The 144,179-nt window shown below is 34.3% G+C and overlaps 3 protein-coding genes across 11 annotated transcripts; 2 read left to right on the top strand and 1 right to left on the bottom strand.

Moving 5' to 3' along the window:
* Positions 1–55,841: 55,841 nt before the first annotated feature.
* LOC111038007 (optomotor-blind protein-like) lies at positions 55,842–106,000 on the top strand. 7 transcript variants are annotated; one of them, XM_022320918.1, is made up of 9 exons: positions 55,842–57,059; positions 81,431–81,544; positions 82,780–82,933; positions 95,316–95,381; positions 98,401–98,547; positions 98,712–98,788; positions 103,339–103,541; positions 103,629–103,853; positions 105,189–106,000. In XM_022320918.1, exons 1-9 carry the CDS (start codon positions 56,479–56,481, stop codon positions 105,956–105,958), a joined length of 2,337 nt encoding a protein of 778 aa, XP_022176610.1. In that variant the 5' UTR covers positions 55,842–56,478; the 3' UTR covers positions 105,959–106,000. The 7 variants fall into 7 exon arrangements, with proteins under 7 accessions (XP_022176610.1, XP_022176608.1, XP_022176614.1 ...); XM_022320916.1 differs by lacking the exon at positions 81,431–81,544 and adding an exon at positions 81,838–81,960 and having other exon boundaries at positions 55,846–57,059; XM_022320917.1 differs by lacking the exon at positions 81,431–81,544 and adding an exon at positions 81,838–81,951 and having other exon boundaries at positions 55,851–57,059.
* On the bottom strand, positions 100,007–109,095 carry LOC111038009. 3 transcript variants are annotated; one of them, XR_002604930.1, is made up of 3 exons: positions 108,881–109,095; positions 108,322–108,794; positions 106,578–107,349 (listed from the first exon to the last, which is right to left on the bottom strand). XR_002604930.1 is itself a non-coding variant. In XM_022320923.1 (2 exons), the coding sequence occupies exons 1-2, from the start codon at positions 108,987–108,989 to the stop codon at positions 107,111–107,113; spliced, it is 348 nt and encodes a 115-aa protein (XP_022176615.1). In that variant the 5' UTR covers positions 108,990–109,095; the 3' UTR covers positions 106,578–107,110. The 3 variants fall into 3 exon arrangements, 1 of the variants encoding a protein (XP_022176615.1); XR_002604931.1 differs by lacking the exons at positions 106,578–107,349; positions 108,322–108,794 and adding an exon at positions 100,007–102,818; XM_022320923.1 differs by lacking the exon at positions 108,322–108,794.
* A 3,681-nt stretch (positions 109,096–112,776) lies between these two features.
* On the top strand, positions 112,777–115,487 carry LOC111038012 (zinc finger MYM-type protein 1-like). The gene is made up of 2 exons (XM_022320927.1): positions 112,777–113,201; positions 113,331–115,487. The coding sequence occupies exon 2, from the start codon at positions 113,334–113,336 to the stop codon at positions 115,485–115,487; it is 2,154 nt and encodes a 717-aa protein (XP_022176619.1). The 5' UTR covers positions 112,777–113,201; positions 113,331–113,333.
* Positions 115,488–144,179: the final 28,692 nt, after the last annotated feature.

Here is a 144,179-nt window from a genome sequence, read left to right as displayed (position 1 = left end):
ATTGTTTTAATGTGTGTCTGAACACTGAAGTCACTTTTTACAGTAGAAATAATGCTTCTTTAACTTCGAGGGTATTTCTTGAAACAAATTATATCTATTTGGTGCTTCGGGTACTACATTTTCAGGTACACAACACCAATTATTCGTAATTTCTTCTTTTTTTTTACCTTTCTTAAATTTTTTTCTTTTGGTCAAAAATCTAAAAACTTTAATTTAAGGTACCTCATAAGTTTTTCTGTGACATGTTATAAAGTTATAGTGATTGAAAAAAGTCAAAGAAAATATGTATTTTTATTAGACATTTCAAGTTGACATTTTTGCGGAGTTAGATATTTAAACGAAAAATAAGGATCTTAGTTATTTTGTTGTGATTCTTCTTCTTACGGTATCATTCTTATGGTTGGTTTTGCAGTTTCCCATACATATTTTCTCTACCGTTCTTTATTACTAGCTAGTCTTTGTAGTATGTTAGACTTGCATAACAAATCTTCTTTTTGATATGAAATATATATTATAATTTATAATTTATATTCTTGGTCAGGTATCTTTTGCCATTTATGTAGAAATTTAAAAAAATATATTATTCGTTAAGAAACTCGATACTCTTCCTTCTTTACGAATATCATCATTGGCTAAAAGTACACACAATGACCTTTTCAAAATAGTTGGATTAATATTTTAAGCTACCTATTTATATTATCTGTATTATATTGACTTATAAGTAATAACTTATGTGATATGTGATAATATTATTATTATTGTGTTATTATTGTTTATAACATTAACTACAATGGCTAAAAGCTTAAGAAAACACGGCACACCCGCGCGCATGTGTTGTCTCCGTCTTACAAAAACGTAATATAGCAAATTTAAACTCAGCAGATCACATTTAATTCCGTTAATTTAAAAATTACAGTGAATCGACCTATTATGGAAATTAATGGTAATAACATTATCTGTGTTCCTATGTTGGTTTTTTGCGTTAGTTCAATTTTTAAGTGAGTTACGAACATTTTTATTTTAAGCTACATTATATACGCATAACTCAATTAAAAATTGAATATAAAAAATTGAACTAAAAAACCAACATACGAATACAGATAATGCGTGCTTACCATCAAGTTTCATAATAACATGACGATTCACTCCAATTTTTAAAGTAACTGAATTAAACGTGATGACCACATGTGGGTTTGGAGGAAATTATGTTTTTAGTAACTAATAATGGGCCAAAATGTATTATTGTTTCGTATAGACTGTGCAGGATGTTGAATTCGTTTCTTACTTGGGTGAAATGAAATTTAAACAATGGACAGTGTGTGCTTGGTGTAGTTGTTTGTAATGCATTTTGAATACAGGGCGGTTACGCCTTTTCCATTAGCTGGTTTAAATCTGAGGATTATTTAGTGTGACCGATTCTTAGTCAGTTGAGAGTTTGAGACTACTGTCCTTTTATCTTCAATTTCAAACTTATGTATTTGGGCCAGGGAGAAATAATATTATGTGCCTAATCTTTAATTATACCAAAGAATACACCTGATGCATGCAAATTAGTGATTTATTTTTGGAAAGTTGGGCCACGCCTATTTCTCAAGAGTCAGGACAATAATTATGTGACCATTTTTATATGAGCTATATTACAATATGTAACTACCTACTTTTTATTGATAATATTTTTAAGGGGATGCTTGTTTAGGGATAAATTAAGTGTGGTGGAATGGAAAATTAAAAAATTAGAAAGATACCATCCCATCTCATATCCTTCCCACTTCGACCACTGTAACCATTTTATAACCATGTCTTCTTAACCAAGCACGAGCACTATTTATTAAGGCTTTAAGAGATATTTAAATATTTTTCAACTATATAATATTAACCATACAACTATGTATATTTTATATTATGTATAGAATCACGCTATTCATCATATTTATATATAAGACATATTATCCACGTATGTTGTGCTGTGGAATTTGTAATTATTATTATTTATTATAAATACAAAGAACTAAACTAAAATTATGCAGCAAATAAACTGCTAAAAAAATACGTAATTTTCCAGAGAAAAATATTAATAAAAGATATAATGTTGTTGTGTTTGTAAAAAGTGTGGTTTTTCAACGCATTCACAAATAAGGACGGATAATATTTTACTGACTAATTATTTGAGAAAAGCCCATTTTCACGGATACTTATAGAGACTTCATTAATTCCTTTTGTTTGGTAAATCAGCCATATAAAATTCCAAACAAAAAAAATTACACCATTATTTTAAATTCATGAATGCAAAGTAGCCACTTCGTAAAATGTTGCATAAAGTATTTATTAATTACCTACTTTATAAATATTAATACAAATCCGTTCCATTATTCTTTTATAATTTTAATTATTTTCATCGCGCTTTTGAATTATTTTCTCTCCTTTTTCCTTTAATACCGTCTATTTCTCTAATTCCGGCATATATTTTGCTAATATAAAAAGTAAAAATGAACAACTAAATTAAATAGTGTGCTCGTGTAGGTTCAAAATGGATACTTTTGATACGACGGTTACTCTAATATGTACACAAATAAAAAAAAAAACAAATTAAATATATTATCTATAGATGTCGACACTATAATAATAATATTATGAATTTTTATTTTGTGTTATCAAATAACTTACAGATGATTTTTATAAAACTTTTATAGGAAAAAAAAGTGTCTTTTCTATAATATACTATATATTATTATAAGTGTAGCATTATATATGCTACTAGGTATTATTTCTCTGAAAGGAAAATCAAGGAATTATAGATATGTTTTTGGGTTATAGTACAGTGAAAAAATATATATTTGCATGCTACATTTTGATAAGAATTTAATTTATTTTGTTGGTATTATTGTTGATTTGCGTTTCTATGGCAATAAACAAAACGTTACAAAAATAGACTTCTGGAAAATCGGTTAGAAAAAAAACTTGTGCTCAGCTTAAGAGCATATATCTATATATATTAAAACAAACTTAATATTACACTTGTATACGCTCAATCAACTATTTAGCTATTGACAGTATAATAGTATGAATATTTATTTTGCATTATCCTAAAACTAAATCGGATGCAATTATTTTACAGGTACCTCTTAATTTTTGAAGTGAATATCGTTGTTGGAACACCACAATTAATTATTACCACGAAGACATTATAGTTTTCGTCTTTCGGACTATACCTATCTACCATCTAAATGTACCGTTATATATATATACGCATGATACTCTTACATATATATTATATTAAACATGACCCCTCTGGAAAAAATCAAACAAAATTAAGTTATTTTTTACAGTCCGAAGTCTATTGTAGTTAATGATTTATTCTGTGGGTTTATTGTATTTTGTGAAGCTATCCTATACTAATAGAATTCATAAAACACATTCTATCAGGTAGATGTAATAGGTAATACTTATTATCTCGTGTACACTATGTACAAGCGTACTGAATTTTCGAAATTCTTGTGATTAATTATTTTGTTCCCATAACAACATAGTTTTGGTAAATGCCTACAACTCTGGAAACCAAACGTCTCTCGGATAATACATTTCATATCTGTTGTAGGTATTCCGATTTTCGATAACCTTTAATTACGCCGTAGTCCCGGTAGACCGTATATAAGTATATTATGCAAATATCATTTTTTTTAGCCAATTCTAATGCGCTTGCAGTAGCGAATCGGTGTATTGATGAAATCACCTCGACAAAGGATGAGCTCCTGAATTCGTCCTTAATATCGTATCCACAGATTCGGTTCTAAAGCCGCACATAATCGGTCTTCGAAAAAAAAATACGAAAATTACATACAAGTATCACTTCGTTTTGTTTATAATATATTATTTGCAACATCGCAGGTACAATAAAAATTTATTGAAAATTGAAAATCGAGCTCGGACGAGTACACGCGCTATCACTTATCATTTTATATAGGTGCTATAGCCTATAAGTATAATAATATTATGTGTAGTATACGGAATACCAACTCCACTCATTCCTCGCGATACCTGTTTTAATGACGATTGACGAGTTCTTCAGTGTCTAAGTGCTCTGCAAGCGTAAAACGGATATACATTAGACACAAGTAGGTATATTATTATATTGGTACTTATTATCGCTATATATTTATATATATATAGTATGTATGTGTGTGTGTGTGACCGTAGTCCGTAGGTATAGACTTTTCTACAACTTTATTAAACGCGAGCGTAATATAAGTTATAACGACAATAATAATAATAATAATTACGACCGTCCGGTTGACAGATACAAATTGTGCGCTCGTTTAAATCCGACTAATAAAAACAATCTGCTACAATCGACCGGTCGTAAATCGTAATATCGTTGCTTCTCAGTTGTCTTTTATTAGAGAGCGGAGATTGGAGAAAATTAATTTTAAGTGACAAACCGGACATGATGGCGGTTCATCGCATCATGATCCTCGACGGCCACCAGCCACCGTTTTATCGTATGCCAATAATAAAATCATAGTAATAATTTTTTTTTTTTTTTATTGATCTTAAGCTTCGGCAACTGAGGCCATTAGCTGTAGTAGGATTTGTATTGTAGTTTGGATTGTATATTTTTTGGAACGGTAGGGGGGAACACGTGTGTGTTTGTTTTTGGCAGAATTTCGAATGGGGCACCCGTAGGTTTCTGCCATGCCCCGGGGGTGGGGGATGGCAGCACTTGTTCTCCGGTCACCGCGACTTGTCCGGAGAAAAATGCCGCTCGGTAGCCGAGGATCGAACCGCGACCGGCTGCGTCGCAGCGGACGCGTCAGACCACTCGGTCACCTCATCCCCCAATAATCATTATTATATTGCGACCGATTAACGTCGAGTCGATACTTCGGTCGACTGTCACCATAAAACATAGTACAGGTACACCACATTTTTTATCGCAAGATACTGTTTCGTGGTACGCAAAATTTAAAAATAAATAAATATCAATTAGCCGATAGGTACAAATATAATTTTGGTTTACAATGTGATGTATAATATATATAGTATAAGGTTAGACCCAAAAAAGCATTCGATAACTATTTTAGGTACTAACTACCAATACATTTCAACATTTGTATACATTATAAAATAAGTTTTGTCGTACACGCGCAATCGTGTTAGGATTTCAAACAACAAGCTTTAATTTTGAACACGATACCTTTTGTAATCATTAAAAATGTATTACAGAATAGTTGAGACATAGGTAACACTTACCTAACAATGATTTTATGAATTTAATATTTCATCAAAATATGAAGGTAGGTAAAAAGCGTGGAAACAATGAACACGCGAGTATTATACAATAGTTTGGCTTAACATTAAAAAACAACGAAATTATATGGCCCTATGATATTTGCAAATAGAATAATTTTAAACAAAATAAAGAAAGTAATATATTACACGTTAGTAAGTATTAAACGTTAAAATGTACACTTTGTTCGATTCAACTTTAATTGAAAAGTGTTGACAAGTAATATTACTTATTACTATATTTTTAATTTACCAACTTATTCAAAACCCGTTAACACAATTATTGTTTTTAACTGGAATTTGTTCAATTCGTCTATACAAATGTAAGTATTGGCAATTATTTATATTAACCTCTATAACAATCTTTGGAGTTGAAGCTGTCTATTGAAGTTTGTAAAAAATACTCATTAAAATAAAAATGTAAAATAACATAGGAAACACTATTGAACTAGTTCATACTAGGTTTATATATATCATGTAATATGTGGGGTATGCATAGCGAGTAAAAATATTCTAGAAAAAACTGTTTATTGTTGTATCTCCTCCATTAGCAAATTGTAGTTATTGTTATTAATATCAAAATATACTATCTAGGAAAACGATTTTAATAAACTAAAAAAAAAAAATGAAAAATGAAAATACATAAATCGTGAAAGCAGAGGTAACCGTTCTGCTAGTACCGAGTGTACATGTCGTCATTGAGTAAGTGGCCATAATGTTCTATATTGTGTTCGATTTTAATCATTGCATACAAAAAACGATTCTGAGCAAGTTCAATATTACTCAGCATATTTTAATCTTAAATAAATAAATTGTTATTGCAATTACTTATCTTACCACAAGTAATATACGATAGGTTTAAATGTAGAATTAATAAATATTTCCGAAAACATAGTGTTTATTAAATTATTACACTAGTACCAATATATATTTTAAACCTTATAAATGATTTATATTAACTTTTGAGTCTGACATATACAAGAGAACGGTCCAAAGTACACATTACATTATGATATGTATAGTTAATAATTATCTATGCCTGAAAGGTATGCGAAAAAAAAATTTAATAATGACGGTAAAATGTCGAATTTGTTTTATTCAAAACGATTCGTTTCGGAAGTATGCAATACATGATGCTGTTACAAATAAAAACTAAACCATCCACTAATCTTATAGAAACCGAGTGCAGAATGTAGATTATAGAAATTAAATTTATATAATAATATAATATGGTAGGACTTGGTGATGGTGAACTTTGTCGGGTTACTTAGACTACTATAATAGTATAATAACAATATTATTACCTCGCTTATTATTCGTACTCCCAGGTAAAACCCGGATTAAAAACGAAGGATACGATCTAGCTAATAATTAAGCTTAGGGGTGCGAAGAAAAAAAGGTTGGGAACCTCCGATCTAAGCCAACGATTCTATTAACAGCGCTATCATCAGTGGTTCCAGCATGCATGCAATTATTCAGTATACAGTTATAAGTATTACGACTACTTATAAGTTATAACTTACCAACATTATTATTTTATACTCTTGGTGTGACATTCTTAGTGTTACTACTGTGATTTGTTTTGAGAAGGCTACTATTCAAAAGAAATCTAGGGAAGGGTATTTGGTTTTTTCCTGTATCTTATATCTATGCTGGCAATTAAAGATTATATCTCCATACGCATGAAAGATAAATGAATATAGCACAATAATGATAAAATTTAAAAAAACAGTCATTTTTAAGTGAAATATTATTTTTAACGTGATCTGCTTACACATTATTGCTATATTTTCGTAACACAAACCTTACACAGTTACATAAAACCATCTATATCAACTTGACTTAAACACGACAAGTTTTAATATGTTCAATTCGTGCGATACACCTATAATATACCTAGTTACTATTTGTAGATAGAGTTTAGGACACAGGCTACAGCTGTTATATTTCTTAAATCATGCATTGCGAATTCGTTGCAAGTTCGTTTGTTTGTAATATGGTCTCGTGTCCTCGTGTTAATTCGTCTGTTAAACGTAACTATACTATAACTCATTCGTGACTAGAATTTTCCTATAAAACCTTAACACGAAAACATTTGAAATTTACGAGTCTGGCGATAACTTTCAAGTCGTAAAACAAAGACGACTTCAATCATTTCCATGCCATCTGTATCTGTACGCAATGAATACAAATAATACATTTACTATTTAGGTATAGCACCATCGTTCCAGCACACTGAGGTCAATCGCTGTCGACTGTATGGAATGTCTACACTGCAGCGTATCATTGGGTTATAAAAACATGAAAAAAATATGTTTTCTTAATCTTTGATGAACAACATACTTTAGTAGATATTGGACATAAAATGTTGTCCACCGTGGGTAAGTATTAGATTTAGCTTTCATGACGTACGACGACATTTTCATATGTAATACACAATATTATTTTGAACGCAAAAATAAAACTATATCTTCTACTCAGAATAGGTATTATGCGTGATTTACAACAAACAGTCGCCATTAAAAACGATTTGAAAATCCTGTTCAGTATATTCGAAGCGGCATTTTGTCAGTTATAACGATAGAAATATTTGATCCATTTAAATTTATCGAAGCTGTTTTTCGTAGTTGAGTGTAGTCATTCGTTGTACCATCCTATCATCGTTTATTTAAAGTCGTTCATTCGCTAGAATATACTTAATATATAGTTACTATACTTTAATAATTAAACTTTATATTAACGAGCGAAGACTCTAGACAGTGTGACGGTGCAGTAGGTCTATGACGTATATATGTGTATATATTATATATATATTATATATGTTATGTCAAATGAAATGTCGAATGATATACATTATATACATAAATAATATATAACCCGTACTATAGGTGTGTGTCGTTAAGGACACGTTAACGGGGCTTCTCGAATAACGACCAAATAATAGCGTGGGAAAATATTTGTGCCGTGTGCGAAACAAAAACGCCGAAAATCACTTCTTTTACATATTATCGTCTGTAATCCCCACGTTTATTTCAACTGCCTATTTCGAAACAGAACCACAAAAAACGCTGTGATGTTAAAGCCGGCGTGAAGCTCGTACCTATACATATATTACGATTTCTTGGGTTTTTATTTATGTCCCACAACTCGTAATACGCGTCTTGCGCATTCGGCTATAGTAGAGTCACTATGGTTGGTCGTAAATCATAATAAGCAAATGCGTTGTACTCGTTTCGAGTCTGGTGCCAAAAAATAACACTTCAATTTTTTTTTTTTAAGAAACGAATTTTCACAGATATTTTCGCATATTATATCATAATAATTAGGAGGTACCTGTATAGATAAACATTTATGTCCTTTTAACTATATCATTATACTTCTATGTAGGTGTTCATGTAAATTTCTTTCAATAAAAAATACGTAAAAATTAAAAAAATACGTAATAAATAGTATATGATACACACTCACAAATAATATATTTTAATATTGTTATCACCAATCTGTATTATAATTCAATACTTGTGATTATTAACACTACAAGAGCAATAGAAATATTATAATCGATCAGTCATTTAGGCCATTTAGGAGGCGGTTATTGTTGTTTTGTCGTACGCATATATATATATATGTTATATTATATAATTTGCCAATTCTGCGTGAAATCAGTTATATGTTATAATATGCTAATTTATTATTCCGATGCCGATTTAAAGGGCCGATTTGCTCTCACGGTGCAATTATATATTAATATATAATATATATATATATATATATATATATATGTGTGTGTTGCAGGGCGACGAGCGTTCTCGCTGCAGGACATTTCTTCCGGTGACGTCGGTAAAAGCCAAAAGGGACGAGACGGCCACAGCGGCGTGTGTGTCGAAAGGACAAGATAATGTTTGGTAATTGTTATAGCGGTTACGGGAGGAGAGCCGAAAACACACAGACACACACACACACACACACACACACACACACACACACTGGGTGATTCATTAAACCGACAACAATGTCTTACATATACGAGTGTAGATATATACATATATGTATTATTTTATATGTGGGACCGGCGGAAGAGCACAGGATGTCACGCAGGGATTTATCGGCAGATTCGGATACGTACACACGCACACACGGTCGCCGCGGGTGTCCCTTTTTGCGACCCTCTCGTCGATGACAAATTTCTGGAAGGCCCCGGAAAGCGGTCGGCCAAAATTTATGGCCGCTTACGTATACAATGTGTGTATATCTGTATGTGTATGTATTATATTTGTGTGTTTGTCATTATATATATATATATATATACATGGCCGAGGGACACGCGCGCGCGTTACGTTTTTATTATCATATTGTGTAACAAAGTGCTAGTACATGATTGTTCGGTAAGAATTTTCTCTCCCTTACATTATTCTTTTTACGACTCGAGTCATGTGAATCGCCCACGAACTATATATATATATATATTATGTAATATTATGTCCATCGTTGCTGGATACCGCGTATATACCTATTTATATAATTTTTCCCCTATTATATATTCCATACACTGCAGTATTATATTTTATTTTAATAGTACATAATGATACTTATTCTGAAAGACGTTATCGGTCATCGAGACATCGATAGTGGAATATGAAGATGCGTATTATAAATTATAATATTATAATAAAAATATATAATATATCCATATAGGTGGGTATATTTTACACTTTATACGTTTAAACAGTATAGTGTGATTGTTTTATAAAAGTTAAGGCATTTTCCTGAAAAGTATCAACGTTTCTGGACATTTTTTTTACTTAATTTGAAGTGAATACAAAACAACATTTTTGAAATATGAAATATTTTTTTATCTTTATTATTTTTGTTTTTAATTTTTTGAATAACAGGACATACCTATATGTTTTTTTTATATCCCGAACAAGATTTTATTGTATGTATAAAAATTGAAATTCCAACGATTAATTATTGTTTAGTACCTACCACCTACTATACAACTTATATTTTAAAAGTATTTAAATTGGTACACCCCAAAATATTGGTCCACTAGAATTTACTTATGAATTAAAATGACTGTTTGCATCAACATTTCAAGGTTAAACTGTAATTTTCACCATTCGATGGATACCTGCATCGATAATTATTTAACACTTCCACTATAAGTTATAATTTATAACATAACAACATCGATATAGGAACACAGTAGCGTATATACGGGGGTAGGGGTGGTTGTTAGATATCCATCTCAACCCCTGGATTTTTCCCCTATGATATAAAGAAATATAAAAATGTTTTTTTTTTTTAATTTAACCCCCCGCTATTGGGAATGTCTTTGTGCTCCACTGTAGGAATTTGCTATAGGTACATAATATTTTTTATTAAATAAATTGATTTTTTCCAGAAAAACAGTATAATTATAACATTAAATCAGACTAAAACAAGTCTAGCAGAGCCCCATGGTACCCTATATCAAAATATATTGATTTTATCTACTGTTTACGACATATTTATGACTGTGATCACGTGATGGCTGTAATGAATAAAATATAAATATTACTTATTGTCGCACACGGTATTCGTTGATGGCTTCCGACGCACAATAATAAACACACACAATTAAAATAGAGCACTTTGTTACACTTATTTGTCCTACAGTGATCGCATTAACTTGCTGATGAACCAACTTTTGTCCACACATAATATATCTTATAATATTATTTTATACCTTAATCTGGTTTCAGATGTTGCTACATCTTGTTTTGAGTATACTAAATCTTACACTGACTTAACACAAAATTGTGTTGTATATTATTTAGTATATAAATGATTGCTTAACCTATTGTTGATAATTTTTATATCAATAATATTGCAATGTATATTGCAACAGGTAAGAATGTACCCTAACTTCACGTCATGAGTATACATTAATATATATAACCATATATGTAGATATATACCTAACTTACCTCGATAACTTGAAAGTTTTTTTTTTATCGGCTATACCGACTTAAGTTGTCGAGGTTGAACGGTACCTTGTGCTTTATTAAACACTATGTAAGCATAAGTAAATATAAGCACCTTAATTTGTTCGCTCTCTAAAGCCTCTCGTACAGTTGCATTAAGGTCCAGATATGGAGAAAACGTATGGGATCATAGCATATTGGATAAGCTAGCTGCATACAGTTTATCTAAATACTTGCTGATCTGGAGCAATAAACTATAAAAATCACCGAATTTAATTGACTTTTAGAATAGGTATAATATTATAGGATCGGTTTTTAGTGTGCTCTCTTCGCCTACTTCGTGGTTTGGCACCACGTTAAAAAATCATAATAATAATATAACCCGTGCCTCTGAGTGCAAAGCGACGTACGAATTTCCTCAGTTTTCATGCCCGAAAAAACGCGTTTCGGTGACAACTATAGCAAAAGGGTGCGCTCTAGCAACGAACGCGCGGAACAACGGTCAATGGCGACTGCTCTGTCAAAGGCGGCGGCGGCGTCGTCGACAATATCACAAAGGACCATTATATAATATATTTTTATTATTATATTATTATTACCACTATCGTCGTTTGTGCGCGTTCCCCTAAAAAACAACCCGCGACACAACAGCACCAGCACCGGCAAAAGTATTAAGTATAAATAAGTAATAGCACTAATAGCTGCTCTCGTATTATATTATATTTATTTTTTACATACATATACATATATATAAATATGGTAGTGGGCGGCCTGCTGTGTGAACTGTGCCGAAGAAGAAAACCGAAATAAAAAAGGGGAAAAGACAGAGAGAGAGAGAAAGCAAAGGGTTACCAAACGGCTACCAACAATGGTCGCTGTCTCTCTCCGATAGTATATACTGCAGTGTGTGTGTCTCCGCATCTCCATACGTCATGTACGCCGACGGCTCCTGAATACATATGTATATACAGTCATACAAACATATACGCAAGTCTATTATTATATACAGGTATATATATAACATGTGTTGTACACATATATAATACGATAGACCAAAGCCACCACACGTATACCTACCCACTCTATATACGCACTGCGAGTAATATACTTTTATTTTGCGCGAGACGTTCCTAACCGGTAAGGCGGCGTCGGCAGTGAGACATAAAACAAAACGAGAAAAAAAAAATTACTTGGGGTTAAACGAGTAGGAGACTTATGGAACGACGGCGGCGGTGTACATAATATGCACTGTCGTCGTGCGTGCATATTATTGTCGATCAAAAATACTTTGCCGACGTGTACCTCCCGTACCCACTTGAGATACGGTATACACACGTAACCCGGTATAGATAAATGTATATGATATATTGTTGATGTAAGACGAGGCAGGCGGAGAAAAAAAAATGAAACAAACAAAAACCAACCATGTAATATGCGGACAGACACGCCGCACGGACGATCTATAAACGTATGATACGCCCTGTGCACGTCATTATATAATAATGATCAATTTTTTTGCATTTATTTAATTTTTTTATTTGATAACATGTCTTGCCCCTGAAATGAGCTGCTGTTCGCCTAATTAATTTCTTCTAAATATCAATGGAACACATCGATCTGCAGTCTCTATAGAACTGATGATAATATGCTCCTTCAATATTGCGTTAGGAGATAAATAAATGAATAGGTACATATTTTTCTAAAATTAATCAAGTTATGTACTGAATCCCTCTATGACAACCATCTACGGCGTTGTTCGTCCTTGGCAATGAGCTGGTATTTTGCCGATTCGTTTAAATTCCATAAACTAGGCAGTTGAATATTTCGATGATCGCTACTTCTCCTTCTTCGACTCATCGTGGGTTAACTATTCAGCAGTTGTCTTTTCAAAGTAGTCAATTAGAGGAACGTCTTGGTTACCTGTCGTTCAGTATTGTGAATTTCTTATATTATAAGCTCTTCAAACGCATCAATCACATGATTTTCTGGTACTTATATTTTTTTTCTAATTATTATTAGCTTCTAATAGGACAACTATGATAGATCTACGATTATATTTATATGGTTTGTAGAACATCCGCACAATGAAAATATTATAATAGTTATTATTAAGACTGGTCGGAACAAAACAAAATCAATATTGGTATGACCAAACATTAACGAGGATATTGGTATAAATAAGATTAAAAAAAAGTGATATTATGGAACGGCAATGGTGGAAAGTGGAAATTTAATTATAATTGTTACTAACGCGATTAATAATGGGTTCAGAATGAACTTAAGTTCTTCTAGACATTTTGAAATAAATTGTGTTGGTTGATCGGATGATGGATCATTGGTAATTGTGTTTTAATGCTATTATGTATAGTCGTGTCTGCAATGAAATTGTCGAATCGAATATTATATATATTTTTGAACCATATATTGAATTGGTTTTATGTTCAACAAACGTTTGATATGTTGTTAATTTCTTTCGCTATAATTCTATTTCATTACAATTTTTATTCGATACCTATTTTAGTCAGATACCACATCACATGATATATAGTAACACATTAACATGATGCGCAACTGTATATAAATGTCGATTTGCTCAAGACGTGGGGTGCCCGCATAGCCGTGTCTTAGAGGGGCCAACAGTTATTAAAAGATAACTCCATTGTTTTCCTTTTGTCATTTGCAACGGCTATTCTGCTGCAGAATAAAAATTTGAAAAAAATGGTTTAAATAACTATTACAGCATAAAATATCTAAAGTGTAATTATTTTGTATTTTGTGTGATCGATATTTGATAATATGCAGTCTGATACATTTAGTATTTGAATATTTCTTGTATCCATCTATGAAGTACCATTTGTAAGTCTGAGGATAATATTTTTTTAATAAAGGAACCCATCTACCGATTATATCTGAATTGCAACAGGTACCTTACCGTGATTGTTACATGATATTGTGGTTATCAGTTATCAGTTATCAGTAATAGTAAAATAATATCACAAACAAGGTATTCAGGTATTGATGTAGACAATAATATATTAACTATATATTTGCCAAAAGTGAAAGCAAGACAAAACAGTCAGTATTATATGTTACACTATGATTTAGAATATTTGTTTTATAAATTAAATTAAATACCTAGGTAGTAATTATTGTACGATAAAGGTGTGTTTTACGTAGGTATAGTATTAAATTATTCACTGTGTTATATTATACGACTGTGCGGTAACTGATAGGTACAGCTGGTGAGGCCCTCACGATTTTATTTTAATTACACTTTTTCGGAGGGGGCTATCGCGATCCGCTTAAAAGTTTGATTCGGCTATATAACACGCTTATGTCTGACCGGTGTGTGTTTTTCGTCGCCGAAGCCGAGGCGTCCGTAAATTTGTTTTATTTTTCTCTCTTTCCACGCGTTTGATAAATAAAACGTTATATCTACATACACGCACAAAATATTAATAATTGCGTTCGCTCCAATTTATAAGAGCACACCAATCAGTGTTAATCAAGAACGACTCTCGCGACTCGTGTGTGGTCGCCGAAGAGCTCGCCTGCACTAGTGTGCATGTCTGCGACAGTGGTCAATCAACGAAACCGATTTTGACCTCGTCGATCATTTATTGTCAGTCATGATTTTGTGACTCTGGAATAATAGTTTACTCTCGGCGAAGATCCACAATGATGACTTTCATTAATATTACATTAATAATATTACGTTAGGTACCTATATATACATGGAATTATGGAAGTATATGTATTATCGTATTGGCGCGGGCGTTGGCGTACGCAGACCTGAATTTCGGGGGGTGTCTACATTATTTGTTAGCGCTTTTTTTTAATTTGGACGCTCTCTTAACAATGGATACACATTATTCTGGTATAAAATTACTATAGTACTAACTACCGAGTTGTTTATTTTTTTGGATCTAATATCTATTTCTAAGATAATACATTTATATTTCAGGTTTTTTATTATTTATACTTTTATAGTCTTTTATACCTGTTATTATCATAATAAGTTATTCTACTTAAATTTAAAATATTATAAACGTTTTATTAATTTTTTATTGTCGAACATTTACTATACAATCGATACATTGGCTGAGGTAAATTATGATAACATACAATAATTAATATTTATTAAGAATTTTTTGTTTATCATTGTAAACGCCCCCTCGAGTACTGTATAGTAACACAAACTTATCTTTAATTTAATACGATTTAATACAGTAATTTCTTGTCATAATATGTTGAAACTCTGCAAGGGGAACAGAAACAATGTTCGAGGTATCAAAAAGTCAAAGATATCGAGTTATATTGTTATGGTAATTATTTCAAGGGAAGTTCGAGATTACAAAAAATTTGAAATATCAACTTTTGACATAATATACGAATCTACTGCAATATAATGCATAATGTACCCACTTAGTATATTATAAATGTATAACGAATACGCACAAAATGTATGACGTATATTGTATACACTAGATAGTGTATATATTTTTAAGTGTTTTTGATTTTATTTTGTTTAAGTAATTTATACTTTTTTTTTTTTTGATATCGTCATAATATTATTGTAATATCGGCGGGCCTTTAATACATTTTTTCCGTGTCTCGTACACGATTTATAGTTATTTCGATATAGCGTGTGACAGTGAATCCCAATAAAACTGTTTTACGGTCTCTTTATGATACCTTGTTGTATAATATTTCTGTGGGAAATCGTTAAAATTATATAATTATGTAATATACCCTATAGTCAGATAATATTTAATTCTACTTTGTTTCAAACCCAACGTGTTCGCTAACAACACGCAGAATAATTGAACATTTATCGGACAAGTCGTTTTTCTTAATATACATTACAACGGTTTTGAGATTTAGTAAATGTAATGATCAAATTTGTTTGAATAGACACTGGTTGCCGCGTAGCTGAATTTTAATTTCAAGTTTTATACATTTATACTCTGAACGGAGTATACGGTTTTACGAATTACTACGATTATATAAACACTGGATTAAAATGTACGTGTGTACATTGCCTGTGCTCATACTTAATCTGCAAACGAATGAACATTGTAAGCATGTATAATATTATATGTAGGACATTACAGAGGACATTTTTAAGTTCAAAGTAAAACATGAACCTTCTGAGACTTAATTATTATAATCGTATGTTCATAACAAACTTCATATTCAACAAAATACTTTGTTTCCACCAAATTTTTAACTACTCTATAATAATATCAAACCTAATGCATTCACGAAGGTCATGATTATCGACGATACACACATCGCAGAATAGGTACGTCAATTGTGTTTTGAGATCGTGATTTTGGTAGTTGTAGGTCTTAAGATCAATTATTTTTAATCGATAGCTTTCAAAGTCCAAAAATTCATCCAATAATCACTTTAAGACGAACTTATTGTATATGCTTTATTATTGCCTGCCACGTTTAAAGTAATATTGTAATACATGTAACTTGTAAGCACTGTACAAATAAACTCTTATCCTCCAACACAAGCTGGATTGATTACAGGAGATTTATAAACCATGATACATGATATTAAATTGTTAATTCTTTAATAAATGGTATTCTATTCTATTCTAAAAAAAAATACAAAAAAAATACGATTGAACGGTCGGTTTATCTTTTTTTGGTTTCACATCGCAGTTTTTTTTTGCTAATATTTTTGGAACCCATAAAAAATTATAATAAAATTATTGACAGATGAACAGCAGTGAAATCTACTGTAGTCTGTAATGGTGTATAATAATGTACCTATGTTCTATAATATATTGTATATGCATATTAATTATTACCTATATAATACGACATACAGACATACTACAACAAACGTGTTAATGGCAAAACATTTTGATATGACGCACACTAAATAACCTCGAATATTCGACTCATTATTTGGTATAGATATTCATGTAACTATAAATCATATATTTTGATGTCGTATTTTCTGAGTACACCATCAATCATACTGTTTTATAAAGCGTAGTGAAAAACAACTCTTAAATGTACCTAATATATTTTATCTCAAATAACATATTATAGATTATTAGCCAATTTGTACAAGATGAATAATATTACAATTTTTATTTAACCATTCACAATACATAAGATACAATTTATTTCATTAAACATTTGATTCAATAGAATTTTAGAATTTATTTATGATTTTTATTTGTATGAGAAAGCCTATGATTTCGTTGCTGTTTTCCTCATTTAGAGCGTGCCGCATAATATGTAATCCCTTAATTAATAATTTTCAATGCTGGTCACCAACTAGTTACTTTTGTTGGTAACTTTTAACTTAACTAGTTACTTTGTTTGGTAATTTGTTTGGTTAAATAAACCACCTAGTTGTATTTTTCCCTGCAAATAATTAGTACTTAAACTAGTTATCTTTTAAAAAAATCAAAAAGTTATTCACAAGTTTTTTAATACGCACCACCTACATTTTTACCTTTTTTTTTACAATGTACAAAATTATAAATCGAACCCCAAATTTGAAATTTAAAATTTCGACCTAACACTTTTATTAAAATGTAATCAATGTATTATGTAACTTAATTTAATATCATAAAAATTTTAAAGATTTTATTATATAACTGAATTCTGGTTTCTATTATAAATTGTAATGCTTTCATTGTAGTACATAACTTTTTTCTAACTTTTTGGTAACTTAGTTGGTGTTTTAATTGGCAAATTTATAATCTAACTAAGTTACTATATTTCTTAAGAACTGCCAATACAAAACTAGTTAATTTTTTTGTTTTAATATTACACCTTTAATTAGTTGGAAATTATCACTAACTTTCCTGGGCTTGGTAAGAGTCTGAGCATTCTTGGATTATTTAATTTATATGTTATGTGGATAAGTCGACTTGAAATATATTGCGTCTGGGTGGAGGATGCTTGTCGATTTGGTATAGTTTGATGAGTAGGTTGACTGGAAATTCCTAATTCTGCCCCCCTTGCTATGTTGACTTCCTGCCATATTTTGACATTTTTGGAAGTGTGCCATTTTTAAATACTTTTTAGCCCTTAGAATGCTTTTCATAAATTCATTTTTTATTCAGTCCTAAGCTTTTTGATTTCCTTTAATGGCACCTAAATAAATTCTAAGTAAACTATAATATTCCAAAATTCAACATTATAGAATAAATGCGTTATTTCTGGATCAAAGGATAATGGAAAGGTGGATTATGCTTGGTTTACCACGTATACAATATGTTTTTAATTTTTGAATAATTGTCTTGTTCAAATATTTTCAAACAATGCTTAAATTAACAATAAATACATTTTACTTTATCTGTTTTTCATAAAAATATACTTAAGAGGCCAGTGGGAAATGTCCACTATAGGAGCTGGTATTATATCATTTTCTCGTTATTCAGTTAACCATGGTGGTGGTACAGCGTTATAACGCGTTCGAAATTGTGTTTACACTATCGTGTCCCAGGTCACACATAATACTATAATATATTATATTAATATATACCTAACGTCCATTTCTCGCTGCAGTATAGGCCACGCGTCCATAAATACTCGCGTTTGTCTGAAATTTGATACCAGCTGGTATTAAGTCAACTTTGAAGCAGTACAACTTTATTGAAATCGTATATTATCCAAACGCTATATTTCAACTTAAAGAATTAATTGACACGAATTTGATTCTTCGCAACTTAAAATAAATATATACCAACATGTGATGCATGCATATGGGGTACCTATACTATAAAATATAATTTACTATTACATTTTCACCATCGGGTGTATCTAAATAAAAAATAAATTATAAATGGTAGCTTGATATAAAAATATATTTAAATTAAAAAATGATATATTTCCAAATACCTGAGTACCAATAGAAGGTACTTACAAACCTTATTATACCCTACATGTTTTAAATGTAAACAGTTTATTTTCAAATCGTGTCGTAAGTCGATGTTAAACAAGCTTTCTTAATTGCAGATGACTTAAAAAAGTGGAAAAATTATAAACTTATAATCTTTGTTAGTATCGGGGAATTTAAGTCTGCCAGCTTTACGTTCTAAAACTTGATGCAAACATTCTTTTTTATCAATGAAATATGTACATAAAATGTGCTAAGAACGAATAGTATTATTGTGCGATATTAATAATATTATAATAGTGATCAGTGATGTAAAGGTATAAATTGACGTAGGCAAATTATGAAATATTTGATAATATTTGCACATTCATACCTTGAGGCGTGTTTTAAAAAATAAATACATTCTAGTTGCGTCTATGTAGTTATTAGAATAGATGTTCAAAAGTTCTATTTAAAATGTTTTTGATTATTATAATGTATGTAATTATGGATTTTCTGCAGTATAATATAAGGAATGTAAATTAATATTTAACTCAACAATTATATTAATCCGTTATTATTATATTTGAACGGTCAACAATAGAGGTCAGAATATCTTTCATGTTTTTTTTAATTTAACAAACGAAAATTTACAATATAATTAATAACATAACAATAAAGTACACTGTATAACTACTAAATATTCAGGTACTTATCTTACATGTAAGTTGTTTTTTTTTAATTGATCCTGAGCCCGGCAACTGAGGCCATTAGCTATTAGTAGGTACTGTAGGTTTTTTTGTATTGATGGTTTGTAGGTTTTTGGAACGGTAGGGGGAACACGTGTGTGTTTGTTTTGGCAGAATTTCGAATGGGGCACCCGTAGGTTTCTGCCATGCCCCGGGGGTGGGGGATGGCAGCACTTGCTCTCCGGTCACCGCGAATTGTCCGGAGAAAAATGCCGCCCGGTGGCCGAGGATCGAACCGCGACCGGCTGCGTCGCAGCGGAAGAGTCAGACCACTCGGTCACCTCGTCCCCCATGTAAGTTGTAAAATTAGAGTAAATTACAAAATAAGATTATAAGCTTGTTTCATCGTATACATTTCAACTTACTTTGATTTTGTAAATTTTGTGAGGCACACACATCTACTTATTATCAGGGATTATTTACATTACATTCAGACACTCCACGGTCATCGCTGGACCTATCTTTATACAGTGACATCCGAAGCGTATAACTCACACGTGACGTGACCAATGACCATCAAAGAAACATTGTGGGTATCTTTTTTCTTGCAGTCATGACACTCGTATGCACATTTCATATATCGTGGAAGTTAACACATCGTTTCAAATCATCAACGAAGCATTCGATTAAACTATTAAAGTAAGGTGAGGGTTTGCTATAAATTATAATATACTTAATATTTATATTATTATAGCTGATCCCGTGCACTTTGTTGCCCGTTAAAAATGCCAACTCTAGGTCTCTATATGAGACTCGATGGTGATAATGCGAGCAGTATATTATGCCTACCTGCTGTGTATTATTGAAATAATATGTTTTATATTTATTTTGATCGCGGACACGCCGATGAGCGGCTATAAGCGCAACTCAGCCACCTTGGTAGGCAATGTGCGAAAATTCAATTGTAAGCATGCTGATACCTGATCTGTACGATGAACTGCTGCAGGCAACCAATAAACAAAAAAATAACTATTTAATAAATTTTTTTTTCGTAAAAACCTTCTCCCGTCAATTACGAACAATTAAAAAAAAAATTGAGTCAAATCGGCCCAGCCGTTCTCAATTGATGATTTGTGGCTCCATTTATATATATATATATATAGATTATTATATTAACATACATGGTATGTGCAAAGATATAGGTATAGAAAATACATTTGTACATTTTTTTTTGGGTTTTATACTTGTATTTAACAGTGCCGGATCGAACTACATAGTCTTTTTTACACTGACCCGTACAAGGGCGGCTTTAAGCGAGGCCCTAGGGGTCGCAGCCTCCTCTCAAGGCCGTTTCTCCAAAAAATCATTTATTTTTAAAAACAAAATTATAAAAAAAAATATTTTATAATATTGAAAATGTTCTGAAAATTGTGATTTTGCCTCTCCCCCCAATCATGTCTCTGGAGCCGTGTCTGACTCATACTTGCCCTTCTAAGTCTTGAGTGCCGTGCCTCAAGACATTTTCTTCGTACAGCAACAATGCAACATCATAACTCATAAGCATAACGTTTGTTCATCCATCCGGGTCGGTAACCATAAATATTATTAAATGTTATTATAAAAAATTATTATTCAATTTAGCATGGGTTATTTTTGTTAGCATCTGACATAATACCATTCAGGCTATAATTATTACTTTTTAAGACTGTGGATAGGTATGTGCAGTGTTCGTTTCAAATTAATGTGATGTATTACGTATTATTATTATAATTAGTAGTAGTAGTATGTATTTTTTGCGTCTATATAGGTTATAATTCCATACACCTAGTACCTACACATTATCACTCTACCAAATGATTGGTAGTAACTCATATTGATTTTGAGTACTTCATAGTTAATCATATGGCAATTTAAAGTGAAAGTCACTTTTAGCTATTACAATAAAAATACAAACCTACAAAAGTAGTTAAAATTAAAACGTGGTTATTATTTTCGGTTCATAGAGTTTTTACCCAAAAGTTGATTTTTTTAGGTCTTTAAACTAAGGTTAACTTTATGTAGTTAAATCGATAATGCCCTTAAGCGTAACATTTCAAATATTAACTTGTCACTTGTTTACAATAATGCATTTGGTATTTTGGTGTAATATGAATGATTTGAATAAGCTCGTCTTATAAAAATAATCTTAGTATTAAATCATGGCTGATTTCGATGAGTTGATATTAGTTCAATTTTTTAGCAATTTTATTAATATGATTATATACAAAGTGTGCATAGTTATAAAATAGTAAGTTATAAACTTCAACACATAGTATAATAACGAAATACAACACCGTAGTTTTTTTCTCATTTGTCAACCATCGTTTGTGATCCTTCTTGGCCCGAATATTGTGTATTTTTAATTTCTAGAGAAATGTTTAATAATATCAATCAACACGCCTGTCGTTCTGTCACGGGACCAACAAAGAACTTACTGATTCTACTGATTTATGATTGGGTGATCCACAATCATATTGACATATGTTAACTCCTACATGGCCATTGGTATATTACGAACATTACATTACACATCATTGGTATATTACGAAAAACAAGGAGTGTATAATACATAAGCTCTACCGTCAAAATGAGATTCAGAAAACGAATACTTAGTGTGTAAATTTCACTGATATTTATTACGTTTTAATTGGAAATAAGAGGGTCTTATGAAAAACTTCAAATTATAGAGGGTTTCAGATAAGAGGTTCGAAACTTCAAGAGGTGAAAACAAAATTCGAATGATTGCAGATATAGCTGTAAATAATAGAATGTTTGAAAAATCGAAAGTCGACGGCATTTTTATTTAGCTTGGAAATTTAAGTAAATAAAATATGAATATATTGACCAATATATTGGCTGTCGGTATATAAATCAATTTAAAAAAATAATAAATACGTTTCAATAAAATCCAGTTGATATACTTATTTAAAATAATAATAAAACAAATTTGCGATAATATTTAAGTTGAAATACAACACTTAATAATGATATAAAATATAAATTGACGGAATATTGGACTTTACGCATACATATAGTTTAAGTATACTTATATACCTCCATGTTTTCAGTAAGTAACTTTTCTTTACTGGACAACTTCAGCTTAATTTCGTATTGGAGTATGTCTTGAAAGCTAGTAGTAATCCTATATTTTTATAATTACGATACGTGATATTGTTTACTAAGCTGTACTATCATATATATGCCTATATGTGCGTTTAATATGATGTTATGTAAATTCTCAACACTTAAACATAATAAATCAAACATAAACTTATAACTACTGATGATAACATAACACTTGTCACTTTAGAGACAACTCGGTAAGCGTAAAATTAATCTTTAGCCCGTATAGGTAGGGCGTTGATCGTTATCCGTTACGGCCTACCTATTATTGCAATCGACAAACTTTCTAGACAAATGTAATTGAACGTTAAAAGAAATGTAACTAAGAACTAATTCAACTTTGTCCAATTTACGTTTAAATAACACCACAACCCTCAGGAACTCTACTACATCATATTGTTATTATAATATAGGTACAGCTGTTTGTGGAACTAAAACAAAAAACTCGAAGAACGATATTAATATATACTGTGGAAACGACGAACTATCGAGGGACACGTCCTCGAGCCTTATATACAATATATAATATACGTAAGTAACCTAAACAATGTTCGACGTACGCAAGTCGTAACGTCGGTTTATAGGTACCTATATATATTGCTCGGATGTATTTATTTTTTTAATTCCGGAAAAAAAGCTGCACGCATCACAACACCCCCTCTCACATACACATTTTTTTTTTTATGTATATACATCGTATATTATTACGGATAAAAAATCGTGCTGTTCAATACACACACTTAATAGCTAATATATACATGCATATGTACATATACCAGGTACATAATATTATTATATATATAGTATATGCACGCGTATTACTGCTTATAACGTGCACACACACGCACTACACACATGCACATGTACATACATTTAATACACACGTCTGCATATGTAGGTAGATGCGTGTGTGTGTGTGTGTGTGTGTGTGTGTGTATGTGTGTGTGTGTATGTGTGTGTGTAATAATGCGTGTATATACGGAATACGGAAAGGGCCACGTCGCCGAGAAATTTCCTCGAAGGGTAAAACTTTTATTGATCTGCTGCGGTCTCTCTCATTCCGTCGTTCTCACTCCATCTATCTACCCCTCTCTCCCTCTCTCTCACGCAACGCACACACTTCCTCTCTCTACGACTTTCCGCTTTTCTCTCTCCCCTCTCTTTCTCTCTCGCTGCAAGCTCGTGTCCCCGAGTGTCTAGCATTTTCATATACACACACTGGAGGTCCTTTTACTATTATCCCTCTACGCCAAACTACGCTCGCGCGAGATTCCCGTCGACCTTTCACAAACCATCGCTACATGCCGAACCCCATATAACACAACTATATATATATATATGTATACACCCCAAGCTTTTCCGTGCCGGATCTTCCACCGCGTTGGCCAGTTTCCATTTCCAGGATTAAATCCTACCCCCTCTGCAGCGACCCGATTGCTGTATACCACTGCGCGCTCCTCCGCTGCGATCGCCCTCATCCCGTACACACGCAGTGTATATATATATATATATACATATTATCTGGCCGTAGAAGTCTTTCGAATTTTCAGAGACGTCACGACAAAGAGAAACCCTTCTAAACGTCCGGGTGAACTATATATATATTCGCGAATTTTCCGTGGGGTACAGCGCCAACCAAAATATAAAAAAACAATGTCACCAAAATATATAAAGATATGTGAAGGTAAAAAAAAAAACCGTTCGGCTGAAGGTTGAGCAAAAGTATTTAGTCCGTTTTGCAATGAAGCACATTTACGGTGTATATTATAATATTACGGTACATTATTAATCGTTCCGACCTATGAGAGGTGTTTGGTCGCGCGCCGCGAGGGGAGGGGCGGAGTCCCCTCATATTTAAATATCTATATATATACCTGCTGCAGCATATGCCAAAAACACGACCCCTTTTTGTGTGCTCGCAAAACGTACCTATACCTATGTATATGTGTGTATGTATGTGTATGTGTGTGTGGGTTTTATTATCAAACGGTATACGTGTAGCGCCCCGCGGTCTCGTTTTTGGAGGGGCTCGATAGGGGGACGCACTGCAATCGTCCGTAATGGCCGTGTGAAAAACATTGTCGTGCCCGACAAAGGGCCGACGAAGGTACGATTATACGGTTTTTGCGAAACCGGGGAAATTTCCTCGGGATTTCCTAATCCTCTTATACCCACTCCAAAGAGCATATTATTATTATTATTCGTGTTGATTATCGCGTCGAGCGTCTCAACGGGCCAATATTAATGATGGCGCGCTGTGCATACATGCCTATATACATACTTACGATTTACTTCGGATAAAAGCACCTCGGCGAAGTATTTATACTACGTATATATCCCCGCTCCGTGTATTTATTATGCAGGTATATATGGGTTGCAGCGGGTATACGTTCTATGTACCCGGTTACATATATATATATATATATATATATATATATATATGTACATGTAGGTATTATATGTACCCACTGTATTTACTGCAGATACCCGTGAAACATTAAATAATTAATACATATTACATCCGCTTTGAAAACGATCCAAACGCTCGAGTATATCTATATATGCGTGTAAGTCATATAACGATACGTCGGATAATAAGTGACTTGTATGTCACATAAAGTCGTTCGGAAAATGAGGAAAATCAGCAGAGTATTTGACGTTTTCGTGATGAACGCAATGCAGTATATTTTACTAGACACTGGCGAGTACATAAAACACAGTGTACCTATTATTATTACTGTTGTAGTATAGTTTTATGAAATTGTAATTGGATCCCTGATTAGATTTTACTATAGATAATACTACGACGAAACTCGTTTTTGTTTACGATATTGTCGTAAAAATACCTCATAACATCGATCTCGTATGTGTTGGACACGAATCAAACTACAACGAAATATCAATGTATATAGTATATACCTAATATTATGTGGATATCAAAATATACAGACGAATAACCCCGACTGTCGTTTCGAATCGATTTTTTTTTTTGTATTACGAAGACAAACAAGAATATTTTTGTATTTTTTTCGTCTTGTTACATAATAAATTTATAACTTCTTGCCGTCGTGTAGGCATATGTCACGAATTGAGTATAATCATTTTTTTTTATTTATTCGACAAGTGATTTCGGGGAAAATACTATTATATTTTTTTTTTAATACGATTTTAAAAACACCTCATCATTTTGAGTTTTAAAAAAATTGAATTGTGTCCTTACTTTGTAGAGCGAATTGACATATTATCATCATATTATCCCGGGTCCCACTTAAGCGCTTTTGTAAATCTTAATTTTGAGCTTATCATAACTGACTCGTTAAAATTATGAACTTTTCTTACAACAAATGAATAGTTTTAAATATTTGATCATTAACTTGCTTTTAAATTTAAGTACAAAAGGTAAATTTATGTAATAATACTCTCACCTTAAAATCTGTTCATAAATTCACTCTAATATAAAAAATAACAAAGTTAAATGTTAAAGTTGTTTGGCTTTTGTACAACAGATATAAGTAAGTTTTAGCATAAGTCTGTTTTTCAGTATTTCATATAAGTGAAATATAATTACTCTTTTCAATTTTAAATAACTTAATGGAGATATATTCATTGGCAATAAATATTTTTTTTGCATAATAAAGACTTTAACTGCTTATTGGCAAATCGCCTATATGTGGCGTGGAATTAAGGGGATCGGTGGAGGACAGTTATTACTTATTTTAGCCAAAATATACTTATATTTTTTCCACTATACCGATCAACCTAGTAATGCAATAATACTTTTTACAACTGATTTACATTCGTTATCGTTATGTCTACTTGAGATCGGTCAGTCCACTTCTCTTTTGCCATAAATTATAAATATTCCACTGCTACGCTATAAAAATGTTATGTCAGGTGCGAATTTTTACTACATTTTAGTATTTCACAGATATTTTAGGAGTTTAAGATTTTCTTGTATTCTGTCTTTAATTGTTCGCAATAGATTACTTGTTTTGGGCGTTTAACGAGATATTTAATTTATTTAGATGGCTTTAAGATTCGGAAAAGGGTATTCCACACCAGTGCTAATGGCTTATTTAATAACATTATTTTTTCTGAAACATAATTTTTCTAAATAGAGTTTAAATATTAATGCGTGACTATACTTTATAATTTTATCCAAAATAAAATTTGGAGCTTGGTTAAACGCGATTGGCAATTTTAAATCATTACTATTTTCTTTTCTCTATTTCGGTTAGATTTTATGTATTTTTCTTTTGCGTTTTATGTTGATTAAACGATACAAATTCATTGTTTGCAATTTTAAATATTATTGGTAATTTAGTAAAGCATAACAGTATTGTCAAAACTAGGGCATCTAAGTTTTTAAAAAAAAAATGCGCTGACTTGATAAAATGGTATAGCTGTTATTACACGCATAATCAAAATGTGAACACTCAAGAAATATACACAAAAAATAAATCAGAAGCCTACCACCATTCATCGAAATTTTATAAAGTGAAGATTTTACATTTTTAAACTTATCACAATTTGTTATACTGCAATAAATAAGCTGCAGTCATGCGAGCCCACACCAGTGTGTAGGCAATAAATAGCAGGTCTTGGGTTCAAAGAGACTCGAGAATAAAATCAAGGTATACACGCCTACAACGCCACTGCCCTACACCCATATAAACACGGAAAAAATACGACTTGAAGGGCAAACGGCAGCCTGGAAAAACTGCTTCGTTTACCTGCGCAGTGGTCATTAAACGTGTAAAATAAGTATACCAACTCTCTCCAGCAAAAGATATTATTATATATTATGTTCTTGATCGGAAATCGTTTGATTACATGCGTTTGCTAGGGCGATATGTTTTAGTGTCCCAGGCGACACCATGATTTGGGAGCCCTTTCACTTATCAACGAGTCGATCCAACTTCCCGAAAAATGGCCCTTATTATTACAAGGATGATTTTCCTTGACCAGTAGCAACCAATGGCCACATTTTTCTATCTTAAATAATTTTTAAGTTTATGTTGCACTTATCTATATTGTTGAAAGCCGAATGCCGTTAACTTATGAATAAATAAATAATTATAGTCATACCAAACTCTAGCGGGCCGTGAACGACTGCTGAGCGATGCAGTGAACGGTTTGATTTTTCTTCCCTTTTTTTTTTCTATATCAGACACTTTTCGGCGGAAAACTGTCGGAAAAATAGTATGAACGTACAAAAGTCGCCTCTCTCACGTCTACCGCTGCTGAGACCGATAATTATACGAATAAACCAAGAAAAATGTATTGTATCGGTGGCCGCGGGATCGTAATTTATATGATATACAAAATATATATTTCATCCCGAACAGAAGATATCGACGTGTGTCGGCAGGGTGCGGCGGACAATGATACGGTTAATTTGCTAATGCACAACAGCAACGACCGTATAATATACGTTGGCATTACGTGACAGCGACATAAATAATAATATTCGATTCGTTACTATAACAATAATAATAAAATATATAATAATATGACGCTATATTACACACGCCGGAGGGGCGAGGAAAGCCCCAATAGCTGTATATTATGTGCAGTCCACATACTGCGCATATATTATAGTACAGCACTACATATTTTAATCTATGACGCGGTGTATGTATACACATGTGATATTATTATGATTGTTCTCGTATCGATATTGTGGGCCATAATGTATGTATACGTATTAATAATAATAGTAATAATAAAAAACAACAATATCTGCGTGTCAAAGAGATCAAAGAAATAATAGCGTGGTTGAACGTCGGTCGGTTGTCAGAGGCGGAGGATGGGAGAGGCCGGCTTCCTATATACAATATACATAATATTATGTGTAGTACCGAGCGTTTAATAATAATAATAATAATAATAATAATAATAATAATATATACATATTGCATACATGTACTATGTATAAAAGGACACTCGAACCGCGATTTAAATATTATAATACCTACGTGTAAAGGTGTATACCTATAAGTGTGTACATATTATATGTGTATATACCTATATTTAAGAGCGGGGCGGCGAATGAAAAAAAAAAAATGACGGAAAACTCGATCCTGTATGCCATAATACTACATATATATGCATATAGGTACCTCCGCCGCCGCCACATAATATAATAATAATGTGTATAAACGGTCGCCGTTTACCTTATGCCATTGCCGCGGCGAATTCAATTCAAAAAGGACGCACACACACGCGCCCGTTCATAATAATAATATTGTATTGCAATCGCGCCAAAGAATGATGAATGAGGAAAAAAACGGACAACGACCGAAAAATAAGAAAGAAAGGGTACCCATACCTTGTGTGTATGTATAATAATAATTAATATTCCGTTATATAGAGTAAAGAATATTAGGTTATACTATACTGCAGTGTGTGTGTGTGTGTGTGTGTGTGTGTGTGTGTGTAGCCGGTTGCCGGTGTACGCAATATAATATTAAATTAGGTGGGCATACACATTATATTATTATTATTAAATATAATATATGTGTAATGTGCAATAAAAGAGTTGTAAAGAGGTCTTTTGAGAGCATAGAAAACACATAGCATAATAAAAGAGGATGTGTTCGGACAGCAGCATGTGGTACGTGATGTTTTATTGGCTGTTTGGGTGTTGTTTTACACAAACGGACGGAACTAAACCGCAGGGATCCATTGTGCGCGGTGTACGTCGCGCGACGGGTTCGGAAGAAAACGGAAAACTTCTCCCTCGTCTCTTATATGTAGTCTCTGCGCCGTTTCCGCCGCCACCGCCTCCGTCTCATCTCGATTCTATACCTACGTGTATTATTATTATTATTATTATTATGTTTGGCTGCGGATTGAAGACTCGTGGTACACGCTGTGCCCGCTGGCGGTAGAGAGGAAAATGTAGTCACCGCAGTTATAATATATTGTTATGTACATCACGGAGACGCACTTATTGAGAGCGACGGGCAGGCCCTAAATAGGACGGGGCGACAACAAATGTTTAAGGGCGGACAATTCGCTCGCACAGTCGTATTGTGTTGCGGAAAACGGAACAACTATACCGCGGTATGGTGTATACAGAATTGCGAAAAAAAAATCGTATAGTAACAAAACATGCAGTATACTTATACTGCTAAAACATATAGGTAATATTTGTGGAAGTAATCATCACTAAGAATATAGGTCACACCCACCACCTAACTCACGCCTATCTCGTCGGTATATTACAAAGAACCAGCACCAGTATGTGATGTATAGGTCTATGCAATGTAACGCTAACAATAGAACACATTATAGTAATCATCTGCCACAAATACGTCGAAGCTCTCAAAGTCCTGAACAATCTATAGCTTCACTACATCTGCAACAGTTCTCGAAAAAGAAAACGCCGTATTGTACACGTTCCGTGATATAAATCGAATCCGAAAACTGTGAAATTGTGTAAAACTTAAAATCATTATTATTGTTACTTAACTTAAAATTATCTTATTAAGCTCTCTATTAAGTTAATAAAGAAATTAATGTTTTTGAAGTCTTTTCTAAACTATAATAATAAACAGAGTAGTATATGTTTGTGCGTGATGAGATGTTCAAGTGACATGAGCTTTATATAACGATATAGTCAATATATTTAATAATTGCGTTCGATTTTTATAAAAAAAAAACACATATCAAATAAAATGTGTGAAATTTGAGGATCTTCGTAAAGCTGTCTAATATTTTCAAGTGTGATCATGAACTATGCAACTATTAGTCGTAATAGTAAACAATTTGTATTATTTGCTTTTCTTTGAAAGTTTTTCAACGGTATGTGGTTAATGTCGTAGTCACGCGGTCACCCGGTCGCCGAATGGTAATCAACCACTATACCACGTTATGTTTTGCAGTGTACCTATATATTACATTATCAATATTATAGCAAGAAAAACGATACGACTAAAAAGATATTATTATTATTTATTTTTTTATAGCCACTAGTGTGCAACTAAGATAACTCAGCAATTACAATAAGAAAAAAGATACAGCCGCTGCAGGTGGCATACAAGATAAGTCGTCGAGTGCTTATATAAACACACAAGTGGCATAAAGTTATAACCACGTTCTGCTGCAGAAAAACGATCTCCGTCGTCGTCGTCGTGTCTGCAGCAGCAGTGAACCGCTATAGTGGTAAAAAGTGAGCTTTTGCGCATACACAACGTCGTAGTCGTTGCAGCGGATAGTCGAAAACTTATAATATTATTATTATTATTGTTATTATTATTATTATTATTTGTCACGACGACTGGAAGTTCGCATATCGTATGGTGCACGTATATAGTCGTCCGTTCACTCCATATACCTAACTGCTCGATGAAGGAGTCGGTGTCGGTAGACGCGTAGTGCGGCAGCCGTATGCAATACGAGTATATGCGAACACGCATTATATTATTATTTGCGCGAAGTAAAAAAAAGAAAAAAAATAGCCGTTGACGACTGGAATTCCGAGAAATCGTCCGTATGATGTGTGCCGAAAACAGGAATGACGTACGTAGTCGCCAAACGAGTAGTCGGCCGTCGTCGGTCGTCGCGTACGACATAGCAGCAGCAGCAGCAGCAGCAGGAGACGGCGCAGAAAAAAACGGAATAAAAAACTCGAGAGTCGTAAGAATTATAACGACGGCGTTTTCGGTGGCGCCCATTTTGGAATTCTTAGCCGATACATCGTTATATACGGCGTTTATACGCGTACCGAGAAAAGGTGAATATTGTTTTTTGCCAGTCGAATTTTTTACCTCCGAATTCCAAAGCTCACGTCCGCGTACACACGCCTATGCACAACATAATATTATTGTGTAGTAGGTAGTACCTATACCTCGGTATCACCGTGATACCGAACATACGCCCGCGGCAATCGATATAATATATTATTATTATTATTATATTATGCTTGAAAGTCGTCTCTTGATTATGATATATTATATACTATTATACTCAGTGAGGTCGTCCGATCGACGTTATACAGTGATAATCCGGGAGTGCATAAAATATGGTGTGCAATGACGTCGATGGAAATAACTATTAAACTTTCAACTTACAACATGCTCTTTACACCTTTCTGAAAACCATGTTATCCCCATCCCTCAGCACTCCGCTCTCCGTTCACCCCTTCGGACCGTATAATTTGGAAAACGGAAAACGGTCACGTATATACGCACACACACTGTCTCTCACACACACGCGCGCACACACACACACACACACACACCGTCCGCCGCCGTCTTTAAAGCTCGTGCACGCGATTTTTGCGTTTTTAGGTTAGACGGTTTTTTCGTATACATACCTATACCCACATTTTACATGTATACGGTATCGCATTATATGCTGTAAAGGGGCTATACGCGGGCAAGACGTCACGCACCGGTCGCATAATAATAAATATATAACGCGCACGCCGCGTGGTGGCGGCACCGCCCAAGTTCAACCGGCGATTATTCAACGGCATATGTATAGTATGATAATAATATTTCGGCGGCGGCGGTCGTGTGTGGAGTAATAATAATAATAATAATAACATCATATCATATGATATGATATATTTTTTTACTATTATTACACGTACAATACTGCGCATGTATGAGGTTAGGCGAGAGTGTATCGCTACACATTGCGAAGGCACTCTCATAATACATAACATAACCTATTATTATCGGCCTGCGCGGGGACGAGAAATGGTATTACATTATATTTTTTGTACAAGTATGTGAAATATATACATTTTGTTATTATATATATTATATTTATATTATTGTCGTGTGCGTACAACACGATAATATAGTATACACACTATTTTATCGTCCGAATGTCGTCGGCCGGAGGAAGTCCTCTACTGCAATCCCCGTCGCGCATTTCCTTTCACTACGAAATCGTGTTCGGGGTCTTTTTCCTTATTTTTCCCCGAAAATCGAATTGTATACGAACGAAAATTCGTATTTCATGATAAAGTGCAGCGCGAAGAAAAATAAATCCATATATTTATAATGTACGTTATAACTTATAGATACGCGCGATAAAAGGCAAGGATATAAAAACGTCAGAATAATATTATAACGATGAGCAACGGCGCTATATCCAATATCCTTCCATTCTATTTGCCTATAATACGGTTATATAGTCGACGGAATTCGTACATAATATTATAGCCACTACAGAGGTATTAGGTATCTACCTTTTTTTTTTATTCGCAGCGTTTTCAATCATATAATTTAATTTAGTGGAAACGATCAAAAGAAATTATTAAACCGTTGTACTTTTTACTTTAATCGAATAACAATGAAACCGTACAAGTATATAACCATCATAACAATATAAATCATACATTTCATTATAACATTATAATATCAAAAATTATTCAATGTAATAATCAGAAAGACAATACTACAACAATATTGAATAATCGTAATTCGTAAGGTTTAAGTTTTACCTGCAAATAAATGTTGTCTACAACTATGACTACTCACAATATTGTTTTTATGTTTATGAAAGTTAAAACTTAAAAGTAATGAAACAGATATATAAATATAATACTTACCTATATTTATTTTTAAACAGTAAACAACTATGTATGGCTCTATGTTCTGTGGTATTGATTACAATTTACAAGTAATAATTTTTTTAGAAATACTATGTACTATATTATATTAGTATATAACTATATTACGGAAAAAAGAAACGTAATCCTTCGCTTGAACACTTTCAAGCTTGAAATATTCCAAAGCGAGTTACTTTCAAAGAAAAATAGCTGTATTGTAAAAGCGCATTATAGTTCCCACATAGGTACGTTCAAAATAATACCTATATAATAATTAATAAATAACCTCAGTGCATCTGTAGGCTTTATTTTGTTCTCAGCAAAAAAATATGTTCTTGAGTGCCAATGTTATGGACCCGAATCGAAAAATTCCCCCGAAAATTCAGTTTCCTTTACATAAGTACTTTTCAAAATTAAAAAAAAGTTGGTGGAGAAGGTTCGACTTAAAGAAAATGCATTATTTTTCTTCGAATTACAGCAAAAATCTCAATAAACTGGCTATTACTTTGAATTACCAAGAATTTTGAACTATATTCTGTAAGGTTTAGATCCACATATATATGTAGTACATAATAGCCTGGGCATAAACAAGTAAAAAAGTTAAGGTTAAGTTAATTTTTAATTTTTGACTTGACTTTTAAAATTTAATTTTCTTTAACTTAATTGATTTTTGCTGACGTAAACTTAATAAATAACTATAGTTACTTTTAATCAAATCCAATTTCGTTAATTTATAAATAATTAAATAATAAAACTATTATCGATGATACATATTACATAAAAATGTATTTATTTTTATTGCAAACCTTATAACTGATTATTTATATATAAAAAATAAATAAATAAATAAGTTAATTGTAAGTTTCCATATAATAACTTTTAACTTAACTAAAACTAGGATAACTATTGACTTTAAACTTATTGGAGTGTATTGTATCAACTTGACTCAACTCAATTAAAAATTATCATTAACTTGCCCAGGCTTGAGTATACGTATGTATATGTTACTCATAGGGTGTACTTCATACATTTATACGCTTATTATACAGTACCAACATATTCAATATAATTCATCATGACTAGGTTAAGTTACACTCACGCTATCGCTCGCCACTCAGGGCGTTAAAGTCTATTATTACGATATGAGTAAATACACGAAACATATGTGTGTAAATTACATTAGGTAAACAAAAGGTAAATTTGTAAAAATTGTATGATGTATACCTATTTTATATCATTCACTATAGCCTATAAGTATTTTGTATTCTGATACTATTTATGTGTATACTACAAATCATGTGACGAATTTTCGTCATAGACAATGTACTTGAATGCGAATATAAAAATTATATCCGTCCTTGCGAATCGCATGTAAATAAAACATTATTAATATTCCAACGACGACCATAATATTTACGGTGGCCACACAGAGGTGAATTATACGCGACGGAGCTAAAAATCAAACGGTTTTTTTTTTTATTGCGCTTGATATCACGATGAAAACAATTTCATGCAGACCTAAATTATCCACAACACCGCAGTGCCGCCAGTGCTTATAATAGTATATATATATATATTGTATTAAACTCAAGTACCAAGTACCGCAGTGATTACAGAGTATGTATATATGCGCTCGATATTTAGAGACTCCTCGACCACAGGATGTGTATATATTTATAATTTATTATTTATACCGCGGTTAAAGAAACAATTTAAAATTAAATTAACGACGTATTAAATCAAATTCTAGTTTCGTGTATAATTCTGCGCACAACATGTTGTGGACATAAAAATCAACTGCCATCACGGCCCGGACTCGGTAATTTGCGTAGTGCACGACCGTAAAACTATAATATATAAGTATATAATATAATATGATGTACACAACATTATTATTTATGATGACGTATACACGTACCTATACATAGGAAAAGTCAAATCGCGAGCGGGTCTACTATGATGATGATAATAATAATAACGAATAACGTAGGAATACTGTTGATGATAATACGTAACATGGAGACTATTTTCGAAATATCATCATTTTGATCGTCGCAATGTTCCCACGGCCGATTTTTCGATATGATGAGCATACCTCGTAGTTCTACCTATATTATACGTTATTTATAATGATCCGTTCCATAGCGACTGAATTTCATATTTAATCATATGTATAACCACGCGCACAAAGCATAACAGATATAATTACAAAAAAAAATATTTTGCTAAAACGGATGTGAACGATATATATTATTTCGTATTTATAATATCTGCCAACTGCATAGACATAATACAAGTAGATTTCCAATACAAAGCTGTAACCATTGCACGACTATTAATTAAAGACATACGTATTATAACAAACCATTTTATTTAATATTAGGTATATATAATATTTAATATTTTTAAAAATAAACGTCATGCCTTACACCTAGCTTAAAATTAAAAGCCGCTTTGAAAGCGGTTATACGTGGTGTGCGTAGGTTATGTTTATTATGTCATACATATTAAAATAAGTACCTATGTGTACTTGAGTGTTTATCAGAATATTGTTATGTTATTATATATTCACTATTCAGTTATAACTAATATTAATATGGGCTTCTGATCCTCAGACAATATAGTTCTTCCGAAATTCAATAGGTTTATAGTTTATATATCAATCACTGTATGGGTATTTATAAAACTATAATAGTCGGATAATAGTGTAGTATTATGTAGCCAAATCGTAATATATTATTCTGGTATATAGTGGTATTCTGTTGGTACAATATATGTTATGTATTGTTCATTTTTATAGGAAATATATCTATTAAGCCATTTATGAACGATTTCATGCTAAAAATAGGTAAAACAGATTCTGTATGAAATAAAAAGTGGAACGTTACCTAGGTATGTATTTATGTTTATTCATGGAAATTGTTTACTTTGAGAGATGTCCGTAAAAATATATATTATAGTTATAGCCCCATACATTGATATGTAAATGAGAGGGAAATCTTAACTGTTGTTAGTTATATTTTATTTTTAACTCTGCACATGAATTATCGACATCACGAGAACATGGAGTTTAGGATGTGCTTTACTTAACCGGCTACTGTTAAAAACGTAACTGAAAAATACAATTGGCTGATTATTATTGTTAAAACAATTTGTATACGAAATAATAATAATAAATGTACCTACTAGTATAGTTATTCTTATTTATGTATAAAATATAGTAATCTGCAGGTCATAAATAGCATGACAGAAAGAAATAATATATTATTCTTTCTTTGCAAGACGCACGATGTGTACTTACTCAATTAGATACACTTTATGAATAGATATTTGAGTTAGGAAAATGTCCCTTTGTTTTTCAGCTGACTTCGGGTAAAAAAACACAGTCACCCACAACCCTTCAACTTTAATTATTTAGAAAAATATTATTTATATTGTGTTGTGTACCTATAACGGGATCTATTCGGCTATAGCTATTTAAATCAAATGAAAAAATTAGTACTCATAAAGTCATAACTACTAAATACTTCACTTTTTATACAACAATTTACATTTTATGAATTTTGATTAAACGTTCTAAGCAAAAGGTTATAGACGTTAGTGATAAGTTATCTTATCACTGATAACTTATAAAATTAAAATAACTAACCTCATTGCAGTAAAGTTATTAATACCTATTATATTATATTATTAATTTAATAACAAACGTTTGATATTTGGGCTATATATAAATTGTAATTGTGTATATTATAATATTATTTATACATATCACAATCGCGTTATTTAATATAAGTAGGTACTGATGTTCGTATACCAACTGAGAGTCAAATCGAAATGATATTTAAAACGTAATGTTTAATATTAATATACCTTTACAGTGTTTTTGACAGATATTGTATACATTTTTACTTAAATCTACAAATTTAATTTAAAACATTTTTTCGTATTATAACCTAAACTACCTCGTTCAGAATTCAGAATCTGAAAATGCTGTATGTTTATTTAATTTTAAGTTATAGTTTTCTAGGAACAGTAGATTTATTTGTTTAAAATATACTTTGCAAAATTTACAACAACAAAAGTTAGAATAAATATTAATAATTAAATATAATATAAATGTAATATACATTTTTTCATAGAAATATATTATTATAAACTGTGTAAATTTTAGAAATAACAATAGCAGATTAATATTAATTTAATATTTGTTATGAATATTTTAATAATTAGCAGCATAAAAAAATATATATTTCCCTTATTATTGTTCCCTAATTTATGTTTTATATTGTTGTATGTTCTCTTTCACTGCTTTGTTTTCTACTTAATTAGGGATATTTCTAGAACTCATTGTAAAACTAATTAATATATTATATTAAAAATAAACACAAGATAAAAATAATCTAATATTCTGTTACTTTTTGTAAAACTCTGAAATTATTCACTTAAAGCTGTTAAGAAATAACTCAGCCAATGTAGTGGCAAGTTTTATCATTCACCAATAAGGGGAGGTAAAAAAGAGTTTAAAAATGTGGTTTATTGTATTTTATGTTAAACGTCTTCAATTTGTATTCATAAAAATTTAAGTTTTTAGGAGTTATTCATACATAAATAATTTTTTAAGGCCTTCATTATATAGATTCCTATTTGCATCTACTTGACTCTTATTACTATAATATAATGACCATATGTAATTGTTCACATGGTAAAGTTGAATCAATTAAAGTTAATAGTTTCATTTGTCCTTAATTACACATACATAATATTACTTATTATTCTAGCTATCCCGAGCAACGTCCCGGTCCAAAGATTTCTATTTTTAATAAATATATTTGTAAACAAATGTATATGCAATATTTCTTCTAATTTATTATATAAGTTATATACCTAATATGTAATCTGCAATGACAACAATTTAGATAAACAAACAAAATTTTTTCTGTGATGTACCCTTAGTATGTCACCTATAGGAGTTGAAAAATAAACACCCTCAGCGTCTCGAGGAATCTATTGGTATAACTTTTGTTGAAAACGGTCCAGTAGTTTTTGAGTATACCTATTAATTTTGGATGAACCAACATCCATTTCAAGTAGGTTTTGAGTACCTATATAACCTGTAACCTAAACATTCAACTCTCTGCATATTTGTTTAAGATATTGTAATTTATGTATTCAAAACCATAAACTTGACGATTTGATGCATGCTTTTACCTCATCTACCCGTGTATCCAATGGCAACCATCTGTATAAAGAAATGTCCATCATAAATCTCAAAATCCTCGTTTCAGTACCTCTCCGAGCCCAACAGTAAATCTAACCGTCCAGGGGCCCACTCAAACTCACACAACAAATTTAATCAAAATCGGTACAGCCGTTTAGAAGGAGTTAAATCTACAGTAGAACTATGAACAATATACCCTTAGAAATAAAACAGAAAAACAGTACAAAACAAGCCCTTAGCCCATATCAGATTTTATTTTATTCTTTGATGACGATCTGGCTCAGGCATTTTACTTTTATTTTACTAGAGTTGCTGCTAAAGCCCTTAGCACCTATCGCCTCCTCCTCCAAAGCCCCCTGTCTAAATAGAAATACAAAAGGAATTTGTTTTTATTATACATTGGTAGCTATTAATTTCTTTGACAAAAACAGCCATTTTTGTTTCATTTATTCGTTAATAGATTTTTAAAAACCTAATTTTTGTCCTTACCACAATATAAGTGATTTTAGAGATTAATGATATTATATTATAATCCATACGTGCATTACAATAATATAAAGCAGGTAGGTATTCCTACTCTGGTATTGTTTAAACGTAAGTACTTGGCTTCATACGATAAATAAAAATACTTGACACATCTCTGCACTATTAGGACGCTCTTTTTATGAGTTTTTGAGTATTAGGTTAACGTATTTATAATGTGTTCAAGCTACAACAAATAACAACTTACAGGTAATACACAGAATACATATATAATATATGATACTGAATTATAAAGAAATAATCAAATAGTTTTGTGATCAGCTCATATTATTTTAGTTATAATCTACACATAGAACCTCCAGTAATGCATACTATCTTGACTTGCTTTTAAGTTTTAAAAAAATTATAAGTGAAAAGGATATGTCAGCAATCAGCGCACCATTTCTTTTATCTCTCTACCCCACTTGCAGTATCGACAAAAATAATTCAAGCAAAATCTTTTTTTTAAATATAGTTGTTGAGTAATCTTGGAGTAAAATCACCTCTTACAAAAAAATATTTTTGATTGTTTAACCTAAAGTTATGTCCAAATATTGACTTAAAAATGTAATATCCATTTAACTTTACAAAAAAATTTTATTTTTAAAGTATCTAAATTATAAATTCAAATAATGAACAAAATATGAATCCAACTATTAAAAATATTAATCTCTATACTATATTGTATAGTTGATTTTACTCTAAGGTTATTCCAGAACCATAAAAACAATTCTGCGTAGATGTATTTTGTCTATGTTGCGCATCGGTCAGATAGAGAGAAACCATATAGTGTGCTTACACCTTTTTAAAGCAAATTATTGAATTTTTTTTAGGCATACTGCAAGTCTGTAATAATGCAATCCAACTCATCAATATAGGCTGCTATAGCGTCTTAGTCACTTGAAATAATATAATCACCTAATCGTTTTATGGTGAAAAGGTAAGAACTATTATATATATTATTCAAAAGTAGGTAGGTACCTACCTATTAATGTATTCAACGAATGTTTAAGTGGTATTATGATATTTATTATTTTATGTTCCCGGGGACACTTTTTTGGGCGGTATAAATGCTCCACAGTTTTTAAGTAGTCTATTCTCAGACTTTGGTAAAGACATTTTTCAATTTTTCAAGGATCGAGTGTGAAATTTGTCAATATTACGGCATTTAAAATAATTAAATCATAATTAAATACAAATAAACACATTATCGAAGTGCAATTATGCACGTGAGTTCATAAAAAAGAAATACCTATATAGATGAGTTTATATTGTGCAATTTTTTATACGCCTGTCACCTACAGTTTTATCAAATCAACTCTTGAAATCCTATAATAATACATGTAAATTGGTATTTGATATTTTAATTACATATTTAATTACATAGACATAGGACGTATAGACCGTATAGCCCAATAAATATAAATGTTCACTTTTATCTATAATATACTAATATCAGCACATACAATTTGTGTGCAGTCATTCGACTTGAAAATTAAATTTACTATGAATACTAAAAATGAATAGGCTTGTGTACTTAACCTAACCTACATATAGTGCAAGCTTGTAAAGTTGGAAATATCGTACACACTACACAAATACGGTTTATGCATTATTATACATATGACTTCTGTTGTTATGTACATATTATACAATATATATACAGTTTATAGGTAGGTAATATGGTATTAATGTCTATGTTAATACATACATTATATATTAAATATTAACAAATAACTATGATACAGTATATTATATAAATTCCTTTAAATTATCATTCAAACTTGTCAAGTATTCATTTGAAATTAATTCAGACAATCGTGCACGATGATAACCATTGTTCACTGATGACATATCATTGGCTTCGTCTACAGAATTGAGAAACTCTAGAAATAATCTAATCTCTACGTGGCACGTACACGAGTATAAAAGTATGTATTATAGACGCGTAGGTATTATATTAAATTAACGTTAAACAAATTGATAATCCGATAAACCGTTAGAATAAAAAAAAAGATCACGAAGGTTCGTTTTTAACGATACACTCATTAGTCATTATGTAATAGCTATCTAAAAATCAGTGGCTAGCGTCCTTATAAACCATATTAGAGGGTAGGGGTTGGGGCAACTGGAGGCCCGAGCCACATTTTAAAATTACATCATACATTTTTAAAGTTTATCGTATATACTCTATAATCTATTTAACACAAATAAAAATGTATATTTCGAGTAACTTTTTTTTTTGCTTTCTATGCTCTGGCCCTCTAGATTTAAATTTCCTAAAAATTGGCCCTCAAGTAACCCATCCCGTTTATAGGGTATAGATCAATAATTTATCAGGGGATAGTGGAAATATATACATACTAACATATTATTATGTACAATGTACATGTATCTACGGTTAGTATCACTTATATTTCGTGAGATAAGATGAAAATAATAAATAGGTAAGAATGGTAAGATAACCATCATTGGCACACTTACGGATAGGTATGGTATAGGCACTTGCATACAGTGGAATTCATTAAATGGCAGCAAAATGTGCATAGTTTTATTTGTACTGTACAACTACCTCTAACAAATTAACATTTTGTGTACAATCGTTGCTAGCGGGAAGAAAATTTGATTAAATTTATTTCTTTACAAATGATTAAAACAATATGACGTATATGAGAGTTACAGATAGACACTTCGTACATAACAACCTGTACCTACCTAAACACGTATTATTGTACCTGTGTAATGCAGGATAGAAATCACTTCTTTGAAGGACGCCTCGCTCGCCTTCTTTAATTGTTGTATGCCAGATTGTCATGAATAATATAAACGACGTACTTCAAAAGTATAGTTTTTGCAAAAGGTATAAGATGTTAAATTTAGATAGGTAGTATGGAGCAAATAGAAAAGCTTGACTTTGAAGTTAAGGGCATCATAACACCCCTGGAGTTGATCCAACATTCCAACGTTTGAAAAATATCCAAAAAAACTCTAGAGCTGCAGAATAGTTTTTTTTCCAAAATTTTAATATTTGGAATTGGCAATTTTGTCAGTGATTCGATGAATTGTGTTTTGATGAGAGTAAAACCAAAATTGAGTATGACATTGATCATACTCCTGATGTGGAGTAATCATTTTTTCAAGATAATTGCTGAAAATATTTGCAGATTTCAGAGTTCTCATGAAAGATAGAGCCATCAAGCAGGTATTAAATTACTTTTACTGGGTTATTAGTGTTTTGGACATTTGCCATAACAAACCATTAATATACAGATAAGTCATAAGTACTTATTTCTAAATGAAATTTAAAATTTTCGGATCAGCTATAGTTTAAAAATAAAAATTGTATTTTGAGTGTGTTGCCTCAATTTTTAAATATGATGTCATCGTTAGCGGAGGATATTATAAGTGGTTTGCCATATGGATCAGACCTTAAGTTTAAAGAATGAAGTTTATTCAGAAAATAAAAATGTTCTCGTAAAATGTTTGAAACTAATCGCTTCTCTGTGCATATTATAAAACGTGTGATATTGTGATACTATATCATCTATAGTCATACTAATACCTATCTATACTGTACGTTTTTTTCATTGGTACTTTACTCCATATACGCGTTATACAATATTTATAATTCACGTAGAAAGTATATAATGTATTCCTGTGTACCTATATATGTGTTAATTGCGTAGACTTTCATAATATGTGATCTTGAAGCTTATGCATCTATAGTGATCCGGATGGTGGGGGCATTGTTATAAAACAGCTGTCATTGTATACTATAACCACGTGAATAAAATATGAAAATAAAATAATTTATGTATAAATGGCACCGCACTACAAGTTTAGCAATTCAAATTTGTTTTTTATTTGACTTTCGACTACGTATATTAACGCATAGGTATCAAAAATCAATGGAGTGCGCGAGTGTATATATACATATATATATATATAACATAGTATTAAAGTGTCTGTATAGTTATATGGCCGAGTGCAAATGTAAATATATACACGATGTATTATTATGTATATAGGGAGCGGTGTTTGAAAGCTTTTGTTTTAATGGAAATATGATATAGGATGTTACACGTCGATTTATTATAATAGGTACGTAACGGCCCTCCCACAAAATATACTATATATTGTATATAAATTAGTACACGTTGCACATAGATACTACAATGATTTGGTTTCAGAGCTTTTTTTATCATATTTATTAATGCATATATAGGTATATAGTGTGTCGTTTATTTTATTATTCTATAATAATATAGTGTACCGATTATACCGGTATGATGGCATCGTTGTGCACAGAACTATATATTTCATAAATAAACGAATAATTTGTTATTGCTTTGATTAATCTGCATAATATATTCTTTGCTGGATGTTTTTACAATTATTATGAATACAAAATTACACAATTTAAAATCGTTTTAATGCGAATATATATAAAGTGATTTTCCTTTACAGTTTTACTACACCGCGAAATGTATATATAAGCATATTCGACGGGACACGAAAATCTGAAAATTCTATTTCTTTTGAGAGCTTGAGGTACATTACTACAGTCTACATTATATATCATAGTTAATCAATTCGTATTCATATCAATTTGTAGCGAACTGCATTCTAACAAAATTAATCATCGTTTTTCTCAGTGAGAGAAATAATACTAAAGTGACGTGCGGTGTATTACTATATAGGTATATAATATATTATATGTTATTATAAAATTCAAATAACGTACGTAAATGCTTTTATTGGCACTATGATCTTAATCTCCTTCTCCGGCCATAATTCTAATTTTTAACCACATGTGGTATCAACCACGGTTAGTATACAGCCATATATAATATATATAGATACCTACCTATATACAAAAAACAATATTTTATTAAATGTATATAGTTTATATACTCGCGAATATAGTATTTTATTTATTGCATATGTTATTGCAATAGTTATTCATTAAATAGGTACTATTAATTTGCTTGATTTGACATAAAATGTCATTCATTCAACTCCAGAGTTTTTAATAAGACAAGGTAATATTGATTTAACTACAACCGTATATTACAATTAATATTATCTTCCATTAAATGTACAGCATTGTTTTCATAAATCATTTGAAATTATGTCTTTTATTTAAGACACTATGGATTTGAAAAGATTCATTTTTTTACTTTGAATATTCTACATTATTATTTTTTAATTTATTATTTAGATTGATTTTGATGAAAATCAATAACAATGATTTAATGGAAAAACTTTCTTCAGATGTATTACATAACTTCATAGGCTCCAAAACATACTCGTTTTTCTTTAATTTAATAGGTGTTTTTCATTAAAAGTAGTATATTTTTTTGTTGATTGCGGTAACGTTGGTTCGAGAAACATAGGTAAACTGGATTCGTTTTTCCTACTCACAATGGGTCACATCTATCTCAGGCATTATACAAGTATAAGGTAAGAAAAGTGCACCATATCTCAATTATAATTATACACTTTTAAAGTATAATGGCACTAAAAGCAGTATAATATGTATACACCAGACACCTACTTATGTATATTAATTATACTTAATAATTAAAAGTATTATATCCTCGATCGTCGTGGCCTCTTCCGTACTGACCGCACTATTTCGCCAAATTATAGGGTTGTGTAAACCACCTGCATGGAAATGAGATTGAGCAAACCGTTTTCTGAGGTGAAATTCGAAAACTATTATCTTCAAGTTGCTGCAGTCAAGGGTAGATCTCCGGACTGTTTAAAACTATTAGATTCGAACCTAACCCAATTTGAGAGCCCTGTGTTACATAATAGGTATTATATATAATGTTGAACTGTTGTCTATGACAAAAGCACAATACGCATGTAAGTACGAAGTACCTGTATCATAAATTCGAATGCGGGAATTCAAATTGCTGGGCTTGTGGCCGATACCTGCAGACAAAATCGCAAGAAACGTATGCCTACACTGTCACACCTGTATACTTACGGTTGGAGGTCCCGAAGAGCCTCCCATGTGAGACGTTTATGCGATTATACAACAATATTTTGGTAGAACAGGCGCTCGCAGGGACATGATACATACATAATATTACACAAGATTATTACTATTTTTTTTTTAGACGAGCGCTCGTTCGGTGACCATATAGACGTATTATAAAATATATTATGTACTCGTACATGCGCGCAACCGTTATCACATATTACAACGCTCGGACAGTCAGACCTACCTGTGCGTGCAATATTATGCCGGTCTGTAAGAAAACGTAATAATATTATCGTAGGCAAAGAAAACGAATAATAATAATAGTAGTAGTAGTAGTAGTAGTAGTAGTAGTAGTAGTAGTAGTAGTAGTGGAGGAAATAAAAATAAAATAAAAAGAACGAGATGAGCGGACAAAAAGGCACACGCGAGCGGCGCGAGAGGAGAACGCGTAAATCCAATAACGTATACCGGCAGACCGTAAGTCCGCCCACCGGTGCGCCGGGGACCGGTTGTCCGGCCGCCGAGGCCAAGCCCACCTTCCCCACGCGACCGCGGACCGGTCCACCGCACAGAATCCCATGGCGGCGACAAAATACCTCTCGAAATATCTACCGCGGCGACCGTCTCTCCATAATAATAATAATAATAATAATAACGACGACGACGATAATAATAATAATACGCTCGTCCGTCCAATATATAATAATATCGGGTACCTCATCTATAATACTCGTCCCACGCGAATATACAATAATAAAATACAAATATAATATCGTAAACGCTCGCTGTTTATTATGTTATTCTCTCGTCCGCGTTGTGTCTGTGACTATATAACGGACGTCGTAACGATGATAACGTTACGTACAGTTATAACCCGGTATATACCTGCCCGCAGTGTGTGTATTTTTTTTAACATTATTATTATTATTATAAATTACATCGTTTTTTTCACAGCACCGAACAGTAAACGATCGTCGCCGAAATGGACGCCGGTGGACTAATTTGACGCACACATACTATTATTTCAGATATTATGCACATATTTTGGACTTCGTGCCACCCTTGTTTCTTATTTTTCCTCTATTGAGATTTTTATACAAAAACATTGTATCTCGACAGTCGGCATGATTTAATCATACGCGTGTATTATTAGGAGATTAACAGAAAACGGAGAAGATAAACCGGTAAAGCTCACACTGTCAAATTCTTAGACCTTAGATTCTTAAACCCGCATATATATCAAACACTATATGACTTATTATTGTTATCAAATCATTAATTATTATTATACCACGATCAGCCTCGAGGACAGGGTAGACTCCTAAGTTTCGATTTAAACGGTTTATAGTACAGCGTTATCACTACATATTATATTATTTATTATATTCATCACGATTTGAGACACTGAAGTCGGCCAACGAGCCATGATAGTTTTATCCGATGAAATTGATCACCATGATATCTTGAATGGCGACAACTGATAATAGTCATATAATGAATCAGATAATACCTATTATCGAATTGTGTTTTGTAATATTTTTTTAATATTTGCTCACTTTTGCATGTTTACCCGTGTAATTCGAAAATCGACAATTATACTGTTTAGTGATTTTCAGTTTCACTTAACAGTGCAACTCGTGTATCGTTGGGTAATAATGATATGCAGCAAAATCTTGATGCACCGGTGTACGGCTCGTGCGCGTATAATTTAATAATAACTATCGGTTTACCGTTTCATTACGCATCAAAATGCATACAAGAAACAGGCAACTAGTTTCTTATTTTCATCTTACAGGTTTTATTTCTCCAGAATCTAATGCGTTTTCTGATATACATTGCAGAATACAAATATTGCGCATCTTTGCTATGAGATGATCAATAATCTTGTTGTTTTGTGGGTACAAAAAAAACAATACAATATAATTTTACGATATAATAACATGTACTTGGACTTTGGACCACACCAATACTTAAATAATAATATATATTATTATTTCATTGACATAAAACAGAATTTAATCGCCCATAATTATTTCATATTATACCTATGAGCGATATACACAGCAGCCAGTATTCAATTATATCGCATAATAAAATTGCCGTTATTATATATGTATATATTATTGTTGAATGAGAAAAATAATAGCAATATTATACTAATTGCTTTTTAAATGCTCAATTTGTGTTCAGTATGTGATTAGCTATAAAAAATATTTAAAAATCAAATGAGAACACATTGGTGGCATCTTTATTTTTGTAACGATTAATGATAAATGATGATTATTAATTGTTAGATACCTACTTCTTCCGTCTCTTACACTATTGTTTCAAAAACACCATGCGACATGAAATAAACGACAATATTCAAAATCGTATTAACATACTCAGAAATAATCAATGTTGTAATAATTATAGTTTTTTCATGAAAATAATAGTGCTATTAATTGTACAATATTTTTGTATTAAACAACATAATATTAATTTATAACAATATAATATACAATGCTTATGGACTATTTACAGGGAATAACCAGTTTAAGGAACATATGGGTTTATTCAATTTTTAAATGTTTAATATTCGTGGAAGTGACAATTTCAATAGTTTTTAAATATATCATCATATAGGTACAACATTCCATTTTTAACTTGGGTATCTACGGGTTTGGTACTTACTAAATTATGATCGTTTGTAATAATTTCCAATAGTTCAATTCTGCTAAGAAATATAATTAATTTGTCATGATAAAAGAGAACCGCAAGTCGTGTCATGAAAATAGTAGACGTTTCGAATGAAATAAACGATTATGTTTGAAATACTTATTAGTTATTTCTGATCATATTCCTGGGCATAGTGTATAGTAAATATCCAATAGTTATAAACGTATACTTGTAATCGTTGATATTATAAACTCATAATATTATGTTTGAGATTTTTGCGCAACTAAACCTGTGTACTGTTAATTTTGAAAGGTCAATAATATCGTAGTACAGAATTTTCGTCTAATATTTACTTCGTGTGTAATGTGAGTATCAAAATATGTATACCAGTTACCAAACGTTTATTGGCGAAAAAAAAATCTCGTTCGTTAAACTACTTTTAACTTAATATTAGGTACCGCGTTAATGAAACTAATAAGTAATAGTAATATATTATAACGATATACCTGCCGCAATGAAAAAAATCAAACCGTGAAAACTGGCTTTCAAATAAATTTTAACGTTTTCCCCAAGGGTGTTGGTCTTGAGTATGCGGTTAAATATCGTACACGAGTTGTATATTATATATATATGCGACGTATAGGTGCCTCCTCCTCGTGCCTATACCGCTCTTGTAATTTAAATAATATTGCGGTGTGGTTTCGAAGGGAAGACCACACAAGGTGAATATGAATTCGTGTTTACGAATCGAACAAGTGTAGTCGCCGCCTTTTCGAAACGGATAACTTTTTCGTCCACACTGCATCAGTTTTCGTGTGTGATTGAATCGTATGGATCAAAAGCCACGAAATCCACGAGAACAAGATACTATTATAATTAGGCCTAACCTAAAACACCGTTTTCCTTGCCGTCCGTGCGTGTACTGCAACCGCGGATATCGTTATTGAATCCTAACGGACTGCCTATACATGATGATAATATTTTGAACTTATAAATATTGAAAAAACTATATTCAAATCGATACAACGAGCCATGTCTATACATTTTTTTAATATTATTTACATGCGTTTAGGGTTTATTTCCAATAATATTATATACGCCTGTGCGTTTCAAACAATGAATAATAATTTCCGTCGAGACGTGTACCAGAGCGTATTATATAGTGTTATACCTGTTAAAGCGCATGTGGACATAGTATAACATCATGTAGTGTGTTTAATTTGAGATTTTATTGTGCGAGCTAAACGACCGAACACTGCAGCGTGGTAGGTATTTTATACAATATTATGTAGTGATTTTTATACCTAGCTACAGCATATACATAGTAATATATATGAGCTATATAAATGGTGAACGAACCGGCATTATATATATATATATAATATATATTATCATATTATGTTATATTCCCTCTCCAGACACGCGTTCTTACAGGTACATGGGTACTATAATATTATATACATCGGCTACGGCGAACGAGTGAAATAATATTATGAATAGGAATTTAGTATTATTTTACGGTTGTGTATTAAATAGGTATTATAGTGATGGGTGTATAATAAAAATTATGTGATTAAAACGCGCCAACAATATTAACATTATATCGTTGTACACAGTGTACATTTTATTATTGTAATTTTATTTATCACTTTTAATATTATATTGTTATATAAATGATACGTCACGGCGGCCCCGAAACAATAGCATATTATTAGAATTCTGGTTTAAATATTTTACACTATACCGGTATTTCGTACCTGCCGTATATGGTACCTATGAGCAATATTTATAACAAAATTATAATGATACGATTATTCAGTGTATACAATAGAATACAGTAATGTTATGATATTGTCAACTATGTAGGTACACACACGATGCGTCTTTGCCACCGAGTGTTGAGTGGGTATAAATAGACCAAAGGTAATGGCAGGTATTTGGAGTTTTCACATCCGGGACATTTGACAGTAATCGACGCCTAACAGTTTTAGTGATATCGGACATTCCACATTCGTTATTTTTAGACCATGAACAATTGAGTTGGGCTCTAGTGACGATCATCGCGTTCAGCATGTCACCTCAGTGATTTATTGTTAATTTATTAACAGTTTTAACTTATTAAGATATTAATCATTTAGGTAATAATGTAATATCCATTAGAAATTAAATACTGGCAAACCAAGTAATTGGCAAGTTAAAAAACTGAAAAAATACTCAATAATTTATTATGTAAGATAACACAATTGAATTTGTCTGTAAATGCGTGCAGTATATCATTAAGTAGTATACTTCAAACATTTGAAAATGTTTAATTATTTTATTTTCACTGTTCATATAACCTATTATTATTATTACATCTTATATATTATTAATCAACATTTTCCATATATTATTAATTATTATATACTTCAGACTTTGATGTCAATTGCCCTGTATATAAAACAATACCAGGTACGATAGTCCTGTCAGTGGGTCCCAAACGTCCTACGTTCGTAATTTATAATTATTCTGCATTAATTCAAGAATTCGACGACAAAATAATATCGTTAGTTTTATAGAATATTTAAATCATGTATGGTTTGGACTCGAGGAAAAATGGTTTTTGTCTAATGGTCTAACACGTCTTCTATAAAATGTAATAAATATCAAATATAATTTGAAGGGTCTTATATAATATAATACATAACAACTTTTTTAACATATTATAATTATACCCACTTCCATATCATATCATATCATATATTTACACCAATTTTATGACCGAGGATGAGCCGGTTGGCTTGCTGCTAATTCGCATCATAATTTTAGGGAAAACCGTATAAAATAACCATCACGAGCATAATAATTCGGAACCCCTCCACCCCCTTCACCCACATAATATATTATAGTCAGACCCTGCCACGGCAGCTGCCGCCGCCGCTGCATCGACGACGGTTGCAGGCATTATTGTTATATAATACCGAAGTGATAAAACTATTTTACCTACGTACAATATCATATTATTATATTATACTATTATTATTATACCTTACGTGGACGGTGTCCAGAAGACATTATACGCACATGGCGCGACGAACGATATAAAAAAAAAAAAAAAAAAAAACAACAACAAATTAATAATAAACCAATTATACGCAGTCGTGTACGACCTTCGTCGAGTCGTCCGGAGACGGCGGCGGCGGCGGCGACGACGACGACGACGACCGCGACGACGGTCAAACCGGTCGACGGGGACCGGATGAGACGCGCGACGATCGAGAACGGACGCACGCGGTTTCCTCTCGACCCGTCGCCGTTCAGCAAAAACCCGATTAACTATACTACCGCCGTCGTCGTCGTCATTAATAATATTATTAGCATTTATACAGAAATGTTTTCGGCTTGCCGCGTGTTGATACCATATTTTTTATACATCTCTCCCCCCCCCTGCCTTGATCGTCTATTTTTATTATTACCCTATATTAATAAAGGTATTATACCATGCCCGTGTAATAATAAAAATCGAAATTATTACAAGTTACCGAACACAAAGCCGTATCAGTATAATATGGATTAACTTTGGATATTGAATTAATTATTCAATTATATAGAAAGTATTTAAATACAATGAGTGAAAAACTCAATAATTATCGATGATTATGTAACGTAAATTAATAAAAAACACGTTTTTTGTTTGTTTTTATTATTATAATATAATATATTATTACTATTTCATCATTATTTAGTGCAAGTATTGATTCAATATTTTTTTTTCATTAATATTTAAATTCAAAGTTTTGAAATTTCAAGACTCCCCCACACGCACACCACTCACTTCAATGATTGTTTATACAAAGAGATATGATTATTATTTAATCAGCTCATGTACTTTGTAGTTTTAAAATAATTATTGTGATACAATATGTATCGGTGGAGTAACTACAAGGGGTATATTATAATATTAGACCTACATCATATTAATATAATATTATCCTCAAGAACCTTTTTTTTCTCGTTTACTTGTATTTTAGCTTACAATATTTATGATCTTAATATAAAAATTAATCGGGACATGTCCCCTGAACTTTATAACACACGTTTTCTATTACCTTAATACATAGAGAAACATATTATTATTATTATGTCTTGTAATAAAGATTTTAGTATCTCGATTCTTATCGACTTATCCAGTATCTATCCGGTAAATTCAGATGACAAAATATATAATACCTATATAATATGTATAGTACCTATATGTCCTATACCTATGACAGTCATGATATCATCTGTTCACATTATTATAAAAAATAATAAATTTGAATGAATTATTAAAAATACTATATGTAGTATCGAACATTATGTTTGTTTTTTTACTCGAGTGAGTTATGAAAATATGAAATATATATACATCACCCCCCCCCCATACTACTTCACTGATATGTATATCTAATTCTGAGTTGAATAAAATTATTATTATAATGATAGTGCTCTAGGAGGCCGCCTACCCCCGCGACGCTTTATGGAATTTCGCTAAAAACACGATTTGTCGATTTGTTTACGCGTGAAATGATAATAATAACAAAACCATTTACGATGGGTGCGTATCCGCGTAGGTACGTTATCGTACATAACAATATTATAGTATATAGGATACAAAATAATATATCAGTTTTATAAAATATTAAATGCCCGTGTATCGATAGCCCATATATATGTAGGTATAATATTATGTGTATTATTACGATCAATTCCAGTCTATTGATCGCCAAAGAAATTAAATTCGGCTTTATTATTATATTTTACAACATATTAATGTATTATACTTGGTTGCATATCGCGCGGTAACAATTACACGATCGCGGGCTTATTGTTATTATTATTATTATAATATGCCCATCTATGATGTTTATAGCTGTTATGGAAACGTGGATATCTGGGACCGATTATATTTTCGTAATCCCATAATGCGTATTTCCACCGATTTTTGAACCCCTTCACAGTTCACGCAATGTAGCACATAATAGTATAATATGGTTTTACTGGTTATATGTCGTGTACCTATATAATGTAGTGTGCAGTTTGGTTCAGTGTACCAACAAAATAATATAATAATATTATATACTATGCACACGACTGCAGCGACACCAGAAGCGTTCTCGAAACATAAAATAATTCTATATTATTATATTTATTGCATTCGAACAAACTGCTGCATGTCGTCAACGACAACGTGCTGACGGATTCGGCGGCATTAAAACTCTTATTTTTTGTAGGTATGGAAAATATGTATAATAACACGCCGAACGAGGGCTGTATTCCAAAACAATATATTATATTATCAACAACTCGATACGTGTGTATATAGGTACTCTGTCGTGAGAGCAAGACATAATATTATATAATTATCGGTATTTATATTTATATATAATACAATGTCGATAGGGACAAAATATTATTGATATTCCGTCGCATGTGTGGTTTCCAATATACCTACGCGTTTTTATTTATAATATAAATGTTTATAGAAATCCGCTACCCAAACGTATACGTTTTAGAACACTGTAATTCAACAATATTACAAATATACTAAATATAGACAGTCTCTGCAACCATGGAGGCGTAGGTAGTATTGTCAAATCTATTTATAGCCAATATTATATAATATTAGGATTTACTATTTGGATTCTTTACGTCCTGTACGTCTATGCGTCGTATGCAATGTAATATATGTATTACGTATGAATAAGACTATGTCAATTTGACTATATTTCGAATTGTTGTAACTAAAAAAATCACACATATTTATATTTAGTACCTGAACAGATGATATTGTGCTGTAATTTTGTAACATGATTCCAGTATTTATATACAATGATATTACGATGTGCATTCCAATAGTTATTGTTTATTGGGGTTAATTAATATTTGAGTCATTCCCATTCGTATTGTACGAAATATAGAAAATACGAATGTACACTCATCTCTGCAGTTGTAGAGGTATAATAACTAGTTTTTAAAAAATAAATTATCTTATAGAAATGTAATGCGTAAGAATCCAACAATTGAATGTTCGAGTTTTCATAGGTCCACTACTAAACCTAACTGTTGTACAAAATTCAATTTTTGGTGTTGATATTGTATTGAATCTAATTAGAATAATATTATGTACATAATGAAATAATGAATACAGTAAAAAAAACTCCAATATACCATCAGCTTGCATCAGTATTAATTTTTAATTTTTTTTTTTTAAATGTCGTTTATTTATGAAAATTTACAATCTATACAAAAATGGTACAATAAGTAAATGTTTATAATGATTAAAAGTGGCGATGAGGGGAGTACAATTAGTAGAAGTTTCACATTAGAATTTAATTTTTTATAAAAGTAAAACAGATGTAAATACTATATACTTTATTTTGTTTTAAAAATGATATCAATAACATATTAATTAAGATTTATCTGAATTATAAACAGTGAACTGAATTAAATAATAACACAATAATATACCTATATAACATGGTGTACCTCAATACTGTTACACATTTGTGTCCAAATATTTTTAATTTTTAATTTATATAATTGAATGGAATTTAATTAATGTAATAAAACTGATGCCAGTATTAAAATAACTTACCGGTGTACCAATGCATTGATTATAAAATATAATTATATATAGAATTCATTATAATCATATTGCACTATAATTATAATAAATAAATGATTTAATAATAATATAAGAACTATTATTAAAAATTTATAAATAATAAATTATTTTTGATTGATAATTTACTAGAGGGTAATTTACAAGAGGTAATATAAATTATTATCTTGAAATATTATTATTAGGTACAATTTATAATTTATATAATTATTATATTATTACTGTAGCTGTTTTTCCTAATGTATCATTTAGTTTAGGTACCTATGTATGTGTGTAATTAACTGTGATATAATAAACGAATATTTATAATCTTACTTATAATGTTGTAGGGCAATATTTTAATATGGGTTATATTTTGTTATAAATATGAGTAATATGACTATCATAAAGACGCTTTTAGTCTAAAGATACGGAAAATATTTTATAGTCTATTACTGCGGGGTCGTTTTACCTACGTGTCAAACATGGAGGTGTGAGACTTCAACAGTGAAAAGTGAAAAAATTTTTAAAATTAAATAAAAAAAACGTTTCAAACGATCTGCACGGACAACCGGTGAAAAAGAAAACAAACAACTGCAAAAGGCACATAATATATTATTATTATAGGGGTATGTAACTATATATTTAGGTGGGTAATAGACAGCACGATTGTTAAAAAACGTCTATAAAAAATATATATTATATTTCAATTTAATTTAAAAAAATCGCAAGCGATAAAAATCGAGAGTGGACAACGAAACGGGCCGCAAAGGAAAGGCGGGCGCGCGCGCACACTGTATACACGCACGTGAAACTCGCGGGCGCACGGCGTATGCACAACAGCAGTACGACAGTACGATATAATATTATGCCGAACAGTCGCGGAGGAGGATGCGTGCGCGTGAACGTCGAAGGGGGCCGCGTCGGCGGCGTTGGCGGAGGCGAGCGGCGTCGACGGCGTTTTGCGGTATAGCGAGGCGAGCGAGGGCGGCGAAGAAGGGGCGCCAAAAGTCCTCCGGTCGTTACGTCGGACACATACACGTAGGGTGGTGGCGGCGGCGGCGGCGGCGGTGGTGGGCGCCGTATTCTAACACGGGCGTCGTCGTCGTCGCCGCCGCCGCCGCCGCCTGAACAAGCGTTGACCGGCGACGGCGTCCCCCACCAACGCCGCCGCAACCGCGTCGCGTCCAACACGCACACGCACACTCGCAAGCGCGTGACGTATACACAAACACACATCCGCGCGCACACACGGCGCGCCCGCACAGTACGTCGACGCGAGCTCCGTAGGTGTGTGTGTGTGTGCGTGTGTGCGTGTGTATGTGTGTTGACGCCGTTGCGTGAAACCGTCGACGCTTGCCGATTGGCCGGGCCGGTCTCGACCAATCCGGACGCGACTCTCATTAACACTCGGACCGGGGCGTCGGTGTTGTCACATCGCCGCCGCCGCCACACAGTCAGTCGGCACCGAGCGCGCTAACCGTTGTCGTCGTCGTCGTCGTCGTTGTTGTCGTTGTGGTCGTAGTAGTAGTGTGGCGAGTCGTCTCTACACGGCCCCCCCGTGTTTGCACATTATACGCGCGCACACACCACCGTCATATTTTTTAACGTTAATACATGAACACATAAAATATTTTATAATCGTCGTCGCGTCTAATATTATAATATTAAAAAAAAATTTTTCACGTTCGAAAATATTCGTCGTGACCGCGTGCGCACAACAGCAGTCGACCGTCTCGCGTGTGATACTCGATATAATAATAATATCTGTCTTAAATAACACCGCGAGGAAAGAATATAAGTTTCGTTTCGTATTGGATTTTTTTTTCACTTTCCGTACTCCGTCAATCACTCGCGGTAAACATTTGTGAATGCTCGTGCAGGAGTCTGGTCCACCGTAGTGGCTGGGTCAAACGGTAACGGCGTGGACGGCGTGGCTGTTATGCGGTTCGAGCAAGCGGACCTCAGGTGCCGGTCACCCCGTGGGGCACCGGACACCCCGCAAACCGCTGCCGCTATGACCGGCGGCCAACGTTCACCAGACACATCGTTCACGGCGGCCCGTGCGTCGTCCACCGACTTTTCCGTCAGCTCGCTGCTGACGAACAACAACAACAGCAGCAGCGGCGGTGCGCCGCCGTCCACAGTCCAGCAGCAAGCCGGTGGCCAGCAACAGCAGTATCCGCCGCCACCTCCACCGCCACCCGGTCTGTCGGCCGCGGCGGCCGCAGCGTATGCCATGGGTGCCTGTTATCCGGGCACCATGATACCCATGCCGAAGATGCACCATGGCCCGCATCACCCGGGCGCCGGTAGCTATCCGGCCGAAGAAATGCTCGCGTTGGCCGCGGCCGTCGCGCACGGCGTACACCATCCACACCCGGCGGCCGCGCTACCCCGGTCTGTGGTCAGGCCCGAGGACGACGGAGTGGTCGACGATCCCAAGGTCACGCTGGAGGGCAAGGATCTGTGGGAAAAGTTTCACAAGCTCGGCACCGAAATGGTCATCACCAAGTCTGGCAGGTCGGTCTTGATAAAATATAATATTCACTTTTTTAATTTAAGATTATGCCTGACTATAATATTGTCTAATACTATAAACGTTAGGATTCCCTAGCCTACCCATAGAGTTTGTGAGTGTTAAGTAAATAATATAAATTATACGATATGATTTCTCTTTTTGAAAATATAATCACCGGCCGTTTTGGGCCAATTTTTTCTCGAGCGTTAAATATTATTTCGGTAATAAAAGTAACTTATAATTATTGCGCCATATTATTAACGATGATTCTAATCTGCGTGATTTACATATTTGTATTCATAAGACCGTGTAGTATTATAAATAGCCAGATAGGCATATAGGTAAATGGAAATTTCATGTTATTGCTTAAAATAAATTAATTTTATTGTTGGTGGTATTTATAGTGGGAATATGAAGTATTAAATTTTTTTTTTAATTTCCAATCAAAATTTAACGCTTCATTATTATATTGCGATCAATTGGCATTAGCCTAACTATTATGTTTACCGTACTTTAGTTTTCTAAACACATTTTGGTCAATTTGTGCCTTAAATATTAAATTGAAACTAAAACATTGGCTGGTTAATATAAAGTAACTGTAATGACTAACGTATATATTATATTGTTTCTTATACATTTAAATAAATGTTTCGTAATTTTCAATCCTCAATTAAAATAAATTAAGGCGACGTAGGTACCTATCTAGTTTTTAATTTTTTTTTTCTATTTTAAGTTCTATTTTCTAGAGTAATTTTTTCAACAACAATTAGCTATAATCAGTTAGTGCCATCGCACTGCAGAATGCATGTTGGCAAGTAGGTATAAAGTACCTACGGTATTGTAATTATATCGTGGTTCGTAATGTTCTATTGATAAACTATTAACGTCGCCTTGGGGCCATAAGGAAAAGCTGTCGCGCAGCCCACACGACCAAATCGCCTTAAACACTACAATGTAAATATATAATATATAAGTGCAGTGTGTGTGTACGATCTTTGGCGCCAGACGACAATTAAACCCAACATTATGGACGGATTTCCATTATGATGATGATGATGATGATGATGATGAGTACTATGACGATGTGCCTAATCACTATAACGTCGTCGCTTCTGTTTTTTAACTGCTGCAGTAATAGCGTATAGTATAATAGTAAAGTTGTATAGCGTGTAAATAAATAAACAGTTTATCAATAATAAATGATGATCCGGAAATTGCAATTTCTATAAACTATTATTGCACCTATATTGTACAATATACACGATCGAAAACTTAAATCTTAATTTTATTTCAACCTTATAATATGATGTGTAGGCAGTACCCGATCGTGGTTAAACGGAAAATACGTCCATCTTCTCGTTTGAAATAGCTGAGTTTAATTTTGGATTTTAACTTATTTTATTTAAGCACCGGCTGTGATGACGTGAATTTCATCGCGTCGATTTATTGTCGCTTTTGACGTTGTGTGGAAATATTGAAAAATGTCCGTTTTATGCGCAACTATTAATATTATATAATTCAAAAACGTCGAAGACGTATACAGCAGCATAATATATGAGTACTATAATATTATATATTTGCAATTTCATTATTATTGTTGTTATTTGCTACCTGCTTTCTCGACAAACAATAATCGTTTTCGTTTAGTTATACTCGATTTACATGCAAATGTATTTTATCCAACCGTATAACAGAATAAATTAACTTACAACGCTGTGTGAATGGGATATCCACAACAGATAACAACACGTATTACGTTTTTGAAAATTTTGTATTTTAACTAATTGTAGAATGTGTTTTGTTAAATTGTTTGGTCAGTTGAATCCGGTTGAATCGATGCTGGATTGTTAAAAATGAATCACTCTTGAAATAAAAAAAAATAACATGTATGAATGGGGATGCAATATTTGTAATTTTAATAATACCCACTGTAATATTGTTTCATTGTTTACATACCTGGCATATTATTGGTATTATTTAATATTTATTTATAGGTAGGTACATATATATATATATTTTATTACATAATAGTTGTATACGTGCTTAGCTAGAGAATATAAATATGAATATCATATTGACCGTAGTGAATGTAACTCCCTAAATGCAAAATATTATTTACATTTTACAACTAACTTGTAAATATTACTGTCTAGATATTGCAATCTGTGCCTTGTACTTCAAGAAGCATCTAAATTGTTGACTATGTTGACATCATTCAACGATTAGGTTGACAAGGTTATAAAATCAATTATTTGAAAAGTTACACAACGCATAGTGTAAACGATAAATATTTCTAAAGATTCCAGCTGTAAATATATAATAGTGTTCTACATAAACTTTTATTAAATATGCAAGAATAGCACTTGAATGGTTTGCTTTTATGTTTAAAGTGGATATTATTTATAAGTATTAATAACATAGATTTTAATCAATTTCAAGTTTTTTGTATGCACATGGTTTTGCAAAGAAAGTTTTACTTATATACATTAGTACATTGCGGATATAACGCAGACTATTGTAAATTTGTTGATGCAAATGCAACAATCAAACTATTATTCTAAATTGTAATTGTAATTTTATTTATTTATCAGTTTAATTTTATATAATAATATAATATATCATATACCCTAAGTTTAAAATGTTTTTAATGAGTGATTTCTTTCTCATGTCGTTATAACAGTCAACAAAACTCTACCATCAACAATCTACGCTGTCAATGTGTGTTTGATATTGTATAGATTTTTTATAACCGTATAATAATAATAATAAAAAAAGTGTGATAATAGGTTTAAGTATGGATTACGTTATAATAGTTTTGATTTTTATACTAACGTTCGAACAAGTAATTTTTATTTTGCTGTAAATTATTTCAAAATTATTAAATTTATGCGATAAATTATTTTCTAAATCTATTTTATTGATGAAAGTGGATTCTATATTTTTCTAAATGTACATTTATTAATATCTCTAACAAAATTCCTGTATTTACTGACTTTAATCAAAATAATTATAAAACTATAGTTTATAGATGGGTACAATAGAATTTATTATTTTAGTATTTGAAACTATATTATAGAAAACTAATATTAACTTCAACCGCTGATAGGTATTATAGTTTTATTTATTTTTTAATTTTAGCAGGTTTACTGTTTATTTTGATAATAAGATATAATTATTCTATCAGTTATATACAAAAATAATTTTATATAGATTTACAGATACCCCCATAATAACCATTTATAACATAATATGTATACCCACATGATAATATAATTATAGGTACATATTAATATTGAGGCATTTAAAGTACCTGAATAATATAATTAAATAACTCCAAAGGATTTACATAACCTATTTTATTAAATCGATTAATATTATACTTAGATATTTTATCTACTAAATGTGTGACTTCAATGTATTAATCAGTTAATTTAATGATAATGAATTCTACATTTCAAATTAAAATAAATGTTTATAACTGAAGATATATGAAAAAACATATTAAACATTAAGTTTTATAAATACAAACTATGTTTTAGTATTAATAAATATTCTGTACTTATTATAACAACTATTGTGAGTAATTAAAATATAATTGTCTTGGTCGGTCGAGCAGCGGTCATTGTTAAAAATGTTATTATATAAGAATGTAATATACATTTGTATACATTATGTCTTGGTTTATTTTTTTGCTGAAAATTTGCATAAACAGTAATTTGTATTCTTAAAAACACAGAATTAATTGACTTAAAATTACGTTTATGTTGGATAGCAATAATAAATTGATGAAGTGTTGATAAAAAAAATCAATGTTTCTTTGTATTTAGCACATCAATCGTGTAAAGATACTCATAAATGGTAATTTTATTTCAAAGACTTCTTATTCTCTTTTTGGAATTAAAAATATTTGTCAGTTCTTCTCACACTTTCATACTGTGCGCTGTGCTGCTTTTTGTAGTAATTTTTTTTTTTTAATTTTTTTTACTTCCGACCCCGCGTATTATTCGTAGTATTGTATACCGGGTATTCATTTAATAAAACGAATAATATTGCATTTGAGTTACATATTATTTCTGAAGAAACGATTATAGTATATTATGTGTATACCTGATGTATATACCATGTGAAACACTGTACAAAAAACATAAGTTAATTCATTTTAGAGTTAATTATATTCTGGCACTATAGAACTATGCATAAACCTTTTGAAATAAGCTTTCAAAATTGTTTTCTCATGGTATATTTTATCAACTATCAATTAGCATTTTAAACATGGATATACCTGTAAATATATTGAATTTACCTATATAAATTGCAAACTATAAAGTATACAATACAATTAATAGTAATTGTTATGATTTATGAACATAACAACGTAAATTATATCGGCCAAAATTATAACTGAAAACCAACAATTTTCGTAAATTGCCGTTAGCCGTATTGCCTTTATATATTATAATATTATTTTATTTTAAAATTAATTTCCAATCGCAGTTGTTGACACTTGAGGCGCAGTGTCGTTCAGCTGCAGTGGGTATAGTTATATTATCCGTCGCATAGAAAATTGCAGATACCCTATGACTGTTGATAATTAAATGCGTTAATAGAATCAACCTCTTACTATACCTATATATGTATCGGTAATGCGCATTATTGCAGTCTGCGAGTTCAATTTATAATTTATATGTGTATAATAAACCCACGCGTTATATATAGATATACACTTATTTTTTTTCTATTTTAATCTATGATTTTACCAAGGACTGGGCAATAATAACAATAATAGTAATAATAAAATGTAATAATGATGGGGACGATGATATTATCAACGTTATATAGGTAGACGGACATAATAATAACAACAACAACATCATCATCATATAGTACACCTATAATGTACGACAATCATTATTATATGATGACCGTGTACGTACGGTGTGCGAACGGATAAAATAATAATATCAACATGTTATTATTTAAGCACTTATATATTTTGATATTATATCTATTCGCTGTTCGCTATTACGAGATGCACGATAAAGCGATGCCTTGTAATATTTTAAACGGACAAAATGCGAAACCGATTAATTGGTTTGCGCGAGTTAGGTTCTCGCACGTATCATCGCAATATTTGTGTGCGCGTCGTCGTATAATAGCGTGTGTGTTCGTGTATTTGTATGCGTGTGTGCGTGTGTGCGTCTAGTGTTACAAGGGGTAGAGACCGGTAGCGGCGGCGACGGCTGAGTGAATGGGGGCATACATCTACACACACACACACACACACACACACACACAGACATACAGGTCCTTACACTTATATATACCTATATAATAATATACACAGACACACTCACACACACATACCGTGTTCCCGGGGTGGTGGCTATGGTTGTGGTGTGGTGCAACGGTAGTACAGGGTAGGTGGGGGTGGGCGAGCGGCGTTTTTTTTTTCAACGGCAACAATGGACTTTCCCCCCTCTCGTCCTCCGTACGTTACTGTCGGCGGACTATAATATAGGAGAAGGCGGCGGCGGCGGCGGCGGCTCCTTGACAATATATTATAAAAGTGTGCGTGCGTGTGCGTGCGTTCTCCCGGTAATAGTCGTCGCGCAATAGTAAGCCTACGTGTGCGTGCGTGTGTGTACGATGTAAAATAATAATAATAATAATAATAATAATAATAGTAAAAAACGAATCTACGTGCGCATGGTTTGCTGTGCAGCGTGTTATACAGTCGCGCGGCACACGCACGCACGGCGTTTCTCCTCTATATCCGCTCTCTTTTGTTCTATTCGCGACGACGCGTTGTTTTATTATTTTATCGATCGACGTGTGTGTGTAGGCCGCGGCTAGTGCCGTGTATTCGTGTAGTTCGGAAAACGTTATTCAAATGCTTAGGAAAAAGGAGAAAAGAAAGTTAAATATTATCAAAACTGTTTGTTTCGATTAATGATAATATATATAATAAGACGAAAGTGGGCTCTCGGGTGTCGGACAGGGACGGACTGGTCGCGCGTGCACATCATGATAGTATCGTCTATAAATTATTATTATATTCTAGCTTTTTTAACACCTTGCGATACATAATATAATATACGAACAATTGCATTATTATACTCTCGCGCTGTAGTCGCTTCCGTTACAATCATCAGATGGGTGTATATTGTGTAATACCGCAAAACACGTCTGTGTCTGAACGTCAGTCGATAATATGTATTTTCGTTTGGGTTTTTTTCTCGCCAGAGTTGTGGAGTCTCGTAGTCCGTCGGTAGGATATGCGCCAATATAGTAAGATTATTGTTGTTCCCGCACCATATAATATACGCGGGGAACAGCAGCAGCAGCCGCTAAAAGTGGGAGTCTGCGTGTGGGACCGACGGGTGAGTGCGTGCGTGCGTGCGTGTGTGCATATAACCTCACTTCACATCACTGTGTACACCGTATACATTTATTATACACGTAATACACGTAGTAGGTATACATAATATGACTACTATATACACACTGCGCGTAATTACCACCGCGGCGGCGGCCAACCGGTCAATAATAATATAACGCGCCGAGGTCAACGTCAACCACAGCGAGGCGCCGCGCCGGCCACCGCCGGAAAAATCCCGCCCGCGGACCGTGATAATATTATCGTTACGGTTTAATATCTACGTTGGCGTTTTTCGGTACGGAGGTATTAATCGTCGTCTGCCTTGGTCGTGTTTGTTGTGTATGAAATAGGTATGTGAGACCGTGTGATGAGCTCCTAAGTCTCTAAATGCATTCCACCTAATTAGCGTCGCAGCAGCAGTAGAACAACGTCCGTATTCGACACTCGATGAGCGATATTATTTTCCTATAGTGCAGTTACCGTAAACACGAATATGAGGATAAACATGGGTAGGACCCACATTTTGTCCCACACGGCGTGCATATGTTATTTTAATACATAATATGTATAATATTGGTAATGCGTTCGTTACAGATATCGAAAAATATCCTATTCGGGCGTCGATTGGAAATTTAATACCGTTCGAATATTTTATACCGTCGGTCATGTGTACACATCGCGACCTCCCCGTCAAAGGGGTCGTTTGATCCCGCGACGCTTTTCGTTTTAGTATCTAGAATATCAACCGCCACGTTGGCGCCGTGGCGTCGGGCCGAGAGAAAAAACGACACCGCGGCACAACTACTATTATATATCGTCCGACCGCGGTATATAATATGTAACCGTACTTGGATTGTATCTTGTTATAATATGCATATTGGTAGCCATATATTACGCGTCCGTGCGTTTTCCGATCGGGCAGCGTGCATATTTTTTGTGTACAACCGTACAATGTATAGTATTTTGTGGTCATGTCCGCGCCGCTTAACTTAATGCACAACATCAGAGTGCACCGCGTTTAGTATAGTCATTCATTGCGGTGCGTGCGGTGCCCTACTGAATCGTACCGACATATCAGCGACAGTTATATCTCAGTTTTTAAGGGAGGATTTACAATCCACGGGAGGTCATAGGGTTCTAACCCTTGGAACCCTCACATCCTTGGTGGAAATTTATTGCCCTAATCGGTAAGGAAAATATTCAAATTTTTGTAGTTTTCGTACTTATATAGTGGTAGAAAAAATTGTCATCGACATTTTATAAATAAATTACAAGTACTAATATAAAGTGACAAAAAAACCAGGGAGCGATCTATCAATCTACTCTTCGCCTAGACACAGATACAGAATAAAGATCTGGTGGGGGAACACTTTTGTACCACAAATACAATTTATTACAATAAACACTTAATTCTTAGCTAAATTTTTTTCTTCGTGTACCTATGACCTAAGCTTAAAGTAATAAATAAATTATTGATTATTATGTAGTAAATAACAAAATCCAAAGTAATATCCAGTAATATCTTTAGAAATTAAAAAAAAATTCGAAAAATAATATGTGGTCTCTAGCCCCCCTCCCCTGGATCCGATATTGTGACCCCTGATATCCGTCACTGCGGTATAATATAGTATTTACCTATACACGGTTATAGGACCTCTATATGTATTTTAGTATACGTATGGAGTGCCTAACCTATATTTTATGTATGTAAAGTATCGAGACAATTATTTCATTCACGTTTGTTACATATATTATATAATATTATGTGTGTGCGATGATGATAATATGTCTCGTGTGGACGGCTGTCGAGTAGACTATTAAGTATTAACGCGCGGGCCGGCCGAAGCTGCCCTCAGGCGGGGTGCGTGTACCGCGTCTCGTCTGCCGTACATTATCATTACCTATATTGTTTTGAGTGCGCCACGAAGGAATTTCGTGCGTGAAACGACAAACACGCGACGCCTGCACGGGGCGTATAATATCGTACCATTATAATGTATATATATTTACCAATGTCATGAAAGAAAACGGCTACAACAACAACACATTGACTGCAACCTTATGATATGATTTGTAATCAAAACAGTTCCTAGAAGAAAACAATTGCGTTTCCGGTGTTAGTACACGGGTTTTTAAAACAAAAACCTTTAAGGTCCCAATTTTAGAAATAAAAAACTTCAGTAAAAGTATGATTACTATCGAAGTTATCGACATAGTTGCAACGTTAAAATAATATTTTTGGTATACCTAGTGCATTATACTGCTGGGATCGAGATAACTATTAAAGTGCGCTTAGACTTCGATTTTTTTTCGCTCGGCTGCCTCGTTGACGTGTCGTAGTCGCTCATCGCAACCAAGTTTATCATAATATCATATGTCATATTATATTATGATAATATCGTCCATTTCTCGGGGTATAATTTCCTTTTTAAAACAAATGTTTCGCTTTTGCGTGGCGGCGGCGACTGTAGAAGTAGAAGTATACAAGTACAATGGACGCGCATAATATATCAGTAAGTACCGCCAAGTGACGTATTATGTTATACTACATAGCACTATATATAGGTAGAACTGCAACACCTCACTCTACCTCATAGCGGTGCGGATTCTGACAATAGTATGATAATAATACCGACAATAGCAAAAAGTGTGTCGCGGAGAACGGGGACGAGGAGGAGATTATGACCGTGGCGCGTGTATAACAATATTTCTATTATTACGACGTTTAGATTTGGACTTGTCTGTGATAAGAGAGTATAATATTCGACGAGATATTGTCGGGCTGGAGTAGTGACGACCGTGTATTCTAGTATGGTGTGGTAGCGACGGAGCGGTGGTGATGGTATACATAAAGTTGATGTGTGCCGCCGGCGACGATAAGCTCGCAGCGGTGGCGGTGGCGGGCGGAAGGGGAACAGGAAAATTGGACGTGATTAAATAATTGCGTGAGCGGCGGCGTTTGTGTGGTCTCGCGCAATTAGAGCAATTGACTAGATTGAAATCGGTATTATACACATATACAAGTATACAACACACACGGTACATAATATAAGTGCTGACTAGGCGTGTTCATATATATTATGCGACTTGCGGCCCTCGTCTAACGAAAATCAAATTTGAACCGAATTTAGCGTGGCGTGCGTTATTGTTATCGTTATTTACGAGTAGGTAGGTATAAAATATTGTTGCTATTATGTTATGTTATAATATTATTAGGTGTATTGGTATGGATTATAATGGTAGAGGTCGGATGAGAGAACGAGACTACTACCTATTATTATTTAGTATATTATTATGTGTGCAGCGCGCATGTCATGCTATGTATACCGAAACTAGTCGCACTCGTGTTTTTATATCAATTTAACACCGTAGTATATTCGTATACTGGTATATAATAAATCACCTATATTATGTATATTATTATCTTTCGATGAAAAACGATTTTAATAAAAAAATGTATCCCCCGAGTATAATATAATATAAATTCTGCACTATACGAACTCACTGTTATTGCTGTTACATTATATGGGTCATTGTAAGAATCTGAGTGCGCGTAAAACTTTTATATAAGAAGTATATATAATGTCATGTGTATATATATAAAATAGAGAGAGGGACTCATTTGAAAGGGGCAAACACTGTTGTAACGATTTGGGGTGAAACACGATGGTCATGTTTTTTTCCTGTAATACTCTGAGCAGTTATAGTCCGTATTATACACGCGCGTGTTCACTTCCCTCGAACTGAATAGTTCCGCCCCCGATAACCAACAATAATAGTCCTTGATTTTGGCTTTCGTTTCATAATACCGTGTAATGTATAATATAAGTGTATGGCGTCATGTAGGTATTTATTACTTCTTTCGTCCAAATATCTACCGGTGAACATGATTTGAAGTATACAGTCGGCGGCAATGGTTTGCAGTACGTGCCGGCGATGTAAGGTACCTAATTTATTTTTAATTCACTGTTCGGTCAAATGAGCTTCTCTGCGCGAATCGTGTGTGCAAATTTATCATATTATGTTATACAAGCTGAATAACCCGGCATTCTTTTATCGAAGGAAACTACTGACCAAATTGCATACTCTTAGCTCCGTCGGTTCCGGTTTGGCTATGATGAATCAGTCAGTCAGGACAACTAGGACAAGTTATTTTATATATGATATCTGACTAGGAATATAACAAAGATATGTAATACAAAATGAAAAGTGTGAATTGTCAGTGCCGGGTATACCTACTAATTCGCGATCAGTCCGTCATTGATACACATTATACAATTTATGTACATACATTTAATGTACAGACTCGCAGTGTAGGCATGGTGATTTGTACTCGTTACATAAAATTAGTATTGCCAGTAAAACATATAGGCGTATGAAAAACAGTTTAATCGACAAAAACCGATACGTTTTGGAATCGAAAAATAAAAAAAAAAACAGCGACACGGCCGAGTGTAATATATTATAATAATATAATATTTAATGATAAACACACACGCCTCATGTATAATATGGTCGGTCGGCCGACCGGCGGCGGTCAGGCGCCTCTCGTTGTTCGTGAGGCGACGACTATCGCGCGTATCGATCGGTAAAAGTGATTTTTTCCCCTCTGCTCTCCTCCGGCCATAACCCGTACGCGCGGCGCACACCTCGGCCCGCGTGTTAGTGCAGTCTTCAAACCGCGTTCTCTCGCGTAGTCGCGTCTATAATATTATAACAACGACGACGACGCGCTTTTAATATTTGGTCTCGTGGAATTTTTTTTTATCGTTATTTTATAATCATGTATAATAATAATAATAATAATAAAATATAAATAATACCTCCGTGTTGGGCATGTGCGTGTGTGCGGACGCGCGCCCGCGATACACGGTGTTCTGGAGTGTGTATGTGTGTGTGTGATAGAGAGAAAGAATCGAGACGTGTCTTGTTAGTGTGTGTGTGTGTGTGTTGGATGGTGTAAACCAAAAACAAACAGGGCGAAGGCGAGAGACCCGGTAATTATAACATCCATCAAAAAAAAAGACGAAAAAAATAAAACGCTAATGATAGGGTACCGCCGCAGTATATATCCGCGGCCGGGCGGGCGATCGTAGCTCGTTATCCCGTCGTCGACGGTGCAGAGTAAATAGTGCGCCGGCGAGACGTACGCGTACCACGGCCAAGTGTATTATACTTATATATATATATATATGCAATATGTAATATGTACATAGCTATAAGTATACGTCGTGTGCACGTAATAACACTATAAATTCAGTTGTGTTGGGCGGCAGTGGTTCTCAGTGGATCGCACAGCGCGCGCGCGCCCGTCACTTCCGCCGGTCCGGTGCGCTTTTTGCCCACCACTGTGGCACGCATCGAACCAGTTTACCGCGGCCGCCGCGTACTTATTATATTTTTTATTATTATTATTATTATTATTATTATTATTATTTGTTTCGTCTCTCTCGCTCTCTCCTCTACACTCTCTCCTTCGTACCGAGCACACACACACACGAACACACCACGACGGCCGTATAGTCTTTGGTGGCCGTCACCCTCCCGCCCGCCGCCCGCCCTCCCCGGCCATTCCGGTATCGGCTCTACATGGGAGGGCTTAATTATTCCATCAACAGACCCACGTCGAAGGGGCGTGGCAACGATGGTATTGTGTATGTGTGTGTGCTTGTAGTTGTGCGAAAATAAACAATATATTATTATATTATAAATCATATTGATAATGCCTATGATGTGGCAATAGCGTCTTGTAGGCATGATATCTGAGTGCACCGCGCTTCTCTAGCTCTGTCTGTCATATATTTGTTTTCGTTGATTATATTTTTGCAATGTTTCAGCAGAGCATTAATGGTATCTTTAAGATTGCTTATTTTTCGGCAATTTCACATTCTACACCCCTCACGTTCCATTATATGTAAATTCACCTCCCAAATTTTTAATTATTATTGCGTTATGCAGGTCATAATATTGAAATCCCCATAATTCCGATCTGTAACGTTTGTACTTATATATAATATTAATATATGTTATAATTTTTCCTTGCCTATATAATACATATATAATCGTTGCATGGTCACTAAATATTAGTCTGATACTAGAAATAAATAACATTTTTATAAAATACTGCAGGTGTAAGTATAGTTCCTATTACAATAACCGTTGAGCTTGAACATATTTGATCGGGAGTAAAAATATAATATAATTCTATATGTTCGTATCTATAACTCTTCAAAATGTAATACACTGCATTATTGAGTAGGTAGGTACGTGTACAACTTGTAGTCGAAGATATGATAAATATTTTACATTTTAATCACGCTTAGGTTTTCGCGCAGTCGTTCCGCTGTGCAATACGTGTTAAACGAATTATAACGAGTTCCAATTGTTGATTTATTCTGATTAACGCGGCTGCCAATAAAATGTTGTTGTTATTATTAAAGTTCGCGTTGTAAATTAAGTGTACAAATTATATGTATAGCTAAATAAATAAATACGAAACACCGAGTAACATTAAATTATTATTATATACGAGAGTCGTGACGGTTTTATCGATTTCTTTTTTTTTGCTTCTCTATTCCTCCGACCAATGATTCGGTATACATGGTGCAAAAATCACACGCGCGTTAAATCGCGGGTCTACGATAAATATTTGGTACACGCGTGCCCGGGTATCTAAATAAAATGATTGAAATTTGCGTAAACCTAATCAATATGCACGCGTTATCGCCGATAGGAATATCCCACGTATATAATATAAATATATATATATACGTGTAACGTGTGATTTATTCCTGTACATTAATAATTGTTCACAGAGTGTATAGTTCTGTAGATTTACTCCAGCTAACCTCCGAATGTATCGCCTGCCGCTTATTTATGTCTGTAAATTTTGTCACTTTTATATTGACTCTCACGCACCTAAATATTATATCCTCCGTAATAATTGGAAATAACTTTTGAGCTATTGAACAAAATACGATTTCTACTATTTTTGTAATAATTGATGTACTCATCAGATCCATAGGCAAAGCACACGGTGACTGCAGGGTATGCTCTCAAAAGACAAGCCTTTATAACAGTATAACCTATGAGTTGAGGCTTACCAAAGATGAAGGGTACATCAATCTATACCTTAATTATGGTTTAAAATGGTTTTTTGTTCTCTTACTTGTAACTGTTATATTATTATTAACCTATTATTTTATTTTATTAGTAACAATAATTTTGTACCTTTAAACGTAAAGTTTTATTCTGAAATTATAATATTTATTGTTATTTCTCTAATAAATAAATAATATATAATATAAGTATGAAATATATATTATATTATTGCCTATATATTGTATGAAAAATGTACCTACTGCCTCACTAAGAGTACCTATAGCGTTATTGCTTTAGAAAAACAGAAAAGTATGGACTCAGGTATCATAAAATCCCTTTGAAGAGTTAAAAAAAAATATTCAAAACCTCTACGACCGCTTGAGAGTTTGAGATGTTCTTATTCGCAACTAATTAATCGAAAGTTCAGTGACACTCATTTCTCCGTACTGCGTGTAAAACAAAAAGTGTAAAAAAATTGTGTGCAGTACACAAGCCTATACAATATTATGATATAAATACATATTCTATAATCTCAAAAAAACACAATATTGTTTGTTTATAGATCGATAGTATTATAGTAATACATGAAAATTATTGATTAAGTATCAATGTTTACGGTGATGTCCAGTAGGTACCTGTATAAATGTTATCATCCATTAAACACCTTGGTTGTCTCCACTACACTCTTCCATTTCCTTAATAATTTATTCCTATATCTTCACTGTCTTATATTCTCAATCCTTGGTCATATAAATGTCTGATATAAAAAAAAAAAATGACGCAGTGCTCAAACACACACACACACACACACACACACACACACACACACACACACACACACAATACACAAATACACACAAATACACTGCTCCAGTACAGATGCTGCTGCTGCTACTACTACTACCACCACTGTAGCACGACAACAACTACACACACACACACACACACACACACACACACACACACACACACACAATACACAAATATTATATAATATACATACTTACAATTTGGACTTTCAAGTTTCAATGCACGCATTACCCTTTTTCTGCTGTAGTATTTTCAAGTACTCATCGTCATCGCCATCACCTCCACTTATTTCGTACATATATGTTTAGTTGAAACGTCTAACAATAATATGTTATAATATGCGTAATAGCGTTAAATATTGTAACGTACACATAACATATTATAGGCCACATATTATGGGCGTCGACGAGATCACCGCGCACCGGCCGGGTCAGGCGATTTTCGAGGCACGTAATAAAATAATTGTATACCTATAATAAATAATAACGTATAATAACTTATTTTTCAGTCGAAATCGATTTTCGTGCATTCGTTGTAGGGTCGGTGGAGACGTGATCGTGTATCCTTACCCTATATATAATACTCGATTAACAATAATGTCTGTAGGTATCTCGCTTATACATCCATATTCAACGCTTATGGCCAGTTTGATCGCCAATTAGCTAATCTATGCTTAAACACAGAACGGCACAACTGACCCTTTGTGTGATACAGGGATTTGCGTCTTTATATATTATAGTATTAATATTAATAAATAGTAAAATATTGTATACGTGTTAAACTTTCGATCTCACAAATACGTTCCTTGCAGTGGAATAAATGCTTAAAAACAAAAATACGGTGTAATAATATAAAATAAAAAGTTATTCGAAAAAACCGTCTCGTCGTAGGTATACGATTTTCTCTTGTATTTCGCGTATACGGTGAAAATCTGCATTCGCCTATAGAGTTAGTTCACCGGACCGTAATAAGCCAAACACAAAGGCACTCCCCGCGACCACCTCCCCTCAATCGTGCCGGCCAGAGCTCTTTAACGTCGACAAGGAGAAAATATGGAAAAGCGCTCGTTTTTCCGGAAGAGTTTCTCGCCGTTGCGTTGCATCCGTTTGTCGTCCTTCTACCCCCTCCCCTCATACCCCCACCACTCGACCGTCACACGAGTGTCCTTTAGAAAATGTTCACACCAGGCTAATTTTCGAGTCCCGTGTATATTATACACACATAATAATAATAATAATACGCACACACCGCTACGAGCAGGACAACCCTGCGTTGAATAATAATATCCTTTTGACGTGTATTATATACAGTGTAGAGTTCAGTCGCGACAAGTTTACAGTGGCGGTGGTGTAAGGCCTTCGCCCTTTCTCTCTGCGCACAATTATTAATATTTTTTTCGTATCTCTCACTCTACATACCTATATAATATAACAGCAGTGTGTTTCCCGCGCGTATACAATAATATATGTGTATATACTTGTTTTCCCACTTCACCCCGGCGTTTTCGGTCGACACCTCAAAAGACTGCACTGTTGAAATGTAAAAGGACAACACATTTTTCTCGTATTGTTTTTCTTTTCTTTTTTTTCTCCTCGCAGCTTTTTCCTCTACTATATATTCGCTACTGGCTTTTCGTTACTTGTCGTCGTCATTTCACTCCAACTCCTCACCCCCACTAGCTGCTACCAAACATCATTTTTATTCTTACGCCCGACATGTTTCTTTTTGTAAAATATTGCTCATGATGTAATTATCGTATCTGGCGTATAATGAACATTGCGGCAATGACGTGATTTCAATAAATGTAAGATACTTATATACCTCATATGTGTATAGGCAACTTAAATACTCGTGAGTGTATAAAACAGCGCGCATTGTAAAATCGTTTTACTTTAACTTGGTTAGCTACGTCGTTCATCATAACATAACGTCATAAAATCAACGTTAAAATAAATTATATTCGTCTACAGATCAATCATTCAAACCTATTTGATCAGACATCTGAGTACCTATTATATAATGCCGAAAAATCATACTTCTCAGAATTTTGCCTTCAGAATTGCATCCGAAGGTATCTACAGATTTACTCTCCATTCTGAGTTATCTTCAAATCAATCCATGAAAAAGTAAAAACCTTTTGTCTAAAAATTGTAGAACATACTATTCCATAAGCCCTAATCCAAATGCCTCAACGCTAACAATCGCAGAAAAAACAACTTGAGGGGAACTGGTGTCGTGATAACTATTTAATGAAACCGGTAAAAAAAATAATTAATAAATGTATAAAACTTATTAAATAAATTAAATGTAATATAATTTAAGGTATTATCAGTAGATTGCCTCTTTTTAAAATCGTTCATGTTTTTTTTCTGTGATCATATTATATTATTATCGCTTAAATAAAACCTCGAGCTTTATTTTGTGTATTTTTTAAATACAAATTATATAAAAACAGTTTGGCATAATATATATAATAGAATCTGAATATAATTAATATTATGGCCGATATAAACCGATTCGATTCGTTATTGATTATGATGTACATTATACAATATACTTTTTTATCTGAAAGATTAAATATTAACATTATTCACAATTATAATACAATAAGTAAATAGCTAGGTTGACATTAATTGTTTTGTGTAATAAACGTGCAAGCGTCCATCAACCCTACTTCCAAGTACGATTCGTACTTAAACATTTAAATTATTTTTTTATTTTCGCTGATCGTCAGTTACGACTTTGATAATAATTATCGTCTTCATCGACCTCGTCTAAATAATTAAATGATATTACAAGAACGAAATCTATTTTGTATTATTATTATTATTTTTTGCGATTTCCGCTAACCGATTATTGCTGAAATAAAGGAATACGTTTCGTGCGAAATTGTTTCTCAGATATTTTGCATTATCCGTCTGTATAATATTATTTTATTGATCAAAAACGCAATCTTTCGCCGGGATCATAATATTCCGATGAATTTGTTGTAGTACGAATCCCCGCAGGCAGCGCGTGGCTGCACTATGAGTTCTGTAAAAATAGTCATAATTATTATAAGAGTATGTTCCGAGAACGTGATCGACAATATACCGCGATAAAATATCAATAATACGATCTAGACACGACGTGTATATAGGCGCCAAAAGTCGACAGATAACCCTGCAAGGACGCGGAAATGTCACCGCCCGTGCACGTCATATTTACAACACACATTATCATGTGTATAATATAAAATAGAATAATACTTAATTATTCGCGGTCCAAATATCGCAGACGGTTTTCTCTTTATTTTCCGTGAATCGTTGCCATTAAAAGTGGTTATCGTTAGGTGTGTATTATTATATTATTGTGTTCGACTGCGCATAGCGATCGTTTAGAACTTTAAAATAATATTTATATCGTATCGACGAACTATATCGCGTGTATAAGCTCCTTATCGTTTCTAGAAATGTCACATTATTGGGACACAGTATAATATTAGTAATAATAATTTTACATTATAAAATAATACGACTGCACGAGTAATTATGTTTTATTTATTTTTTTATGTAGAGTAGCCGATGTCATAAACGCTTACGTGTGCGTTTCGTCCGTCAACGACGACGTAAAAAACAGAAAATTCCCAACCCCCGCTCTATAATATCATGCATACAGTGTGCAGTAATAAAAAAAAAATCGAATTATTACCTCTTATACCTTATACCATATATGCGTTGTGTAGTACTTAAATAAATACCTACTTAATGTCTATTGTATATGGTCAAATATAATAGAATGTTAACGATACTGCAGTTTATAGTTCTACCTACTACATTAACTAATGCGAATACATAATATTATATAGGTATAGGTACTCATCGCTATAGCGCACCGGCTCTACAACACTATACTATGCAATTTCACCAAGCAAGCATGGTCACCCGATTTTTTTTTTAGGCAATACACTTTTTAAAATATTCATACGTTGATTTTTGGAATTTCTATGTACACTTAAGGACCATATTTTCATCTAACATTTTTACACTATTTAAGGAGTGTCTGATAACAAATTTTTTTTCAAAGGAGAGCCAACCTATGAGATAAATGATTTTTTTTTAATGTTAATATATCTTAATAACAATTTGAATGAGTAGTTTCTGAGGTTTACCTGACTTTATATAAGTCTTGAAAAATAAAAATAAACAATCTAAATTTAAGTGGATATTTAATTGTTTTGAGGCAATATGTAGAGACAAGTGATATTATTATGTTCTACCTTAAAAAATATTATTCTCTATCATTTTTATAATTTTCATTACTGTCTCATATGTCGATCACTTCGGCGTATATAATAAACGATTAAATAAAATTATAAGCACATTTAATAAACGCTGGTGTCTGGTGGTAATCGAGGCACACGATCACTACCTCAGACTCCACATTTGTCTCGTACTATGACATATATTACCGCTTAACCTAGTTTTTGTTTTGCTACATCTGCTAAAACGTACTGGTTAAGATTTAATACTAAATATTGTTCCATACATGTTTACTTAACCTATTTAATATTTTTAATATTAATAATTTTTATATTTATGCATGATACAACACTGTAAATTACTCATAAATATAAATATAACGATTTTGCATGAATGTGTTTTATCTATGTTACGTGACCCAAAGAGAGAAAAAAAATAGTGCGCTTGTGACATCCCTTATTTTTAAATACTATAATTATCATATCAACATAACAGCCAAATCTATGGATTTTTTTCATGGCAATGCACTTACTATCTTTCACTTTTTACTAAGTTGATAAATAACTCCAACACTATTATTTAGGGATTTGGGTAACATTAAAATGTTCAAACAAATCATCCATCTAGCAATTATAGAAATAATAGAAAGAAAGAGGAATTTGAAAATAAAAGTTGGTATTGTAACTGGGCAATCTTTAAATGAAGTCTAAATATTCGAAAAAAGATCATTATTAAATGTAAAAAGGTGTTCAGCTAGCTTGGTGATTCACCCTGTATTATATAATATCAGTGCCATATTTAAGTGGGTGGTAGGTCGTACGGGATTCTTTGATCGGAGCTTATTTGTGCAGCCATTCACATCAACTAAAATCTAATAATACTTCACAATAATAATTATATTGATGAAAATTTAATATTTTATCTATATACTCGTAGTATTATAATCCAAGCACTCATCGAAAATTACCAAAATCCTTTATAATGTTATCATATTTGTTCTAATAATTATCATATTATAATGCGTATAATACACTGTACTCGAACATGTACTTCGATAAATGAAATTAATAACATATAGGTACTTGATGATACGTCGCTGCACCACACTATATAGTATATACCTAACATTACACTTCTTACACTCGCGATTCTCTCACCCTATTTTACCATCGTATTAGGTATGTCATAAATCATTTGAAAATAATAATACTAATCGTACACGTGTATAAATGTAATATATGGAAAACCGTCGTATATTATAATGAGTGTATGATATTATTTCGGTCCCGTTTCTATCATAATTCATATTATATATATTTACGTTTATATAATGTGTATATATATTATGAGGTACGTACTATTAAAAATTCGGCGCGTCGTCGTCGCCGACCGGGTCGACCGGTTGACGACTATAATAATAATAATAATAAAAAAAACCAACAAAGCGTTTATAAATCAAAAAGTGACGAGAGAAGGTAAAAATTAACTGGAATATTTTTGTAGGGTCTGCCGCGCGCGCGTCTCTATTTTATATACACACACACACACACACACACACACACACACACACACACACACACAAATACACACACACACATATATATATATATATTTATTATTATTAAATTTTATGACGACGACTACGACTATACATGTGATGGGCGGACACGGGTTTTTTTCGGCCCGCGGGGTATGTTTGTTTTTACTGCTGGCGCCACCACCCGCTGCCCGGGCTCACCACTATCAATCATATCGCTAACCATCCGTACGCGCGTACCTACACCTACCTACACCTACATATGTACATATTACACACACACACTCACACACGCGCGTGCGCGTCTCATCGTCTTACTGAAATCATTTTTTTTATAGGTACTCGTCGTGTAATAGTGTTTTGATTATTATTACATATTATTATTATTATTATTATTATTATTATTACTATTTCTACTATTACTACTACTACTCTTAACCCGACGATTGTTTTTTTCCTCCTCTATATTATAATCCTTGAAAACGGGGTGACATGACGTAAACGGATATGCTTCTCTGCGTGCGTTTACGATTTAGAATAACAGACACGTGTGTCGTACTGCAATAGGCACAACATTATAATACATTTTATGAACGAAATAAAAACCGTCCGCGAGACGTATATTGCTCATATAGGTAGGTATAGTATATCGAAAACCAACCATACGGCTCAAAGCCTCTCCTCGCCTTTCCATTATTACTATACATCATTTTTAATTTATATTAAACTGGTGGAACAAAAAAAGACTATCGTCTCTAATACTTCCGTGGGCGTGAGGATGCGGCGGCGGCGGCGGCTGCGGCGACGACGATATCGTAAAACGCCAATTGTGTGAGCGCATAGTGTTTTTTCGGGTGCGCGCGTCTTCGTCGTGTTTACACGGTACATTAAGTCGCCGGCGTTGACGAAAGCACAACCGCACATACACAGCCGCCGCCACCGCTCCTTATTGTATTCGGTTTTTATGTATAAGCGCTCTTGTATTATATATTATATTATGTTCACGTAGGTACCCGCCTATACATATTATATATTATATACCTGTCTAATAGTACCTATATATATATATATACTCGTATTATGTGTGTATTATATATTTTGTATTTGTATATACGCACATATAGGTAGCGGCGACCCATTACGCACAATAGGATGAGAAACACCTTCTTCTTTTACGTTTATTATTCCCCGTCCAATCGACCGTGTCGCGTAGTCGTCTCCTCGCGCCAGTGTATAATATTATAATATGTACACCGCCGCCGCCTCACAATGTGACGCGTTCTTTGTAGGTACATATTATTATACATAATAACATAATATGTACAATATTTTATATATATATATATATACATCTTAACACACAAAATAACACTTTCTTCGCTCGCGCCGCCTTTTATACTCTTACGTACGGTCTATGGGTTTTTTTAGGCGCCGTGTGAACGTTTATCGAAAACGCGCGTTCAAGCGTCCTTTTTTCCCGACTACCGTGGTCTGTTGTAAGAGACACAAGATATTGAAAATAATCGCATAGTCCCAAAACAACCCTTTTTATTTCCATTATTATTCCTGTTTTTTGTATCAGAAATAATGTGAGCTTATAATACGTAGCTACGCTCCTATCGCGCACATCAGTTAGGCGTTTTGCTCGGGCAGTTTTCGGTTATATCTTTGAAAACAAGTCTCGTCTCCAGATTTCTTGCTGATTTAGAACAATGATTAGAATATAATATAAGTACATTTAAAGATCTAGGTGTGACGCTACTCGTTGTTACGCCGTACATTATTTTTGTCTTTCAATAATTACTAATTTTGTCACAATGACTTTAGGAAATCAATACAAATGAATTCGGTTTTAATTAACTCTATTTTATGATGAAGTATTTCGATTAATATTTTTATACCATTATAAAATATTTTTTAGTATCTAATCAATATTTTTTCCAAGGTATAATAAATATATATAAATAAATTATTAAGTTTATTTATAAATACTAAATAGTTTAAAGTACTTGTATTAAATCAATAATATATTATACGAAATAAAATAGTTAAATAGAAAAGGTAAAAAGTTAAAATACTGTGTAGTCTGTATAATGTATACAGCTTACATCCATTGATGAAGTTTGTGAATTGTAATATAGTTCATTGATATTATTTGGGTCTGGGTTTAGAACTTCCACAAGATAGTTGAAGATTAAATTAAATATTATAATATACATCATACACGTACAATGTACGTTGTAAGGCACCGACACCATATTATACAAAATGAATAAATACTATACGCACTTATGAAACAGAAATATATAATACGCTGTTTTGGTTTAATTATAAAAACATACATAAATGCGATAAAATCGGTAAACATAAAAAATAAAAACCATTGATCGTGAGTCTAAATTACACATCATACATTTTTTATATGATTTCGACAGTGCACAGATTATAATATAAAATATATGTTTGTTAGGTATGTAGGTATGTACTGTAGTTTAATGTATATGTGTATACGCGTTTCTCCTTGCTCGTTTGTAGTCGTTAAAATATTAATACAATATATATTATATATGCATGGACATTAAAAAATTTACCATTTAACTCTACACGATTTGTCATCGATCAGAGATAGATATATAATGGTGGAAAACTGTTTTTTTTTTCATTTAAAAGAACTGTCACGAACATTACAATCGCGGGGAGGGTATATTAATTTATAAACATATATACGATTATATTATATACTAGAGAGTACAGTGTAGTCATATACATACCTATAGGATTATATAATATATTATGATATCGATGTACAATATGGGTAAAACGTTTTTCAAACAATATCGGATGGCTTTGAAATCCACGTGCGCACACAATGGATCGACAGCAAAATAATGGGAACAAATTATACATTATTCTTTTATTTTTTTCGCCCACACGAAAACCGCATACGCGTTTTTATTGTCCGACCGGACATTTTTCAACAATGCGCGATAACATGTTATCGGTTAAAAAAATAATATAATATACCTATTTATTATAGTAATAGGAAAAAAATACTTAAAACCTATATCATGTTTCCCTCTGCTGCAGCAGCTCCCAAATACGCGAGCACACACACACTCGTATGTATTATTTCGTTTCGAATACAATATATGTGTTTCCAGGGAGAATCAGCCACCCCTGCGACCGATCGAATTCGGTTAAGTTCACTTCCGGACTTTGGATTTCGCCCACAAACACGCCCCACTCCGTGGCGAGCGAGCACCCGCTCGCACCCCTGCACCCCGCCATTGATAACGTACCACTGCCAGTTTTCTCAGCTCGTATTAACACACACACGCGCACACGTATATAATATTTATTATATAAGGGTTGAAATTTATAAAATATACCGCGTGGTATACGTATAATGGAACGGGCGCTCGCGAATTATGGATCCTGCGTGTATGTCTGTGTGTGTATGTGTGCAGGGGGTGGTGTGAAAAAGGGCGAGCGATGAAGCGTACTTACCGTAATAATAAAGTGCGAGATATCATGCACTCATCCTATTGTGACGATTAAAGATGGCTGCCACCATTTAATAGGGAGTTTGGTGGGGGTGAGGGGGGCAGCGTGTGTGTAGCAGATGGTTTTTATATATTTTTTGGACGAGGAGGAACAGGGGTGGCAGCAGCAGCAGGAGAAGGATTTCCGAATATGATGTTGTTATGAGGGATATTATGGACTATAATATTATATACATACATATAAATGTATTATATTTTATACATGCTAGTCCTGCAGCCTGAAATTAGTTTTTGAACTCGTACAGTATTTTGTTATATTGTGTCTAAATTTAAGTCGTGTATTGGTTTTCTATAGTAAATGTGTATAAAATATTATACATATACGTATATACTTTATATGTATACTGTATACTGTATAGGGTAGTAACGCTGTGTACTTTTTTACCATATATTAGGTACATATAACTAATTCTAGAAAATATATAGGACTACCGCATACCTTACGTTTACCTCCAAACATGGAAAATATCTGTAAAATGGTATTTAACAAATGTTTTAAATTCCTACTACTTAATAAGTTAATTGGTGCTTATTAGTTACAACCTTAAAACAGACTCAATGAGCGTCGCCATCATGTGCAGTACCTATAGGCAATTTCAATACGTCACGTATAATATTCCCATTAGTGGGTTTTTGTACAATACGGTTGAAATAGTATGTCGAGTGCGTGGTTTTTTTTATATTAAAATGTTTGTGTTACACAATGGGAAAAAAACCAAATGTTCGAAAAAACTGTCTACAGGCAAATGTTTCCCCAGATGAGGTTTCGGGTGAGCGGTTTGAATGCAAAAACCAAGTACATCTTGTTGCTGGACATTGTGGCGTCAGACGACTACCGGTATAAGTTCCACAACAGGTATATAATAAATACACATGACTGCTGTGTATGTTCATAATATATTACATTATGTACCTAGTAATGTTGTCGTCGTTTGTATATTATAGTATATGCGAGCCGACTGCCGAGTTGCAGACCTACCCCCCCGCGGCCTAACTATATTATTATACGTACACTGCAATATATTAACACATAACCCGACTCTTATATTTTATTATTATTATTATTTGGTTCTGTTTTTTATATTTTGTATGATAAACTCGTGTTGTTTTTTCCTGTTTTTTAGTTTCTTTTTTGTTTTGTTTGATTAGGCGGATGTTCCCCGCTTACAAAGTCCGAGTAATGGGGCTTGACAAAAAGGCCAAATACATACTGCTAATGGACATCGTGGCCGCCGATGACTGTCGCTATAAGTTCCACAACAGGTACAAAAAGTAAACAAATTTCAATCAAATGACTAATTTTTTAGATAATATATAATGTTGTAAACAATATATATATATATATATGGGATCATCGATGGTAAATGCATAACAATATTATTTAATAAAAATTTGGTTAATTTAGATTTTTTCCTTCAAAATGACATTACATATTATAAGCTTTTTAGTAGTTATTCATATTTTTAAAAATAAATATGCAGTGACATGAATATTTCGTAAACAATTTTAAATTAATAATCATTGTAATATATTATTGTATAATGTTAATCGAAAAATACAAAAAATACTTGTTCTTTTTCGTGGCCTTTTTGTTAAGTTGATTTTGTCATTTCATTTTATTTCATTAGTTAGGTATAAACCTGAAAGTTAAAAAAAACCGTGTGTGGGTTGAATCGGCTCAAATATATCATAATATGTTCTGTACACTGTATTATTTCACAGCATGATCATTTTTTTTTGTATTACTAACATTTCAGAAAAATAATATTCAAACACACCATTTAATATTTTATAATTTTATTTTTTACAATAAATCCGCTGTTTATAATGTTATGTATAATGTATATTTGCTTACTAAAATTGGCGTTTATTAATAATAAAAAAAAATTATATATTACGCTATTAAATTACTGATTTAAACATTTAACAACATAATACGTCGATTGACTTTTTTTTTCATTTTGCTTTTTGCATTTAAAAGTTAATGTTTGTTTTATTGCATTAATAAATCATGAATTATTTAAAACCCGACACTCAATACGTACAATGGCCCTGTTAATAATGTTTGTGTGTATATTAATCGTTATTTAGCCGATGGATGGTGGCCGGAAAAGCTGATCCGGAAATGCCCAAGCGAATGTACATACATCCCGATTCCCCGTCTACTGGCGAACAGTGGATGCAAAAAGTCGTGTCGTTTCACAAGCTAAAACTCACCAACAATATATCTGACAAACACGGATTTGTAAGTACAAACAATTTAATTATTCATGATACATTGTTATATTTTATTGAACAAATCTCTGTATGTTTCTCTCCGTAACCCTGTCTTAACTAAAAAGTATGTAACGAAATCCCGCTGTCACAATTCGCGTATCGGTATGAAGTTTGATAATGTAGACATTAGGCCTAAGTGAGTGGACGCTGAATAGATTTTGGATTAGAATAGTTTAAATCTAAACGTTAGTTTTCGGTCAATATAATAATATACATTGTTATCCCCCGCGGACGGAAATTTTAATTTTAAATAATTATTACATGCATTTCTATTTGTGGTACCTATCTCTTTTATCTTCCTACTATTTTCCATATAGATACTGGACCATTGTGGAGATATATAAGTAATTATTGAGTGTTGACCGTATAGAATCATATAGATGACGTGTTTTGTACTGCATGTGGTAAGATTTATCACAGCGATTTCGATCATATATAAGTTATTATGACTTGTGTGATATCACTTTATGACACTATGACCGTGTTTGGTCACACAGTTATTTGGTAAATAGGGTACTTACTATTTAGTATTGCAATTATACTATATTTACTGTTATATATATACCACTGCTGTTTCGCTATATTATGTTTTTTATATTTATCATGTACATGCCAGTGGCGTTATAGCAGGATCCAATACACTGCGGGTATTCCGATCAGTCAGTGGCATATGTACTAAGCGAGGAGGATATGAATGGCATAGATCCCCTCGTATATGCTTGTTTTAAATTTTTCTAAATCCTTAGATACTTGTGCATGAAATTATTTTAAAACAATACGCTATTCATTATCAATATCAAATGAGATCTTTCATACTTGATTTCTCAAATCACAACATTCGTATGTATCATATTATTATATTGATAACGTTTCGTACCAGATTAAAATTGAAATGTTTTTCACGCACAACTGGTATCGACGACGACTACCTTAAATTTTATGTCGATGCCCCTCAAACGATGGAAATAATTATTAACGTTTATATAATGTACACGTACCTAATAGATTTCCTATTTATGCCCGTGGGAACGAGAAAATAATGTGGTTTGGCGCAATGGAAATCGCGCCATGAACAATATCTGTGAGCGGGCGAGGCGACGATTTATTTGTTTGTTCTGTATTTCTGAAATATATGCGAAAAAAAGGTGGGTGGGTGGGTGAGCGCGACACCCTCGGACCCGAGCAAATATATACACACGGCCGGCGCCGACTTTGCGCAGTTGGCACAAACTTAGATCGGGGTGTGCGGCGGCGCATTTCAGCTGCGCGCCGCCGGCAGTAGCGCCGCTACTTTATATACTTGTCTACTACACTACATTATATACATATAATAATAATAATATACCGTTTTCTCGGGGGGGCGTCGGCTTGTATATACACGCGGTGTTGGCGGCAGCGATACATAGTGTCGTTAAGTGTTTCACAAGGGTTTTCAGTGAGTGCGGGAAAATATTCCGGTCGTTGTTTTATTTCAGATTTTTTTTTCCTCCCGTCGGGGGGGTTGACACCAAATATTTGCTCGTTCGAAAGACTTAAAAGGGTCGATTTAAGCGGCCGTCTGTATATGTGTGTGTGTGTGAAAATCTGATGTCACTCCATAATATATATAACGTGTCTGTATCGTATACCATATATGTACCACGAGCGGCGCGGCGGCTGCTTCTCAGGTTAAAACAATTTATATATATTTCATGTACGCTCACATGATATTATATACATATACATATATATATATACGCTCAGAGAGATTCGACGTGATACGAGATTTTTATAGATGTTCAATTAACACGGGTTCCCGCTGAGAACCAGACTTTTTCTATTAATTAGGGTGCTGTCGCCAATAGTCATTAAACGGTGGCGGCGCACGAGGGTATATATAAATATAATATATAATAATAATATAATATACGTGCGTATGGCCGCCGCCAGACGGGTCCGGTTGAGTGCCTAGTCGCCACCGCGTCGCCGCCACCGCCACCGCCGTCGTCATCGTCGTCGTCGTCGTCGCCCGTCGCCTTCCGACACCTTTTTAAGACGATCCTTTATATATTTATGTGTACGTGTGTGTTTCGTGTAACGTTTTTGTGTTTTAAAACAACCCTGTCCACCCCTCCGCGCACGTACTACTAGACAAGCGCTAAAATCTTCGATTTATGAGCACCCGCCGACGGTGTGTGTGTGTGTGTGTGTAATACCCGTGTAAAAATGAAAAAGATAAGACGCACGCACCGCCGCCGTCGCCGCTGTAGATTCAAAATCTGTTTCTTTTCTCTATCGGCATTTATCGCAAACGCATTATTATTTGTTGTTCCCGCCTCGTGAATCACACTCCCCCGGACAATGAGCGAACAGCAGTTACAATACTAATAACAATAATAATGTAATAAGTATTCTAATTGTTATGTAGGTCGTATAATTTATATTTTTACGTTTACCTGCAATATCATTGATATTATAATTTTATAAGTGTATCACGTTGACACGTTGTTTTATTGTCGTTTCGATTTTCGTTTCACCGATTGAGCCACCGCCACGACTATATCTAAAACCCGTACTTATGCAAAGTTGTTACAACATTGATTATGAAAATACATCATATAGGTAATATTATTACCGGTATCGTATGTAATATTACCACAATACCACGTGCTCTTTGATGTCGCCGGCCAAAAGCGCACTCGAATTTCTGTCCACTCAAAAGAAATCGGCTGTCCCGTGGTTATACCCGTGCGTTATATATTATAATAATATATCAAGTCCTGCGTCAGCGGTGTATAATATATTATAACCTGCCGCCCATACCAGTGTTGTATATTATATGCACTTGTATTTGTATAATGATTTGTTCTATTATATCATATCGGACGCGGATCGCCACGCAATTTCCTCAAAAAAAAATTCCTAACCTGTCGGACAAATGTTATTGTCACGTCCGACAAACGACGAGGAAAATAATAATAATGGAAAATATATACCGCAGCAGACAAACACAATATATACAGTGTATTGTAATACGGCGCAGTTTTTGTATTTTATATATTATAACAGTTGCGGTCGACCGAGATATACGTAGATGATAATAATATAATATTATATATCCTTTGCGGCGCGGCGGTGGCGGCGGTACACTTTGGTGGATGACCGTTTGACCGGAAAGTCGACACGTATAGTTTTCGGCGAGCAAAACATCACTGGCGACGGCGGTATCCTTTTTTCTCTTGTCCTAAACGAATAATAACACACTCTCACAAACAACCCACCCCGCAGACCCGTCGGGGTAATAATGTGAATTATTGGGTCGTATGTACCTGACACTGCCGGTGGCGCCTGCCTGCGACTCAAGTGGGTATGTCACCTCTACCGTCGTCATATATTATTATACTTCTCTCTGCCCGTGTACACACATCGTAGGATAATGTATAATATTCTACTTAACACGTTATTTGCTGTTTAAAATGCTGCTGATACATAGAGATACCAGAGCTGGTACTAACCCAACAAGAGGTATACCTATATAAACATTATTTAGTCGTAACGGAAATCTGACAAGGCGCCTAACTCTCGACGCGACTGATGCATGCTGCAGCAGATGCCGTTTTTCGAGATGAGGAAGTCCGGCGACGGTACCGACCGGATTTCTGGCGTCTATGCTCGCAAAACGTATTATGGTTCACCGTGAACTGAACACATCGCCGTAACATTCGGAACTCACAGTTTATTGTAAAATACACTCCAGTCTCCAAGAGTGTTCTGCGTTTGGTGCAGAATATATATAGTATATTCGGCGACCTGCACAGAACTTGTAGTCATCGATCTAAAGTGAGGAGGGAAGAGCAATCGCCCTTCCGGAATCAAATCCGAGCCTAGTGTTTGCACTTTGGATTTCGTGGCTTTCGATGATACATATTATACTTAAGCTGGTACATGCAAAATGCAGCTGCTTCTGTGCACGTATATTTTGATGTACCACTTGTGGAAAAGAAGGCTGCTAGAAGATGCCAATATCTATCAACCTATTGGCAATTCGTGTATTTTATAATTTATAGTATAAACTCGAATTGTACTAAGTAATGACGTGCTAACCAAAGAAGTCAGTGATTTTTGATTTACCGCGTCTATATTGTAGTGCGGCGCATTTATTTTTTTTTGTGCACGAGCACATGCGTATTTGTTCTCGCCTCGAGCTCACGTCCTTCCTACGCATTTGTCGATGGACAGCATACTCTGGACAATTTTAACAGAAATCGGCGACAATATAATTTATAATATTAATAATATATTATGCTCGCTCGCACCTGCGGAAAACCAATACAACAGTGTATACGTATATTGTTGTTATTATTATAATACACTATATACGGCGAAACATATGTAGGTTTAAGGAGGAAACTGGTTTTAAAATTACCAAAACCAACATTTTTATTAACTTACATATTATTTAATTTATGGAAATTGGTGTGCGTACATCGAAAAGCTATGTCGATTATAAATAGGTGATGTATAATCGCTCGCCTACACACAATTTTGGAATTAATTGTTTTCATTAAAATTCCTCGCCATTAAAAAGATGTTCGTAATATCTAATTAGTTAAAAAAAAAAATATATGTACTAAATATTTTTGATAAAATCCTCTAAACCTGTAATTTAATGTAACATTATCACGTTTAAAAAAATGTTTTATATTATACAATTCTAATAATTAAGTCTGAAACAGAGTGTAGAAGATGATATTATTATAATATTTTGAAACATGTATTATAATGTACTGCAGGTAGATAAATGTGTTTGTGTACACACCACTCAAGTTCGTGTTTTATTATATAGAAGATGAATACAGAATACAATTAGTATACTTTACACGTCGTGTATAGTTTTATTTTTCGACCAATTTCAACCGGTGCGTAAATACGAGTGTATTTTGAGCGTGCACTTCGTGTTTTGATGACCGTTCATAAGACATAGTGTATATAATATTGTTCAGGTTCGTTTATTCTAACCTTATCTATAATTCTGATCTATTCGCCCGACCAGGACTGCGCTTTTAAATCTTTACCGCGGCGGTGTACATCGGCAATATTATCCTATATAATAGATCACCACATAGGTAATATAATTTATATAGAAAAATAATCTTGTGACGAAATTGTCGACGTAACCGAGGAATTTACCGATTATTATAGATAACCCGACGACGGCGTAAAAAATCCAAATAAAAGAAAAATAAGTATAGTGTGTATTGTGTACCTATTAGTCGGCCTTAAAGAGGAAGACCGTTATCGTCGACCCTACTCGAAAATCGTCCGCTTATAAACGGCGTGTTTCGTTCGCGTAGGCAGTAACAATAACCCACCCATATATCTATAATACCGCCGATGATACGATGTATGTATATACCCGAACACATGCAGCGTAGTACCATCTATTATAATATTATATATATTGCGATGAGCTCCCGTTTTCCGCTCTACTGGATTTTCTTGCAGCAGGACGCCGACAATGGCTCGGCGGCGGCGGCCACCGAACGGGGCAGAGATGATCATATTGTGTGCGATCGTCGTCGTCGCGTTGTCGGCGGCGTCCGTCAAATGGGGAAAAAAAATATAAATAATAATGAATATAAAAAAAAAAGAGATAACATTTTTCGGGTAGGATTAATCGCGGGCCACCGGATTTCTGTAATCGACTCTCTTTCCACAGTGCGTACGCATAATATAATGTACGCGCCTCGCGCATCACACACACACTCCCCCATGGGAATACGGGCGGTATATATAACAACCCGCGCACGCACACGATAGTAAATGTATATAAAGTATAAAAACCCATCCCCGGCATGATATAATGTTATTAGACCACCGCACACATAAGTAACTGTTGCATGAAGACACGAGATCCCACAGGGAAATCAGTGTGTTGTGTGCGTATTTATGTACATGTATAATATCAGTGGCGGCCGAGAGAGAAAATATATACGCGTTCTTGGTGGTGGTGGTGATGGTGGTGGCGAGGGAGATTCAAAGTGCCGCGAATCACGAGACACCGTACGTATTATATGTATTATGTATATTATATGTACACGCATGTACCTACGAGTGTACTATATTATATTATTATTATTATGTTGGCATGTTATGGGCTTTGAGAATCGCGTAGACCGCGGAACGCCGAACACATTTAGGTGCATATATACGAAGTGATTCTGGACTGTAGGTTTCCGAATATAATGTGACCCACCGCTAGATTCAACCTACCCAAAAGGTTTTTTATTAAATATAATGATATAAAATTGAACTAATTATCAATAATATTATAAGATAAGACTCGACGTTTGTTATGAGAAAATTGTCTTCTAAAATTCAAAATGTAGGATTCTTTATTCGGGTGTAATAAACCACATCCACTCCTTTATTATTGGAGCTGTCGATCCAGTGGCGCCGATAACTCATAAATCTGCTTGTGGCACGATCGCTTCACTTCTTAAATTTGGATGGCTGGAAAGTTACATTGGGATTTAGGATATTTTAGATTTCGCTTCACAAAAAATTGTCGAGCCGATGCCACTTTGTCAATCCAATAATGACAATTATTCCTGTTGGCTTAAATAGCATGATTTAATTTGGTTATTTTCCACGATGACCCTAAATAATAGGCTTGAGTTCTTGGATCAATAAAATTCTGTCGGTGTATCTGCATAGAAGTTTCGTGTATGGTATCCAATGTACAATTGCAAAGAGATAAGTAGAAGCTTTGATCGCCATAGATGATCTACTCCAGCTTGAAAAATAAAATTTTTTTGTGAAAACTCAATATTACACCACATACAATTTCATGGTAGGCCAAATTTAAAGCTGTAATCACATAATATATTGCACCTGCCCCCGATGTTTTTCATGTCTGTGTGACGGATCTTTGTAATACAATTTTATACGCTTTCGATGTGTAGTATATACCTAATGTCATCAGTTTTCTTTTCCTCGGTCTTGTTAATTAAAATAGTGTAAAACGTCTATCTTGGCTGTCATCATCGATTGCGCCTTTACTTGTCTGGTACTCTAAATAAACTTGTACCGCTATTTCCGATCAGCTCTATCTTTTTCGGAGAAAACCCGTCATTTAAACGGAAAAACCGCGTCTACTATCTTTATAGTATTGTAACACCAGCGCATAAACTACGCGTTTTCCAACGTATTATTATGGTGTGATACGCCGCCGCCACTGGTGGGGGTAATACCGCGCGCAAGCCGGGACGCCCAAAGGGGGATTATCCGGGCCACACCCTCCGTCGTCGAATGGTCATTCGCGGGCGTTTTAAAAGCGTGTTCGTTTTCACACCACCTAGTCGCTTTTATGCAGCTAGGGTTCGTGCAATATGCCCTCCCCGAGGTTAAAAAAATAAAATGAGCACTCGGCGCGTACCTATATATTTTTAGTTCTATAATATTATGCAATAAACGTTCTTTTTTTTTACACGTGTGACAAAAGCACCAGGATCACAGAACTCTGACTCAGTTGTCACTTCTGGGCGTGTATGCCAATATCGTAATATTGACGGAAGCGAATGTGAGGTGGTTTTTGGTAGCGATCATTTACCGTTTTCCGTATAACACTAGGAAAATAGGTTTGGCTTCCACCTATATAAGTCCTGTCTATTCGATGGACACAAACTACGCGATATCTACTGGTATCAGTACCTACACTCTTATAGATCGCACAACACACGCACAACTGCAGCTATCGCAATATATTATTATTACCGTTTCGGCGTCACTGTGCAGCCTTGTTGTTTGGCGCACGGCGTATACACGGCGTTTACACGGCGTTTGACGGCGAAGAACCGGGTGCGCGTGGTATTCGATGGCAGCGGTAGATAACTCAGAGTCGTCGTCCTTTGTCGGCGTCCTTTGCTGCACCACTGCTCCACGTCAGTCGAAAATTCGTTACTAAAAATATTTCCGGGTCATATTGACGTAGTGTGCACAATAATGCAACGCTATACGTAAGAGAAGAAATGAAGCCAACCTGTAAAAAACGTTGATGCGGGCAAAAATGAAGAATGTGTACGTTTATTTCCAAAATATATATAAAAAAATAAAAAAAAACAACATACACACAGACGACGACACGAACTCGCCGGAAAATAAAACAACGGCTAGAAACGGTCGTAAAACCATCACAAACACACACACACATACATATATATATATATATATATACACATGTGGGGGCCAACAATAAAGAATTTCAGGTTAATTGTCCACACGGCTACCATAATAATATAATATAATATAATAAAAACACACGAAGCGTATTCTGGTTAATTAAAAAAAAAAAATAATAATAATAACCAGGAAAAACCGGAATATCGCCGTTTCTGTTGCTTTGCCATATAGGCGAAAGAGCGGAGGACTCTCATTCACACCGAATGATGTTTTTTTGCGTCGGATAAAAAATATTGTCGTCGGTGCCGCTGGCTCCAGAATAATGTGCAGCAGCAGCAGCAGCAGCCATCAGAGCCGCTCGCCGGAGATAGACATCTATCCGCGTGTGCTAGCGGGTGTGTGTGTGTGCGGGTAAAAATGTTAATGCGCGCTGAAATTAAAATAAACGGATAATAAAAATAAATCGTCTGTCCGTCTCGCAGAACGAGATCTGTTTTTAACCCCATTGTATTTAAATGAAGACCTCGCCGGTCGCGTTTTAACGGAATAAAATTGATTTTTTCCCCTCGGCGTAACGAAACGACGAACGTATATATTATTGGTGTGGGTATACTGCAGCCCAAGAACGAAATGTAGAAAAAAAAAAAATTCGAAAAACCCGCACGTCAACCCATCCACCACATATTATACTCGCTGGCCGCCGGTAGACCTGTACGCCACGCATAATGTGATATTATAACAAACGCGTCGTCGTGTACTTGCAGACGGCGGAGACGGAGAAAACATCGTGGCGCCCGGTGACGGGACGGCGGCGCGACTGGCGAACCGTCGGCGGCGGCGGTGGTTAGGAGGAAGCGGGGCGGGAAGGGGTTAAAAAATACAATAAATAAATCTTGCATGAACCGGACCGAGTCGGCTGACTCCTCTCCTCGGCGTTGTTTTCGTCGGTTGGTGCAGCAGCGGTTGCACACACAAGCGCGCACTAATTGAATGGTGCACGGCGAAACGACTGCGGGCCGATATACTACACGTCCAATTATTATTACACGTACGTGCGTCGTTAATTCTTTTGGCGCCTCGACGCGCGCCCGGATGGCGATCATGGCGCGATGATGACCATGATAATGATGATGATGATGATGATGATAATATGTAGAAGAGGTGTATCACGTCCGCCAGGTCCAAACGCCGCGGTACACACCATGTATGCAACATGTTTAGTATTTAGGTACCTACACCTATTGCAGCGCATATACCGCGGTCGCCGTCGTCGTATATTATACCGTCGTTTTACGACACCGCCGCCAATTATGCGCGGCTTGCACGACGACATACGAATGTATAATAATATTATATTCTGTTGTGCCTTTAATAGTATAACGCAACATATTATAACGAGCGCCGAAAACGGACCGCGAGAGACTTGTTTCTCACGGACGACCCAATAATAATGATACGAAAACGAACGCATAAACAGCGTTGATGAAATATATTTTTTTGTTGCGTACAAATCGCGTCGGTACGCGTTCACCGTACAACAACACAATATTTCACCGTTTTCGACGACTCGCCTCGATGACATCGATATGCGAACGACGTCTCGGAATCTCCTCCACATCATTACGACGACGAGGACGGCGGTGGACGGAAGCTATTGTGCGGCGATGTCGAAAAATCACACTATTAAACGGGTACAACTTATGTCGTATATTGTACGGAGGATAATATTGATATTTGGATGGAGGACTCGTCGTTTTACCGGCGGAAAACGTTTTCCGTGTTACCGGAATATTATTCAAATCGGTATAACGACCGAAACGTGTACACGTGTTATACTCGTCGGTACACACACTGGCGCGGCTACTGGCGCTGCACCCGGTCGTCGCGCGATGTCGTCAGCCGATTATACGTGTCGTTTATCTCTCTCGATCTCCGTCTGTCTCGGTCTCTCTCTCGATGTCCGTCCGCCTCGGTCTCTCTCACACACGCGCACCGTCTCTGGTTCCGACGACTTGTCGCCCGTGTTTCCCCACGAGTCTTGTATTATTTTATTGCGTATACGGCCGTACATAGGTATAATAGTGTATTATTATTATTATTATTATTATTACTGTTTTTTGGGGAAACGACCGACCGGGGGGAAGAGCGGCGGGGCACGACGTCCCGTCGTCTTCGTGCTTCGTCCCGAACCGGACCCGCTTGCGCGTTAATAACAATAAAACGAAACGAGGCCTCGTGTGCACGCCAACACACGCGCACGACAGAGATAAAGGCCACCCGAACGATATTTATGCGGCCAATAAATAACGCCAGTGTTAATGGACACGGGACCCTCTTATTGTTTTTTAGTACTCTCTCGTGTACATATATAATATTTGTGTGTGTGTGTGTGTGTGTGAGCGTCGCAGCCCGGCTACCTCAGCAGTAGGTGTCATTAGTCGTGTGATAACAACCGGGCGGCGGCGGCAGTCGTTGTTGTTCTTTCGTCCGAGGTGCGGCCCCTTAATGTTCACACGCATATATTTACCCGGTCGTCGTCGTCGTCGTCGTCGTCTCGGTCGTTTTCTTTTCGTATATACACGTTATTTTATTTAGTTTTTATAATTGGGATCGGTCCTTTTGTTTTTTGTGCCGCACCGCCCGTGTGTGTGTGTGTGTGTGTTTCTCTCTTTCTCGAAAAACCTGCACGTGTAACGTCCATCTCCCTTCCTCTTCGGGCCCTATAAAATAAAGAACTCGTCATATAACAATAATAATACAACGATATCTATTCCGCCACCGTCTCGTCGCCGCCGCCAAATCCATTCTGTTCGTTTCGCATTCCGTCGGCGTTTACGTATATATAACGCATATAATATAATATAATACTCGAATCGCGTATAATGCATAATATGGGCGTACAATATCATTATTATATCCGTGTACCTATATACGCGTATTATATAATATTATGTTTCGCCGTAATAATATTGCACATCGTGGGTACGTGATATGTCGTCGGAACATATACCCCGGAGGCGGGGGGGTGGGGGGAGAACGGACACTCGAGTCGTGTCGCGTCGGGGCCGAAAACGAATGCGAAGAGACACACACACACTCGGCTGTGTATATTATTGTTATATATATATATATATATGTATAGCAGCGGTATGGAGGTATAATACTACGGTGACGACGACGACGACGACAGCACACTAATCAGACGACGTCTGCCGCCGCCACCGGTGCGTGTAATATATATATATATATATTTATAATATATTATTGCGCGTTACACTATGACGACGGGCAACGGTCAAACGCAGAGACAAAACGATGAGAAACCGACGGCGGCGGCGGTACCGGTGGATTACGTGCGTTGGGTGTGAAAGTACGCCAACCGTAATACCCCCCCATACACGGCCCCGACGCGAGCGTCAACCGGCCAGAGACGGAATGAAAATAAAAAAAACCAAACCGTCAAACTGTTTTCGAATAATATGCGATTTATTATTTGGGTACGTCAATCGTGGCGGCATAATGACGTCCGTTCGTTTTCGCCCCCCCCCCCTTCACCAAACATCACCACGTACAACTCGGACTCGTGTGCAGATTTTTATCGACTGGGAATTGCGCATTGACGTGTAGTAGGTATTTATTATAGTTATTTTTATAGTGATATAGCACTGTGTATAGCTGTTTGATTTGAGCTGAGATATTTTTTGTTTTTTTATTATAAGCCGTGGAATAATAATTAGAATTCATCATAACACGTACACAGGACGATTTCTCGAGAGACCGACTCCGGTGGGATCGGAAACGAAAAGTTCATATAGTTTATAAATAATGCGGTTGAAACCTGAACAATATTCTGTTAAATAATCTATACGTGACTGCATTGGGATTAGTACCAACGTGGTAACTGGAAATTGGAAAAATTAAAACCACGTAAACCGAAAATGGCCCGTCGTGCAATTGAATTATCGCGTTTCGTGCCATTTATCGACTCGATTTTGATACGAATAATATTTATCCATATTGACCGATGTTACCTACCCCTGTCACAATTATTATTATTATAACAGCCATCACACACATACTACACACACACACACACACACACACACACACACACACACACACACACACAAAACAATCCAATAATTAATACCAAAATGATTATATTGCTTGAATCCGTTATTGTTTATTAGGGTTTAAATCAGTTTTCGCTACAGACCATAAACAGACCTATCAACCGTTTCCACAGATTTCCAGAGGTACGTAAAATATTACACTACCAATATAGTAATAATAATATAATATAATATTTCTCTCGAGTATATAATATCATATAGTGCAGTATAAAACAGGCATAAAACGCGGAACGAGTTTATCGTCGTCTCTTTCCGTCACTCTTTCTCTATCTATCTATCTGTTACCGTCTCTTTCTATCGCTCTAAAACTATACATCTCTCTCTCCGATCTCGCGCGGTTAAAATACAGCAGTTAGCGCACACACACGTATAGGTGGTATACACACGATATTATTATCTTTTTGTTTTAACGAGATAAATGCCTCGGGGGGCCCACTGCGGGGCTACGGCGGGGAGGTGGGTGGTGGACCCCGAGTGATTAGGCCAGCGCCGCCGCTGCAGCCGTGAGAGATTCGTGAGAACGTGCCGGACGCGGCGGAGGTCTTGTTGAATGAAAAACACGATGCGGCGGCGGCGGTGGCGCCAAATGATGTCTGTCCGCGTGCGTCCGATTTGAATATAATAAACGCGACGACGGCCGAGACGATTGTCGTCGGCCATATCAATTATTTTATATTAAATAGGTATATTATAAACATATATTGTATATATTATAATATTGTATTATTATACTGCTATCGTCCGTGTCCCGCTCATCCGTTGATATAATATATTATACGATATAATGCCTACCCACCCATACCTACTTGATTGTGGCGACCCGTGTGCGTTTTGCCGTTTGTATTATATTATATTATTATTATATACACACGGTCACAGGTTTTTTTTTCGCTTCATCCTCCGTACCAACTTATACGAGCCGTAACATGATGGCGTACATCGTCGTCGTTCGTATATTATACGGGTTGGGTTTCGCACGACTGTCTATACGGAATAATATTATCTCGTCGAAACAATGAGACAAGAGGGGTTTTCTTTTGTTCGGGTCTCTTTCCCTGTTTATAGGTACCTAAATAATATATTATATTTAATACAATATAATATAATGTTATACTCTCGCGACTTCCGTACTTCGTCGCATTCGTCGTCGTCCCATTTCTACTGTCTTATACGTTTCGGCGGCGTGTGTGTGCGTGTTAAGGGGTCCGATTTTATTTCGCGAATCTTGCGTTTCTTACACCGTAAGGACGGGCTATGAGGACGCCCTGATGGAAACGAGAGAAACTTTTAAATCGCGTGTGTATATATATATATTATATGTATAAATATCTATTTGCTCGGACCCGCGCGAAAGCTCTCGCTGTCCCGGTTTAGGAACACTGCGTGGCAGGGGTGGAGGGAGCGGAGTTAACGGATATCATGTGTCTCCGGTCAAACGGAACGCACATACAAGGATAATTGGACACGACCGGCGTCTAGTCCTTTTATACACACACACACACACACACACACACACACACACATGTACATACGTACTGTGGTCAGGCAGTGAGACGCGGGGAGGAAGGAGTGAGCGAGCGAGTGGACCGTCACGACCAGTTCCCTTCCTTCTTCCACGAGCCGGCGCGTATGTCGTTCGATTTGTTCAATTCCACAGTATATAGTCCCGAGACTTGTCCTCCCCGTCTATCATCGCACATATACACACACGTCGCTCGTGTTTACACGTATATCTTGTATCGTTAGATCTCCTCTCTTCTCCGGTCCGGCGACCGCCAGCACGACCCGTATGTATGCGCGCACACACACATCGTCGGAGCCGGCGTCTTTTGTGGCGCCGCCGTCGCCACCAACGTCCGATGGTGGTGGCGGTGGTGGTGGTGGTGTGTTCGTAGTTCGTATACAATATTAATACACGATCGTATGTTTTATATTGTAAATAAAAGCGGAATGGCGCGAAAAACGACACACGTGTGACCCTGAATTAAAGAGGAAAAAAAATTGTCTTTTTCGATTCTACGGCCGTACCCAGTTGTATTCGGAGGTTATATCATGTATACACGAAGGTGGTACTGTGGCTGCACGTTTATCATATTATACGTTATATTTTTATTCGGCGTTGGAGATTACTCATGCGATCGATCGCAATCGGAATATTATCGATTATCGATTTCCGACCGCTGTTCTTATTATATCATATACAGTCCTTTTACTCGTACAAATACATTATACATCATGTTATTATTAGCATTGCATCCGTGCTTGTAGGCTTTCGTATGATATAACATTGTTATGTGCTGCTGCGCGGGTGTATTATGCGCTTGTGTCGTATATTATAATATATTTATATATTGTATTGCGATCGTCGGCCGGTCGACAAAACTAATTCGTATACACTGGAAACCTGCAATTAGGTTTATCAAATAATATGATACGAACGGTTAATTATTTTTTACTCGTTAAACTTTTAAAATACGTAAACGGGTGTTTTTAAATACCCTGTTATTAATCCGTTTTCGGTTGTATTTAATCGTTGTATTTAGTTGTCACGAATATCGTACAATATAATATATATTACTATATGGCACTATTTGAATAAATGTTAAAAACAAAAATACCCCGACGGTTATTAATTATTCAAAAATCGTATTTCGAAAATTAATTATACATTGATAGTAACAAAAATAATTTGTACTGTGCGCGGGGGAAGTTTTCATGTTTTTTTTTTCGTTACCTATTTAATTAGTGCTTGTTAGTTACACAGCCACAAATACAACCGAATCGTGCCGTTTCGGGGCAACTGTGTATAATATGTATATACTTTGGTGATTCCAAACTGTATATAGTGACCTATATATATTGTGCATTGTGCGTATTGTCGTAACAGCCATTTTTCGGGGTGAAAAAAAATTCGCCGGATGTGTCGCTCCACATTTTGTTAATGTGTCGTGTTCGTATATTATACGAGGGTTTTTAATAATTCAAACAGCCTTTTATCGCCGGCCAATCGGCACCTGTGTCCCGACACATCAGGTGCCTCGCGCGTATATATCAAACGGCCCCTTTCGCGTCCACCTCGTGTCGCGCGTTTCAAGTGTAATAAATTATCTACATCGTATCTTTTCTTTCTGTCTCTCTCTAGACCATATTGAACTCGATGCACAAATACCAGCCCCGTTTCCATCTAGTCAGAGCCAACGACATCATCAAGTTGCCCTACTCAACTTTCCGTACGTACGTGTTCAAGGAAACCGAGTTCATCGCCGTTACGGCATATCAAAACGAAAAGGTAATTAAAATATTATGCTGTTTATCTCTCGTAGCATTTTATTAATCTCGGCATGCGAAGGATTAATAATTTGCGTTTAATCATTTGAATTGTCGTAAAAAGATGATGTAAGTCATTAACTGTTATGAAGTACCTATATTCACACGTATATTTTCTAATTATAGATAACTCAGTTAAAAATCGACAACAATCCGTTCGCCAAAGGGTTCCGAGACACCGGTGCCGGTAAACGAGAAAAAAAGTGAGTACCGCAAGCATTGTTGTTTATTATTCGCACATTTAAGCATTATTGTGGCACTCTATATGCAAACGGTCTAATTCATGTCTCGATGTACATATATAATAATATTACGGATATCATAATAACGAATATTATATAACATATTCCATATTATAAAAACCGTCGTAGACGACAATACTATGCGTATTTTTATCATCATTAGTGGTTTGAAAACCAAAACCGTTTCCCCTTTGTTTGCCGTCGAAATTACCTTCAATTGATATTATAATATGACGAGCGCACACGTTCACTGTGATATTATTATGCACATACATACACAAATCGTGAAAACGATCGTCCGATAAAAACACAAAAAACTACGTGTACAGAACGATATACGATTTACATTTTTATTTTTTTCCATCGTTGTTGTTATTATTATTACTATTATTTTTTTTACCGGTCGGAAGTACGATTATTTTTATAATACCTAACACACACACACACATCCATATTTTACGCGATACGATTTCGTCCTGTCACGTCGCGTGTGTGCTATAACGAACCCGCCGTGTAATAGCTTTTTCAAAGTGTGACGCGCGCGATCCAGATGACTTATCTGTATAGGTACTAATACTACTATAATAATTTTATGTGAACACAATATATTATTATTATATTATTATCAGTTGATTTCAATGCGGTCACTGTCGCGTGATTATTGCCGCTCGTCCGCGTGTAACACAACGCATCGCTTATTAAAATATTATGTTACACTATGTATAATAATATTATAAAGTAATCGATTCTACGCACGTATAAAAAATCCAAAAAACGTAATGAAAAAAAAAAAAACTAAAACAACAAAAGGTTACAAACACACACACAATCTAAAACATAACAATCATAATAATGTTACGATACTGAGCGAAGGCTGCAAAAGCGATATTATTATATTATTATCGCCGCCGCCGTATATTAGTCGTTTATCGATTTTTCGCCGACAATTGTCCACCCTTTTATTCAGTAGTTAGTTTAGTATTAGTCGGTCGGCTCGGTTTGCCTTTTTTTCATTTATATATATATGTGTGTGTACAATACAACTTAATGATATGCGAGGCGTCGTCGTCACGGGATAAAGGTCAAAGTGAGTGAGACGGTTTCGGGTGAGCCGCACGAATTACTACACGGACGGTGCGTTTGTATTTTTTTTTATTATTATTATTATTACTATGTATAGTTTAGCCTTTATGTTAGTTAGGTATATAGAGAGGCGAGAGGGCAAACGGATAGTTCGGAGCGACGAGGGGGAGGGTTGAAAGGAAAGGACGAAAAGAAACGTATATATATACACTCACACGCGCGCCTGTTCACTAAAAAAAGAGAGGAGATCCCACTAATGACACCGCAAAGGTCGCAAGTGTATATTATAGAGTCGTCGCGAAATGCCTTTTAATTTAAAAAGTCGACGCCCACCAGATATATCTAATAATAATGCGACGGATATTATCGTCGGTTGGGAGGTGGGTGAGGGGGTGCCGTTCGCGGCCCATTTAATTCCGTATGCAAAAGGCTATATACGAATACTGCCGCCGCGCGTTTGAAAACCCCCCGGTTGGTAAGATAGGTGAACGGTGTGGGTGATGGGTGGGATGGGCTTTGGTAAAAAAAATATAACCGCATAACTCGAAACATTTTAAACGTTCCCCGGGGATATTACTGCAGTGGCCCGCGTATAATTTCGCCGTGACCCTCCGTGAGCATTTTAATTGTATACTCGGCCGCCGTGCCGTGACCCGCACACGAGTTCTATCGTTTACACCAAAGACCGTATATAAACGACTACGTAAAAAATGTAAATAACATTTTGTGAACTTTTCACCGCAAACGTTCATTTTTCGTAAGTTTTTAATTACGCTTTTCGAATAATGTCGATAAAACGCTTATGCTAAAATTTCAATACGTTTGACAGTTTATTTATTTATTTCGCGTACAGGCATACCGTAACGCGAAAAAAGGCCAAAAACATTTTCACAAACATTTCAGAATAGCGTACTGAAAGAACACCAGCTAAAGGTCGGCGTATATAAGTCAGGCTAGCATATTAGTCTGCGGCCTAGTCCTAATATTTACCCCACCTCCCCTGAACACATTTTCCTGGCGCAAATGGCTTCACCTCCCGACGACGTCAGTTAGCCCTGATCGTAGACGATATAATCGTTGAACAAGAACAACAATATAATATAATAATACGCGAGCACATCACCCCCACCCAGGTTGGGAGGCTTTCTGGGTCGGGTCAAGTCGTCCGGTTTCGCGTGCGGTACCCCCCTGGCACCTATACTTGGTCACGTATTACCTCGGTATACCGCCTCGTCTAATTCGTTCGACGCCCGGGACTTGATGGCGTGCACTCGCACCTGACTCCTTGGTAACTATATAATAATATTATCGTGTCGTTGTCGTCACACACCTCGACGGGTACATATTATAATATTGTTATTAAAAGAAGCGCGTGTGTGTATAATGTGGGTATAAACGGAGCATAGCAACAACGACTAGGTCTTCAATAATGTACGGCAGAGAATGTGCGAGTGTGTGTACGTTTATAATAATAATAATAATAATAATAATACATGTTACATGTACGTAGCAGGTAGTAGTAGTAGTAATAGGTTAGGTGCCGAGGAGGCGGCCGACAGAAATATTGTAATAATAAATTACCTCCGCCGCCTCCGGCAGAGCCACTCGGTTTGTTTGTTTTTTGTCCGGGCGGCTGCTGTTGCCGTTGCTGCGATTTCCATTGATAAAAAAAAAAATTAATCTTTTCGTTTTTTACCTTAATTTTCGTCGTTTTATCCGCATCCGTTAAACGCTTCACGCTCGATTAGTAGAATAATATTACCATTGGTATTATTATTATTATTAATATACACATGTGTACCGTATTGATTTTCTCCAAGACAAGTTTAAGTAGGCAATCGTTTTTGCGTTTCTTAAATCGTTTGTATTATGCTCATATTATACAGAGGTTTTTGGTCGAACCGACTAACAATGTTCTATATCAAAATATGTATCGCTATTCGTCATCGTTATGTACTTCCGTGTCCCGAATTCCATCAAAACACAATATTAATAATTATTATGATTTGGTGTGCAATGGGCTTTGTTGTGGTGTATAATAATATAATATTGTTCACACTCGTCGGAACCTACAATATGAGTGTTATTATTTTTCTGCGCAGACACCTAAAATAATCGACACGACCTTGTGTTCACGGTGTATTTATTTTCAAGCCCGTTGAAAATTATAATAATGATAAAATATATTGAAACGTAACGGCCGGACTTGGAAAATATATTGTATTTGTTTAAAAGTACGACCAAGAGCTAGTTTAAAGGAACAAAGTAATTACATAAAACCTATACGCACACTTGCACATAGATTCTTCGTCAGTGACACTGTAGGTCCAGCGCTCACTGAAGTTGGCCCACACGAACCGATAAATCAGAAAATATCATAATGGTCGAGGTCCACGACTTTTGTCATCGTAATATCATCATCCTCGTGGGGCGGGGGTACACATGTACACCGGGTTTGCAATGTTGTAAGAACAACATTAATTACTATAATAACTAATAAGTATAGTTAAACCGATCAACTTTTTTTGTATCCCTTCTCTAACATAATATTATGTTAGGTATACCTATGTAACATGGTTTCAATAATTCAAGTTATTTTTTTCCATTCCAAATTCGGGTCGTTTTTATTACACTGACGACTTAACAAATAATAATTGTAATTGTCCGTAATATACTAATAATATCATTGTGTATATGGCGCCTGGTTAGGCGGCGGAGTGCCATATACGGATCCGTAGAACGATTATTATTTTTGTAGCGCCCGACCGTAATCAAATGTCAATCTGAATCCATTAGCGAACAGCTACATAGTACTGCTTTATATCTCCGGCCGAAAATGGTAAAGAAATTATCGTCGAGACTGGCTGGATTCGTTTTTTTGATTTCCTTTTCGCGCGTTTCCTTATTACTGTGAAAAAAAAATTAAATAATTATACGTTATATGGTTAGATACACGGGAATTCGGTAAACGAGATAATGCAATTTGTCGTTACTCGTTTTGGGCTTAACGTGACAGACCTCCTGCAGCAGGAGGGAGCGGGTGACGTTCGACAGTTAAAGAAGGTACGTTGCTCTTCAGTGTATATAATGAGCGTCGGTCGTGTTTTAGAAGGCTTATGGTGTACACCTATATTATTATGGGACAGATAAATGCCTTAATTCCATCGCGAATAGCACTACTGCTGAAAACAACTACTACTAGTATTACGCTACATCCAACCACTGATAAAAAAAATACATAACTCCGTTCAAAGAAAATAAAAATGTCGATTATCCAAGATCATTCGCGTGAAATGAGAGAAAAAACTTTTTAACCACGTGATTCTTTGATCGTATATTATTATATATACGAGTAGACACTATAAAGCTTAACAGTCGTTTCGTAGAGATCGTTTCAAGCTTATTTTTGTTTTTCTGTCAATCTGCAGATGTGTACAACGTAATGGTGTTTTCAGGCAAGCAATGTTAACGGCGCAACGACACGGCAGCCAAACGGTCCAAAGCCAGGACGAAAAGCCCTCAGGTTCAGATCACGAGGACGACAAACCACTGGACGTGGTCGGTGGAGGAGACCCTGACTCCCCGATTTCTGCCCACCACCACCACCATCACCACCAACCTCACCAACCCGGTAAGTCCAGTTCACCACATACATCTCACAATTTGATGATTTTGATTTTGGTTTTACTAAAATGAGTGGGTTTTTTTTAATCAATAGGTTCGTGGTTCTCGGGATTGGCTGATGGTAGTTTGCTCCTGGAGGATGCCATGAGGAGGCGCCTGGCCGGTCACCCGGCACTTCACCACGCAGCTTTCCTGCAACACCATCACCACCAACAAGCTCACCAGCAGGAAATTGACAGCGAACAAGAAAGCAGTTGTTCTGAATCAGGCCGAGACAGAATGAACTCGCCGTCCGACAAAGAGTCAGCTGGTCCTTCTGGTAAGAAACAATTTCATTAAACTATTTTACTTGACTATTCCGTTGCATCCAAAAAGCGTACACTTATAATTTTGACTCCAGAAAGGTTGATGGACTAAAATCACACAATTTATCGCTCATTGTACATCTTAAATATCGCATACTATTTTTAAATCTACGTATTATTATATGAACGTCAAACATTTTTACCAAGATTACCAAAATAGTAGTTTTAAATTATGATATTATTAACACTCGAAATGACTTAAGTCTATACAAAAATATAAAATTAATATTGAGTAGCTTGTAAAAAAAAAATATTTAACTCGTATGTAATGACTAATGACTAATGAGTATATATTTAAGCTGATAATTTCATTTAATATTTTTATTTATAATACTAAATACATTATTTTATATACTTTCGTTCTTAAGAAAGTGTATCATTAATTATAAAGTGTGTAGTTTTTGAATTCAACGACCTTAAAAAAATGATGTGGTTTTGACCTGTGTTTTATTTAAAAAGTGCGTTTTTTGGATTCAATGCTTTATATGCTAGGTGTACATATAAGTGATAAGTATAATAGTTATACCCTTATGTATGATATATTAAGTATATCAAATATGCATGACGTGCTTACAATATGCCCAGTAAAGATGGATTAGAATTATTAGAGAACTTCAACCGTAAACAAACGATTTCACGAGAATAATAACATTCTACTGTTTTCCAAAACGTATACAGCATAAAATATTTAAGAGGGTGCCCGTATGAGATCGGTCCAGTGCACGATTTTAGCTTAACCCTCTTTATCCGTGTTCTCGCAAAGTCCTTATATCAAATAAGTTTTGGAAATAAAGAGTTTAATAGAAATAAAACACGACTAAGATAAATATTTATCTAAAACATCTAAGTATTGTATAAAAATACTTTTTTGCAGGGTACGCAATAACGTTATAAACGAAATTATTGTGCTAGGCTAGTTCTTGTTAGATTAAAAATATTTTTTTTGCCAACCCTGGTCCACGAGTAACATTTTTATAAATCTTATATTTTAAGTAAACACGAACTGACTATTAGTGTAAGCTTTTAAATCTTTAAAACGACGTGGGAAATGACATATCCTTGAGATTTTTGGGAAACGATGATCAATCAATGTTCTCCAATAAATGTAACCAACCTAAATATAATAAAAAAAATATTTCATGGACAACCCCTGAAATCTGCATTGATGGTCGGATAAAACCCACAGATCGATCGTGTTAGCAGCCATTATTTGAGAACAGTGGCAACGCTTCACATAATATTATACAATAGCCCACAATATTCATGTTATGCGTTTTGTGTTCCCGCAGGACCAGGACACAGCCCTAGCGACTACCCGTCACCGAACGTGTCTTTCGGACCACCGATCCCACCGTCGCCGCACCTATTGCCGTACCTGTATCCCGGCATGTACCCCGGTGGCCCTGGCCTGGGCGGTCCGCTTTGCCCGTCCGCGCTCAGCCCCACCACCAACCTGCTGTTCAATGCTCAGCTTGCGCTGGCCGCTCACCACCCGGGCTCGCTGTTCACTCAGGCTTACCTACAGGGCGCCGCGGCCGGCGGTGGCGGCGGCGGCGGCCACCCCTTCAAGATGACCACCAGTGGACTGGCCGCGGCCGCTGGCCTGGGCCGGTTTCACCCGTACCACCTTGGCCTTCACCATCCGCTCCACCCGTCGTCCGTCGGCTCGGCCTTCGAAACGGTGACGCCGGGCCGGTGCTCGTCGGCAGGCAGTACGCCGCCGCCCGCGCCTCTCGACCTGCAGTCGCCAACCAACGGCGGCGGTCGGCAAACGTCTCCTCCGCAGCCGCCGCTGCCACCACCACCACCACATTCGTCGCAGCCACAGCCGTCGCCGATATCGGCACAGCTACAACCGCCGCCGCGACAGTCGTCCGTGTCACCGTCGCAACGGCCACACCAACATCACCAACACCACCATCACCGGACGGCCGCCAATCAGCCGTCGCCGACCAGTAGCGAGCTGAAGTCCATCGAGAAAATGGTCAACGGACTGGACTCTGCGTCAGCAGCTGCGTCGGCCGCCGACGAACAGCAAGCAGTGGCGATAGTCAAGTAAACCACGCATAACCCTTCCCGCCTGCCCACCCACCCACCCACCCACCCANACCCTACACACACACTCATCACACATACGTATTACACTCACAAACACGCGTTTCTATTATGTTGTATATATTTTAATATATATATATATATAAACCTATATATAATATTTATATATTTGACTTCGTTATTGTAGAAAATTATTTACATTTATACATTATACATAAATAAGGCATTTTTAGTATATTAAATTATAAATAGATAATAATTATATACATAATATATTTATTGATTAGGGAATGTATAAAATAATAATATAATATATTATAGAGAAACTATAATACGAAAACGTGCAATAGTATAATAATATTATTTAACTTATAAATATTTAATTATTTAAACAAGTAAATAGTGTTTTTTTTTTTCATTAGTTATAGCGGAGAAATTTTAGATTGTATTGGTTTTCCCAAATAGTAATAGATAAGAATATCCATCTATTATTATATTATATAAATACATATTATTATAAATTATATATTGTACCCTACCCTGGCATTCAAGACGAAAAAATATGTTCCTAAAAGTAAAATATTTGAAAAGAAAATATATTAATTGTATCGTCTAAAAGTGAAATATTTCGCCAAAAACAAAACGTGTTTTAATGCAAAACTGTTCCTATGCGGTTTCTTTTTTCAAAACTGGTGCTAATAACGGACTTTTTATGAGAAAAAAAATCTGCTCACGTTTTGGAAAAAAAATTTTGAAAAAATTTACATGACATGTACATATCCTTTTTGTTAGTGACTATTATTATTACCGACTTCTTATTGTAAATTTTTGAACCGTAAAATTGGCGAAGTCGGTTACAACCGATGTTTTTTTTTTTTAAATGTAATATAATTATATTTGTTGTGTGCTACTTAATATTTTTCTTGTGTAAAAAGATAAAGTATAATTAAACATAAATACAGAAACATGATAAATTATGAGCGTTTGACATTTTTTTTCTTCAAAGGTTTATCTTTGCTCCATTTACTTAACGAAAATCCTTGAAAATCGCTGTGAAAAATGATGCTATTGTAGTAAGACAAGCAAATAATGGCGACATATGTCACTAATTCGCGGATATGTCCATCAAAAAACGAATACTGCAATTTTTGTCAATCTAATTGTGCGAAGAAAATAAAATATCAATTTTTGTGTTTTTATCCACATGTATAAGTAAGTATTCTGATTTTAGAACAATTTTAATGCAATATAATTGCTTGCAACTACACCTTGTTATAATACGGTATTGTTCTATATTTTTTGGTGAGTCATTAGAACGAATAATTATAGGGATGACCTTATGTGTGTATGAATTGCTGCTGACTGTCCTCGAATAACGGTGCAACGTTGCCAAACCTACGAAATAAAATAATTAATAACGTATTAATTACATATTTTACTTAATCAGCCAACTTTTTTTTAAGACTCGAGCAATGGTTATTATTGCGTATATACTATATACAGAATTAAAAATTACTTCTATAATCATTATTTATGATATTAATAGCTTGGTATCAAATAAAATATGATTATTATTGAACACAATATGCTTTTTGTCATAAAATAATCGTTCATCTCTATCGTAGGCATATCACACAAAATGCTATAATATTCTCAATTGTTTCGCAGGATATATTTACTGCTTGTGTTTGCATAGTGTGTCCGCATCGAAATCCTCGCAGGTGCCTAATTTTACATCCACGGACCAATACAGTATATTATAGTTTACATATACTCATAATATCAAAAATGTTCCTACAATCGTACCCAAATGGTGTATTTTATGGGTGACATTGCTGGAAATCGGGGACTTTAGCTTACTCATAAGTCTCTTTCGATCTTTCTTCTGATTAAACCAAAAATAATTGTAATATTATTTATTATATATATTGGGAAATAGTAAAGTGTTATGCATAATTCATGGAACTATTTCTTACTAATATTGAAAAATATTCGTTATTAAGTACTTTAAAAGCGGGGCAATAACCCACCGTCATTATTTCAAAATTAAAATGAATAAATAATAATTATTAATTATTATTAACGAATAACGTGTACGTTTTTGATGTAGGGGTAAAGTCCACATCGCTGATGTGTCTGAATTCAAATGTTACCTAACGCGAGTGGAAAAAGTATATAATGTAACAATATCAATATAATCGCAGAGTGCATACCGCCACCGTTGCACCGCTGCAGTTTCGTGTAATACCTGTTGAATACGAAATGTCTACTCGTCTCGTTACGCACACACACACACGCACACACATACACACACAACACTACGCTCAAGACGTATATTATACTGTAAAAATATATATTTCATATTACCTATTATATTATGCATTGTGTCTCGGTGAAATTGTCGGAGAAATCGTTGAACTGGCGGCGGATGTTCGCAGGTATGATAATAATATGATATATATGTGTACACGCACTGAAATATATATATCGTTTGGAGGGTACCTGCAGTGTGCTGCAATTGTATTATTATTATAAGCCGATCGTATTCGCGCGCGAGGTACCCATATATATACATATAACCGAAGGAGACTGCGGTAACCAACCTATATAAATGGAAATCGCTTACTTTTTTTCTTTTTTATCGTTATTATTATTATTATTGGTTATAGGAGGAGGATGTGTATTGTTCGTTTTGTTTTGTTTTGTTTTTTTTTCGTTCGGTTTCGTTCGACGCCGCGGCACTCCGCAATGGTCGTCGATCGCGATCGACCAATGATCGTATCGTCTCTGCGACGCTGCTGTCGACCCGCGGTAGTACCATATATAGAGCTACCGGTTACCTACACATAGGACAAATATCGGGTTACCATGGCGTATACGTGGTTAGGAACATTTCGCCGGACGCGATTCCCCAATGTATACGTACCTAAATATGTATACATCTGCGCCACTAGTTTCAGAACACGATCGAAAGCAGCGTGGTGTTCTATGATGCCTCCTCGTCCGCGGTCGGTTTTAGGATTGTAACAATCCATTTCCGTCGCATGACATTCTCAGGTCTCCTCGATTTTGGCATTACACACAGACCTTTGGCTATAGAGACAGTGGTTACGGTTTTTGTCGCGAAACTGTAGGTATATTGCAGGCGGCTTTGTAGCTACAACTATTCCGTACAGTGGTGGTCGAACGGGAGGGGAAGAGAGGGGATAGATCCCCCACGATTTATTTTCGATGTTTAAGATCTACGATGACTATAAATTATATTTTTAGTAATCAAATGGCGCATGTTAAAAACTCAATCATATCCCCCCTCTCCCACAAAACGATCATTTGACCGCAACTAATTCCATGTAATATAGTATAGCAGTCTATCGCAGCATATATGGCAGTTTATAATAAACAAGTATTAAGTACCGACTCTTCTAATGATGGGACCTATAGTTCTCTGAAAGATGTGTATTTTGTCCTTGTACGATTTTACACGTATATATACTTGGAAAATGTGATAAAAAATACGTTTTTAATTCAACCGCGGTTTCTAATATACATACACAACTTTTGATGTGTAGCACTAAATCTAAAATCCGATTCTAAATCCCAGTTTTAGGGGGTTACACCTGTATATGCGATGGTACACGGTATGTGTGGAATTAAGTTAGTCCTGTTTGTTCAATTTGCAACAGAAAAATTGTGAGTTGTAGAGATCAATTCATAAGCGATTGCAATAAGTTGATTTTTGGGATTTATAAGGTCATTGATTCATAGAATCAATTATTATCAACATTTACCGGGATGGTGGGGAGTGTGCGACTAACTTTGACTAGCCTCCACACTTTGTCCAAATTTCTCCGGACTATCAAAACTTACATTTAATACGACTGCAGCTTACAAATTAACACCGTTCGAGACGCTCTTTTGCCAAATCGTCGATTTTCACCGAGAGCTTTGGTAGTGATATCCGCCTGAGACAGTACTTGACGTGCGCGTAGGTATTAAAGTGTACAAATAATTATCATTCAGCAATAACAATTTCGACAACCAGCTGTCTGTCTAAATCTGTGTATCCACCAGCCATACGTCCAAGCCACTGCTGTTGTATAATATAATAATATATATATATATACATACGGTTATACAGAAGCGCGTTATGATTATAAGGCCGAGTCGCGACGAGTACTATTATTATAACCGTGTTAAAACGATAATAAAACCGGTATCACTTAAAAAAAAAACTCCTCTGACAAATAATTACACTTTAGGAGCGACGCGACGGCGGGCGGCCCCGTCACTCGAGGTATACACTTAGTTACGTCGTACGTAGGTACCCATACGTGTATATTTATTATTTATAATGGTATGATGAGTAGGAAGTGGCGACGGACTAGTATCAAAGTGGTCTCTGGCAGAAGTCGTTAGAATCAACACCACCACCCACCATCCCAATTTGTGTGAATGTACTCTACACAGTATAGTAATACTGAACAAGGATTTTCTCGCACTCGCCGAATCTATTTTTTATTTCAATATAAGAAAAAAAAATATCTTTTTTATGTACCTTCAAAATATTCAAATGTAGATATTGTCTGTCAGTAGTTGTCGATCTATGTATCAGACAAAATAGGAGATGGCTGTACAAAGGTCTGTCAAAGGAAATTTCCTCCACGTACCGTTTTATTTACGATACGCAATTATTTAAAACAGTATACAAATGGATTTTTTGTTTCAAAAAATCAGGACGTTTTTTACAGTTATGTAATATTATTAATGCATTAAGTCGTATTTTTAAAAGCTTTTTCTTGTTTTTGGGACATTTAAATCCGTTCCCTATATACATTATAGAAGTGACCTTTTACCAAAATGATCAACAAATATTTCTGTATCTTAATTTATTCCTATCGGGTTCATATGATTTAATAATACAATTTCCAATCAAACTCAATCCAAGGCTCAAGTGAAGATGGTAGGTAGGTACACTGGGTAAAATCAAATTTTATCGCTTCTGAAATAACAATATTATCTTTGCTTTGAAAATGCCACCCTATGCGTGGGCCTGTGTCACCTACCCTTTCAGCCGAGTCTTACCTACCCAATGTTGTTGTAAAGTGTAAAATCCCGAAATTCGAAATAATTTTTATTCAAACGTTGATTTCCTCGATCGACTTTTATCATCAATTATTGGAACGTAACATTGGACCGATTTGAACTTGTGCTTTGTATCGCAAAAATATCTTAATTCAACATTGATGTGCCACTACTTATATAGTTATATACCATTCCTGGTCACACCTCAAATTTCAAATAGATTTAATTTCACTGCTAATTCTTCATAGGATTAAAAAACACTATAATAGGTATCACACCATATCTTCAAATACTACTTACAATGACTGTATATCTTATGCAATTCGTTTTAAAATGACTTGTTTGGAGTATCGCGAGAATGAGTGTTTGTCTGTATATTAAAATGTAACTGTTTCTGTAAAATAGATAGGTTTCACAATCCGCTACCAGCCTATATCGATTCCTAACAGTAGGCAATTGAAATAATTATTTAAAAACAAAACGATAGACTGAAGGCTGTTTTATTAGTAAAAGAGGCGATTTTATATGCACAAGCAAAAACAAATATCATTCAAATTTCAATTAGGTAAGTAAGTACACATGACTCTTGCGCTAACCAAAACCATGTACATACCGTACATCTATTCAGAGTGCCATTGTGAGTATTGGGTATTAACTACTATCGAGTAATTACAAGTACCTCGTTCGTATATAATGCCAATGTACAATAATGACCATGACCATAACGAATAATAAAATAAATACTAATGAACGAAGAAGTCTCGTTCGTATTCACTCGTCGAGTTTCGCATTTATACGTCTCAGTTCCGCGATCACTAAAGTGCACAACTATAATATTTGATAACAAATGCTAGATTGTGGAAATACCTCAATAGTTAAATATTTTCAAACGAGAAAAGAGTCTGGATGATAATAAGGAGATTGTGCGCAGGAGGAGAACGGGGAGTTGAAATCGAGGAGAAGGTTTAATATCTATCGGAGAAATCGTAATCTCGAAAAAAAAAAAAAGCATATTCATATATTATTATAATCGCTCCCCTAGCATAATAGCTGGATGGTATTTATTATAGGTATTAAGGTATACATAATACCACGGAATTTATACCAATGAAAGTACGCTGTGCGCGGTTGTGCCCTCCACCTCGCCAGTCTAACCAGCCTGTGAGCTATCGACGGTTACCGTGTACAAATGTATGATACCTATAATAAGCTATGCAGGTACCTATATAGTGTTTGCAATATTATTTATTTTATACAAATGTTCGTACTTGTAATACGCGTCTGCACTTCGTTTAAAAATATGTACGGAATGCGCATTACAATATATGATAGGTACCTATATAATATGTTAAGAACTCACTGTTATACAGCGCATATTATGATCGATATATATAATTTAACGTATTTACTTAGACGGGTGGCTGACCAGTATAAAAACGACGTAATAAAGTTAATACAATATGATACAGTTGGTAGTGAGTTTTTTTAAAATAAATATTTAAACTGAAAAATATGTTGTCTGAGTAAATAAATTTAAAAATTGCATATAAAAATAATGCAATCTGTATTTATGCATTTGGTATAGTTGATTGCGATGATACAAGGCAAAATTAAACGATAGTATCTACCAGTGGCGTGCGGTCAGGACAAGCTAGGTAAGCGGCGCATGCCCAGCCAAAAAGGAAAAAATTAAAAGATTAATATTTCTGATGTTAAATAACAATTTGTTTACATTAAAATTACAAATATTTAATAATTCTTATTTTTGTATTCAATTTAAAAAAAAATTATCAGATTTTGAAAGAAATTAAATTTTTTTTTTTCGTATAGGCAATTTCTCTACAGAAGCGCTAGTATTTTAGATTGCCTTTCCCATATCGTTATTTATAGGAATGACCAGTTGTGGTAGAAGGGGATATACGCGTTTTTACGTAATGGTTGAAAGCGCTATGCCGAGCGCTTATCGATATTTTTAAAAACGGAATTGTCGGAATTCCAATATTCTTACGATGCATATCGGATTATTTTTGTTATCAATATACTTATTATAAGTTTTAACTATACTGTCTATACTATACTAATAATAAATATATTATTTTGTCGTCAACCGTCAACGTGTCTACAAGTCTTCATAGTTAATTTGGTGTTGAACAAACATTTTTAATGTAAGTATATTAAATTCCTATTGCATAATTTTATAGAATTGGTATAGATAATTATTATTTAAATAAATAAAATTATTATAATTAAGAGGAATCAAATTATATTCGCCTTGTTTATATTTGTTTTTATAGACAATGAATACTGATTCAAACAATTGCTTAATCGAGCATCTTTTGGAAAATGAATTTCATTTAAAAAATGTTGATGAAAAATTAACAATTGTAAAAAATGGTCGACCATGTCCAGAAATTCCAAAATTGACATCTAATCACAAAGAAAAAAACAAAGTTTACATTCGTCATTTTAATATTTCTAATTATTTAAATACTCCATGGTTGACTGGTAGTGCAAAATTAAATAAACTTTTCTGTTGGCCTTGTGTTTTATTTACCAGGGAAAAAAATGTTTGGTCTCATAGTGGTTTTGTTAATTTAAATAATTTAACAAATGGTATTCAAAAACATGAACGATCTCAAACACATATTTCTTCTGTTTTAAAATTAAAAATGTTTGGAAAATCTAGAATTGATTTGCAGCTTGATGAACAAAGACGTTCAGATGTAATACGCCATAATGAATTGGTAAAAAAAAATAGAGACGTTTTAAAACGTTTTATTGATTGTGTTTGTTTTTTGGCGATTCACGAATTACCATTTCGTGGTCACAATGAAAGAGTTAATTCTTTCAATCAGGGAAATTTCCTCGGTTGTTTAAATTTATTATCATCTTATGATTCTATTTTAAACGTGCATTTAGAAACATCAAAAATATTCCGTGGTACATCCAATAGAATTCAAAATGATCTTATTTGCTCAGTTAGCAACATCATATCAACGTCCATTGAATCAGAAATAAAAAATACTAATTTTGTTGCAATATTATTAGATGAAACTTCAGACATAACAAATCTGTCTCAATTATCAACAACTTTAAGGTATGTCCATCATGAAACCGGGGAAGCACATGAACGTTTTATCTCATTTGTTGATGTTAGTGCTGATAGATCAGCAGACGGTTTGTTGAAACACGTAATTGATATAGTTAATAGGTATGAATTAAAACATAAATTAGTAGCTCAAACTTATGACGGAGCGGCCGTTATGAGTGGTCATGTTGGAGGACTACAAGTTAAAGTAAAGGAGCTCTACCCAAAAGCATTATTTGTCCATTGTTTTAGCCATTCATTAAATCTTGTACTTTCACAATCAGCATCAAATATAAAAGACTGTAAGATTTTTTTTCAAACACTAACTGGTATGGGATCATTTTTTACTAAATCTTCTAAACGTACACATGCTTTATCTAATTTTACAAGAAAAAAAATGCCAAAAAATGCGCCGACTAGATGGAATTTTTCTTCTCGCTTAGTAAATACAGTTCACGAATACAATTCATATTTCATAGAGTTTTTTCAACACGTATTAGATAATTCTAATGATTGGGATAATGAAGCGATAGTATTATCTCAAGGGTTCATCAATTTTTTAGATAGTCGACAAACATACTTTTTGCTAATAGTATTTAGTAAAATATTTAGTTTGACTGATATTTTATATGAAGTATTACAAACTAAACGTTTAGATATTTTATACTGTGTGAAAAAAATTGAAGAAACTAAATGTCAACTGCAAAATTATAGGTTAAATCTATTTGAAAAATTATGGGAAACAGTTTTATCAGATAAAGGCGATTTTGAACTACAGCGTAAAATTCGTGACCCGAAAACATTTTACAAAGTACTTTTTAATGAAATATTTGATAACATATTGACAAATTTGCAAGCGCGATTTGGTTCTTTAATTAAATTTGAATTTTTATCATTAATTGACCCAAGTAAATATTCAAACTACACGAACGAATTTCCAAATTCTGCTCTAGAAAACTTGCAAGAATCAAATTTTGGAGAAATATTTGATTTTATTAGATTACGAAATGAATTAATTGTATTATATAAATCTGAAGAATTTTTAAATACTAATCCATATGATTTAGTCAAAAAAATTAAGATGAATGATTTAATATCGGCGTTCCAAGAAGTATTTAAACTCGGTCAACTAATTTTAACTATTCCCAGTACAACAGCTTCAGTTGAACGTTCTTTTTCGGCATTAAAACGAATTAAATCGTATCAAAGATCTACACAAGGGCAAGAAAGACTTAGTTCATTATCATTAATTTCAATCGAAAAGGAACTCCTGCATAAAGAAAAAAATCATCCAGAATTTTATGATAAAGTTATTAACGAATTTTTAAAACAAGAAAGACGAATGGATTTTATCTATAAATAAATTTTAGATTGTAATTTTTATTTTTTATCAATAAAATACCTTTTTTTGTTTTAACTTGAAATTTATTTTAGCGCTTACCCAACATAAAATATCACCGCACGCCACTGGACTATCTACTATCTACATAGTATAATTATCAATTGAGTTCTTTGTAACAAACCGTAAAACCTTGTTCCTATCTATTTTTTCTCGGATGATGGGTTGGATCCTGTAGATTTTTAATAAATTAAGTACACAAATATGTATAAAAAGGGCGGACAAAACGTGGTACATGCAGAATGACGTCATTGTAATGGATGTGTTATATTTGAATTGAATGATAAATCATTGCAAACGAAAAACGATTCTGAGCGGAGGAGTTGTGTCATCCTATCATACTTGTATGAAATAAAATACAATTTAATAACTGAAAAAAAAAAATCTCAATTTTCGTTACTTTAAGATTTTAGAATAAGAGAAATTTAAAATGATGGGTGATACTTTAAGACTAGTTTAGCAAATCATCACGATGATAATTTAAGTCCAAATAATGGATTTCAAGCGAGCCCCTATTTTTCGACCAGAAAAATGGGTTGAGACCGACTTCCATGGGTGCCAAAGTTACGTTAAATAATTAAAATTTCGACCGGAAAATCGTTTGGCATAATATTTATATTAAAAATGTTATTTGTTATATTATGTGCGATTTAGTGAAATATTATTTGTTCTGCTGCAGTTTACTAGAATAATATATTATCCAACCGCGGTGCAGGCCGGCGTCCTGCAGCTGCAGTTTTCCGTTAGGCGTGCGCTAAGTGTTAATAACGACTATATACACTGATAATTATACGTATATAAACAGATTTATGTCGTTTTTAATCACTGTATTACCGTGTATATCATAATAATATATATATATATATATACGTCGGTGTAGTATAACGCGCGCGCTTACATCATAAAACTCGATGCGGATGTGAATAATATTATATACCCATATTATTTATAATATCGTATCGTGTGCATGTGCAGTGCAGTAGTCTGTATGTATTATAATATACTCTACATCATATATACGTACTCGTTAATAATAATATACGATCATTGTAATGTGTATAGGCAGGTACCTACCTGTACCGTACTCAGGCTCTATACATCTTGATGAATTGTGGTCATAATGTTATGGGATGGTGTACTTACGCCATATTATTATTACTGTTACCGTCGTCGCCGAGATGCACTGCGAGTAGCCCGTGTGCATTATAATAGCTGCACGTTGCACCGCTGCCGTCGTGATGATAATAATATAACAATATATTATGCGCCGGCTAGAATTTAATATGAGTTATTATATTAAATTGCGAGTAGATGTTATAATATTTATATGAGATTTTATTAGCCGTAATAAAAGATGTTCTCTCGATAAATGATAATCTGGCAACTGCAGAGTTAATATTTATGCATGCCTATACTGGCGCTGACGTATAACGAGAATACCACTAACGCGTGCAGCAGGTCTGTATTTATATAGGCTCTCATACGATAACAAAGATAGGTACTATACCTTACATTATAAGGGATGCGATGAGCAATGACCTAGCTTACAGAGCACAAATTAATTAACTATATTATTAAAACCATCATCAAAAATATATTTGACATTTGAATCAAAAAACCAGATAATGTTAATAAAAACCGCGGTGAAAATGTGAATTAAAAAAAAAAAATGAAAATGTTCTCTTTGTTGTAAAACTTTTTTTGCAGGTATAAATACTTATAGGCACTGTAAAACACAAAAATGCAATCAACATTAAATTAAACGAAAAAAAAGGTCATAACATTTTATATTATTTGCATTTTACCACCCCGCAATAACTCAGAGTTCCCGTGGGACATAATTCTTCAAATCTATACACCGCCTTATTGATGTGTATTATTTTCTTTCATTCAGTCGGGTGTCAAACGGAAAATATAATTGTGAAGTTCATCGTACTTAAGGTGCAGACGCAAGAGCCAAATTAACCGTATAATATTTAGCCATCGCTTAGTCTAAATCATCCTGCGTCGTTGCTCTGAGGAATCCCGAAACGTAATCCCAAAACTTTAATAAAAAAAAAATAACCGTATATAGGTGCGCCCTGGTTTAATGCCACACATAACCCTAAATCGACAACGGTTTCTCTATATATATATATATTTATAGATATTATATATAAAATAAACGTCGGCGAGCTTAAGCCGCGTGGATTACGCCTCGGGAAAAGTGCGGTATACCGTATTCGTGGTATATAATATAATACTCGTGTACAGAGGGAACACGGTGACCGGACAATAATCTAATAACAACCGTCAGATTAATTTTTTTTCTTCTTTTTTTACCCTCCTTCGTTTTCCCGAGCACACGTGGGTGCTATCGTTTTCGCGGAAGACTTAATAGCGGATAACACCGCCGCCGCAGCCGCCGCTCAGATACGGATACTAGTCAAACAACATGCACCCACACATGTATATAATATATACGCGAAAACAGGGGAAGAACCGCGTCCGATCATCGTGCCGCCCGCACCCCCTCAGCTCACGCCGCGGCTACGAATCCACCCCCGCACGCCCGACACTGCGCGTGGTAGTTAATCAGTACGGTTGACCTTTCGCGGAGCGCGTGTGGAGGGTTGGGGGAAGGGGTTTGTCGTAATCCGACGGCCGCGCTGCGCGTGCAATTGATTGCCCATCGCGTGGCGGCGGCGGCGGCGGCGGTGGCTACGACGAAAAAGCGAACGGGGCTGTTTGAGGGGTGGTGCGGGGGGGGGAGTTGGCGAAGACGAAGACGGGTCTCACGAGTGTGACAGAGACGGCGGCACGCGAGGGAGGGTGCTGCAGTAAGAACTAGCTGCGAGTGACGAGGGGCGGTGGTGGTGGGGTGTGCTGCAGGAAGATAAACAAAAGTGGCCGAGATGAAGACATGCAGAAAGACCCGTTGGAACGGACAGCTCTCCTCGGCGATTCTTTGGCGGTGGGTCGGATTTGGGGGAGGGGGGGAAGACCGAGACTACACAGTACACACACATCACATACATATATACTCTTTATCGTGATATATATATATATGTGTGTGTGTGTGCGTGTGCGTGTGTGTGTGTTCTTACCGGCCGCCGTTGCAATTGAAAAGGGGCTGCAGATAAATCATGCAGCTTTTGATTGTCGAGGGTCCCGCCGGAATCAGCCCGCCGCCGCCAGTATAAGGTTCACGGTCCATTTCACCTCGCTCTCCCGGACAAATCGTTCGGGCTTTTCGTTCGTTTCGTTCTTTCACTTTTTTTTCTCGTTTTTTCTCTCTATTTTTTTGCTCTCTCTTCTCGGGATATATTTTCCCTCGACCCTTTTTTTTACGCACACACGCGCGCCGCATTCGTTCTGTGTGTATAAAAACATACGCACACGAGCGTATATATATATATAATATATATATATATGTACATACGTTTTTTATGCGCACTCGCATATGTATTATACCCGCTGCTCGCATGTTGTGCTGGTTCCCATGTCCGCGATTTTTGTTTTTACATAAATATACCATAATAATAATACGGTATACCTACCTATACATTTTTTAGACTGGATTCGGACTTTTGGGTGCCGTCTCATTACGAATAAGTCTCGAAAATAACCATCTCGCTGAAATGTACGCGCAGCAAGATAATTTCAAATGAAGTTAAATACATTTTTCTTTCTTATGTATATAGTGTACCTATATATAGTTACTGGCCATAATTCAATAACGAATTGTACCTAATAGAATTGTACTACTCCCGTCACGTATAATCATTCTACCGTATTTACTCGTAAGTATTAATTTACATTTCTTTCAGAAATTTAAATAATTTTATTCTTCTTACACTTTCAGTATCAAAATCTTTTTTTGATATGAAGTGAACATCAGTATTATTTAATTGTACATCGTGAACACTTCTATAAAAAGCACATGACAAATGCGTACACCCTCGTATCGAATCCGGTTCAGAGTACACTTTTTTGAATATTTTTTATTTATGATGCAGTTTTTGTGAATTGCAACCGTTTTAAAAATAATTATTAACCATGCACATGGCATATATAATGCATAATATTGTATCGTCGACGTATTTTTATTATTATTACGATGCGTATTCATCATTTTTATACGATGTACCCGAATTTAAAGAATTATAGGCCTTGTGGCAAATAAAAGAGTCCCAATTTTACAGATGTAAAACAGTTAAAAAACAATTACATGTAGTATAGCATTCAAAATGTAAATAAATGTTTTATCTATGATTTATTATTCATTAAATTCTTAATGGAAAATACTATTTACACATCACTTGTTTTGTTTAAAACATTTTTTTCTTGATTTGTTTAAATAATAACGAAAAGTGTGTTTAGTAATATACTAATATGTTTCTATGTGACATGTGTAGCGTGTACTGCACTACAACTCTTGTCTATTGGTGTAATAAGTACCGAATAATAAAACATGAGACATAAGTAACCAATAATCACAAATCTAAATAAAAACATAATACGTATTACTATTATTTACTCTAGAGTGAATATTTCATATTTATTTCCCATTGACGCTATTGGTATAGTCATTGAATGTATAATATAAATGATATATATTTATATACATGAATATATGTATTATAAAATCAATGGTATGGTTAAATAATTTATAATTAGATTATATCAAAACCATCAACGTTTCTTATCAGTTATCACTTATTAGTCTTAACTATCGAGATACACACCGTATGACAAAAACGTCAAAAACATACCTACTTAAATATTTTATATTTTCTAAAATTCTTTTTTTAAGGAAAGGCGATAATTTTTACGATAAACCAGTTTTTGATGAATTCGATTTTGTTTTCTTGGTGCAAGGTAACGAATGCCCGTAGATTGTTGAAAAATACCATATGTTTCTATTGACATTCTATGACCGCGTGTTGGTCCCCTTGCCTCCGTATACTCTTAAAATGTGACATTTGAAGTTTAAATAATAAATGCTGATTTAACATATCACTGAAGTACTTAAATTCCTATACAGTCAGTAGGCAATACACATTGTACAATAAAACATAACATAATAAACAAAGGTCATCAATTGGAATTTTGTTTTTAGACATTTTATGACCAAACCCCCGAATTGCAAAAACACTTTTATTCACTCGGCATATTCTAAATCCAAACTTCAAAATTTTGGACGATCCTTGTACAACGATTTTTCGAATAAGGTTATTCGTCAGATCAAATCGAATCGGTTGGTATCGGTCCTGCCGCTCTACTGTGAGATAACGGGCAAACACTGAGGGTCAACATCGATTACAGCTTTAAGCATGTGATCCACCCCCTCGTGTTCGATCATGGTAGTACAAGTAAGAGTGTATGAGCACTATATCTCTTTCAAGCCACAAACATATAATTGTGAATTTACGTATAGCTCATCGTCATTAAGTTGATTTTGAATATTTTCGAATGTTTTGGAATTTTGAATGTTTTCAAAATGCGTTTATATGTGCATTTAGTGGGGTTTTTAGAATATTGTATATTTAGTTACTCCAGTTTGGGACGGGGTCTGTACGGAAATTGTGCCAAAGTTGGGCTGCGGGCTGCGACTGCAGTTGGCACTTGGCAGATGCTATCGAATCGTCGCACGTCGGTGTTTAGAGGAAATAATTTTCGTGGGCATAAGAAATGGATAAAACAATTGGCCGCTGCGGGTTTATGAGTTCAACCGAGCCAGGTCGTAACTTGCAGATAACAAGTGTTAATTAACCGCTCGAGCTATCGCATCACGCGGCCAGCAGAGTCATATTATATTATATGGCTTGTCATGTGTGTACCTATGCAGTGTATACGACATAGTACATTGTACTTGAGCAAACATATACTGCCCCGTGCCGTTTGATTTTAAGACTTCACTGACCGTCGGTAATATATTTTTGAAATATTGAGTTTAACGACGTGTGAAACGAATTTTTTTTTACTGCTGTAGGAAGTACGCATTAAAAAAAATTATATTTGATAGGTCCGTGTACACGATTTAATAATACTATTATAACTTTTGATATAAATATTTAAATGAAAGTAGGTATATTATGTAACTGCAAAATAAAAATAATTATCTTAACGGTTTAATAACTCGGGTGGACTTTTTTTCAATAGGTAATTGGTTAGTTTGACATAATACAAGACTTAGAATGATTTGAATACAGAAAATGTGAGCTAATTTAATCTTTTTTATTACCTACTCATCGTTCAAAAATTCAATAGGAATCCCATCAATCTCTTATCAATAATCAATAGTAAAAAAGTCAAATACATATTAAAGTCCCATAATATTATATTAATATAACCATTACACTATGTTTATTTGTCCAAACAAAAAAAAAATTCAGAGCCAAAAATGTCTACTTCTAAGCTTTCGGATATGTAATGAATATTTATAATTAACTTTAAAAGCATGTAAAATTTAACGATTGTATTGTTTTAACTTAATCTTGGAATGTTATTTATGTTTAACGTAAACATTATACACTTTTTGATTGTTTGTAAACGAAGCAAACTTCATTATAAATGCTTAACACGATTATCTTAAACCTTGAAAGTGTTACAAAAAGTTTCAAAACTTGTTTTTATTTATTTTTTATTTTTATTTTTGATACAGCATTAACTACTGAGCTTGAATAAAATAAATAAGGAAAAAAAATTTCAAAAAAAGATTATTATGTATTGAATAAATACAATTTAAATGGTTAAATTGCAGAGTTGTAATAATAATTTTTGCTAAAAGGAAATACCTATCGAATAATAATTTTTAGCGAAAAATCTCCATAAAAAACTACTGGGCCGCATATTCTGTTACTAACAGTAATACATACTTCATGTATGTATCTATATTATGTTCAACTGTAAAAAAAAAAAAAATACATTTTACAAGTTACAACTGTTGTAGCGAAATATGTAGTTTTTTAAATGTTTTCATTTACCGTTGAACTTTGTGTGTTTTAATTCACCATAGTTATACCTGAATAGTACAGTTTAGAATAAATTAATTACACTCGCTGTTCTGACTGCAGCAGGAGTGCATTTATGTTAACCCGTTTAATTAAACAGTACCCATAAAAACGTATTAAACGACTGCAAACTATTATATATATATGCAAGGAAATGAATCGGTAAGAATATATTATATATTTAGGATAACTCTACGTCTTAGCTATTGGCATGGGCATACTTGGGGGGGGGGCTTATAATGTATAGCAATATATTATATTTTATGTGGTAATAATTATGATAAGTAATAACGAATACCCAATACAGGCTGACGGACCGTCTCCGCCCAGAACCGTTTTTCGAGAACAATATGGTACATCATTGAATTCAAAATTAACTCGTCCATTACAGTGACCCACCGAAACCTACGGTTTACCAGAGCGGTTTTCCTACATTTCTCTTTTTTTTTTTTTTTTTGGTTAGTTATTGGTGTTATACTGTTATAAACTTAAAACAGTTTGTTATTATCGCCTATTCGCCGTTTTTGGTGTAAATATTTATTGTTATAACCCATACAATATTACAGTGTTATTACTGGTGTACGAATAATAATTTCAACTGTCAACGTTAGTTATTGTTCGGTCATTACTAATTACTCTGCGTTACTTACACGACAGACGATATTATAATATTATAATGTTACTGCGTTCGTCATCAAAACAGATCCGTGTGCCGGTGCGCCACGACGTGTGATCGATTATAATAAGATACTCGTGTCATATATACATAGGTACTTGTTATAATATACACCTGCGGAATGCATTAAATGAAAAACTCTTTACAGAAATTAAAGTTAAAAGAAATAGATAACGACGCCAATACTGACACGGAACAAAAAGAACGAATCCGCGCGAGACGACCGTTTGTTGAAATTTTTTTCGTTTTTCTCTCTCTCGCTCATCCCCCCCCTCTCTCTCTGTGTGTGTCTCTCAAGCTCGGCTCTCTACGTCGGAGTAGAGGTACGACTATCCATCTTGTCCTGTCGTTGTTTTAGGAGCGAAGGTACACTGCAGCCCGAGGAATGTGACAAGGCACAGGGTGTAGCGGTTGTTATTAATAGTTATTACCCTCTTTCTCGGCCATATATATAATATATATATATTATTATACACACTCACCGATGATGATAATGTGCCATCATCATCACCGTGTAGGTCGTCCGTCCCGCGCGAGATGCCTTTCTTAAAACAACAATGTATAATGTGTATAGGTATACTAAATAACGCATAATACTGTTATTATACAGTATAATATACGTGATATGGGATGGGGGTATTGGTGATTTGTTTGTTTAAGGTATTTTCATCAGGAAAATAATATAATATACTCTTCATTATTTAAACGGTATTTATGCTAATGAGCCGTTACACGTGTTTTAACCCTTTTTTGTTTATTATTATTATTATTATGTACTGTGAGCGGCGTCTGACCGATCGTGTGCATGTGTACTATTCTGTCGTTCTCCGGAATATATAATGTTACGGTTAAGTAGTTATGCTCCGATGACGATAATAATAATAATAATAATAATAATAATATAATGTGTTTAGCATGTGTTGTTATTATGCTATCGGCTTGGGACATCTGAGTCACGCATTCGAATCCGTAAAATCAATTATCATGGATAACTACGTTATTATATCGTATAATATCGGGCTATTCCGTGCATCTAATCGATTAAAATTTCACCGGATTTCATAACCGATCATTAGTTTTAGTTTTTTATCGTGTACTGCGTAAGTATAATGTTTTTTTTTTGCGCGCGCGGTTTAGATGGCTAATGTTTTTAAATGATTCGCGTTTACTCTATTGCGTATATTGAATTGATATAATTGTTTCTATTGAATGCAATTATTGGTGACTATAAAGTTATCTTCGTATAATTGCGCCAAGTCTTGAGATCACATGCGCCACTCGGACGAATCTCGTATTGAAATATAATGTTTCAATGTCGTGAGTAAAGTTAAAAATTTTAAATTTGTTTAAACCAGTTTCCGTAGTCGAATGGATACTGCAGGACAATATATCTTGTCAAATATTAAACATTGAATATAATTTTAAAAATTTGCCACAAATTCTCTATATAATTTTACTACACCAGTCCTCTTCTAAAATATAAAACAGGCTAAGTACCAGAATACTCGACTACCTATATATCAGCATTTTTCAAATGTACGGTTTTATTGAAGTTTGACATCGCTCTGGTCACACACCAACCAAATGGGATTTCAATTAACCTTACCTAATTTCTGACAAAATGTTCGTAAAATAAGTAATAACTATAACTACTTTTGACCTTTAACTAAACGTATCTCACATCCTATTTTGTTGTTATACTTGCAACTTGCAAGTCGTTATATACATAATACAGTAGTCTGTGTTTGTATTATAATATATAGGTACACATAAATACGTAATAATATAATAATTAACTTTATGAAACTTTAGTGGACGTTTTATTATACTATTTGTATTTTAAAATTAGGTTTCTGGTCGAGCGTGAGTAAATTGTTGTACAGTTGTTCAGTCATTCTAAAGTCAATTGCTAGAAAACGGTCAGAAGAAAAATCAACAATTTTGATGAGAAAATGTTGAAAATGTTGAATGCCAAAATACTCTGAAGTTATGGCACTTAAAAATTGGTAGGACTTTGAAGTGTTTTAAACTTTTAGTCAGACCGTAAAGTTTATACTTCAGCAGACGATTGCCACTGCAACTCCAAGACCAACATGTACGAGTCCTCTGGGTGCTGATGATTGTGTATTATATATACAGGTGGTTGTATGGTCAAATAAACTGAAATAAGTGTTTGGTTGAAAATAACTTTATGACGATTGCATGATTAAAAATTGCAATTTGGAAAATCAAGCTATAGAATCGTATCCGATGAAAAATGTGGTTTACATTAATTATGAAACTTTAAAGCCAACAAGTAATATTATAATGAACGGATTGGCAAACCGTTTAAAATAACATGAAATACATCAAAATGGTCCAGACTTTAGGAACATAAAAAATTGTATCATTTTTTTATGATAATTTTTTAATAAATTATATTGTTGTTTAGTTATTTACAAACAGCTAGATTCTAGTGGGTTTTCTATCAATCTCTAACAAAACGTGAAGAAAACTGAAATTCTCGAGTGATACATAAAAAATGTGCAATCAAATATTTGCTGCAGGTTTACCCATACCTATATTTTACAATGATGGCTTTCACTCAAGTTGGCGACGTATTAATTCGCATGCCTGTAGCGGTTATTTTTAATTTAATGTAATTTATAATGGTACCCGTTTATTACACCATATTATTATTATAAGCACTGCATCATGGCAATTACTGCAGCAATAATGTCCAATAATCGCATCTGCAAGTTTGAGTATAACATTACCACGACGGGTAGGTACATAATGACACGTATATTAAATTATTTTATTACTCGGGCAGTCGGGCGTTCAAGCTTATGGGCATTATAATAATGTGTTCTTGAAAGTCTATAGGTATATATATTTATTTTTTTTTATCGACAATACGGTCATCTCGCCATTATAAATTATTATTATTTATAAATCGCTCGTGCGATAATTATTATTAACCGTCACTGTATCACGCCGTAAGTCGTATTCGAGTATAGCGCACATTATCCCGCAACTGTTGTACCTGTGTCATATTGCAGCAATCGCCTACGAGTCACTTCAATGCTTGCCTGAGGTGCAGCGCATAATTTTAATAAAATCGAACTTTAGTGTTCGTGATGAAGTCACTTCACGGACAGTTTTTATGCGGCAAACCGAGGCTTATATATTATATCAATTTTATATGAACATACCTAGTCCTATTGTGTGTGTGTGTGTGTGTGTGTGTGTATGAATGTGAAAGAATTATTTTTTACCGTCCAACGCGTATAATAATAACAACAATATTATAACCCGAAAACGGAAATAAGAAATGCGCCTGAAGGACATGGGCCAACGATGGGCAAAATATAATATAGGAAACATAAATATTATAATAACAGGCCGTGGAGAATTTGACCTCCGACGTGATCGTTACATCGAATTACAACATTTCTGCGATTCTTAAAATGTCTGTACGATCGAGGGTGGCTGCTGTCGCGTGCGCATAACTATATATATGTACCTAATATAATAATATAATATACATATATATTACGAGGGTAAGATTGCGTAGTCGCGTGGGATAAAGGGCAAACGTGTGCATATATTATTGTGTGCACACTATGTGTTATTATTATTATATCGTGCTGTATGATTCCGGTGGTATGAAACCCATACACACAACCACTGCGGACGAGTGGAGGTAACATCCTCCTTTTTGCGGCGGGTCAGCGCACATTCCTCTGTGTATACGTCGGTAATATTATTGCTACAATTATTATTATTATTATTATTATTATTATTGTACTATAATATACTTGCGAGCACATTGTGCTATCCAATATCTCGCGTATATGACGTGTACCACCTTCTACCTACCAGCGTTTGAAATATCGCAAAACAAATATAGGTGTTGTTGTTATTATTATTATTCTCGTACACATATAACATTCGGTAACACTCTGTTATAATAATAGGTAAAGTCACCAATAAAGTTATACTATTATATATTTTTACGTTTTTGCGTTGTGTATATAACCATAATAATATACATGTGCGTCATATCATACGTTATAATGATAATAATAATAATAATAATAAATAATAATACATCGTGGGTAGTAATGCGTTACTATTAATGTGCATATATATACCTACCCATCGCAAAATCGATCGGTATTCCCTCTTTGTCCGCTTTATATTAAACTATTGTTACCTATATTTTATTGTTATTATATTGTTATTTACATTGCTATATCGCATGTCCAAAATACTATGGATTCGGGGGCATCTTTCGACATTAATTCATAATACTGTACACGGCACATTTCAAATGTAGGTGTACCTATGTGATTTATTGTAATGTTTAATGCGTTGAACACGAAAGCATAAATATCTTTAGTAATATTAATATATTATAATGTAATAAATATAGTTAATCGTACGAAATCTGTAATATAGAATTGGTTTTTGTGTCATAATTGTTTCATTTGGTTTTGGTTAAATCATAAGTATTACCGGTTTGAGTGTATACATTATAATAATAGTATTATACACCTATGGTATTATTAGATTTAGGGTTACACGAAAAAGTAATTAGGAAATATTGATATTACTTTTTATACGCAACTTGATAAAATCTACAACAATTATCTACACGCAGAAAGTGTTTTACGCACTAGTAAAATTACTTCCGAGTATTTATTCCAACACTTGCAAATTGTAATGTTTTTAATGTGACGTATAGTCATGTGTAGTAATTATTAACAATTTAGTTCTATCAATCTAATAATAATAAATAGTAGATCCAATTTGACAATCATTTGAAATGACTGTTATCAAAGACGGCATATATTTTATATTTTTTAATAACTCAGAAACTACTTGTTCACATTTTGATTTAGATAGAACGCTGCTCAACGATTTATAGAAAAGGGGTGGTGATAATTCAGACAAAGCTTGTATCGCTACAGGACACTCGTTAAATAGTATGTATAACACTAATTATTAAAAAAATAAGCTCTTTAAGTACCTATATAGATATAGGTCATTAAATACTTAAAAAATTATAATTCGAATAAATGCATAATCAAAGCAAAAAAATGAGGGTGAGCTGTTGGTAAATCACCCTGTAAATCATAAATAAATTTGATGATATTTTTGTTTTTATGATTACGTGCCACGAATAAAGGACATATTCGTTAATATAACTGTATCTGAAGATTGAAGTCAAGTAAAAATAATTATTAGAATATTATATTAATTATTGCTTCTTGTATTCAGATGTATTCAACCGTAAACCATTTTTATCATTATATAATATCGTATTGATATTATTGTCTATAACTCTATACAATAATTTACATTTACGTTATTATCTATACAAGTAAATACTTCGGCACAATTCGACGGATCTCACATAAGTCCGGTCCGGCGAGAGGGAAATGATCCGCTTGGGAAATTTTTCTCGAAATTAAATTCCGTATACGACGTATGTAATATCATATACAATGTACCTATATATATATATATATTACGCATGGTTGTATTCTTCGGACGGACGATGTTGACTACGGCTTATAAATAGTTTTAACGTTTTTGCAGTCGACGTGCAAGCAACGGCCTTATCGGGCATAATGAAATTCTGCTGCGCTTGTTATATCCCTGCGTGTTTCACATACGTCAAGTGGCCAACACACGCACACACACACACACACACACACACACACACACACACACACACACACCATCATATTATATAGGAGGTACACGCGAAATTTAAACATAATAATATATATATTAATATTGTGCAGTGAGCGCGTCGTACATGTGTGTGTGACCTGCAGCAGCCCAGCTGAGTATGGTCGCACATGTATCTACGACAAATTTCATAAGAAAAAAAAAATTCCATACTGACGGGTCCTGCACAGCACTCGCAAGTCTGGACGGTAATAAACTCGATGTACATAAATCGCGTTACTTAAGTAACGCCAATCTTCATACATATATATATATAAACACTTAAACTACTTGACTCGCGAAGAGAAAGTTTAATATACAAGTGTTGTAGCTATATGTGTGCGCATAAATATATAAGTACAATAAATTAATAAAGCGCGCGTATGTGTTGCGTACTTGCGCCGTGTAATGCTTGTCACGTCCAATTTATTTTCGGTAAACAAACGTTTTTGTGTCGTATATACATACGTATAATATACGCCTGGCGGTGTTTGAAGGAAAAAAAAAATAATAAGACGTCTTCAGAACAATATAACGAACAACGCTGTATTCGCTTGTGTATATATATATATATATGAATCGTTAATATAAGCAATTGCGAATCTTATATAGTGTTGTCAGATCGACTTGGCTTCGGACATAATTTTCACGGTATAGCAGTTAGACACTCGGGAGGAAAGAACGGCGATTTTTTTTTTATTTAATAATTTTAGAACGGCTTAACGTCACGGATCTCCGGACAGCATTTCACATATCATGCATCATATGTATATACAGAACGTACGAACGCCGGGACGCACCATATAGCTAATGAATAATGGAACGTATTATTATAGTCGTCTGTCTTAATATTTATTTTAATAAATACCATTTTTACGATATAATATATACATAATATATTATATTTCATATCGTTGCGATGTTGTGTATTATTTTTTAAACACTTTATAATTTGATTTATTGTTAATCAATCATTATTCGTACTTCTGTGGCATCGCGGGGATTATCGTACCTATTTTATGTTTGAAATTAAAATCCACTTGTCTTTTACGTGTATTAGAATTTAGAATAGACTTGGCTTAAAGTTATGTAATACCCACCAATGTATAACTCGGTACAAGTACACATAATATAAATCATAAATAATATACGTACTTATTTCATACTTGTACGTTATAATACTCTTAATAATATATTTATTGTCTCGTATAAACGTTCGAACTTTTTATATTATTTAAATAATATGCAGGTAGATATAGCTTGTAGGTAAAATATAGTATCAGCATTTAGTGGGTAGTTTTAATAATTATAGTATATCTAATGTAATTTTTAAAGTACCCGTCATTATTTAATATAATATAGATTATTTGTTTAGGTATATATTTTTTTGCACCTTAAATTAGGCTTTTTAATTATAACGTAGTCAAATAAAAACTGAAAAGGAAAGGCTTTTATAGGATATTATAATGTGTATTTTAATCTATATATTTATCTCAAGGCGGTGACAGGGTGCGAGAGAGAAAGAGGCTGATGAAAATGATCCAAATAAAAGCTACATGACTGCAGTAACGGCGTGTACCTTATATATATATATACATATATGAAAACATATTGAAAACGTTAGGGTTGCAAAAATCGAGGGTGCAAAAGTATTTTTTCGTTCAGGACGAAGATTATTCCGGTTTTATTCCTTCGTTTTGCCGACGTCTGACTGTACGTATAATAATAATAATAATAATAATACGCGTATCTAATACGTATATACATGTATACATGTATACATACCATAATATTATGGTTTTCGGCTGTTTGGTGGATATATTATATGCGCATATGTATACATGTAGCCATCAGATGATGGGAAACCATGTCGAATTGATTTCTAAACATACGACAACGATTCTATATTGTACACATGTGTACGACCCTCCGACGTATGTGCGTATAAAAAAACCCAATATTCACAATCACACACTCACTCACACACACACACACACACACACACAGACACTCGTGTATAAATGTATACGCACACACTCGCCCACACACGCAACTCGGCGGACACGGACACACGTTTATATATTGTATAATAATAATATAATGAATTGCTATGATCGTCACGGCGAAAACGAGGGCCTCCAATTAGGGTGCGGATTTTTCTCATCGCAATTACCACCGCGGCGTATATACCCCCCGTCACCGGCGGCTGCGTTCGGCTATATATATATATGACATTGTTCGCGTGCCATGTCCACCGCCGCCGCCGCCGAGTAGCACTCACTCACACACACACACACACCCACACACCCCACACGACCCGCAGAAAGATATATACGTATATAGATACGCACGCGCGCGCATGTACATACCGATTTTTCTCCCCCTGCTGCAGCACGAGCACATACGTACAAACGCATAAGTTCTTGTAATCCACCGTAATCGATATTATTTCTCTCTCGGCATTTTTTTCCTCCTTTAGTTTCTGGGGTATTTTCTTTTTTTTCTTTCGGCCTTTAGATTTTTTTTTTTACCCCCCATTCGCACGATTCGTGTCCGGGACACCGCGCCGTGGCCGCGTATATTTATATATATACATATATATATATATATATACATGTGTAGTCGACGTCCAAGGGCCGCCTCGGGTGATGGATGCGGCCCGAATACTAATGCCCAAGTTTCAATTGTGTGTATGTATATATATACGTATGCATTATATAATATATGTTATATGTGTGCGTAGTAATAATAATATATAATAAATCTGGAAACAAATTGACCCTCCGAGCGGTGGCGGTGGTGGTGGTTTTTCCGGGGCATCGGTCATTTTCGTTTACAGGCCGCCGCCGCCGCCGCCGCCGTACCTCATTTAACTCCCTCGCCGGCGACAAATCGCCGCAAAACGTTGGACAATAATACGACGGCGTAACGGTCACCGTCGTGCGCGGTCAAGTGAAAAATCGCCTTTTGTCCAAATAATAAGGTCGTAGTCGTCGTCGTACAAACCGCAGCACATCACGTACGAAAAAACGACAGAGACCCTGCAGTGGAGTTTTCGTGGGGAAAAACCGCAATAATAACGTTTTGAAATAGGATATACTATACGATTTGTTTTGTAAACGAAAAAAACAAAAAAAAATCGTTTAGGCGTGTATGATTTATACATTATAGGCTTTCAGATCCATCAGATGTAATATCGCGACGAATATACGACGCAAGACGCGTCTTCGGCACTTCGACACGACCTAGAATGGTGTTTCATAGTTTTGACCGATTACGTCTGCGAATACGACGAACTTAAATCATTAATACCGATTTTTATTTCGACAGTAGAATGTTAAATAACTTTTTATTTTTGAGGGGAAGGGTTAGGCTGTTTTAACGATGTATTTCTAATAAATAATTGTTTAAATTTCTATAAATAATGCTAAATATTAAATTAACGATAATGAAACTATGTATTTTAGGTACCTATATCATTATGGTTTTTTCAATAGTATTCTTTATCTATATCGTTAAACCAAATATTAAAAAATCGTTTTATCAATATTATTTTGTTTTTTATCCTACAATAATATTTATTCAAGAAAATACATAGAAATATAATAAATTTGGGGGATGAAAACCACTTACACATCCCCATAAATACGTCACTAGATTTAGAGAGGGAACAAAGTTCAGCATAACATATTAACATTTCACTATATTATACAGATTGAAACGTTTGAGCCGCGCTCAAAATCAACCAATGCAACCACCTTCCCAGTTCCCACAATCTCAACCATGGTATTTCAATATTCGGTACATTAATTTAGTTCTACAAATAACTATCTATTCGAGTTTACAACTATTATTTCATTAAATCAAGAGTATCCTTCATTTTTACCAATTCAATAATGGCATTAATACGTCATTATATTAAGCTAATTATTGAGTTATATTTTAGATTTTGATCAATAATCGTTTGTCGTCTAACCAATACGATTTACTGATTTACAATGAATAATGTTTATTAATTTAAATTGTTGTGTTTGTCATAGTGTTTTTGAGCAAACCATTCGCTTATTTGCTTCAATATTCAACTTTTAAAGTATGATTTCTAGTAGAAAATTTGATCAGGCTACTAGTACTTTGAGGGTGTCAATAATAATTGCAAATTCCTAATAATTGGCAAAAACAAGAATATTTGCATAATACCAGTTTTTAATTATGGTTTTGTTTGTTATTCGGAAAGGAATGTTCATAGAAACTAAAAATGTTCGCCATTTTGTATTGATATTATAATTTTTTACAAACAATACAAATTTCAAAGTATTTTGACTAACATTCAGTTATTTATACCTCGAACCTTAACTCACATTATTTTCTGGTACGCGTTGGTAGTGATTTATAACTTAATTGTGAGTGCAATTTTTGGAAAAAGGCTAGTTCAACCTACCGAAACAAGAAAATACTAACAGTAATATAAATATAATAATAATATATAACATAAACTATCCATGGAAATAGATGATGTTCCATCCATATCTTCTTCGCTCAAAATCGTTGTTTCGTGTAGGTACAATGATTTATCATTTAAGTCGAATTGAATAGGTTAATTATAGTGAACTACACAAAGGCAAGGTACCTTTCCTCAAAACCTATATACTATACAGGAGATTAAGTGCCCCGGTTTTTTTAAACAGTAAATAAAAATGACAAAATTATTGAACGATTTAAAAGTTTGTACTTATTCTTGTACAATAAATAATACATTGTAAAACGTTCGTATAGTACCTAAAGTATACCTACCTACCGCAACCACAGCTCTGTATGAAGACCGTAATAAAATAATAGACAAATAAACTTGAGGAGAACTGGGGCTAGGTAAATTGAATCCAAAGTACCATTTTTGTGGTAAACTGAGTCTCGGGTCTAAAAAGGGTATAGGTAAACTGAGTCCCAAATTTGTTTCCAAAAAGCACATTTTCCTTCCCACTCATACAGAGAAATTTATGTCCATCAACCATACAAATTGTCTTGATTCGTTCACTTGTCATTAAATCCATTGTTTTAAACCACACTGTTTTTTGTAATAAATAATTTTAAGAACTGTAATTTTGAAGTTGAACATTTGAACTACAACCGGTGACTAGTTGTCATAGTCATCGGTATAATTGACGTATTAATTGACGATACGTTTTTTTGATGATCGATAAACGGATAATATAGTGTGATAATTTTAGTCCTTATAAGGTCTTTCCAAACACTATCGGCCCATCGGTAATCGATATTCACTAATTGCAGGCTATAGTCACTATACAGTACTCATTGAATATAGAGGCTTTTTTTTTAAGTTATCGTCTTTATTTATAAATTATTTTTTCGAAAAATATTATTGCACGTTTAAGTTTTCCCGACTCAATTTACTTAGCCCTAATATCCACCCAATTATTTGGGTCTCAGTTTACCACTCCTGGCAAGAACTATACGCTCGGTCCTTCGTTGAGGTGACAATCGCCGACCTTATTTGCTCTACAAAAACAAATAAAAATCAGTCTAAATATAGAGGATTAAAGTCATCATGTAAATACCAATTCGTGTTTAAATAGATCTGCACTGTATATGGGCTAAATATATGAGGTGTATTTAAAGCTTACCTACCATACAAAAGGACGCAATTTTATAGGAACACAGAAAAGGTAGGGAAAAATCATTTACCCGAGTCTGGGACGCATCGGCGGTCTTCTCAAAGTCCACGCTCATGCGAAGTTAGCATTTGCACTTGTCGGTTTTGATTGATATTCGTATGTTTGTTTTTTTTTCGCATTAAATTTTGATTTTTGATTTACTACGTTTAATCATATTTATGTATGAGAAATATGGCCTTCCCGACGACTGATGTACGAATATACGTATTATATTGTAATATACTTTGTATAAACTGTATAATAAACCCCGGGATTACGGCAATGTGTAACGATATAAATATATATGACGTATTTACCGTGAATATATATACCTACGTGTATTATGTATTGTGTTAGCTTCTTCAAACACTCAAAACTTCAAACAGAAGTTTAGGTACACACGCGTCATAATAATAATTATAATAATCTCTGCGTACACACTCCCATTATTGTGTTGAGTGAGGTCGTTAAAATTATCCATTTCGCGAAGCGCGTACAACTCTGTTCAGAGTACATTGAGTTACGACCCGGTCGACATTCACGCTATGTAGCCATATAGGTATGTGTATTATCAAACCACTAACTCGAGTATTTATCGTATAATTTTTAAATTACCTCTGTAGACCACGGCTAGACTGTGCAGTATAATACGGAAGTTGCGTCGTTTATTAATAACGTATGCTCTCTACTGCTTTATTTTTCCACGATAAGCCACTTATTTTTTACTGTCCAAAGAGCCTCAAACTGTCCCTGAATATACGAAACAACAAAGGCACCTACGACTGCATCATTACCATATCATACAATTGCCAAATAATAGTACATTAACAATAGATTTATGAAAGCAGAGTAACATAAAATACAATGTGACAACGAAATCAAGCATGTAAAATTTATCGGTGTATATGAAAAAATACCAATAAAGCATTACTTATATGTTTATTGTACACTTATATGTATCTTTATTTTGTTTTTCAACAATGACTTATTCAACTTTCATCTTCCTGTTTATAGTTTGTTTTTGGTTTGTATAAAATATATGTGTGTACCAATCTACTGTTTTGTATTTCTAATTTGAGATAAGTATTGGAAATACAACAAAAGAATAAGACAAAACTTTGGTAAATGGTTAAATCAAAAATGTACCTATTTGGACCATTATTTTTCTTTTAATGACTCGTTTTATAAAAGAAACATGCTATAAATTATTTAAGGGCAAAAAAAAAATAAATTTTGTTATTGTTTTGAATTAAAAAATGTTACCGAGCCATGTTTTAAATTTTTTAACTTTAATAAAATAATGAAATATTATATAAATATTACAAATTTTATTTCAAACATGAAATGCGGTAGTTTGTGATTGCAGAATAATAATATAATATTGTATTTTATTTATGTATCAAAAGTGCAGTATTGCTTCGAAATAACCCAAAACTCCGCATTAAACGTATATAACTTTATTCGTCTATATATTATATTGGAAACATTGTATGTACATCATACTATATATTCTATACCGAAACCAATAAAAAAATGTATTCTTTGTAGAAATATAAAAAAACACATATACCTACCTCCCGTACCAATTTTAGATGTGTATATATGTATATTTAAAATATTCTATGAATATTTTGTGTACATCAAATCATATTTGTTTTTGCCGGAGGGCGGTGCTTTATGTCATGTTTATGTATACCTCTACATCTGCAGTATACTCGGAATATCGTTTTTGAATTTTCGATTTGTCATTTTCCAGCAACGTGTTCCGGACAAAAAAGGTCACCGACGGTCGCCCCGATCGTATCGCCGTCGCATTTTATGGAGTATATAAGAGTCGTCGTAGTCGAGGTCCGAGTAAACATTCGCCCCCCGGGCCAGGGTCAACAGCCACGGTGGCAATCGTTTTGCGATATCATACGTATGCATGTATATTATATAGTCGCACAAACAGATGATAGTAAAATTATGTATGTATTATGCGAGTTTTCAAAGGTCAAAACTGTACACGCGTATATGCGGTATATATAACATTATTATGTGTACGTGATCTGGTCAAGTCCCGGGGGGAGGTAGGTAATGGGGTGGGTTTAGTGATGGTTAGAAAGTCAAAAAGGGAGAGATAAACTCTATAGATGTCGAGAGATTAGAACGTAAAAAGGAAACCAAACCACTCAAGATGACCATATCGATATTTGATTGTACAATATATCGAATAATATGCGAATATGCACACACCCACACACACTCACACCCACACACTCGCGCTTTCGTATTCGAATAATATGATGGCATATACGACAACAATGGGATGGTTTCGTGGCTCTATTGCTTATCAGGGGTTGTGCGCTGTAAAAACTTATCAGATCCGGCGCTCGGCGTATGCGCGCTGTATAATAAACGCGTACACACATATATATATATTTATATTATATAATATATGTGAGATGGGGTGACGTTTAATTTCTATAAATTGTCATCGGAAGTGTGGCAGATTGAGAATTTCTGTTATTTTCGGGGTCCCGCGCACAAAACGCGTTTATCCGATTAGCGACTATTCTTTTCCGACGTTATTTTTAACGCGCTCGCGGAAATGGGAGGGATGCGCGTATCGATCGGAAGCAATAAAATATTTAAGTCGCCGCCGTCGGAGCAAATTGCCCGAAAACGCCGGAGGGCGATTCGTAAAATTTCCGGGCGCTTCGCTTGTGTATGTCACTGCAACAAATATACGATATTATTATTATTATTGATGTATATTATTGTAACTGCAATCGGTGTCGGTCTGCACTCTCGCCGCTGATGTATACCGTGCATTATCGTAATAACTAATATCATATTATATTATAATGCGCATTGTACAAAGTGGTGGTGGTGGCGTTGTGCGAGTCGCTTTTTTTTTTTTTTTACGTTCACCTCGACGGTTTTAATTTTTTACGTTTTTACTACCCCGACGTCGTTTTTTTTTTTTCGTCGCATAATATCATGCAGACGCAAAACGTCTGCATTAACGATCGCGTGTGTGCGCCCGCGGGGAACAGGCGACACAATATTCCGAGGAGATCGCAGAAGATGTCACCACGCGCGCGCCCGATGGATCGCGTGCGAACCGGAATTAAAAGAGGGCGGACGAAAACGATACAGTACCTAATACGCGGTCGTATAACGTAGTTATATACCTACGCTCGGAACGGAAACGATACGGTATTAATTATATAAGTTTTTACGACTTTAATAACCGTACAGTTAAGGACGGTGGACAAAAAAAAAAAAAAAACGTATATACGGTTGAGGCAAAAATAACCGAAAATAAACGCAGGTACCTACACAAACACTTATACAATATTATACGTGCGCACGAAAAGGATACGAAAATCAGGCACCATAAAATTGAAATATTTAATAAACGGTTTTCGGGGATCGCGTGCATAATAATATGTCGTTTGTGCGTATATTACATCATATTACACAAACACACACACACACACACATGTATATATACGTTTAATATGATATAATATTATTCGAATAACACGACTAGCGCGCGGAACGACGTTGGCATGAAAAATTAATACGAGGAAAGAACAAAAAAACAAAACCAAAAAAAAAACAAAAACGAAAAGCGGCAAAACGGTTAACTGAGCTTCTTCACGAAAACGCGTTTGTGCACATAGCACATTGTTCGTATATGGTATATTATATACAACCCTGCTGTATAATACGGAAAACGACTTGGCACGACCATGCGATATTGTACACAATATAATGTACAGCAGGGTATATAATATATATATATGTACATAGCTGTGCGTATACTTCATAATATTATTATATAGCTTAAGGGCGTCCCGGAAAACGTACGCTCTTGGACGGCGGCGGTGACGCACGTCGGCGACAATTAATTTTTATTATAAAATAAACGCACACGATATTCACTTCGTCGGCGCCCGCGAGAACGTATTATGCGCCTAAATATAATATTATTGTCCCTAGCCCAGATTTTATATTAAATGTATTTGAGTTGCTGCAGGTAACCCGTATTTTTTGATTTTGTCCATAGTATGCTCCATTTATAATTATGTGTATGCAGTGACAGATCCAAGGGGGACGGAGGAGTAATAGGGTAAATACCCACTTGAGCTTATTATATATTCAAATTTATTGCTTACATTGTGACTTGTGAGAAATACTAGTTATATTCAGCGTTACGTATCCTTATAACGATAATAACGTACCCTCCCAATAGGGTATTCGGAAAAAAGTCCCCGGAAAAAAATCCACAGGAAAAAAAACCCCCGGATAAAAAATCCCCAAAGTTTGCTGTGTAAGGTTTGCAAAGTTTACTTTGGGAAATTTTTGACAGCTGTGACTCTGTGAGTAATAACATACTCAAGAGAACTGATTACCTTTTTATTATATAGGTAAATAGATATTATTTTTATTTTATACGCATTGTGATTTGTTCATTATTATCATAATTATTTTTAATTTTTGCGCAATCTAGCTGTGTGATCAAGATAATATTATAATAGTTATCATTCAAATTTTATATTTTTTTTAAATTATCGTATATTATTATTATTATTTTAGAACAGTTAGGTATATCTTGAGGGATTATTTTTCCGGGGTTTTTTTTTCCTGTGGATTTATTTTCCGGAGATTTTTTATCCTGGGGTTTTTATTCCGAGGATTTTTTTTCCGGGGATTTTTTTTCCTAGATTCCCCAATAGAATGGTGATATTAAAAAGTGTGTTATTAAGGATGAATAGTATCTGTTGGATACATTTAAATTAACTTCAACCTCTCCCCCCCCCCCGATAAATTTCTGGGTCCGCCCCTGGGCATATGAACTATGAAGTGTAAAAAAATGCCAAAAACCCTCCTGCATATTTTAGTTATTTAGACAGACGAAAATGTAAATTTATACTTTTTAGTGCAGCCGTATGTATTATAATCAGCTAGCATAATATAAGTAATATCATATTTAATAGATAATATTATAATATTTTGACGTAGACCATATAACAACCCATCAGTTGTTCGACGTTGGTTTTCAAACGGACCGTTAGGTATACCCATAAAACAGTATCGTAATATATTATTATGGGTACCTATGAGCAGAACTACACTTCTATTAATAGTATCTTTCTATAATAATAATATATACTATACATTTAATACGTATAGTTATACCTATATTGGCATAACACTTATAAGTGTTGTTTTTATTTAGTACACGATGTAGGTGTGGTGTTTACAATGTGTCAAGTGTAAATTATTTATTATGAGCATTTTATGCAATTTGCCTGCAACGGTTATTCAATGTTTGGCTTACCACAATATCAAATAATAATAGATATAGACATATAGTTTGTGCATATTTTATTATTGTCATGTGGAAATCGCCGTTTTATTAAATATTGAATACGCATAAATACATATTAATAGTAAAACTATTGTTATAATTATAATTACAGAAACAGGTACCTATATAGTGTAATCTGTACTAGAATTGTATTCCATAAGGTTTGTAATGCTTATGCTTTATGTAACCTTTATACACCTATATTATTGTTTCAGAATAAGAACCATGTACGAGTATCTAATATCGAAGTATATAATATTACTATTTTACTGTTGTATCGCGTCTTAGCTGAGGTCAGGTTAGGAACGCGCTGCAGATGTCTTGGTAGCTGTTAAACAATAAGACGTATCGATTGACGTTTGCGATTTTATCGTTATAATATATAGACACCTATATTATTATATGCATTATATGATTTATGGTAAGGCACTCGTGACATTTCGTTATCGTCGCCAGAGAAAGGATTAAAAAAAAAAAATCGACGCCGGTAAACATTCTCGCGTTTTGAAACTATTAATCGTCGAATATCTTAGCCGGACCTCTAACATATATCCGACATATTATGACCTGGTACATGGTTTTCGTCTCTCGATCTTTTGATCGCTGAACCACGACGAGCACCCACAAATACACACACAATAAGATTCACCGCGGTCGTTTTCGGTCCGTACCTATATCTATATGCACTGCAGCGTATAACGTTATATATGTATATATATATTACATAAATGTATAAGCGCTGTAATATAATAGTGTGTGTGTGTGTGTGTGTGTGTGTGTGTGGTGAGAGTGACGGAGGACAGAGGGAGACGAAAACAAAACTGGTTTCCACTCAAATAAAATCGCATTTTATAACTTTAAGTATAAGTATTTCGTTTGTTTTTTTCGACGGATTCCTCGCGCGGCGCGGCGCTCGTAAACGCATTTACGGTATACACATACATATTATAATATTATTATTATCATCATCATTATTATTATTATTATTATTGTTTATACGGGAGACCGCGTTACACAGACACACACACACACACACACACACAAGACGTCGCATATTATGGTATATGGTATGGCTTTACGCGTGTACTGATGTACTATTATGTAGGTGCCTTATGTGTGTGTGTGTGTGTGTGTGTCTTCGACGTGTTATTGGCCGGTACCCAAGGAATAATATCGTCGCCGTATTACGGTCGTCTATATTATTATTATTATTATTATTACAGTCGTACACACACAATATAATATGCATATAAAACAACGACCGGCGATGCTGCACGGGAGATAAAAGCAGATAACGGGCTCTGAATTAAACAGCTCCTCTCTCACGAATGTATATCGCCGGGGTACTGGGCTGCGCTTAAATAATCGTGTAGAACATGTAAAGTCATTTTATTTTTTATTTTTTTTTTCATCTCTCGTCCTTTTCGTCTCCGCCGAGACCCCGACGCCGCCGCCGCCACCGGGCACTACTGCGCACGGGACTCGACGACAATAATTTGTAGCCGGGTCGTTTTGTCTCCCCCCCCCTCCCATTCATTTCGGGTGGTTTGGCCGTAGTGCAGTGGGTAAGCTGTGCTCATGTGTGTGTGTGTATATACCTACATATAAAGTCCGTGTAGCCCGTTTTTTTTTCACTTTACGTATAATACCTACTACCGGAGAGAAGTAGCCGCTGCAGCCTACCGGTCTCTAAATATATTATATTATAATATATTGTGCGCGTGTTTGTATTATTATTATTATTATAACGAACTCGATTTTCGTCCACGGCATAGTACATATATAGGTATACCTATCTATAGATGCAACGGTCGCGAACCGAATGACGACGACGACGACCATGAGATACATAGGTATTTTTAGGTCGTAGGCATATTGTCGTACATAATATTATAAATGCACGTATTATGTGTGCATAGGTCTGTACTACCTTTACGGTTCTTCTAATTAGCCGTGTTTACGAGCTGGGTGTGTACCTATTACTCGTGACTTAAGCACAGGCAAGCCGCGACTGTGAGCATAAGCGTTGAGTGTAAAAACAATATATTTATATAGCCACCTAGATACTTATTATTGATTGTATAATATTATATTGTACTTAACGTGACGCATCATTCGGATGACGACGATGTCTTATGTTTTGGTTTTTTCTTCACCAGATGTATGTTCAATCTCCGGATCGCGATCAAGTGTACCTATAATCTATATACACCGCTGATATGTCAGCGGTGGCGCCCGTTTCCGTCAAAAATTAAAAAGATTCGTAATTACCAGAAACGTATGCCAAAAAAAGTTTTGAAATGAACTATTTTAATTGTTCGGTAGTGCCAAGTAAAAAAAAAAATGCAAAAACAATTTATTACGAACAATGAGTCTAATGAAATTGTTAAGTTCAACTTTGATATAACATTTTTTTTTTTCTAGGTAGGTGATTTTGTTTTAAAAACCATAGCTTAATACAATTCTACTTTTAGATTCTGAGCGAAACGACGGATGTATTGTATTCACAATTATGTGGTTTTTTGTCTTTCATCAGTATAATTGGGGTTGTAAAAATGCTCCGGTTTTCGGCATCATCGTATTGTCTGTTAGAAGAGTGAATCTATTTGGTACTATTTTGGTATTTGGTAAATTGAAAATGCCCAGTAGATAAAGTTTTAGAATTAGTTGCAGGAAAAGAAAAAAAAAACGGTAATTTAAGTTTTGAAACAAAATCAATTTTTGAAAAAATCGATTTTATTTTTTTACAGTGTAACTCAAAAGCTAAAAACTACAGATACTTGAAATGTTCACTAAATGTTAAAATAACTATTTTTTGTATATGGTAAAATATTTTAGCTCTTTTGGTGCTATTCATAACCATGATACATTTTTCAAATGTTTTAAATTTATTTAAAATTATTCTCAATAAAAACTTCTTAACTGTGTAAAAAAAGCTTAAATTTTTTTTTTATGTTCATTTAAAGGTCAAATGTTGACAAAATTCATAAAAACTTTAGAAATATTCAAATTATTTTTCAGTTAGAAATGTATAAAAGTTTTCTTTCCAGAGCGGTACCCACTTGTACACCTATTTTTTATCATTACTTTTTAAAATATTTCAATATCATCAAAATGTGATTATTTTTATAAAATCCTTAATTTACTTGAATACTTGTAAGTTGTAACTCATATTTTATATCCCTCCTTCTCTTCTTAAGTACTTATCTTCTATTTTAAATTATTTTTATTGTTTATATTATTGTATCTCATTACTTAAGTCTCGAACCTAATATTGTTAAAAACAAAGTTTAAATAAATTTAAAAAAAAATGTATATTCTTATAAAATTCAACTATATAATATATTCTATAATAGTCTATATATTTTGTATTTAATACTGGTGTCGTTTTTTTTTTTAAATGAACCTTATTATTTTTAATTTTTACGAATTTTTGGTTAGTTATTATAATGTATAATATGCATTCATATTTGATTGTTGTATATTCATTATATTTTTAAAGTTTTGAGCTATTACATGGTTCCTGCAAACCACATTCAACGGAAACGTTTTTCAAAAAAATTCATTTTGGCAAAAACAAAATCGAAACGGAAACGGAAACAAATTTTTTTGGCGGAACGCACTATGTGTTATTCTAGAAACCGGCTTTTGGCTGAAATGTTCGTGTTCATATTTTCATAATTATTATGTTTTAGTTACAACTCTATCATCCCTGACTAGAATTTCGTTTTTAATTACACGCTATTGCGCTTTCGTCATAAAAAGAAGGTCCAAATGATATGAAATAAGCTCGTTGCTCGTCGAAAAGAGTAGTTGGATCGTAATCGGAATAACGGGTTTCTCGTTTCAATCCTTAAGATTGGATTTTCGTTTAATTAATATAAAACATTTTATTGGTTTTACAATTATATCGTCGCGATATCTTGACGAAGTGTATTAATTGTAGCGCAATGTGCACCACTTGTCCATTTATTCACCGCCAGGGCTCCAGCATGAATAATATATTACATATATACATATATATTTTTAATAATAATATTTATTTTTCAATAACAGCAATTATTACAGTATATTTTAAAAAAGTATGTACAAAAGTATTGGTGACCTACTATAGCCTATGATGTGATGTGAGTAGGAGTTATAATTGAAATACTTAACAGAAAAACAAAATAATGTAAAGTAAAAACATAAATAACAATTTATATAATATGGACTTAAATTTAGATTTATATC

The sequence above is a fragment of the Myzus persicae genome, unplaced genomic scaffold (genome assembly GCF_001856785.1).
Source record: "Myzus persicae strain clone G006 unplaced genomic scaffold, MPER_G0061.0, whole genome shotgun sequence".
Classification (NCBI taxonomy): Eukaryota; Metazoa; Arthropoda; class Insecta; order Hemiptera; family Aphididae; genus Myzus; species Myzus persicae.
The sequence above is the reverse complement of the archived record's forward strand: the minus strand, read 5'-3'. Positions and strand labels throughout refer to the sequence as shown.

Bases quoted from the DNA above. Each gene is read 5' to 3' on its own strand.
- LOC111038007 (XM_022320916.1), top strand. From the start codon at position 56,479: ATGCGGTTCGAGCAAGCGGACCTCAGGTGCCGGTCACCCCGTGGGGCA. The intron at 95,382-98,400 runs GTACGTAAAATA...GTCTCTCTCTAG, and splicing joins GTTTCCACAGATTTCCAGAG to ACCATATTGAACTCGATGCA. The intron at 103,854-105,188 runs GTAAGAAACAAT...GTGTTCCCGCAG, and splicing joins AGAGTCAGCTGGTCCTTCTG to GACCAGGACACAGCCCTAGC.
- LOC111038009 (XM_022320923.1), bottom strand. From the start codon at position 108,989: ATGGATTGTTACAATCCTAAAACCGACCGCGGACGAGGAGGCATCATA. The intron at 107,350-108,880 runs GTACGTATACAT...TTTATTTCGTAG, and splicing joins GCAGATGTATACATATTTAG to GTTTGGCAACGTTGCACCGT.
- LOC111038012 (XM_022320927.1), top strand. From the start codon at position 113,334: ATGAATACTGATTCAAACAATTGCTTAATCGAGCATCTTTTGGAAAAT.